The sequence below is a fragment of the Lynx canadensis genome, chromosome A2 (genome assembly GCF_007474595.2).
Source record: "Lynx canadensis isolate LIC74 chromosome A2, mLynCan4.pri.v2, whole genome shotgun sequence".
NCBI lineage: Eukaryota > Metazoa > Chordata > Mammalia > Carnivora > Felidae > Lynx > Lynx canadensis.
In genome coordinates, this window is record NC_044304.2 from 152,009,585 (window position 1) to 152,144,051 (window position 134,467).

A 134,467-nucleotide genomic window follows, 5' to 3' on the forward strand; every position below is an offset into this window, starting at 1 on the left:
GAGTCCTTTCCCTGAGTCTTTTTCTAATTAAGGTCCCGCTCAATGTTGACGGTTGTGTGTCACCTGGAAGACGGGCCAGGGCAGTGCGGGGTGTATTATCTCCACGACCCAAAGAGGCCAACCAGGCCCTGTGCTTTCTTTGTGGTAGCTGATGTAAGGTGCCGCAGTTCCAGTCTTTTACTTTAGAATGGTAGATATCCCAGAAGCCCCCTCCCAGTGGACCCCTAAAAATGCCACCAAAGTGTCACTTCCCTAAATTTTCATACGACTCACCTTTCACTCTCTGGAGCGTGAGTGGCTTACCAAGGTCTCCCACATACAAGCCACCTCTTGTTCGTCCTGCCTAATTGCCATGGTATCACTGACCTAGTAGATGGCTTTGATTTTTGCGGGATGTCCAGGGGGCCCCGGTCAGACTACATCATGACAGAGAATGGGAGTGTTAATTCAGTTCTGAAGCAAAACTGTGACTGAACTGTGTCGAACCCACAAATGCAAACGGTTTCTGATTCTCCTTTTCTAACTGGAATCGTAAAGAATACATTGGCCAAAGCAGCGACTGCCTACAATGTAACCGTGGGCATCATTTGTCTGCTCTGACAGTGATATTAGGTCTGGCACAGCAGCGTTAGCTGGGGCTGTTCCTTAGTGAAACTCGCAGTAGCCTACAGTAATTTTTCAAAATCCTGTCAGGTTTTTATCAGGAGCCATACTTTCAAGTTAAAGAGCGGTTGGTTAAGTACCACTACCCACTATATATATATATATATATATATATGTGTGTGTGTGTGTGTGTGTGTGTGTATATTTTTTTTTTTTTTTTTGAGACAGAGACTGAACATGATCAGGGGAGGAGCAGAGAGAGAGGGAGACACAGAATCCAAGGTAGGCTCCAGCCTCTGAGCAGTCAGTGCAGAGCCCCAGGCGGGGCTTGAACTCACAAACCGTGAATATCTCTAGGTATCACTGTCGAGTCAGGTGCCTTGTCAGGACGTCTCAAAATATTTAGGTACTCTCTTGTCCCCAGGGTAAAGTCAACCTTTTAAGTATCCACAGATCCATTTGGGGAAGGAATGAAGGAATCATTATAGTATTTTCTTGCCACAGTATTGAAGAGTCTCTTCTTCTAGTAACCTGGATGTTTCCAGTCACTGGGTTCTGCATATTAAAATTAGCTCAGATTTAATAACTAAACGAGGAATCACAATTCCTTTGCGAGCGAACACCCCTCAGCCTCCTGCTTTTCTGTTCTTACCTTTTCCTGGTTGTAGATGTTTAGCATCATCCTTGTTGGCTGCCTCACCTTCCATCTTATCTCTAGGAACACCAGACTCCATTATTATCTCTCAGACTCCCTCACAGTGAAGTCCAGTTGGCTGTCCCTCCAGCCTTGCCAGTTATTAAAGGAATTGCAGCCCCCCCCCCCAGGCTACTGGCTTTTAAGCATTGACAGCTGATTACTTGGGGGGCTTCAACCTCCCCTTGGTATTAACCAACCCAGTCTGTGACCACGCTAAATCTGGTACCTTACATGTCACGGAATTCAGTGCTAAAATTCCACGGGTATTGTCCACAAGCTCACACATTAGCTGAGATTTTAAAAAGCCATTCCAAAGTTCTACTGAGCCCGCAGCTTCCAACAATGCTGTGTGTCTCAGGGCATGCCTTTTTTCTTTCTTCCCTTTTTTTTTTTTTTTTTTTTTGCTGTAAAATGGGCCCTTGTATGAGGCGTATTCTCAGGTTGTAGTAATTCTAGCACTTTGTGAGCCCTTGCACAATGAGGGTGGCCGAAAAAATAAGCTCATATCTAAAATGTGAATCTAGGGGCACCTGGGTGGCTCAGTGGGTTAAGCGTCCAAGTGCAGCTCAGGTCATGATCTCATGGTTCATGAGTTCAAACTCCGTGTCAGGCTCTGTACTGACAGCTCAGAGCCTGGAGCCTGCTTCAGATTCTGTCTCTCCCTCTTTCCCTGCCCCTCACCTGCTCATGCTCTGCCCCTCTCTCAAAAATAAATGAACATTAAAAAAATTTTTTTAAATGTGAATCCCAATAAGGATAACTTGGTTACGCCCTCCAGAATGCACCATTCCAATCTTATCTGACTGCAGATAAGAGCTGCTATATATATGTGTACACAGAGAATATTTTGGAAGAATACATATAAAAACGTTACATTATCTCAAGAAAATGTTGGAGGGTTATTTTTTCCTAATATATTTTAATTTTGTTAGATTTATTTTTAAAAATGTGAAGAGAGCTACTATGAAGAATCTAACAAATGTTTATAATGTGTTTATAATTTTTAGGTAGTTTTTCCTTGTCTTATTTCCCTAGTTTACAATTCCTGAGTTAAGCTGGTAAAGAAATCATTGCTTGTATTATAATAGGAATTTCATGATTTTGCCTCATCATTGAAGGGAAGATAATTCCTTTATATTTAGAAAAAGAGAACAAAATATGTTTATAACAAAGTACAGTGAGCGAAAATACAATAGGAAATATAAGGGGCCAAAACTTAGAGGCCTGTAAAAATGTGTAAGTTACTCCTCAGGTACAACTGAATGTTGGTATTTGTATATTTCACCTCTATAGAAGGGCATTGGGAGATTCATCTTCTTATCTTGTGTTTTATGGCTGTTACTCAACTTAATAACTTCCAGAAGTAATTTACATACAAATAGCAGAATGGTATTCCAGTGGTCCTTATTTAAATATGGCTAAATATTATAATACATATTGGTATAACTTTGAGTTTATACAATTTCTGTTTTATATAATGGTGGGTAGAAAGTGGCTACAATGTAACTCTTGATACAATTTGTTATTTAGTACTATTGTTGGACAAGTTATTAGCCTCTCTGAATCTTAGTTTAACAATGAAATGAAAGTATTAATAGCCCCATCTCTCAGGATTGTTATGATAATGAAAGAGATAATCCTCAATAAGCACCTACAGCAGTGTTTTATATGTAGTAGGCACTCAGTAAATCTAAGTGATTAATATTGCTTTCAAAAAGTTCTATGTTTTCAAGTCCATTATAGGATTTGATCTATAGGAAAGGAAAGTTAATACTATCTACCCAGCACAAATTGCCCTATCTGCAAATGTGTATAATACATAGTTGTAACTACTAACTTTACCTCCATTAAAAGAAGTTGAGCCCAAGAAATGTTGAGCCCAGAAGTGCGTATTGAGCAATGAGATGTTAAAGTATAAGAGTGTTAGGTAGTGAATGGATTTTGAATCTAGTCTGGACAGAGATATAACAAACATGAACAAATCAGTGTATAAGCTAAAGAATTGGGAGAGAAGACCATGGTTCCGCTCTTGCAATGAAGTCTGACATTGCAAACAGAGGAACCATAGGGACACGGCACCAGGGAGAGAATAAAGTGGTGTATTTCCATTTGGCAGGAAGGACAGGCAGCCCAGTGTTTGGGAAGAAAGGCAGACCCTAGCTTGATAAAATAGTGAAAAGGGCCCTTTAGGAAAGAATTGACATCAGACTTCTAGCAATACTGCAGGCTTGCCTGGGATTGTGACTTCCAGTGGAATAGGGTTCTTAACTAAAGGGTACCTGAAGTAGATTTGGGGATCCATGACTTTAAACAGGAAAAAAAAATCATGTTTATTTTCACACATCTCAGCAGAAATAGGACATTTTCTTCCGTTGCAAATGTGGGCAACAAACCACAACAGTATTAATAGTGTTTGTGACTTTGTCACCAATAGAGACCACAGATAGTCTCATCATGTCACAACTTTGCAGACATTTACAAACACTATTTATATGTATCACCTTAGTGATTCGACTGAAGTCTAGATCCAGTTATTTAATGTGTTAATAGTGAAGCAAACTATTTCTATATCAAACATTTTTCTTAGTAGAGCTACTCTGTATTTCAGTTTAACTGGAATCATTTATAATCCAAAGTAATTTATTTACTTTGTAAACATTTATTCATTTTGAGAGAGAGAGTGTGTGAGTGAGGGAGGGACAGGGTGAGAGGGAGGCTGTCAGCACAGAGCCCGATGCTGGGCTTGAACCCAGGAACTGTGAGATCATGACCTGAGCCACCCAGGCACCCAATAATGTGATTTATTTTAAGTATAAAAACACAGTTCTGTGAAGGGATCCATAGGCTTCTCTAGCCTGCCAAAGGAGTTCCCCACCTCTTTATCCCATGAGTTCTCCACCAGTCGCCTGGTAAAGGGCTCCATCTGTTAGCTTTCTGCAGGATTCTTATGCGATTGATAGCTAGGACAGTTCCTATTGTTGTCTATGTGGATAAAATAAGCAATTGTCACATCACCTCTCCTACTTTTTCCTTTTCTCTCCCCTGCACCCATTCTCTTCCATTTAAATGAATTCCCCTCTCTTAGCACACTCTTGGAGATGAAAGGGATAACTTCAAGCAGGTAGGGATTCAAGCAGAAGGGCTTAAATCTGGAAGCAGAGATCTCCACACATGAATGGGAGCTGCTGAAAGGGAGGAGAGGAGCGGGAAGAGGAGAGGAGGGGGAAGAGGAGAGGAGGGGGAAGAGGAGAGGAGCGGGAAGAGGAGAGGAGGGGGAAGAGGAGAGGAGAAGAGAAAAAGATAATGGGAGAGGAGATAAAGTTGCAGATGTTAGGAGGGAGAGTCCGGCCCAGCAGACATAACCCATAACTCAGCATCCAAAAGATCTAGGCATATGCCACAGGTTGGCCAGAAGCCAGCATCAGGGAAGTCCAGGAAAAACATGAAAATGTTTGCTGAAGTATTGCCCAAAGAATATGGCATAGCAAGTACTCTAAGATCAGGCAAAATGCAGACATGTACCCTGACGCACATCAGACAAGTCTGTCCAGATGTGGTAAGAGATTGAGAGCAGAGCTCCATCTGGGATGGTGATGGTGTGGTTGGGGGTTGAGGGTTGAGAGAGAAAAAACAGAGCCTAGTCTTGTAAAGGCTAGGGCTGACTTCAAGGAAGTTAGTTAAGGACATGGTGGAAAGGCCTAATAACTTGAGGAGGCTTTATGTCAGGTATAAGGCATGATTCTGTATGTTCCATGTGGAACACAATGTGGCAAAAAAGCGAGACTGGCTTGATGCTGAATATCCTACTGTTGAATCAGAGGACAGTTCACGAGGCTTATATTGGGATTAAGTCTGCTGGTCAAGGTGACCTCATTTATGCTAATAGGAACGGAGGGCTGTGGAGGCAGAGAACCAGAAAGTTTCTGACAACCGGCCAGCCCTCTAAACCTTATTCAGTAAGGAATCGATATGTGACATTAGGCATCCAAAACATGAAGCAAAATGTGTTATTAAATCTGATCTCCTTGGATCACAAAGAAAATAACAAGGCAACAGTGGTAGAAGAGAAAAAAAAAATAATCAAGAGAAAATGACTAGGTGGCCAGAGGCAAAATGTATGACAGATGCAAATGGCCTTCATTATTTCTCAGTTGGAAAATTCCAATAACTTCCTGAATTGTCTCTCCATCTTAAGTGCTTTGCTGTTGAAATGTATCTTATAAACCACTTCCAGGTTACAGACTAAAATCCTTCAGTGTCGGCCCTGATACGCCAGTCTTCTCCTAAAAACACTAGTAACCCTTTGTTGTCTGACAGGCTTCTTTGCTTTGCCTTCACATTTCTGCACAACATGGTTCCAGTCCATGTCAATGCTTATTTCCTAGTATTCCTTATTTTTAATAGTTTAATATTAAACATACTGAAATAATGTTTAAATGCTTCATTTTTTTTTTTTGAGGAATTTTTTTTTTTTTTTTTTTTTTTTTAGAGAGAGGGAGAGCGCAAGGAGGGGAGGGGCAGAGGGAGAGAGAGAATCTTAAGCAGGCTCCATGCTCAACACTGAGGCCGACAAGGGGCTCGATCCCACAACTCTGGGATCGTGACCTGAGCGGTAATCAAGAGTCGGGTGCTCAACCGACTGAGCCACCCAGGCACCACTTAAATGCTTCATTTTTAATATTTTCTTTCTATTTTTGACAAGTATGCCCTTCTTGGAAGAATGGCTCTAGTTCATTTTAGTGTGAATCCGGGAGGCTGCCAATCTAAACACTATGGACTTTTGACAAGACGAGTGCCATGTGGCCCAAGGTAGGCCAACCAGGGTCCTTTTCCCAGGAGGAATGTCCTATGAATGCAAGATCACAGAGGGACCAACAATGATTGGAAATGAGTCACATGAGGCGTTCTTAGGCTGCTCAGAATATTTGTGTCGTTTATGGGTTGTTTTTTTTTTTTTTGATGTCGCTTTGATCCTCTATGCTTCCCTAATCTCTCCTACTCAGTTCTTTGAGCCACTGACTATCCTTTCACAAAATTTCTTTGCACACGCACTTCCATTTAAGAACAGCAGTTTCTATTGCTTGCAACCAAAGAACACCGAATGATGCAGAAATTGAGTACAAGAGCACAGGGGAGGCTACTAGGTATAGAATAGGGCGCAGACCCCCAGAGGTTATGGAAGTGTATGGAATCAGTTATCAAGCTGAAATGTCATAAAAAGCAATGAGATTGACCTTACCATTCTAAGCTGGGAAATGAAGGGCCCATGATACATAGCGAAAAGCTGGCAAATGAGGTTATTGGTGGGACACTGGGACACTTTTAGGAAACTGAAACTTTCAGAGACAGGTGGCTTTTGCAGTAGACCTGGCTAAATTAAACTGAGGAAATGGTGAGCTCAAAGGTTAACATCTTTGTGTTGAGGTATTGTGTTGAAGACATATTGGGTTGAAGACTCTGAAATCTAGAGTCTTCCTGGCACAAAACATCTCTCATTACTGTCATAGGACTAGGATTGATAAAAAACCAAGGGGGCGCCTGGGTGGCTCAGTCTGTTAAGCAGTTAAGTGCCTGACTTCAGATCAGGTCATGGTCTGTGGTTCATGAGTTCGAGCCCCATGTCAGGCTCTGCTCTGACAGCTCAGAGCCTGGAGCCTGCTTCGGATTCTGTGTCTCCCTCTCTCTCTCTGCCCGACCCCCCCCCCCCCCCCCCCCCCGCTTGTGCTCTGTCTCTCTCTTTCTCTCAAAAATAAATACACATAAAAAAAAAATACCCAACTCAGGATGGGTCATTCAGCTTGTTAAATTAGATCGGGTCAAGGGAGGACTTTGCGAAGCAATGATGCTGGGCCCATTCCAGGCTGAAACTTTAAGAAAGCTTGGTGGCTTCCAACTTTGTGCCTTGGAGAATTCTGTGCTGCCAGGTGCAAAGGCTGGTTGCTATGCTGAGTAGACCCTATGGAGGCAGACAGTGCCAGGTAGAAAGAGTGAGGCCTGGAGGCTACATGGAGAAAAGAAGAGGCCTACCCATCCAAGTGTCCCAGTTGAATCCAGTTTGTCAGCTATTTTCGCAAAGAAGCCAGACCTGAAAGGGAGCCACATTGGACATCCTAGCCCCTCAAGCTGATATCACAGGGAGCAAAAGAACCACGCAGATGTGTCCAAGTCAGCCTAATGGAAGGGTCATGAGATGATAAAGTAACTGTTGTTTTAAGCCACAAGGTGGTTTGTTATGGAGCAATATAAAACCAAAACATTACTCATTGTATTCATGGTCTGGGTCCTCAGCAAGAGTATAAATTCCATGAAAATAGCGGTTCAGGGGTCCAGTTTGTTCTTTGCTACATCCTTAGCACCTATAACAGAGCTGGGCACTTAATAAACATGTTTAATGAATGAATGCCTAAACTCATTCATCTAAATTACTCATACCTTGGGGTGTTTGGGTGGCTCAGTCTCACGTTTCATGAGTTCGAGGCCTGCATTAGGCTGTGTCCTCACCACACAGAGCCAGCTTCTGATCTTTAGATCTTCTGTCTCCCTCTTTTTGGCCCTCCCCCACTTGCTTTCTCGCTCTCTCTCTCCCTTTCTCTCTCTCTCTCTGAAAAATAAATGTTAAAAAAAATAAATTAGTCATACCGATGGGGTGAAATGTATAATCAGAATTTAAAAGGGGACATACCCAAAGAGATTTTCAGGAATTAACTAATCTATTTTAATCTATATAAGTTATATAGAATACCATTTCTTCAAACAGATTTAGGAGATGCATTTCATAGGAGAATGGAATCTGATTTTGGATATGGTTAAATTTCTTGATAAGGATGCATTCACCAGAAAGTCTTCATTCAATGTTCCCAACACTGGTCAAGTTTCCAAGTTTGACTAATACACACCTAAACCAAATGCTCCCCCAAAGAAAATGACCTTAGATGGCCTTTTTGCTTAATATAGAGGGGAAGGAATTTAGAGGTTTCAGAAATGCTTGATGAGAGCATTTATACACATCTTGCCCATTCTCCTCTGGGCCACAACCCAGAATAGGTCCCTGTCATTTCTCCCTTTATCCTTGGTACCAGACAGGAGTTGGTAAATCTCTAAAGAAATTGGTAAGAGTTTTCATTATTAGCTATGACTGTCTTAAAAGCATACAGCTTTTGGATTTAGAAGTCAAAGATTCATATGACTAATTGTGAGCATCTCAATTTGTTGGTCATTCATAGTAACTCTAGTAAACGTGTGTAATTCTCAAAGAAGATTACTTTTTCCTCTGTTTGACAGATCTGACAATCAAAAGAAAGAGGAAAAAAATAATTGTCTGTGGTTATTTTATGTGACCTTTGTTACTAAGGGAAAGTAATAAATGGGTACAATCACTATATCTGCTGTGTAGTCTCTAGGAGAATCCCTCCATTTCCAGGAGTTTAGGGATATGATGCCAGGATTTTTCATTTTCATTCTCTAATGTAAAGCGTATGGCCTCCATGCACATTTTCAGAAAACAAAAGAAAATATGTGGTGATAATCTACACACAGAAGCACCTTAGCCAACCCCATGGGTAACTTAATACAGACGTTACAACAGTTATATGCGTAGCAAATACAGCAAACAATTCTCTACTTGTTAAGGTTTTGCCCCTTAAAAAATCGCTGTACTGAAATCAGATATTGAGAGCTACTTGGCTTTTATTTTTCTTTTCAAATTAAAAAAATAAACTGTAGGTCTGCATTTCCTTGTGTACAAACACAATGTCCTTGCAGTACATTATTTTATTTGTGACCCTAACAGGATGAGCATTTTACTTTATTTTGGGTGCCTTGCTTAAAGACTGAAAGACTGAGAAGAACAGAAACTAGGGCGGGGGATGGACTGTGAAGACTGAGATACATTTTTCTCTGATTAAGATGTTCCATATCTTTTATTTCCGGGGAAATTCGAGTCTACATAAGTTTGAGGCAGGCATTAATTGCTGGCTGCTCAGAATAACATTATGCCCCTTTCTCTTGATGTAAATGTATTCTAAGACTCTATATCTTCTTTGAAAAGTAGATTGAAAATGCATTTATTTGACAGACTTGGAGCAGTTACTGACGGCTGCTAACGTTTCCAAATGCAGGAAAAAATGCTAACGTTTCCTTTTGCATCCTGTCTGCCTGATTGTGGCAGCCAAGATTTAATGGGCGCACACAGGAGAAAAACGTGGTGATGTAGGGAAAGACATGGAGAGAATTTTCCACATCCAGAGATGTTGATCTGCTTTTTTTTAAAAATTTTTTTAAATTTTTTTTTTAACGTTTATTTATTTTTGAGACAGAGACAGATGAACGGGGGAGGGTCAGAGAGAGAGGGAGACACAGAATCTGAAACAGGCTCCAGGCTCTGAGCGGTCAGCACAGAGCCTGACGCGGGACTCGAACTCACGGACCGCGAGATCATGACCTGAGACGAAGTCGGACGCTCAACGGACTGAGCCACCCAGGCGCCCCTGCTTTTTTTTTTTTTTTTTAAAGAGGGTTAATGGAAAGAAAGCCCTTTGCTTTATACTCCATTGGAAAATCTCATGACTAAAGGTTGATGATGTTCTAATCTTTATGTTTGAGAACTATTTTTAAAGAATTTAATTCGTGAAAGATAGTATTTTCTATTGCCTCATTCAGTGCTTCCTAAAGCATATTTACTTCCGGTTTTCATTTAAAGAAGTTAGAAAACAATTGAAGACTTTCAGGAATATGGAGTCAAGTTACATATTATGAAAAGAAAGTATGTGTCTCTTATTCCTCCAGAAATAGCTGTCTTCTTGGTGGATGGAAATGTAGCCTTTCTTTCCTCAAATAAGGAACCAAAAATGAAATTAATGTTTTTTATCCCACACGTCCCCACCACTACTATTTAGTAGAACTTTACTTAGCAGCTATTTAAGAGCATGAAATTGTGTTTCGAGTTCCATTGCTACAGAGTTAACAAGTTAGGGTGTCATTCCAGGAATGAATAAAATTGAAATGTCTTTATCCAAGATCCTCTTTGTCGATATGAAATGAATGCGACAGCATCACATATTCAGGATAAATCAGAAAGTCTGCCAAGAGTACAAGCACAGAGGATGCAGTCACTGAGCTGAGTAAGGACGCATTCTGGTCACCAAAGGAATATTTTCACCAGGGTTTTGGATACGCTGCTTTGCGCCCACCTGATCACTGGAAGGAAAGCTTGTCTTCACTATAAGGCCATTTAAGGAATTGCAACTGTTTTTCCTTTTTCAGATTTTCATCTCATTTTATTTTAATACTACTATAGTTAGCATACCTGTTATATTAGTTTCGGGTGTACAATACGGAGATTCAGCACTTTCACGTGTTCACCCAGTGTTCATCGTGGCAAGTGCCCTTCCCAGTCCCCATCACCTATGTCACCCTTCTGGTCACCACCGGTTTGTTCTCCGTAAGAGTCTGTTTCCCGGTTTGCCTCCCTCTCTCTCTCTTTTTTTCTTTCCTTTGCTCATTTGTTTTGTTTCTTAAATTCTACATATGGGTGAAATCATACGGTATTTGTCTTTCCCTGACTTACTTTGTTTAGCATTATACTCTCCAGCTCCATCCATGTTGTATGTTACACATACATGTACACCGAGTACAATATCCTCTGTATGTTGTAGCAAATGGCAGGATTTCATTCTTTTTATGGCTGAGAAATGTTCTATTACACACACACACACACACACACACACACACCACCTCTTCTTTATCCACTCATCTATCAATGGAAACTTGGACTGTTCCCATAACTTGGCTATTGTATATAATGCTGCAATATACATAGGGGTGCATGTATCCCTTTGGGTTACTGTTTTTGTATTCTTTGGGTAAATGCCCAGTAGTGTAATTGCTGGATCTTAGAGTAGTTCTGTTTCTAACTTTTTGAGGAACTCCCATACTCTTATCCACAGTGGCTGCAGCAGTTTGCATTCCCACCAGCAGTGCATGAGGGTTCCTTTTACTTTACATCCTCACCAACATTTGTTGTTTGTTGTGTTCTTGATTTTAGCCATTCTGACAGGTATGAGGTGACATCTCATTGTGATTTTGATTGGCATTTCCCTGATGATAAGTGATGTTGAACATATTTTCGTGTGTCTGTTGGCTACCTGTATGTCTTCTTTGGAGACCTGTCTGTTCCCGTCTTCTGCCCATTTTTTAATTGGATTATTTGTTTTTTGGGTGTTGAGTTATATAAGTTCCTGATGTATTTTGGATACTAACCCTTTATTGGATACGTCATTTGCAATATCTTCTCCCATTCTGTAGGTTGCCTTTTAGTTTTGTTGATTGTTTCCTTTGCTGTGCAGAAGCTTTTTATTTTGATGTAGTTCTAATAGTTTATTTTTCCTTTGATTTCCCTTGCTTCAGGAGATAGATCTAGAAAAATGTTGCTACTGATGTTAGAGACATTACTGCCTGTGTTCTCTTCCAGAGTTTTTATGGTTTCATGTCTCACATTTGGGTCTTTAATCTATTTAGAGTTTATTTTTGTGTATGGTGTAAGAAAACAGTCCAGTTTCCTCCTTTTGCATGTAGCTGACCAGTTTTCCCAGAACCTTTTGTTGGAGCCTTGCCTTCTCCCATTGGATATTCTTTACTGTTTTGCCAAAGATTAATTGACCCTATAATTGTGGGTTTATTTCTGGGTTTTCTTATCTATTCCAATGATCAATTTGTTTTTTGTGCCAGTACCATACTGTTTTGATCAGTACAGCTTTGTAATATAACTTGAAGTCTGGAATTATGATACCACCAGCTTTGCTTTTCTTTTTTAAAAATTACCTTGGCTATTTGGGGTCATTTGGGATTCCATACAAATTTCAGGATTGTTTGTTTGTTTTACTTCTATGAAAAATGCTGTTGGTACTTTCGTAAGGATTACATTCAATCTGTAGATTGCTTTGGGTGGTATAGACATTTTAACCATACTTGTTCTTCCAATCTGTGAGCCTGGAGTGTCCTTCCATTTCTATGTGCCATCTTCAATTTCTTTCATCAGTGTTTTATAGTTTTCAGACTAGAGGTCTTTCACCTCTTTGGTTAGATTTATTACCAGGTATTGTATTATTTTTGCTGCAGTTGTAAATGGTATTATTTTCTTTCCCTTTCTTCTGGCCCATTATTAGTATAGAAATAAAACGTGTTTCTGCACATTTATTTTTTGTATCAGGTGACTTGACTGAATTCATTTAGCAGCTCTAGTAGTTTTTTGGTGGCGTCTTTTGGGTTTCCTACATACGGTATCATGTCATCTGCAAATAGTGAAAGTTTTACTTCTTCCTTTCCAATTTGGATGTCTTCCATTTGTTTTTGTTGTTCAATTGCTGGGGCTAGGACTTCCGGTACTATGCTGAATAAAAGTGATGAGAGTAAATAAACCTCCTTGTTTTGTTCCTGACCTTAGGGAGAAAGCTCTCAGTTTTCCCCTTTAAGGATGATGTTAGTTTTTTGTATATATGGGTTGTTTTCATAATATATGAGTGAGTTTTTCATACATATGTGGATTTTTCACATATGGCCTTTATTATGTTGAGGTATGTTCTCTCTAAACTCACTTTGATGAGGGCTTTTGTCATGAATAGATGCTGTACATTGTCAAATGCTTTTTCTGCATCTATTGAAATTATCATATGGTTTTTATCCTTTCTTTTATTGATGTGATAGATCACATTGATTGATTTGCAGATACTGAACCACGCTGCATCCTGGGAATAAATCCCATTTGATTGTGGTGAGTGATTTTTTAATTAATTTATTTATTAATTTATTTGTTATAATTTATTGTCAAACTGGATGGGCATTGAGGAGAGCACTTGTTGGGATGAGCACTGGGTATTGTGTGAATGATTTTTTTTAATGCATTGCTGGATTCGGTTTGATAGTATTTTGTTGAAGATTTTTCATCTATGTCCATCAGACATAGTGTCTGGTAATTGTTTGTTTCTGGTGTCTTTATCCGGTTTTGGTATCAGGGCGGTATTTACTTTGTAGAATGAATTTGGAAGTTTTACTTCTTCTTTTGTTTGGAATAGTTTGAGTAGGATTGATATTAACTCTTCTTTAAATTTTAGGTAGAATTCACCTGTGAAGCTGTTGGGTCCTGGACTTAATTTTTCTTGGGAGTTTTTTGATTACTGATTTAATCTCCTTGCTATTAATCAGTCTGTTCAAATTTTCTATTTCTTCCTGATTCAGTGTTGGTAGGTTATGTTTTTAGGAATGTATCCATTTCTTCTAGGTTGTCTAATTTATTGGCATACAGTCTTTCATAATATTCTCCTACAATTGTTTGTATTTCTGTGGTGTTAGTTATTTCTCCTCTTTCATTTGTGATTTTGTTTGAGTCCTTTCTCTCTCTCTCTCTCTCTCTCTCTCTCTCTCGGTGAGTCTGTCTAGAGGCTTATCAATTTTGTTGATCATTTCAGAAAAGAGCTTCTGGTTTCATTGATCTGTTCAGTTTTTATTTCGTTTTTTATCATTTATTTATGCTCTATTCTTTATTATTTACTTCCTTCTGCTGGATTTAGGCTTCATTTCTTGTTCTTTTTCTAGTTCCTTTAGGTGTAGGGTGAGGTTGTTTATTTGAGACTTCTCTTGGTTCCTGAGGTATGCCTGTACTGCTGTCAACTTCCCTCTTAGAACCACCTTTTGCTGCATCCCAAATGTTTTGGGCCATTGCGTTTCATTTTGTTTTGTTTTTTTCATGTACTTCTTGATTTCTTTTTAATTTCTTGGTTGACCCATTCAGTGTTTAGTAGCATGTTATTTAACCTCCATGTATTGTTTTCTTTCCAGGTTTGTTCTTGTGGTTGATTTCTAGTTCCATAATGTTGTGGTCAGAAAAGATGGATGGTATATGACTTTGACCTTTTGAATTTGTTGACTTGTTTGTGGCTTCATATGTGATCTATTCTGGAAAATGTTCCATGTGCACTTGAAAGAATGTGTATGCCACTGTTTTAAGATGGAATATTCTGAATATATTTGTTAACTCCATCGAATCCAGTGTGCTTTCAAAGCCATGTTTCCTTGTTGATGTTCTGTTTGGATGACCTGTCCATCAATGTAAGTGGGGTGTAAAAGTCGCCTACTATTATTTTAATACTATTGGTTAGCTCCTTTATGTTTGTTATTAGCTGCTTTATGTATTTGGGTGCATAGATATTTACAATTGTAATATCTTCTTGTTGGATTGTTCCCTTTTATTATTATATAGTGTCCTTTGTCTCTCTTTACAGACTTTGTTTTAAAAGGCTGTTTTTTCTGATAGAAATTTTGCTACTCTAGCTTTTGACATCCATCTGCATGATTCTTCATCCCCTCACTTTCAATCTGTAGATGTCTTTAGCTCTGAAATAAGTCTCTTGTAGGCAGCATATAGATGAATTTTGCTTTTTTAAAATCTATTCTGTCACCCTATATCTTTTGATGGGAGCATTTAGGTCAGTTTTACATTCAAAATAATTACTTTTAAATTTTTATTTATTTTGAGAGAGAGAGAGAGAGAGAGAGAGAGGAAGAGAGCGACAGCAGGAGAGGGCAGAGAGAGAGGGAGACAGAATCCCAAGCAGGCTATGCACTGTCAATGAAGAGCCCGACGCAGGGCTGGAATTCAGAAACCATGAGATCATGACCTGAGCCGAAATCAAGAGTTGGATGCTTAATCAACGGAGCCACCCAGGCACCCCACGTTCAAAATAATTATTGATAGATATGTATTATTGCATTTTGTACTTGTTTTTGCAGTTTTTCTCTGATCCTTTTTCTCTCTTTCATGGTTTGCTGGTTTTATTGATATACTTGGATTCCTTCCTAGTTTTGCGTATCACTTTTTTTTTTTACTTGTAGTTACCTTTTGGTTTATATATAACATCTTCTGCATATAGCAGTCTATATTAAGCTGATGGTCACTTAATTTTGAACTCATTCTGTATTACTCTCCCCTCCACATTTCAGATATTTGGTATCATATTTTACATCCTTTTATTTTGTGCTTCACTTGACTGATTTTCAGAGGTTTTTTTTGGTTTTTTTTTTTTGTTTGTTTTGTTTTTTTTTTTTGCCTTTGTGCTTCCTATTTTTCTTACTCTTACTTAGGGTTTTTGATTGCCACTCACCGAGTCCCCCTAACACTTCTTGTAGGGCTGGTTTGATGGTCATGAATTATTTTAACTTCTCTTTGGGAAACTCTTTATCTCTCCTTCTATTGGGAATGATCACCTTGCTGTATCCTTGGTTGCACATTTTTCCCTTTCACCACTAAATACATCATGCGAGTCCCTTCTGGCCTGCAAAGTTTCTGCTGAAAAATCAACTGATAGCTTTATGGGGTTTCATTTGTATGTATCTGCTTCTTTTCTCTCGGAAACTTTGAATTCATACTTAATCACTATTTTTTGCCATTTTAATTATTATGAGTCTCGGTGTGGACATGTTTGGGTTGAATTTGTTGGGGGAATCTCTCTCACTCCCAAATCTGGATCTGTACTTCCCTCCCCAGATTCAGAAAGTTTTCAGCTATTATTTCTTCAAAAACACTTTACTGTTCCCCCACCCCCACCCCTTCCCTCTCTTCTTCTGTATAATGTGAATATTATTACACTGAGTTCTCTACATCTAATCTCATTATGCAGTAGTTGTAGTTGTTTGTCTCTCTTCTCTTCAGATCGATTCCATCACTCTATCCTCCAGGTCACGGATAGGTTTCTCTGCTTCCTGTAGTCTACTACTTATTCCATCGATTGTATTTTTAATTTCATGTATTGAGTTCTTCATCTCTGATAGGTTATTTTTTTATCTGTCAGGGTCTCGGTGATATCTTCCACCCTTTTCCAAGTCCAGTGAATATCTTTATAAGATCATTACTTTAAATTCTGTATCAGGCATGTTACTTATTTCTGTTTTGCGTACATACATCTTCTGCCCTCGTTTTGTCCTTTTCTTTCTTTTGGGACATAATTCTCTGTCTCCTCATCTTGTCCATGTCTCTGTTTTTCCCGTGTGTTAGGAAGTCAGCTATGTTGTCTGCTCTCACAAGTAGTGGCTTTACGATGACGAGGTCCTGTAGTGCTGTGCCACGCATTGTCTCCCATTCACCAGAACCTGGGACTTGGGAGGAGCCTCCTATCTATAGCGCTTGTGTCCTGCCATTGTGTCCTGAGACCCTTTTCCTTTCAGTCCACACATCTGCACAGACTATCGTGGGCTGTGCTTGCTCTTTGTGATGTTAGGGAGAGTGAAGGAAGCAGGTTCTGAGGAGGCAGGACCACAAAAGGGCCCGGGGGCAGGGCAGTGGTGTTAGCAAAATTTGCACTGAGCTGATGGTCTGGGGCTGTATCCCCCAGGCACCGCTGCTGCGCGGAGCTCAGGGCCCAGGCCAGCACGTTTGGAGTGGGTGAGTCCTCAGGAGAACTCAAGGGCAGGGCATACTTCTAGAGGGCTAGGTAGCAAGTTTCTGTGCACTGCCATCTCCCCCAGGTGGCTGTTTATGCTGGGGGGATAGGGAAGGAAAATGGTGCCTGCCAGCTCCTTTGTTCCCAGAGAAGTCCCCCCCAACATTCTCGAAATTAGTAGAAACACATCTCCCTCCTGCTGTGCAAACGGTGGCTTCTCTGTGGCCTCTCCTTGGCTGCTGTGTCTCTAGGGACGGGGACCTGGCTATCACTCCTGGCTCACCTAATAAATCAGCTCTTAAAGCTCCAGACTCCCAAGTCCCACTGGTTATACAAACTCCTAGAATTCAACCCCTCTGGTTGTCAAGGCCGGATGTTAAGGGGATTCACTTTCCCTTCGTGGGCTTCCTTGTTTTCCTCTCTCTGTGCCCACAGCTCCCTACCTCCTGCAGTCAGCTCCCAACCACTGCTGCTGGCCTTCCTAACCTCTCCAGTGTGGCTTCTTCTCTACATTTAGTTGCAGCGTTTATTCTGCCATTCTTTGATTGCTCTCTGGTTTACTCACTTGGATACGAATGATATCTAGTTGTAAATGTGGGATGAGGTGAACTTGGGGCCCTCTTCCTCTGCCATCTTCCCAAGCCTCTTTTTCTTTTGCAGCCGATTTTATATTTCGCCTTCCTGCCTCAAGGCTAAGTAAACTTTGGGGTAAAGTGGATAAAACTCAGAACATTTGGGAAGAGAGCTTGCTGGGATACCCTATGAAATCACTGACCATGGTCTGTTTGCTTCAGTTTGTGAGCATCAGTGACTTTGGGAGCTTGTCCTTTTGTATTTATGTGTTCTGTACTTCAGCGAGATTCGGCAAGATGTTTTAAGCTGGGGGCTGGGGTAGAGTAATTCTCAAGACTTAGAGGAAGTTGAACTTCACAGCCTGTGCAATGGTAGTTAGCATTCCAACTCTTGGAATATTATTATACAGTTTGTTAGGAATGCATCCTCCACACCCTGCGAATGAAGGGGATGCCACAATCACTTACGGGGCTGCTTTTCCTTGGGGAGATTTTGTTCGAGGTTACCTGAGCTCATTGCTGATTCATGAGCTGCTGTTTCGGCTCAAGGGTGACAGAGGAGCAATATGAGGCGAGAGGCTAACAAAATTTGCTGCAGACTCTTCCATATCTCTATCCTCATGGGACTTGTTATAAAAAAAAAAAAAAAAACCCACTCAAAATAATGCCTTTTCTTCTCCTCCATCCATCCCCAGGAGAATTTTTTCCTATTAAAGCCCTCTTGTAAAAGGACTGCATTCACGTTTCTGTCCTTTGCTCTTTACAAGATACTCTTTTATTAAGCACCGGTCCATAATGTGTTCTTCTTCTCCTCCCCAGTGGCATTGGGCTTTGCCTTAGGAGATAGGAACCCCCTCGACATTTCTAGCTCAAGTGGAGTCTTCGACCAGATGGCAGGCCAGTTTAGCTTTGAAGACTCTTTAGTGGCATCATTAGACCAGTTTGTGATTATTTTACGGCTACCCTAAGGTATGTTGAAACCATTATTTCTGGAAGCGGACCTGGAGTTAGCTTGGTAGGCAGGTGTAAAGCGATAAACTTGCCCCTTGAAAAGTAGAGGTGGCTTTTTCAAGAGTAATATGTTGAAGCTAATCCCCGCGGATTTCTGAGGTGTCATTGCCCTGGATAATAAAAGCATTGACTTGTTCACTTAAAGATTGTACTCGGAACCCAGCAGATAAGGGAGTTGTACAAGTAATCCTTGGTGGATATCTTGGTACATACGGCAGATAATAGAGTAGGAATTCTTCGTGTATAGACTCTACTATTTTGCATATGTTACTCTGTTCCTGATTTGGATTGTGCAGCCCATGCATATTGTACGTAAGAGAAGGGTTTTTCTGTTCCATCAAACTCTACATTATTTTGGGACTTTCATTCAATTCCGCAGTACCAAAAACTGATAGTTAAACGCTACAGATCTACATCTATACTACATATACAAAAATCCTCTATAAAATTGTGCCCAAGAGGAATTTAATTAGTTTGTATGATAAATTCTAACTGCTAACAGGTTGACTGGGGGAGTGTGGGGGACAAAGCAGGAGGGTTACAGTATCAAATGATTGCACACAAAAGCACTTTTTCCAGAATCACCTTGATTTATTTTCCTAGTCTTTTTTTTCCTCAGAAGGAAAAATAATTTCATTAAGAAAACAAATGTTCCTGCCAAAGCGAATTTCTTTTCATGCATTTCTTTAAAAAAAAAAAAAAGTCAACATTGAAGTAGGGCATGCTCTGCCCCCTCCCTCCATTTTGTGGACTAAAGTTTGTTTTAAAAAATCCATTGGCAGAAGATATTTTCCTCAGATAGGATGATTATATTTTATTGCTGCTTTGTTTAGTATATATTTTTCTCAATTGGGAAAAAAAGTCTAGGTGAAAAATTTATCTAACGAGAAAAGTAGTTTACATGGTCATAACACATAAATTGCTGCCGAAAGAAAAAGTAAAAAAAAAAAAAGATTTTAAATGTAAAATATCACATAACTTCAAAAAACTTACCTCAGTTTTCTACCATTTATCATGTACTACAAGTCAACTTTCTAAATAGGATTACAGTCCTTTATTATAAGCCCCTAGTGGTACTATGGTATACATTTTACAAAATGCTACTACAAAATTTTTCTTTTCTTTTTGTTTCTGCCTATTGTGTACTTAGCTATAGATAATTTTTGAATACAAAGCCTACATGGGTATAAATGCAATAGTTAACTGCTCCTTTTTGCTGATGTCCTTTTCGTGGTCCAAGAAGACGGCATTAGTCCAGCATCTTCTCCTGTTTCTTGCCTTCCTTTTTCTTCTTCTTAGATTCTGCTGTGATTAAAAACAGAGAAAAAAGCATCACGTTAGCAAACAAGGGGGGCACTTTTCTTATACAGGTGACCCTTGGACAATGCTAGGGTCAGGGGCACCAAACCCCCATGTAGTTGCAAATGTGCATAAAACTTTGGACTTCCCCCCAAATTTACCTGTTGACTGGAAGCCTTACCAATAACATAGTCAATTTACACATATTGTATATGTTATATATGCTATATTCTATATGCTTACATCAAAGCAAGCTACAGAAAAAAAATGTTATTGATAGAATACACTTACAGTAGTCTTTAAAAAAATCACCTTAAATGGACGCTTATTGGTCATGAGTCAACTGTAATTGTCCAGAAATGAAAGGATTGGATGGATAGAGAAGGTACGGTGTGTGAGAGTGCCTAGGAGAATAGGCAGGAGTAATACAGCCTGCCTTCATGTAAACACCTGCAAATACCTGTCATCTTATTAGTTGCCCCCATTTGATACACCAAATACTATCTTAGGGTCCTACTTAGAAAACAGAAACACAGCAGACCTCCCAGGGAGAATGTACCAGGACACTTGCTCAGTGGAGAGCTACAAAAGCTCTGCTTGGCCCCTCACTCTCCACATGCCCTTTCCATGGGGCTGTTGATAAGCATTTGGCCTGATAGCTTCCTCTCCTGATTTGGCCTTTGCTTAGATATTTGCCAGCTACTCATACATGAAGAACTACACGGAGCTTTGACTCTACAGAGTATCCTAGTTGTGGATGAAGCAAATGGAATGTACGAACCTGGGCTAAACCACGGAAGTAAAACCATGAGGATTGAAATCAAAATACTCCATCCTTTTCCAATCATCTTGCTGTCTCCCTCTTCCTAGGCCTAGGAGGATTCAGTGTAGAATAGGACATGACAGCTTTGGCTCCACAAATGAGAATGGTCAGATCACTAGGCTAGCAAGGGAAAGGCTATTGCTAAATGTTTTTAAGATCCTCTCCCTGTTTGGTCCACAGTAGTGGTAGAAACACAGGGGTTAAGGTACAGGCTCTGGAATCACACTGCTGGAGTCTAAGTCTTTGGTCCATCACTAAGTGACTCTGAGACTCCCTGAAAGTTAATTCACGCGTGTGTGTCTCAGATTCCTCACTTGTGAATGGGCATATGAATTGTACCACTTGACAGGGTCAATATCCAAATTAAATGAGTTGACTAAAATCCCCTGAGAACAGAAGATGGCATAATAACCTGTGCTCAATTAAGGTTGGTCTATTACCACACTAATGAAACCTGCTAAAAACAAGAGGTAATTTCTCCGTATAATTAATCATCCCCAAGACCCATTGGCTAAGGTCATCGAATGTGCTAAACAACAGAGGAATACTGGGACACCCACGATGGCCAACAGGGACTATTCACTGGATCACAAGGCCTGTGTATGAGAGGGGCCTAAGGCTTATAATGAGAGGGGACATAATACCAATCACATATTGTAAAACTTGGAGCTTGAACCTTTTCTATTTTTATCCTCACCACTTCTTCTGATAAGTTCTCAAGTCCATCATATACTAGGTGAGGTAGCGTAAGGTACAAGGTAATTGTCCTAAGCTCCCTTTACTCCCTTTACTCAAGCTGTAAGGGGTGCCATACACAATTATGTCAGGAGTTGCTAAAATCCCGCTAAATTGCTGCTCACAAATATTCATTTGTCCATGCCTATCCTCAGCTTTCCACCTAAACTGAAGGGACTTTGAACTTTCACTCTGTTTTTGCTTGTCATTATAAATGTCTTCTTCTCCTTTGACCCATGAAAGGTAAGATGACCAGAACCTCCACGTTCAAAGATATCTATAAAGTCCAAGAAGGTTTTCTGTTAATGTCCAAACAGATCGCGTCTCAATGTTTAATAATTCCCAGTCTTTGGTCGACATTTTAAACAACAGCTGTCTGTTAGAAGGTATCCTCAGAGAACAATCTAGGTGTCAGCTGGGATCCAGGTTTAGTTTCCATTTTCTCAATTTCTCCAAATTCCTTACTGGTGAAAGCCGGCATTTTATATTCATTAACTAACAACTTGCTAAACACAAATCGACCACTTGCCCATGTAATCTGCACAACGCCAACCAAAGCCACGTTTTTGACGTCATTGGCAAGTCACCATGGCACCGCTTTGACACACTGCACACCTTAAGTTCAAGTCCAAGTAGAAAAGGGAGGAGACCGCAGTAAAAAATAAAGGCAAGAAAGACAAATTTCTATCTGCAGAGGGTCAGCTTGGTTTCTCACCTAAAAACGTACTCAAATTTTTGAGAATAAAGAAGAAAGTTGGGTTGGTAATATTGCTTCCGAACAAATGCAGTTCTGGGGTGACTTTTGTGTACATTTTAATGACAGACTAAATGAATGTTGTTACCACTCATCTCTGTGACCTCAAAAGCTTAGGAACAACCTCTCAGGCTTTACCCGCTGTACATGAGGGTTTTTCTACAGGATCATGGAATCTACAATCTGGAAGGTACCTGGTCCAACTTTGATGAAGAAATAGACACCAAGGAGTATCAGTCATTCGTCCAGGTCCACAGTGATCCAGCTATAGATCAGATGAGGGGTCCTTCTCCAACTCCTGGACCTCCTCACACAACACAGCACTGCCTCCAATGATCATCACATGTGTAGCAAGTGGAATTGGTTTTATTTTTGTCTCTGGACCATTAATTCGGTCACCTCCCTTGAACAGAGTCTCTACACTTGTGCTTATTTCACTTCCTGGAGCACACCATTCTTTTTCTCCCCTAGTCTTTGGCCTTCAGAGAAACGTTTTCTCTTGATTTCCTCTCTCAGAGCACTCATCACTGATCCTGTAATTGCCCCTAAGTACAAGATATGCAAGGGCAGAATCCCAACTCACAGTTACTTCCCTAGCCCCTCGCACAGTGCCTAGCACATGCAACTCTTCAGTGAAGGGCATAAATCTCTAACATGGCAACAACACGTGCCTCACTGGCTCACCATGCCCTCATCTTCCTGGTGGCGGTTCCTTGAGTTTTCCTTGCTTATTTTCACCTCAGCCTTTACACATTGCCTTCTCTCTTCCTGTCACCTCAACTTGGCTTAGCCAACATCCACTCGTTCTCACTTCAAGGAAGCCTTCCCAGAACTCCCAAACTAAGCAGGTTCCATCTACCTGTGGGTTGGATACTTCCATGTGCCTCTCACTGCTATTCCAAAAATGAGAATTGAACTATTAATTTTGTATCTAATTACTCGATATGCCTTTCCCCCCCTTCCCGTGAGGGAGGAGACCAAATCTGTCTCTTCCATCTGTGTCTTCAGTGCTGAGCATATAATAAGTGCTCCTGAAATACGTGCTGCATCAAAGTGAAGAAATGACCACTTGGATGGGAAACAAAGAGTCAATTCATTGGCCTATAGGAAAGGACTGTTTCCCAAGGAAGGAAGGATGTGGATTCAATCAAAATCTTGCCACATTTCAGAACTTCTTAAAGATCTTTTATGAAGATAAAATTACAAACATGTATATGTGAAAGTTACCCCAATTTCTCCACCCTTTTTCTTGTCTTTAAAATACAAGACTGATTTAACTCTGCGAGTAAAAGTCAAGTCCCGTTTTAGTAGCCTATCAAGGTGACGGGGAGAGAAATCTGCTGAGAAATGAGGGTCGTGAATAGGCCTGGGGCAGGGCTACAGCAGGGTAAAGCGCGCGCTTTGTAACAGAGTCACGTAGCAGCTACTCTCAAAGAGTTGAAGAGCCAATGCGATCAGTGCCCTGATGTCAAACAGTAGGGAACCTTAGTTCACAGTGAAAAGAGCCAGGTCAAGGGAAGGAAGTACATACAGGCCACACATCAAATAAGACCCCAGGCTACATGTCACTCCACCCCCACCTGAACCGAGGCTGTGAAGCTGAAGTGGATACAAACAGGAAAGGAGCCATTGTGGGAAACGCGAACACAAAGGGCACCTGCCTGAAAAAGTGACTTGTTTTGTTCCCTTGATGATCCCTACCGGGACACCATTGCATTGAAAAACCCACAACGATGCTCTCTTGGTGTGTTTTAACTTTCATTCTTGCTCTGGCCAGTTTTTGAGGTGATGGAGGATAGTACCCCATCACCTCAAAACTGTATATTGTGTATAATCTTGAGGTTTCTAGTCGAGAAGATTCTCACAACGCATAGCAAGTACTGACAGCAGAGAAAAGAGGCAGTAGGAACACACAGCAATTAATGAGTCATGGTACAATAAATTCTGAACATACACAGTTAAAAAAAATTCTGATAGAAAGCAAAATCCTCAAGTAAGGGACACCTGCGTGGCTCAGTCAGTTGAGCATCTGACTCTTGATTTCAGCTCCGGTCATGATCCCAAGGTTTTGGGACTGAGCCCCACATTGGGCTGTGTGCTGTTATGGAGCCTACTTAAGACTCTCACCTTCCCTCACTCTCCCTTTGTCCCTCTCACTCCCTCATGCTCTCTACACACACACCACAAAACAAAACAAAACCAAAAACAAACCCTCAAGTAGTAAGTGGCATCATGGCCATTTGTTTAGTAGGGCAATGAGGAAACAATTAAGTACCATTAAAATCATACTAAGAACCAAGTCCTCAGAGAATTGAGGATACCCTCTTCAGAGGGCCATCGTGAATATCATGTGAGATTACAATCGCTAAGATCCTACTTGACCATCCCTGTTCAAAAAACATTCATCTGTTAACCTAGCAAATATACACCCTATATACCCTATATCTAGTATATCCCTGACACCATTCTGGATCCTGAGATATAATGGCAAACAAGACAAAATTCTGCTCTTAGAGAGTTTCTCATAGATTTCAAGATTGCTTTATGTGAGTGTCTTTCAAAATTGTAAAGTACTCTACAGGTATACGTTTATTTTAAAAGTCATGAGTATGTGGGAGCTATCTTTATGGCTTCAGTGCCTACTTCTCTTCCTCCTAGTTTATTATGACATTGTAGATGCATATGATGTAAAGAGTATCCAGAGGGAGAATTATTACTAGGGGAAAAATAATGTCTATAGAACACCTAGCCTGAAGATCAAAGAGTTTCTTCTTAAAAACTTTTACTTTTTTTTTTTTTTTTTAATTTTAGAGAGGGAGCATGTGAGTTCCCCATGCTGGGACCCACAACCCTGGAGTCATAACCTGAGGAAAAAATCAAGAATGGCGCACATCAAATGACTGAGCTGCCCAGTCACCCCACTGTTAAATAGAAAGTAAAGAAACATATATATGTTAACAGAAATTACCCATAGTTTCACGATACAGAAATAGCACTTTCACAGTGGGTTCTATTTAGGTTTTCTTTCAATGACATATGTATACTTTTAGTAGGGATATATTGACAGTTGATAAAGTACTTTATAGTAAGCCTCCTACTGTTAATTCCCATGCCATTGCATGTACTTTGAAACATGACGATGTAGTATTCCTTTATGACATTCCATCCCGTATGTTTCGTGACCTTCCCTTTTTTGTTGGTCAGTTAGCTTGTACTCACTTTTGGTTACAATAATGATGCGGCGCATGTTTTTGGTAGACAAATCATCATATTACAAAGTTTTGCCTTAGTAAAGATTTTTAAAGAGGATCTAACGGACCAAAGGGAAAGACACTTGTAAAGCTCCAGATATGTACTGACATATCTCTTTCCTGAAAGGCAGTACTCACTTACATTCTCGTCAGTGACTTATGTTGGACCCCGTCACAGCAAATTTGTTCTCAAAAAGCAAATAATCAAACAGCATGCATCATCTCTTTTCTGCCTATCACAGGCCCTTCTAGGAACAGGATTGCCATGAAGCTAGTATGAGTAAACACTCCCTCCCTTTTTCAATAGTCAGGAAATCTGAGAGGAAAAGCGTTGGGGGAGTAGGTCTTAAAAGAAAGAAATCCATGTAAAGGTTTTCAGCGAACTTGAGGGGAGAAGTTATTCGAAGAGGCAGAAGGATCGAGAATTCTGGAATAAGCTTATCTCATTTTCTTATCAAAATGCTTTGCTCTGATTCCCTTTTTTCAGAGGGCCTGCTGAGCATACAGAACAGATAAAAAGGAATGGAGAGATGAAATGGTTGAGCAGAGCCCAGATTTTAACTACAGTGAGTTAAACTCTGTTTGCTACTGACTTAAATAAAGTAGCTTTGGGCCATTAAGCCAATAGGAGGAATTGTCGGTTGGAATAGAAAAAAAGAGATTTTCACCTTCTAACAGGTAGAATTCGTATAGGAGGAAGCTATGGGCAGTCAGAAATGGACACCGCAGGTGCAGAGAGCAGGAGGCCGGCTGGAGGCATGTGAGGCAGACCGCAGAAGCTAACCTTTGGAGACTCGCTCAATACATCATGGGAACAGAGGGAGGGGAAAGGATCCTATCACTGTCAAACCGTACAGGCACAATGTAAATAGGTCCACAGGGCTGGATATCACCACCATCCTCTCAATGTCTCATAAACCTATTTAAAGGAACTCGCCTGTGCTTCAAGGATTAGCTGCCCAGTTACCTGAAATATGTAATCCCTCACATCAACTAGCTGTTGCTCAGAACCAATAATAAGGCTTGTTGAATCGTGACTGTACAACTCGGTGATCTGCCTAGAATCCAGGTCCTACTTGGCTAGGCCTCCTTCATTAAATTCCCCACATTTCAGTTGAAATTGGGGCAGCACAGATTATGTTGACAATATAGGAAAAAATTTCTATTTAAAAATCAGATCTGTTTAGTCCAAAGTCTGTGCAATAATTTTGTTGTCTCTTCTTTGATTTCTTTCTTTTTTTTTTTTTAATGTTTATTTATTCTTGGGACAGAGAGAGACAGAGCACGAACGGGGGAGGGGCAGAGAGAGAGGGAGACACAGAATCGGAAACAGGCTCCAGGCTCCGAGCCATGCACCCAGAGCCTGACGCGGGGCTCGAACTCACGGACCGCGAGATTGTGACCTGGCTGAAGTCGGACGCTTAACCGACTGCGCCACCCAGGCGCCCCTGTTTTGTTTTTTTTTTTAATACCACTTTATTTCCTCTTTTATCGACTCAGGGCACTTACTTCTAGGACTGTGAATGGAATACGCACATACAACCAACTGCTCATTGAGGCTCCCACATGCTGATCCCTGCTCTTTACCTCACTGTCCACATTCCTTTTCACTCGTCAGTTGTTTCCTAACAGTACCCTCCCACTCCGTCTCAACCATCTGTCCTCCTACACATGTGCTTTCTGCCATCAAGTAGATGTGACACTATGTGATCAATAAAAGACAGTATGGCTTCCGTCTACATACCAACCAAACATGTCTGGCCCCTGCGAGGAATCTCTGTCTTGCCCCCACTTACTGTGAGAGGAGACTCTGCAGTGAACTGCACCTCCTCACAATAGAAAGTTCAACTATGAAAACACCGGTGAGTCATGTAGGTTTAATTGAATGCTTAATGGAGGAGATGAGGAAATGATTTCATCAACCGTACAGAAGAAGCTTAACGAAAGGCACTAAATGGGTCGATTACTTTCCAAAGCAACTCACCCAATATGGGTAGAATAAACCCTCTCCCTCACCCCAAGACTCCTCTCTACAGCCCTTGCAGCCACTTTTCCCTTCTGTCTGTCCATTCTGCTTTCTTTAAGTAAAGAAGCAACTGAGATACCCATTGGCTTCCCCAACCCAAGACTGAGGATGCACTTTCTTTGTTTGGTAGAGTCATGAGCGTGTCAAGGTCGCTCTCTGATCTGACCATACTATATGTACGTGATACCAGGTAGAGAATCCTCAACTGCAACCCCTATTTTTAGTTCAACACGTCTACATCACCCTCACGTATTAGCTACATCTACTCATTTGTGTGCAAGTGTCACAACCGCTAAACACGGGTGGGGATTTTCCCCCTGAGTCACAGGAGAGAAGAGTAGTGAGGAAGGGGATCAGAGCTGCTTCATCTGTAAGGCCTTTAATCCAGGATATTCTCACTCGTGTACAGTTACAGAAAGAAAACAAAAGCTGTGGGTACGTGTGTGAATTCGCTATTGAGCCGCTAAATTTTGTCCTTTTCACCTTTGGCGAAAAATGTTTTTAAGTACGGAATAAAACTGAAGCGAGGCAAATATAACTAATGCAAGGGAAACTGCAAAGAAATATGATTTTGTATAGGTAGCTTTGAGAATGTGTATTTGTACATGCAAGAGCATGTATTTCTTTTTTAATTTTTTTTTAATGTTATTTATTTTGAGACAGAGAGAGATAGAGCATGAATGGGGGAGGGTCAGAGAGAGAGGGAGACACAGAACCTGAAGCAGGCTCCAGGCTTTGAGCTGTCAGCACAGAGCCCGACGCGGGGCTGGAACTCATGGACCGTGAGATCATGACCTGAGTCGAAGTCGGATTGCTTAACCGACTGAGCCACCCAGGCGCCCCAAGAGCATGCATTTCTGAGGCCTACGTCAGAGACCAGAAAGAAGAACATTTATTCTTGAGATGATATGTAAGTGTTCAAAAGCTTGTTCCTGCGGTAATGAGGGCACAGATAGAAAATTTATCATATGACCAAGTCTTATCAATTGTATTGGTAGCCTAGGCCAGAAATGAAGTATATTATTATAACCAATGATAAGTAGTTCACACTTAGCACACCATGATTTGCTGATGTTTAACATTACATTACCAGCGCTACTGGAAGATCAGATTTTGGTTTCTGTCAAAGGGGGAAAGTTTCAAGTCTGAAACATTTAAAATTTCAGTAGGGAAGACTCCATCGATCATTTCTTATTTGCTTCCCCATAGATTTTTCTTCTAGGCTCCAACAGCTTCTACATGTCAGGTGTTATGAATCAGTTGTTAGGGGCCAAATCACATCCCCCTCAAAATTTCATACTGAATGCCTGACCTTCACACCTCAGAATGTGAACATATTTGGAGAGACAGTCCTTACAGAGGTAATCAGGTTAAAATGAGGTCATGAGGGTGGGCCCTAATCGGATATAACTGGTGTCCTCAGAAGAAGAGGGAATTTGAACAGACACACGTAGAGAAAAGACTAGGGGAAGACAGGGACAAGACGACCATCTATGAGTCGGAAAAAGAGGCCCGAACAGATCCTTCCCACATGACCTTTGAAAAGAAATCAACCCCACAGAAACCTTGATCTCAGACTTCTGGCTTACAGAACCGTGCAAAGATAAATTTCTGTCGTTGAAGTCACACAGGCTGAGGTACTTTGTTACACGAGTGCCAGGTAACGCACACATCGGTGAATTGGGTATCTCGTTTTCATTTTTGTATAGCTTTCAGAGCGCCCTCCTTAGTCACAGAGGTCAAAACGCATGTGAGTTTTTTTGTGTCCTAAACGAGTCGTCCAGAATTTGAAATATGTATCATTTATGTGACTTTGGTAGCATGAAATACAGGATTTTATGCCCATTATTAGTTTTGCACATGCTCCCTGCAGTTACCAGTTCGCCCATCTCCATACATGTCTTCCAGACTTCTCTGCTACCTGATTCCTCTCGCCCCCATGTACCCAGTGCTCTGACTCTAGCAGCAGCGAAGGTCAGACCTGCAGAGGTGCCCCCAAACTTCTTTTTAGAAAGAAGCCTGCACAGCAGCTTAACTTAATGCTTTTGTGTGTCTGGGTAAAAATCTGAAAATAGGCGTTTCTATTAATGATAATAATAATCGAAAGCCTTGCACGAGCCAATGAATGCGGGAACCTACAGTCAACCGCTCCGGGTCTCGTCCCCCGTGTGCCTGAGAAGTGGGACACTGGGAACATTTTTACCTGCTTTTTGCTCTTTGCATTTCTGATGAGCTCGTGTACAAATATTGTTTACCCCTCTGGGAAAAGCCTTTCCTTTTGCCTTTTCCCTGCCTCCTGTGCTGAGCAACAGCCAGACCGCTTTGATTTCCCTGAGGGTTCCCAGAGGCCTTGCATCCGAGCAAAGCCGGCTGGAGTCACTGAGTGTGGGAAGTGGCCTCACTGATTACCGGACCGCAGTGCCTCAGATCCTTGTACTGAGACACCAGCATCACTGTGACTCACAGGGACAAGGAGGCAATCCCGAATCCAGCTCGGGGTCCGGCCTGGGAGGCCGCTGGCTAACGGGCCCCACTGGACTGCTAGGTCTAACTCTAGAGGAAGGGAGCCCCTTTGGAGGACCCCCAGCCTGTGAAATGGAGCATGAAGCCCGTTCTTTGCTTAAGTGCACTTACTACACAGAGACAGGCTTGAGCCAAAAACTACCTGACACGACTCAATCACAAATGACCCCAAACATACTTCTGGTAATGTTGTAGGGTTCCCGTAGAAACACAGTCCAAAATTACTAGTTTCGTTCGGAATATCCCAAGAGATGCCAGAGGGAGCACTCGGATGGGAAGCTCTACTATGACAGAACACGGCCAAAGGACTGAGTTCAAGTTCAAACCTGACCCCTCACGGGCTGGGGGACCTGCTGCAAATTGCCACCTTAGCGCCCCGTTTGTAAAATGCGAGAACTCTCTGGGGCTGCTGCGGGGATTAAGTGAGACATGGCACACCAAGAGCTTAGCGCAATGCCCGTCGCCTTATAAATACTTAATAAATAGGAACTGGTTTTAAGTTGCTCAAAAATGCTGATGACGAAAGCCACAACTTAAAACACGAAGCAGAAATTCTCAGTCCAGAAGTTAGAAGGGAGAAATGTAAAAAAAAAAAAAAGCTTCAGGGGCGTAAAAAAAAAAAAAGAAGGTCCCTCAACCCAGTAACTAATTTGTGTGAACACTGTTTTATTATTCACCCTTCCTTAATACTAATTATTATATAGCTGTTTTGTGTGTGCACAACTAATAAGCCTCTGTGCGTGGAGTTTACCAAGGGAGATGAAACCAGACCCACAGTGTGAAATACACCCTGCAAATATTTATAGTTCCTAGTTCTCCCACCTGTCCCAGCAATAAAGACGAAAATTCCTTCCATAAGGAAGGGAGTAAACCATCTACGTGACTCCTCTTCCAGGTGCGTGAACTGTGCCTCGACAGTGATTTCTCTACACTTGAAGGGAGTGAATAAATGATGTGAGCCAGGCCAGGACAATGCAGCCTTGATTCGTTCCTTCAAATCAGCACTATTCACTGAATTCCTCTCATGGACTAGGAACTATGAGACGTGGCACCTTAAAAGGTGAATGAGATGTGGCTCCTGCCCTCAAGAGGCTCAGCGTCGAGAGAGGCAGAGACTCACTCACTACAGAGGAACGGTGTCTTACCCGAGGAGCCAGTCCTGCAGGCAGGCAACAACCTAATGCTTGGGAAGGGAAGTCTAGCAAATGTTCACACTGATCTCTCTTCTAGTCCTTGAATAAAACAAGCTCTTTTTGGCCCCAGGGACTTTGCACTTGCCCTTGTTTTATCTAGAAACTAGCATGGCTAGTTCCTGCTCTATATTCAAGACCAAGTTCAAAAACTTACCTCTCCAAGAAGCTTTCCCTGGTTTCTCTACCTCACTTAGTCCCCCTCCAGGCGCCAGCTGCTCTGACACTTGGTTCTTTAGTTTTTAAGACCGTTTACTCCAATATGTAGTCATTATTTTAGTTCTGAATTGTTTTTGTCACTATTGCCTACCCTCCACCACCACTGGAACCTAATAATAGGAGAGGAGGAAACTTGATTAATATGGCCTGCTCCACTGCAGGCTCTTCATAGCTCTTATAAATAAATGAATAAGAGGAAATAATGCCAGAGGACCGTATGCTTTTCTCTTTCATAACATCTGTCACTCTCGGCAGTACCTTAGGATTTACCCTTCTGCTTTTCCCACCACACTATGGGTCCACATAGGTCACTAGCTTATCCCTGGTGCTAACTCGAGCGCATAGTACCCACTCAATAAATACTTGCCAAATGAGCACGCCAGATTTTACAGAATGAAATGTATGAAGTACAGAAGGAGAGGAGGTTTCAGGTTTCTCAAACTACAGGCGCAGAGAGGTGGATATGAAAGAATGCATGGGCCACTCAGCCGTCCATCTCCAGGGTATGGAGTGACTTGGGTGGATATTATGGGCAATGTCTGGAGCAGGAATCAGGCAAGAGGGAAGTCAGATGATGCCTGTGCAAGATGTCCTGCGAAAGACCCAGGATCTGATTCTGTTGCTGATGGAAAGCTATGATAAAAGAGGGATTTTAGCACTGGGTCTGAAATTCATTCCTTCTTAGATAAGGAACCAAGGTACCTGTATGGAGGAGATACAGGAAAAGGGGTTGTTGTGCATAATGCTGGAGGTCTAGAGGCAGGACTGCCTTGTTTTTAAGCCTGGCCACTCCGCTTATTGGCTGTACAACATCATGCTAAGCATCTAACATCTCTATGCTCAGTTTCCTCATATGTAATATTAGGAATGACGATAGTAACTATTTCACAGAGTTTCTGTGATTATTCAATGACACAAGGTATATGCAATGTACTAACATGTATTCAAAACATATCAGTCTCCCCAAAAATATTAATTATAATTACTACTGCTGTTATCACCATAGTTCTTTTGCCCAGAAAGGCAGTGAGGGAAACACCCACCAAGAATTTCATTTGGAAGGAAGGAAACAGTCTTAAAATCACTGCACATTTATTCAGCACTTTTACATCTTCCTGTCATTAATTGAGGTATTCATTGTAGACTCTCATTTACAGAAGACAAAACTGTTCTTCTAATAAGAAAGGGGCAGAATTAGACTTTCTACCTTCAATGACAGTATCATGAATGGGAAATACAGATGTTGACAGACTCTTCCACAGCAGAATAAAGAAGAAATCAAACCTTAAGACCTAACCACATCAGAGTGTTTCCCTCTGATCCAGAAGAACAAAATCCCTGCAAAGTTCCCCAGGCTTCTCTTTCTGGAAAAATGCAAGGGCAGCAACCACGAGCCCTGTCAGGGTCTCAGGAAGAAGGGAGCGGGTCCCAGACTCCCTTTCACCTCTCTTAACATAGCACAGAGTCTCTCAGCCGAGCTACACTCATCCACAGAGTGTGGGCATGTTCATTGCTAAGGGATGTCGGAGCCCAGAATCCAGAAAGAATTGTTGGGAGTTTCAGTAACAGAAAAATCTATTTAGCATTGGGGGAGCTGAGAACGCTGGGAATATCCCTTTACTGAGCCCCTTTCAATAGTCTGCCAAGTGCTATGCCCTGCACACAGCTGAGTCTTGCACTTAAACAGTTGCCGTTCTTTTGATCTTTAAAGACAAATTGTCAGACCTCAGAGAGAGCCAGGCAACTGTCCAAAAAAAGAGGAGCGAGATGGCAAACTTTTAGAAATAGCTAGGAAGGAAAAAAAAGGAACTGGGGTTCTCATGAGCAGGGAATTTAAGGAGGATCTGGTAACAGCAGAGCATGAACTGGTGGACAGGACAGCAGGAGGACTGACATTGTTCCCTGACCAACCTGTAGCACAGACACCCGCTCATGTGCTCCCACCTCTGCCTGTCCCACAGTACCCTTCTGCCAGGCAAACTTGGAGGCTGACACAAATGTCATCTGGCCTGTCAATATAAAAAAAAGGGTTCACATACCCCCATTTTTTTGGAGAGACAGAGAATCCCAAGCAGGGCTTGGATCCCAACATTGGGCTCAATCCCACGAACCATGAAATCATGACCCAAATCGACAGACGCTTAGCTGAGTCACCCAGGTACCCCACAATATCCTTTATGCACGTGTCTTGTTTAAATAGTAACAGCTAATAATTTCCATTTCAACAGGTCAAGATTCTAGAATGTTCTAAGATAATCACTAGGCCACATCAGCTGCAGCAGTCCCTAGGAAAATCTCAGCTTGTATGAAAGCCTTCTGCACAAGCCCCTACTCAGCCTCAGCTTAGACTCTGCATTCCAGCGATAACCACCAGAAGCCTACTCCACTGGGCGGCACCTGCTCACACAGACAGGTCTGCCCATAGGGCCACAGCTCTCTCACAGGTGGCCGTCTTCTAATTCTATAGTAAGCCCGTTCTCCAAGGGGACTGCTGAGAAACACTGTGGTTTAGAGACAGGTTATTCGCCCTCTGAAGGCTTCTCTGCTCTGATCAGGTAAGCAGCACTGTCAGCACAGACTGGCCATGGTTCCTACTTTTTTATTACTTGTCCACAGCTCAGTCATCCCCGCAGATTTTGTTCAAACTGAAAAGAGTGTAATGACTCGACAAAAAACACCTCCTGGTGGTTCCAACAAGGAGAGACCCAACTCTCTTTACAGTGGGATAACTGTACCAGTAGAGGATACTCTTAGCAACTTCTCCAAGAAATGTCATCAATACGAGTAAGGGTTAGGTTCAGTTTGGTCGCGTACTTCAACACATCCCAACGTTCCCGCAGCCTCCCTGGCCGACTGCTCACTCAATACCAACTCGAGAACCCCTTCAGCTGCTCTTCTCACACTTAAAGGCAGAGTTTTGAAAGTTAAAGACATATTTCCCAGAGTCCCTTGCAGGAGGATTTTATATGTGGCCCAGTTTCCCAGTTTCAAGCAGGCACGTTTTGAGTCTTAGAGGTAGCGGTCAGCAACCAGAAAAAAAGGGGCCAAATTTGGGGAGATTGGGTACTTGGGCAAGAAAGGAGCAGACGTAACTAGTTTTGAGGGCACAGGTATGGTGTTTCCAGTGTTCAGTTCTTAGCACGTGTGCTGAACTGTGGGTAATTTTAGCAGCAGGGCTTCTGCTACATCAGTCACGTTTGGCATGATTAGACATTTCTCTTAGTTCTGTTGCCTTCTGCTGTAATATTATTGGATCCAACTCAAATCTTCTGGCCCTTCTGGAAATTCTAGTGAGCTATATAATACCCTTGAATAACCCCCTTCCTGCTTAACTAGCTACAGTAGAGATCTTGCTGAAGCTAAAAACCCTCACAGATACAGGGTTTCTTGAATTAGTCATTGTAATTAATACTCTCAACCTAGAAATTAAAATCTCAAGTGCCCAACACAATTGCTCGCCAATTTATCCCTGGCCGATTCGGACAGCAATTCAGAAGATTCCAGTTATAATCTTTCACTCAGTGACCTCCCCAGAGCAGTCCTGTCCCCATCCCCAAGAAAGCTATATTCTAGTCATGCACCTTTCAATTCTTACGTCTACATAAGAATATCGATATTCTCTTTCCTTCTGGGTATAAAATACAGAAGTGGAGGACTAAAACCTCTCCTCGGATTACGTGGGGTTCCAACACAAGAGAATCTTTTGATAAGAGTTTCTAACTTCATATCTAGTATCACTGAAATTGTCCCAAGGCCAGAGTGTGGAGTTTGTATGATACCGACATAGCAAAAGGAAGAACCACTTCTATCCAATAGACTGGAGTGTGGTGAATTCTAAGGCAATTTTTAACCAAACCAAGTGGGATATTTAGTAATTTCCTAGAGTTCAAGGTACCACTTCTCGATGTTAAGGGCCCTCTCTCCCCAGCAGGTCTTCTAAATTTTTGGCCTTATTAGGAATCAAGTCACAACAATACCCTCCGGTTTCCTCAGTTTAATGCCTGGTAATCACAGCCTTACCAATACCTTTATGTTCCATTCTGAAATTTAAAGAACATGTTTTCCACACTGAAAGTCACGCAGTTTGCATATCAAGCCACTACCATTTTCCAAAACAGAAGAGGACAGAAATCAAACCAACAAGTTTTATGAAACAAACAGATTTTTTTTAAAAAGCAGACAGGGGCTCCTGGGTGGCTTAGTCAGTTAAGCATCTGACTTTGGCTCAGGTCATGATCTCATGGTTCGTGGGTTCAAGCCCTGGCATCGGGCTCTGTGCCGACAGTTCAGAGCCTGGAGCCCCTCCTCTGCTCGTACTCTGTCTCTGTCCCTCAAAAAATAAATAAATGTTTAAAAAACAATGGGGAAAAAAAAGCAGACAAAAGACCAGAACCCGATGATGTGTTTGATGAGAAAGACAGTGGTGGGAAAAAAGTACTTTCTGGCTATGAGTTCAGTGACCGGGCTACAAAGGAGGAAAATGGAGTCAGAAAAGAAGGAAACATGGAGCTGATTCTATTCCTAAACAGAGTGGATTCAGAAGAATCACTGATGTTTTCTGTCCTCACTTATTCTATCAGGGTTACATCAGATGACAGACAAGGTAATGATCCTAGACAGTGGGATTTATCTAACATGACCAAAGTTTCATGAATGTATAATACCCAGGGGAAGCATGGTGCAGTTGAAAAGGCACTCGGTCTTTGGGGTCAGTCTGACTTTAAATTTGAATCACCACTTAGAAGCTGTGAAACGTGAGGCAAGTGGCTTAACCTCTCTGGGCGTGTGCGTTCTCAGATCTAAAGTAGGATAAATACAATGCACTGCACAGAACTGCTTTGAAGCTGAAATGAGAAGTGCCTATCACAGTGCCTGACTCAAAACGAGTGGGTTCGCTATCTCCCTCTTTCCTGTTCATGTCCTGAGCTAAAATAGCAGGAAGCCCTGATGGGTTATTCTTTCCTCAAGAAAGGAAGGACATAATTTATAATTGTATAACTTAATGAAAATATTACGTAAATAACTTCTTTACTGCAGCTTCCACATTTGTAAGTTTAATGTGTGAAACCTTTTTTTTTGCTTCTAACATTTATCTGTTATACACATATTTAATCAGCACCTACTATGTCCTACTCCTTGTTCTAGGCAAAAGGGATACAGTAGAGAACAAAACCGGTCAGGTCCCTGTCCTCCTGAAAGTTATACTCTGGTAGATGTGTACCAGAACAGTTATAGAAATAATGTTCTAGAGAGCCCAGTCATTTCTCTGACATCAGCCGTAACAACATTTTTCTAGATACGTCTCCGGAGGCAAGGGACACAAAAGCAAAAATACACTACTGGGACGACATCAAAATGAAAAGCTTTTGCACAGTAAAGGAAACAGTCAACAAGACTAAAAGACAACCCACTGAATGGCAGAAGATATTTGTCAATGACATATCCAATAAAGGGTTAGTATCCAAAAAGGAACTTACACACCTCAACACCCAAAAAACAAATAATCCAATTAAAAATGGACAGAACCCATGAACAGACATGTCTCCAAAGAAGACATACAAATGGCCAACAGACACATGAAAAAGGCTCAACACCATTCATCTTCGGGGAAGTGCAAATCAAAACCACAATGAGTCCTCATCACCTCACACCTGTCAGGATGGCTAAAATCAAAAACACAAGAAATAACAAGTGTTAGCGAGGACGTGAAGAAGGAACCCTTTTGCACTCTTGGTGGGAATGCAAACTGGTGCAGCCACTGTGGAAAACAATATGGAGATTCCTCAAAAACTTACAAATACAATTACCCTTTGATCCAGTAATTACACTACTAGGTATTTACCCAGAGTACAAAAACACTGGCTTAAAGGGATATACGCACCCCTACGTGTATATAGTAGCATTATCTACAATAGCCAAGATATGGAAGCAAACCAATGTCCATCGATTGATGAGTAGATAAAAAAAAAAAGAGGTGGTGAATATATACAGCAGATTATTTTTCAGCCATGAAAAAAGAATGGAATCTTGCTATTTGCAAGATGGAGCCAGAGAGCATTATGCTAAGCAAAAGAAGTCAGAGAAAAGACAAATGCCGTATGATTTCACTTATATGTGGACTTTAAGAAAGAAAACAAGCAAAGAAACAAAAGAGACAAACCAAAAACCACTCTGAAATGTAGGCAACAAACTGGTGGTTACCAGAGAGGAAGGTGGGGGTGGGGGTGGGGGTGGGGGGGGGGGTGGGGAAGGTGACACAGGCGATGGGGATTAAGGAGTGTGATTACATTAGCATTGGGTAATGTATGGAAGTGTTGAATCACTATACGGTACACCCGAAACTAACAGGACATGGTATATTAACTGAACTGGAATTAAAATTATAGGAAGAAGAAATCATGCTCTAGAACGTGTATTCTTCCATTTGCGAGTCACCTTTGCACATCAGTGTTGGGCTTTACATAGTACTGTGAAATATATAACTCACTCAGGCTAATCCCATTTTCAATTAATCATATACCTTAATTTTTGATATGTCAACAAATTAAATGTTTACCAACTTGAAATATTTTTACCGCCAGTTTTCAAAGTGAAAGCCTGAGCCAAACTTTTAACCTTCATTACGTATCACTGGATGAGAAAATGTAAAAATGTAAAAGGTCAACTATCCACCAGCCAAAAGAAGTCCTCACCTAGTGAATTACCAAATATCCTGAAGGGTCTTTCTGAATCATGTCCCCACTTTGTCCAATTTATTCCAAACTTTTCAACATTTTCCATATCTACCCAGCACACCCCCCCACCTACCACCTAATCCTTCTCTCATTTTTTCTTCCCCTATTTATTAAACTGAAGTTTCTCTCACCCAGAGGAAAAAACAAGAACAGATTGTGTACATGCCTATGTGTGGTCTCTATGAACTTCATATTAGCGCAGTATTTCTAGATTGCGGCTGATAATGAAATCTTTTTAGGAACATCTTAATTTTCAAAGGTAGTGATGCTGATCTGGCTGGTCTGGGTTATGCCTGGGCACTGGGATTTTTATAAGTTCTCATAGAAAATTCTAATGCTCAGGCCAGATGGAGAACCACTGTGGTATAGCATGGAGGCTTCTTTAATTCCTTTTCCTTCCCACTCTCTATTTATGCTGAGTATTTGGATTCTCTGGCTTTTTTTTTTAATGCTTACTTATTTTTGAGACAGAGAGAGGGAGAGAGCACAAACAGGGGAGGGCAGAAAGAGAGAGAGGGAGACAGAGAATCTGAAGCAGCCTCCAGACTCTGAGCCATCAGCACAGAGCCTGACATGGGGCTCCAACTCATGAACTGTGAGATCATGACCTGAGCGGAAGTTGGACACTTAAGCGCCTGAGCCACCTAGGCGCCCCTCTCTGACTGGCTTACAAATAAATTAATTTGAAAACTGTATCTCTGAGTTCTTCTGGTTTTGGAAATGTCTCACTGGATAGATATGGCCACCAATTTTCATCAGATCTGTGTAGTTGTCTCCAGACAAGTAACACTTACAAAGCTGGCACCCACACTCGGACACTGACTCCAGCCCCACATCATGCCTTTCACCGCGACCAGCAGATTCCCATGACCTGGAAAGGGGGCATCCTGAATCCTAGATTCCAGCCACCCCGCAGTTGTGGGTAACCATGTCCATGGACAACTCCACCAGAGACCAAAGGCCTATAACATGAGTCCTTTCTGCCTATTTGCAGCTAGCTAGTCAGTCCTGACTTCCGGAGGCATTTTTTCTTCTATTTTCATTTATGAGGGTTTCGTGTTCATTTTTCTGAGTGTCTCCTTGCATTTCATCTGACCAGTGTGTATCTGCAGGTCCATTTAGAGCTCAAATGTGGGCAGAGGCCAAGGAGACAGTTGAGAGTTCCCTGAGACATGCTGTGTTTACTTGTGAAGGCTGCCATGCCTCGTACCACCGAGTGGGTGGCTTCGACAAGAGAAATTTATTTTCTCAGAGTTCTACAGGCCAGAGGTCGGAGATCGACTGTCAGCAGTGTTCATTTATTCCGAGACGTGTCTCGTTGGCTCGTAGATGGCCATCTCTTCCCTATGTCTTTGTATGGTTTTCCCTCTGTATGTGTCTGTGTCCTAATCTCCTTTCTCTGTATGCCAGATTGGGCTGGGGCCCACTCATACATCTCCATTTAACTTTACCTCTTTAAAGGCCTGGTCTCCTAACACAGTCACATTCTGGGGTACTGAGGGTTAGAACATGAACATTTGAATTGACGGGGGAGGGGCATAGCTCAGCCCATAGGGAAATGAGAGTTTAACACCTCCTTGTGCCCCCTCAGCTGGGATTCTATTTGTACGAAACCACGCCTAGGATATTTGTTTTGGTTTACTTTCCCCGGCATGGGAGCAGAGTGTAACTTTCTGGGAGCGAACAGGAAGACGGTTCTACATAATTTAAAAATTCCATGATAAATGTAAGGTGGTAAACATCCAACTAAAAAAAATAAATAAAGGCTCTGAACGAAGGATAAGAAATATAGGACCTATCAACTTATGCAGCGGAGAAAGGAAAAATGTGAAATAAAGTCGCTGACTTCATGAAAACTCTGTATGTTGCATAATCTAGGAGAGATCTGATTTTAAATTTTCTGCTTCATGATCTTCATAAATGTGTTCATACTTGTCAGGAGGCAGCCCCAGTTTAGGGCTTGGAATATATAGTCACCATATGACAACTGTCTTAATTGGCCCATTCTGCTAAGTTGTTGATTTGTGCTGGGAGCCTGTTCCCATCCCAGCCCCCACTCCCCTTCTGTGCAAAGGACTCCAACTTGAACTCAGCTGCCTGCCAAAAAGCTCTGGCGTGACACTCCATATACAGCGTGTTTTCAATCTCTCTATGAAGGTAATTCGCCTAAGATCCCCCTTCCGAAAATCGGAGTTTCCACATCTGAGGATCCTGCCGGAGTCTATCAGTGTGTGCCTATGACAAGTAGGGCATGACGACAGGGACCTACCTTGAGGTTTGGGCTTAGTCAGCTTGCCGCAGGGCTTGGAGATAGTGACTGTCTTCTGGCAGTCGGCATTGTGGAGGGCTCGCTTCAGACTTCCGGTCCTGGTCTTCAAGGCGGTATTCAGGTCACATTCTCCCCAGGCCTGGAACTGGTACTTGCACTCCGCTAAAGGCAGGGTAGGACCAAACAGAAATCTTTGAGCTCCTCTAGGAGTGCCAGAGAAGTAGGCACACTTTTGTTTTTCACTTTCTGCAGTGAGAGGCCTGTAGATTCACACACAGTTGCAAGAAGTAATATAGAAAGATCCCTAGATCCTTCAGCCAATTTCCCTCAATTGTGATGATCTTACATAACCAGAGCCCGCTGGCGCAACCAGGAAATGAACAGGGATACATTCCACGAAAGTTATTCAGGCCCTGCCAATTTCACGCGCACTCATTTGTGTATATGCACGTGTGCACACATTTAGTTCCCTGCGACTTGGCCACATGTGCAGATATGAGTGAATATCAATACCATTAACATACAGAAGAGCTCCAACACAGGAGTCCTTCGGGTGAATCCTTTCCTAGCCTTAGCCTAGGCATTTTCCTCCCTTCTCGATCTCCTTAACCCCTGGCAATCACTCATCCATTCTCCATCTCTGTCATTTTGTCACGTTAAGAACGTTACATAGGGGCGCCTGGGTGGCTCAGTTGGTTGAGCGTCCGACTTGATTTCGGCTCAGGTCATGTTCCCAGGGTTGTAGGATCGAGCCTCCTGTCAGACTCTGCACTGAGCATGGAGCCCGCTTAAAATTTCCTCTCTCCCCCTCCTCCCCTCTGCCCTGCCTCTCACTCTAAACAAACAAACAAACAAACAAACACATGTTATGTAAATAGAATCATACAGTAGGTAGCCTCTTGAGATTGGCTTTTTTCACGCAGCATAATTTCCTGGGTGTCCATCCAAGTTGTGTGTTTCAACAGTGAGTTTCTCTTTATTGCCGGGTAGTATCCCATGGTGGGATGGGAATGTATTACGGTTTCAGCACTCACCCGTTGAAGGAAATCTGGGTTGTTTCCAGGTTTTAGCTGTCATAAATAAAGCTGCTCTTTACTATCCGTGTACAGAGTTTTATAGCAATGGAAGTTTTCATTCTTCTAGGGTAAATGGCCAAAAGTGAAGCCTGCATTGTATGGTAAACAGATGTTTGGTCTTATAACAAGACTGCCATCCTCTTTTTTTTTTTTTTTTTTTTTTAATGTGGCTATACCGTTTTACATTTCCATCGGCAAAGTATGAGTGATCTAGTTTCCCTACATCGTCTCTAGCCTTTGGTGTTATTTGTAATTTTAGTTATTCTGATGGATGCGTAGTATACAGTGACATCTCACTGGTTTTCACTTCCTTTTCCCTAACAGGGAAAAGAAGTTCAACACTTTTTTCAGTTGTTTATTTGCCACCTGTATTTTGCCTATGGCAAAATGTTTGCCCCTATCTTTTACCCACCTTCTAATTGGATTCTTAGTTTTGAGAGTTCTTTATAAAGTCTAGGTATACGTTCTTGAAGACATACTTTTAAAAACTTTCCATAGGGTCTTTAGGGGACCCATGTATATGTAAGACCAAATGTATCTGAATTTCACAGTGCCCTTATAGAAGTTACCACCATTCATAAAAAGTACTCCAAAGGTTATAGAGAAAGAAAAAAAAAATACAGTGAGTATACCCATTGTCCTTCTTCACTGACTTACAGGTCAGAATACATTTTCGCAAAGAGTAAGAACATTTGGGGCATTGTGAACTACCATGGCCAAGAGAGACAGAAAGTCTGGAATGTGGAAGAAACAGGTCATCTGGATGTTCAATAGTGGGTTTAAAAGTTGGAAGTGTTGGGGTGCCTGGGTGGCTCAGTCAGCTGAGCGTCCGACTCTTGATTTTGGCTCAGGTCACGATCTCAGGGTCGTGGGATTGAGCCCTGTTTTAGCACCGTGCTGAGCTTGGGGCCTGCTTAAGTGTCTCTGTCTCTCTCTCTCTCTCTCTCTCTCTCTCTCACTCACTCACTCACTCTCTCTCTCTCTCTGTCCTCTCTCCTCTCTCCCTCCTGCCCCTCTCCCCTGCTCATGATCTCTAAAACAAACAAACAAAAAAGTTTGGAAGTATTGAAGGACTCCTTCCCAAATAGGCAGATGAGGCCAGCAGGAGCATGGCAATAGTCAATGAGAGAAAAGTCTGTGAAAAGTGGCTATAAACAGTCTTGCTGGAATTGAGAAGTCAGTCTATTAATCACTGTGGATGGTGGGGAAAGATAGAAATGGAGAGGAGGCCTGAAAGTCACAGAAAGCGGTCTGGAGGAGGAAGAGAATAAACAAGAGAAGCGGGAAGGAAGGAAAAAGGAATGAGAAATCAAAGAAGAAGAGGAAAGAAGAGAGATCGATGCACCCTTAGGAGGGGCCAAGGGTATATAGTTTACGTCCTGACTGGTACAGCAGTGGTTCTTGATCTGGGACTGTTTTGACCCCAAGGGTCATCTGGCAATACCTGAGACATTTTTAGTTGTCACAGGTGATGGAGGTGGGGAGTGCTACTCGAAATAAATAAATAAATAAATAAATAAATAAATTACTTAAATAAATAAATAAATAAATAGCTAGCAGTCAACCTCAAAAAAAAAAAAAAAAAAACCAAAAAATATCTGAGGGAAAAAATGCAAGCATTATCACAGAGCATACGATTTAACCAACAGGACAACAGGAGTGGGACTTACCTCCAAATTGCTTTTTCCAGTTGCAGGGGATCTTACATCTCTGGGTCTTCATGGTTTGCTTACACTCAGCTCCAGTCCGGGTGCCCTCTCGGGTGCCCAGCCCACAGTCCCCGCTGGTGGGCACGCACACACTCCACTGCCATTCTCCACAGTCAGACTTCTTCACTTTTTTTTCTGGAAGGAAGGAAGAACAGTCAACACCTGGAAAACCCTGATTCCTCTAACAAAGCTCATTCCAGGGCGTGAGGTTGTGAGGTCTGTGCTTTCTACCTCCTTCTTCGCTGTCCAGTAAATACTGGCAACTTGATACATCTTAGCCAGATGATTGGCTCAACGAATGATCCAGAGAAGGGACAAGGAAAACTGAAGGAGACAGAACGTTAACAGAACTCTTACCATGTGCTAGGGACTGTACAAGTGATTTAATGACAGCTCCTTTTAGAAGCAAACACTTCTGTAAAGGATGGTCAAAAACAGTGAAACGAAAAAATCAGGAAACATTCTGTTAGAAGTAATGGCTGTCAGATTAGCCATTTGTAAGGCTAGTCAATGGCGTGTAAGGCAAGTCAATGTTCCTTTCTCTGTCGTAGAGATGGAATAATGTAAGATGAATGAGGTGGATCACAGACCTAAACAGATTCCCAGCCCTACAGCCTGCTATTTTTGACACTGGAAGTGACATAGAAAAGGTGCTATACTGCTCTGAGCTTCAGTTTCCCCCTTTATTAAGATAACATACAACAAAAATTCCTTGCAGGACTCTTTTTGAGGGAGAGAGGCAACAGAAACAAAACACCTACTTGCTGGTCAGTGTTCCGTACAGAGTAACTACTAATATGATCATTATGTTAATAATCATCATCTATATTTTAGGACTGGTGGAGGGGAGATCGATGGGGGGTGGGGGTGTCCCTTAGGTTCTTCTAAATACTTGGAAAGAAGGAAGGGAGGGAGGGAGGACAAAAACCAGGAAGTTGGATCAGATGGATGTTAATCCATAAACAGTCTTGCCTTCGTAACCCTACTGCTTACCTGGTTTCTCTTTCTTCCCCGCTTCAGCCGTGTCCACGGCTGCCAGAATGAAAATGAATGCCAGGAAGGCAGCTGCAAATTTTCGACGCTGCTGCAGGTACTGTTGGGACTGCATTCTAGGAATAAACAGAGACACAGAAGAAGGTGGTGTCAACCTAAGGCAGAGAGAAAGGCTTGTGAAACTCCTTACTGCAGGGCTCCATTTTCCATTTCTAGGATGTTAGATTTTAGGGAGATTTGCATCATTGCTCTTGGGCAAAATTCTATCTTTTCCCTCCATCAGTCAACGAAGTGTTCTTCTGCAATTAGTCAGGTATCCACTGCCAAAAATAACAACACTTCTCCATGTAAGAACTTCACACCCAATCATGTGCTAAGTACGACTCGAGAATTACGGAAGCCAAAGAATTTTCATGGCATGTTTTTGACTAGACTCCCGCAGTTAATCTCGCTGATGGTGACACATGGTAATGCCAGTAACTATAGTCTTCTTCATAACTACGCAGGATTCCTAGAAACAACCACGGTGTTGTAGTCCACATGGGTAATTTGAATGGACACAATTAACAGATTATCTGTGCCAGTATATGGTTTGCCTTTATCTTTAGATGGGTATGTGTCATAATGAGCAATATCTTATTTTTTAGTTTCCCATGATTATTTCATCATCGCTGTTCCATTATTCATTGGTCTACCAAAGAGTGCAGCACAAGACAGAGGTAGAGCCAGCGTACTTTGATTCATTGCAAACACACTTACAAGCTCACATAAAATCGAAAAGTCATCTAAATTCTAGGATTTAATGAAGAGATTACACTGGTTGTAATTTGAAATTCTCCACATTTGGTATGAATCAAAAATCTCAGAACAACATTAGAAAGGCTCCCCTGGAACTTGAAGTCACTTGTGACAGCCAATTGTCAACATGGTCACCCATGGTTATTAGCTCTGAGCATTTTGTTTTTCTAGAAGAGTGATTTTTACATTTCTTTGAGTGTGAACAATAAAACCTATACACACACACACACATACACACACACAGGATTGAGATCGTTCTGTTCTGCAATTTCTCATTCAAAATCATCTGTGAGATGATATCCTTGTCAGTGAATCTGTCTCCCTTGGAATGCTACCCTTTATTAGTATTTCTTTTTCAATTGATGACTTGGGACTCTATCATATGAATGAAGCGTATTTCATTTACCAATTAAAATGAACAGTTTGATCATTTGGTCCTTTCACTGACTCTTAACTCCTAATTAGCTACTCGCCATCCTCATCACTTACTAAAATCTAATCCTAGATGCTTTGTTCATCCTCCTAATGCTAAATTTTTATAACTACACCTCACTGCTGGTCACTCAGAAACGTTCCTATTGATTCTGAGACTTTTCCTGTGCCCTCCGTTGGGCACGAATGATTTGAAGGGACAGTCTAGATTTACTGGCTGGCAAGGCTTCCTGGAGTTGACCGCCCTGTGCATCCATGCTGCTATACATTATCATATATTTGAATATCACGTAAAGTTGTTAGGTGCAAAGTGAATCAAAGTGGAGGTCTTCTGTTGTTTTCTCCAAAGGCTGTGCGAGAACCTGCTCACAGTGACTTCACCACTTTGGACGCAGAGAGATTTCACTGGAGTTTTCTTAGAGGGTAAATTAACTTTTACCTTCAGAACTTTTGATGTATTTCTTTCCAAGTTAGAATTTGCCTTTATGTTCAACGATGATCTACAGATACCTGAAGCATTTAGACTGTGAATTAGAGTCATGCGAAAATTCAGAAATTCCCACTGAGAAAGCACAGTTCGCGAGTGAGCTTTCTGGCCACACAATGGGCTGATCGTTGTATAGCCTTGTCATACATACAGCGGGAGGAGAGGACAGGAGCCTTAGGAACCCCCTGAAGAACCATGGCCAGCTGGCAGAAATAGAAAGGATGCTTCCTTCCATGACTAACACAGGCAGACAGTTATTAATAGAAAGGTGCTGATACTGGCTAATTGTAACCTTGGCATTCCTAGTTTTACATTGCTAAGTTCTTACTTTTATATTTATTTTCAAAAAGCTTTCTCTTCAGCAGGTTAAATCACTTAATTTCAGGGGCAAAAGTCCCACACAGACCAGAATTTCCTAACTGTAAGATTGTTTTGAGTCACCAGGGGTCTTAGTTGGCTCACCCGTTGTATGGGCTGACAGGAAGGAAGGAGAGTTAGGAACCGGATGAGAGCTGGAGACTTAAAATGGAAATGTACCCTCTCTGCTTCTGATATTAATTCAGGACAATTCAGAATCTTAAGAAACGGGTAAATGGCGAATCTCAGCTTTCTTAGGTGCACGAAGGAAAAATGCACACAAGCCCATGTGTACAGGAAATGACCTGTGTACAGGAAATGTGATCAGCACTAGGTTTGAGTTGGAAAATATCTTTCTTCTCACTTCCCCTCCTCCTCCTGTTTTGCTTACTATGCTGCCTGAGCCTATATTTTGATAGCTTAGATTTTTTTCTGGCCAGAGAAAATGAGTAAAGATTAAGAGAGTAAGGGGGTTTAGAAAAGGATTAAAGCGATCCCCAAATTCAAGTGTTCCCAAACAATACCCAATTAGCATGCTGCCGCCTGCTGCTGTAGTCAGTACTTGAGTTATTAGTACATGTATGGCTAACAGTTCCCCTGCTTGTGGTATTTGCACGGCTGATGGTTTATTTGTCCTTAGCATCAAGTAAAGGCAAAAGTTCTCCCTGTATATGTTTAACCCCGTCCGCTCTCCAGCAGGGTGCTAGCTGGGTAGAGGCAAGGGCATTGATCATAGCTTTTTTTTTTTTTTTTTTTTTTTTTTTTTTTTTTTTTTTTGCTCTGGGGGAAATAAAACAATGGAAGGCAGCAGCCTGCTAAATCAGCCGTTCTTTTGAATCTTTTCCTTGTTTTCACCTCCTCTTACTGCCATCTTTCGTTGAACTTACCCGGACAGATTTAATTTCATAGGGTTTAACGGTAAAGTGAAAGACTGCCATAGAGGGATGGTGATGTCTGGAAATTATTGTTGAGTTACTCTCAATCACTAATACATCTAAAGCTCAGAGATGAAAGGAAATGAAAGTTAAAGAAACCAACTCAAAGGAAAGGTGTTAGTTTATTAAATCCTCAGCTCTTCCCTAGAGAATGAGCTGATGAGAATGAAAAAGAGGGCTCCTCCTCCGTTAGCATTTTAATAGGATCTAGAATTTTAAAAGGCTATCAACGTCTGGTGTAAACACAAGACAAGGATGCTGGAATCTGCCCCTTAGTGACCTGGTTGGAAGGACCAACGTGGGGCCTGGACACAGAAGCTCTGGCTCACACTTCAGCTCCACCACCTAATTTTGGGAATGTTCTTGGGCAAATCCCAACCATTGGAACAACATAGCAACTACTTGAGAGGCTTGCCATGAAAATGCAAGATGTAGACATAGAGCTAACCCTACAACATTAAGAAATGGCTTATTAGTTGCTCAGTAAAGTTAATTCACCCCTACACTCTTATTACTTACTACAAGGAAATACTTCTAACTTTTTCAACTGAGGGATATGGACATATAGCATTATATTAGTTTTAGATGTACAACATACTGATTCCCTATTTGTATACATTGCAAAACCGTATTTCTTTTTATTGAGAAATAACAGGTATCACACTTTAAACTATCTAATATTATTCAAAAGCAAAAGACCAAAAAAAAAAAAAAAAGAAAGAAACAAAAAAAAGAGACCGATACGATTTGATTAATGTCAACTAAAGACTTGTTCAGCATTATCAGGGCACAAATTCATTCTGCCTTTTGACTTCTTAGGTTAAAATACATTCAAAGACATTTATGCCCCGTAAAATTTTTTTTTTTGAAGTTTGTGGAAGTCCAGAGGTTCCATGTTGAGAATTAAGGAACATGTCAATGAAATTTAACGTGTATGAAATGGGGGGGGGGGGGAATCTCACTTTGTAACTGTACTTTATATGCCCTTTGTGCAGAGGAATCATTCCAACCCCCTCTTTTTGTTTCAAACACCTAGGCCAGGGCCCACCCACAGGAGCCACACTGTAAACAGTTTGCTGGTGAAAAATATCACCAAAACATGTCATCCAACAGAGGAATTAATATTCATGCTAAACAGATTTCTCAGTCCTCTGTCTAAGCCAGGGGATCTGAGATTTACTGAAGAAATCGGGCTAGAGACAACAGCCAGAATCTAGAGCAGCGTCATACGTACGAGAGTAATCTGTGGATGATTTGTAATGCTTCTGCAGCATATATTATGTATCACTAGACCTTTCTAGACATTTTGTGATCTATTTGCCTAAGCTCCTGTGACATGGTAATTTTTTGACCTTTTTATTGTAAAATAAAACAGAAGATACAGACAACTACACAAAGTATACAACTTAGTGAATTATAAGATAAATTAATTTTCCACTCATACGCAAAGGCTTTCTACCATGTTCCCCATACCAACGGCTCCGTACCAACGCTAACATATAGTAATTCCGTCTTTGCATTTCTTGAGGGTTTTATTCAAGCGAGCTTCCTTAGACACGTCTACTTTTAAAAACTGATGTCTTTTAAATTGCTCTCATTATATAGGATTCTCCTCCAGCCCCTTTTTCCTTTTCTCGCTTTTCACTTTTTACAAGAACCAGGCATTTCAACTTTGTCCATAGGTTGTAGTTTTGGTATCTATCAAGCTGGCCGATCTGTCTTGATGTGAGGATTCAGATGGATTCTAAAAGTATACCTCCTTCCTCTCCCCATTAGCACAGTATTTCATTAAACATTTTGGGACACCTACCTTATGCCAGCCATTGTGCTATATTCTCAGTATATAACAATGACCAGTGAGAAGCTTTTGCTCGTTCTCACGAAGCCTGCACTCCAAGAAAGTTTACACTGTCAAACAGCCAATTATAGTTCAATATGTTCTGACAAAAACTACAGAATGTTGAGCGAGGTGCCTGGGTGGCTCACTTAAGCACCTGGCTCTTGATTTTGGCTCAGGTCATCATCTCATCGTCTGTGAGATCAAGCCCCGCGTCGGGCTTTGCAGCACCAAGCCTCCTGGGATTCTCTCTCCCTCTCTCTCTGCCATGTGTACGCTCCTTCTCTTTCTCAAAATAAATAAATAAACATTAAAAAAAAAAAAAGAACTACAATACGTCACGAAGTATAAGGGAAAGACAACTATTTTGCATTTCTCTTTCTTGGGTATAAACAAAGACAGGGATTCAGTTAAGGCCAAAGACTTAATTTCCCATAAGTTCCCTAAAATCAAACAAAACCACTTACAGTCAGGAATTCTGCTAAGGAGCATTAACTATTAATCGTGGTCCCGATGATCTGAATATAAAATTCATTGTCTATCTTATTTATCAGAAGGGATTTTAATTTAGTTTCAGGGAGATTGGTTAGTTCATATTAGTCAGGAAGATATTCACTTAGATAACAAACACTCATTGTACTATGTGCAAGGACCTGTTTTAAGTACTTTATAAATATTGACTAATGTTAATATTAATATTTGAAATGTCACAAATGGTGTATTAATGTACTCAATTATTCACAAACTGTGTATATAAGAGTTGCATCCTTTGTAGCATAAAGTGTTCCCTGTGGGGCGGGGGGGGGGGGGGGGACAAGGAAACAACATGAACTAGAGTGCTGATCGTGTGGTGCTTACATTTAGTGGGCAAAGTCATAGAATAACAAATAAACAGCTAAGTAAATAAATTCATAAATGAGATAATTTCTGACACAGTCAATTTTATGAACAAAGTGAAAAGGTGATGGGACAAAGAGTAAGTTGAAGAGGCAGGGTGGTTACAGATGGCTTCTTCCGTATGACTGAAAAAGAACCAGAGGAATATTGTATCTCTTATTGATAAATATTTTGCCTCATGGCCCCCTCCATAGCACTTTGACTATCCCTTCTTGTCTTCTGACGTGGAATTGTCTTCTTTTCGCCTCCAAGCTTTTATAATTCTTCTGGAATTCAATAATTAGCCATCCACTCCTCCCAGTCGACCTCGTTCTCTCCACTCTGCTACAATCTCTGGATCTGCTTAAGGTCTGACCAACAACCAACAATTTCTCCCTCCTATTGACTTGCTAGTCATCAGCCCAGTCAAACCTGAAATCTTACCATCTTATAATCTGTATTAATATCTAGACTCAATTAAAAAATAAAACCAAATCATAGGGTTTTTTTTTAATTTTTAAAAATGTATTTATTTATTCTTGAGAGAGGGCATCAGCAGGGGAGAGGGAGAGAAAGAGAGACAGAATGTGAAGCCGGCTCCAGGCTCTGAGCTGTCATCACAGAGCCCCACACGGGGCTTGAACTCACGAACCACGAGACCCTGACCTGAGGTGACGTCGGATGCTTAACCGACTGAGCCAACCAGGTGCCCCCCAAATCATAGCTTTAAGGAATATTTACCTTTCCCAAGAAAAATAATGACCACTGATTATTTAATTTAAATATGATATCCCATAGTGTTCTTTGCTCACGTGTTCTGACTTGGTAATATAGTAGGAAACCCATTTTGACTAAAACCATGTAGCCCTTTCACCTCTGACTCCTATTAACGTTTACAAGGATGTGTAGGCTTCTTGAAAATGGCTTTCTAGGGACGCCTGGGTGGCTCAATTGGTTAAACGTCTGACTTCGGCTCAGGTCATGATCTCGCGGTCCGTGAGTTCAAGCCCCGCGTCGGGGTCTGTGCTGACAGCTCAGAGCCTGGAGCCTGCTTCGGATTCTGTGTCTTCCTCTCTCTCTGACCCTCCCCTGTTCATGCTCTGTCTCTCTCTGTCTCAAAAATAAATAAACATTGAAAAAAAAAAAAGAAAATGGCTTTCTACTTCAAATTCAAATCTACATACACAGAAACATTCAGGAATGAGAACGGAAAAAAGAAATCAACTGAAGCAAGTATTCAATGGAAACCAGTTTGGAAACCCTTTATAATATGATAGTGATGTGAAGGTGTGTTTATTCAATTATTTTGTGGAGCCACATGAGTTCAAAAGGGACTCGGGTTGGTTGTGTTATTCCTTTACTGCTTTCGTTACAATCAAAAGTAGCTGGGAAATCGACTTTTAGAATTTTAAAATGCTCTAGTTTCCTCTTAATTTTTTTTTGTATCTGTTGCAACTTGACACAAAGGAACAAGTAAGAGTTTTACAGTAGGTCAGACCTGAGGCTGAATCCCAACTTGGGCTAGGTAATGAAGCAATACATTTAATTTCTCTGGAACTTATTTTCTTTAGCTGCAGACATGGATATAAAGTCTGTCCCACCATGTTTGAGATTAGTGATTATGTGTGAAAACTGCCACGTGTCTTTAGCCAGGAACAAGTACTTATAACTCTCTGAACTCAGGAACATTGTGTTCCAATCAACTGATCTTTTGCTCATGCTATCCCATTGTAAATGGAAGTTCTTCCCCAAATCTCTCTACGGGGCAAACTCTTATCACCTCCCAAGGTTTAGCATAAGGGATTTCACCTTCAATGAAGACTTCATTGAGGCAACATTATCTTCTTTATCGTTGGAGTTTCCTGTGCTACGTCCATTCCGTAGACTCTACTCATTTGCACCCCCTGAATATAGCGGCATATTACCGACTCTATAAACTGTAGCATATAAAACTGAAAGAATTACATGTGCCCACTACACCATTATATTTAGTAACCAATTTTTTTTTCCAACGTTTATTTATTTTTGGGACAGAGAGAGACAGAGCATGAACGGGGGAGGGGCAGAGAGGGAGACACAGAATCGGAAACAGGCTCCAGGCTCTGAGCCGTCAGCCTCACGGACCTCGAGATCGTGACCTGGCTGAAGTCGGACGCTTAACCGACTGCGCCACCCAGGCGCCCCAGTAACCAATCATTTTTAAGGCCTTTGATTTCTCTTCTTTTGTTACAATTACTAGCCACTGACTCTCTGTTATAGTTATTTCTTTCTTAAAAAACCAAAACAAAGTAAAAACATACATTATAATTGTAACACACAGAGCCAAGTAGAGAATAAAAAACTGTCCTGAAAGGCAGACACTAAGAAGTCAACAGGGGTTCCTAAGGTTCCTCACTAGCTAGTTGACTGGCTCCCAAACACCAGCCAGGAAGTAAATTCTCATCTTCAAAAAGCTGCCAACAATACAAGCCATGAGCCTTGTGAGGTCCTATTAGAAACCACAATGAGATACCACCTCACACCTGCCAGGATGGCTAAAATTAACAACTTGGGAAATAACAGATATTGGCAAGGACGAGGAGAAAAGGGAACCCTTTTGCACTGTTGGTGGGAATGCAAACCGGTGCAGCCACGGTGGAAAACAGTATGGAGGTTCCTCAAAAAAATTACAAATAGAACCACCCTATGACCCAGCAACTAAACTACTGGGTATTTACCCAAAGGATATAAAATGCTGACTTGAAGGGTCACATGCACCCCAGTGTTTATAGCAGTGCCTATCAACAATAGCCAAATTATGGAAGGAACCCAAATGTCCGCCGAATGATGAACGGATAAAGAAGATGTGTTGTATATATGTGTGTGTGTGTGTGTGTGTGTGTGTATACATATACAATGGAGTACTACTGGGTGATGAAAAAGAATGAAATCTTGCCTTTTGCAACATCATGAATGGAACTAGAGGGTATTATGCTAACTGAAATAAGTTAGTCAGAGAAAGATACGTGATTTCACTCATATGTGGAATTGGAGAAACACAACAGATGAACTTAGGGGAAGGGAAGGAAAAATAAGGTAAAAACAGAGAGGGAGACAAACCATAAGAAACTCTTAAATACAGAAAACTGAGGGTTGATGGGGGTGGAGAAAGTGGGTGATGGGCATTAAGGAGGGCCCTTGTTGGGATTGAGCCCTGGGTGTTACATGTAAGTGATGAATCACTAAATTCTACGCCTGAAACCAATACTACACTGTATGCTAACTTGAATTTAATTTTTGAAAAAAATCATATTGAAGACTGGAAGTGGGAAAGCAGACAGAAACGGAAAATCATCCCCGGGGGGACATGCTGAGCGCTGGGTGTTATCTAGATGCAAGGGTAACTAAAATACATTTTAATTCAGGCATTTTTTTTAAAGAGCTAAAGACCCTTGATTTTGGAGTTCATTATTTTTAATTTAAGTCAGCTTGCTCCGCCTTGCTTACGAAATGCTGAGTATTTAGAGAGGTAGTTTTCTTCTAAGGTTACAAACGGTCAGTTCGACAAATATGCCACAGTAATTTTATCTTTCCACATTATGCATGTACTTAATCATGGTCATTTTTTCTATCTTCTACATTTGCGAGCTATTTGTTTCTATGGGGAATTTAGTAGTTTTAATTTTATTTTCCCTTACTTATAGGTTCCTTTTCCTTATTTTCACTAACTCTTCCAAAATCATCCTATTGATTTATTCTCAAATGGTTTGATCACGGCCTCAGATTCCTAAAGTCTCACATAAATAGGCATTATGCTTATAATGAAATCTGTTACCAAATCAGCCCTTCATTTTGGCCTTGTTAAGCTGCCTTATTTAAACACTAAGCCTTGAAAAGATTGTGTCCCAAGCACATACAGGCATAACCTCAGGTATACTCTGTTCACAGCACAGAAACAAATTCAACAGCATCCCACCTTTGATTTTACCTAAGTGCCTATCAATTAGGTTGGTAAAGTAGGGCATTCATTTAATTTTGTATAACTCAATGCCTCAAATATAGGGAAACGTCAGGCCCACATATTTTTATGGCGTGGTGGCACCTACTGGAGAAGTGTGATATTTAAGGACATTTTCCTTAGACATCCATTCACCAATTTGTAGAGCACCTGCTAAGGGCCAGGTCTCTGCTGGGCATGGGAAAATGGAAAACAAACGTGATACAGGCCTCCCTCTCAAAGAGCTCTAATGGGAGAAAAGAGAGATAAATGAGTGCAAAGATTCTCTGTGGTAAATATTATGGAAAAATTACACACACCGTGTTATCTGAGTGCACATGCCCAAGTGGTAATTTTGCTCAGCAAGTCAGAATGAGTTAGAAGAGTTGGGGCATTTTTGTCTGTTTCTTGAAAAAAAAAGAAAGTTGAAGCCTCTTAAGAAAGGAGGGAAAGAAGGGAACTTCAGGCAGAAGAAACCACACAAGCAAAATGTGTGAAGATGTGTGTAATACATTCAGTGGCAAAAAGTAATTAGAATGTAGAGTATAGGGTAGAAAGCAACAAAGATGGGCCTCAAAAGGAGGGTGAGAAAATGAGTACATCTTGGGAGCTGGGAGAGAGGAAGACAGAGAGTCATTCATTCTGGAGAAGAGAAGCAAGGGAAGATCAGGGAGAAAAGGAAAGGTTGCTTGTTGTACAAACGTGGCTAAAACTGTAGGTTACCACCAGGGGTCAGACACTACTCTCAACCGTTCATCCAGATACTCTTGACGTGATTCCTCTTGGCTGTGTTTGTTGTTGTTGTATCAGTTAATAGAAATTTTTAGGGACTTTAGTTCACTGTGGGGTGTTTATTACAAAGGTACTAAGAGTTAAGAACTAAGACTCAAAGACTTCATACACACACACACACACACACACACACAGCCCTCTGGTTTTCATTAGAAAAACAAAGTTGGGCTACAGCAGTGATTTTTAGAGCACTGGTGTTTCCACAGGGAGCCATCAAGGGCTGCTGCAGGGCACTAAGGGGGTCCTGGGCAGGTCTGTCGAAAGCCTCCCGTGTCCCTCACCTTTATCTCTGCTTTGGCTAGAGCAGCTCTGCTTTACCTACTTTCCTTACTGGTTTCTGTGTAAGTTTCATTAGTCAAAAATGAAAAATAATTTAATAGGCACTGGTCTGGCCAATCTCAAGTCTGTACTGGATGGGATATGACAATAATACAAAACTATTTGTTTAAAAAGTGGAACCAGGGGCGCCTGGGTGGCTCAGTTGGTTAAGCGTCCGACTTCAGCTCAGGTCACGATGTCACGGTCCGTGAGTTCGAGCCCCGCGTCGGGCTCTGGGCTGATGGCTCAGAGCCTGGAGCCTGCTTCCAATTCTGTGTCTCCCTCTCTCTCTGCCCCTCCCCCATTCATGCTCTGTCTCTGTCTCAAAAATAAAATAAACGTTAAAAATTTTTTTTTAAAAATAAACAAATAAAATAAATAAATAAAAAGTGGAACTGGACAGATGTCTCAAGGTTGATGGTGTAAAGATGAAATATTTGACACGTGGATTTGATTTACTAGTATCTAAAAATATTTTTATGTTTATATTCGTTAGGAACATTCAGTCAGTCAAGCATCTGACTCTTGATTTCCTCTCAGGTCGTGATCTCACGATTCATGGGATCGAGCTCTGTGTCGGGCTCTGTACTGACAGTGCTGGGCCTACTTGGGATTCTCTCCCTCCTCTCTCTCTGCCCCTCCCCCTGCTTGCATTCTCTCTCTCTCTCTCTCTCTCTCTCTCTCTCTCTCTCCCTCTCTCACAACATAAACATTAAAAAAAATTTTTTACAGTTTATTTATTTTTGAGAGAGAGACAGAGCACAGGTGGGTGAAGTGCAGAGAGAGAGGGAGACCCAGAATCTGAAGCAGGCTCCAGGCTCTGAGCTGTCAGCACAGAGCCTGACACGGGGCTCAAACTCACAAACCGTGAGATCGTGACCCGAGCCAAAGTCATACGCTTAACCAACTGAGCCACCCAGCGCCCCATAAACATTTTTAAAAACATGAAATATATTTTTATTATCCAAAATACCTTGCTTGTGGTATTAATGGGAATTTCCATAATTCCTATATGTAAAAAATAGGAATTTTACAACCGTATATTTCAACTATTCCAAACTTTATAAGAAGGTGACATGATTTTACCCTCTTATCAAAAGTCGAACACATATAGTCTAATAAGTACGATCATAATTACGATGCTAATACAACAGAAAATCACGAGGCATTAAAAATTTTGTTTTACTACTATGGAAAGAGAAGAGGCTTTGGGCAGCAAGATTTCCTCCACATTGACTCCATCACTTAATATATCTGTGATCTGGACAAAGTAATCCGTCTTTTATTCCCAATGGAAACTTTTATCCTCCCTTTATGGAAACTTATTCCGCAGGCTTACAATCTGTTTGGAGATTACAATGAGATAACAGATAAAATATGCCTGGCATCTCAGGTGCTCCATCCCCAGCAGTTCCTGCGGTTCTTGGAGGAAGATAAGGGGGTGGGACAGAGTGTATCTTTGTGAAAGGATATCAAGGACAGGGTGGCAATACGCCCTTTTAAGATGGTTTGGATTTCGATAAGCAAATCTGGAATGCAAAGCATGCCAATGGGAGAAATGGAATTAACCCAAGTCTTAGGTGAGCCATCAAGAGACTTAACTGCAGGTAAACTGTAGTTTGGTAGTAAGAAGAAAGTGTAGACTAGACGAGCTGCAGTCATAGCGGGCGGAGCTTTGAAACATGATTAGTAGATATTTAGTGACCACTTACTATATGCAAGATGATAGGCTAGGTCACCAGGGAGACGCACATGTGAATTATACTGATCCCAGGAACCCTGTAAGATCACTAACTCATTACCGACACCAAGGCAACAAAATACACACCATGTTTTGTGTGAGCTATAAAAATGCTGTCGCTGAAAGCAAATGTGTTTATGATAAAAGAGGAGTGCCTAATGTTCTCTCCAAAATCTCTTCTGAATAGCTGTAGGGACATTTCTCAATTTGGGGCAGTAAAAATCAAGAGAAAGTCATCTGTATTGACACACTGAGTTCGTTTCTCAAAGCAAGACTCAACAGTATTAACAAGTCATCAATAAATGACCCATGGCGACTATGAACACAAACCCATACTCATTCAGCCTAGCTCAGCAAGCGCCACAGGTCCTGTACCTTAGTCCGAGCAGTGGCTTCATGGGCCCACACAGATGCAGGAAATTTATTTCAACTTTCATGTTACTTTATAAAGGAGTATAAAGCCTCTTTAGGTGAAACAAAAAAGCAATATCCACAAAGCCAAGACCAGTTAATTCCAACCTTACACAACTCTCCCAGCGAGTAAGAAAAATAAAGAATATTCATTAACTCATGTGGCAGTGTAACCATCGTGTCAAAACCAGACCAGAAAAATGAGGAAGTAAAAGAGAAGGCCCTTCTGATGAACAGAGATGACAAATCCCCTAAACAAAATGCCACCAAAAATCAATCAGGAATTACCATGCTGGGTTTGTTCCCCAAAATGCAAGGCGGGCTTAACAGTCAAAAATCAAGCATCAACCACATGACAAATTAAGAAGAAGAAAACAAACAAACAAGTATAAACCTCAGCTTCAAATAAAAAAGTATTTCCCTCAAGATCCCTACCACCTTTTCACACTCTTCTAAACAGATCAGTACAGCTTTATTAACTACTGAGTTCAGATGGGATCTCTAATAACTGGTGGCTTTATCTGTTCAAATGAAGAGACTCGATTAAAAATGTAATTAACACAACAGCAGGCAGATTTTCACGTTCACTAATATACTGCTAAGCAAATGAAGGTTATCGCATATCACTATGTATTTCTGGGAGGTAAAGAATAAATATTGTATGGCTGTGTGATGAAGAGAATTCTCAGGGCAGCATTTAGCACCAACTCAAAGAAGCTCATCTACATTTGCTACATAAGTCAAACACCTAATGAAAGCGCCCACCTGGGAAGTGAGACTTTTGAAGAGCGACCTCAATTTGTTGATCAGTCTGTCACAGACTATCAGAAAAGGAACCAATTATTGGTTTTGATTGCAAAGAAATGACAGAAAATCTTTACCCAGTAAATCATCATTGTATCTCAGAGGCTATTCCAGGTTTCTCAACTCAAGAGCCTAGGATTACCAAAGAACCTGCAAGGAATAAGATTCTATTCACAGTTCAATGGAATTACTGCAAAAAGCTACCGAACTAATACGTTGAGTTCATTAATGTTGCAGGATACCAGATCAATATACAAATATTAATGATATAACTTTGCAAAATATGTGTCTATCAAAGGATTTTTATCTAGAATACATAAAGAATATTTACAACTCAGTAAGAAAATGCAATAAAAATGTGGGCAAAAGAACCGAACATTTTTCAAAGAAGATCTATAAATGGCAAATAAACACATGAAAGATGTTTAACATTATCAGGAAACCCCCAATCCTACATACTCACTCAAGTCACTTAAAGACTGACCATAGCAAGTGTTGGCAAAATGCTGAGTAATTTAACTCTCATAGTCTTCTGATGATAACCACTTTGGAAATCATTTTGGCAGTTTCTTAAGAATTTATTTTTTTTTATTTTTTTAAATTTTTTTTTAACGTTTTATTTATTTTTGAGACAAGGAGAGACAGAGCATGAACAGGGGAGGGTCAGAGAGAGGGAGACACAGAATCTGAAACAGGCTCCAGGCTCTGAGCTGTCAGCACAGACCCCGACGCGGGGCTCGAACTCACGGACCGCGAGATCATGACCTGAGCCGAAGTCGGCCGCTTAACCGACTGAGCCACCCAGGCGCCCCAAAGAATTTAAACATACACCTGTCATACAGACCAACTACTCTACTAATTAGGCATTTTCCCAAGAGAAATTAAAACTTAGGGCTACACAAAGACTTGTCCACAAATATTCATAAAAGCTTACGTTATTTATAATAGCCCAAACAGGAAGCAACCCAAATGTCCACCAATGATTGGTATACCCATAGGTTATCCTAGTAAGCATAAACACACAAACAAATAAACAAATAATTGACATATGTAACATGTATGAATTTCAAAATAATTGTGCTGAGTAAAGTAAGTTACTCAAAAAAGTAATTATGTACTGTACAATTCTCCTTTATAGAATTCTAGAAAGTGCAATTCAAAAAACAGATCATTACTTAGATATAGAATTTGGGGACATTGGGAGGATCATGATAGGAAGATTATAAAGAGGCACCAGGAATTTTGGGGAAGTGGTGGACATATTATCTTGATTGTGGTGACAGTTTCATAAGTATACACATATGAAAAATCATCAAATGAAAGGATTAAATTTGTGCAGTTTGTGATATGTCAGTTAAATTCAATAAAGCTTTAAAATAGTACATATCAAAGAATTATGAAGCAGGGCATAATCAAGAGAAACTGCAGTCAACAGAAATAGATTCCAAGATGACATAAATGTTGGGATTAACTGAAAAGAACACTGCAGATTTGATAAATATTGTCGATTCCATGAGAAGATTGAAACACCATAATAATAAATGAAGAATCTTAGGAGAAAGATGAAAACTGTAAAAAAAAAAAAAAAAAAAAAAAAAAAGGATCGAATAGACATTATAGAACTAAAAAAAAAATACTTATGGAATGTTTACTGGATGGGTTAATAAAAGATCAGATATAGCACAAGAGAGATTCACTTAACTTGAAAATAGACCAAAATAAATCATCTGAACTAAAAAATAGAGGAGTAAATTAAAAAACAATGAATAGTGCTTCAGTGTCCTGCAAGGCAGTATTAAACAGTCTACACATGGCAGTTAAGGAGTCCCAGAAGTAGAGAAGAAAAATAATGTGGCACCAAAAGTATTTGAAGAAATGATAATTGAAAACTTCTATAGTTTGATTAAAACATCAACCCACAGAACCAAGAAGTTTAGCAAACCCCAAGCCTCATAAAAATACGATATGCTTGGGGTGCCTGGCTGGCTCAATCGGTTAAGCGTCGGACTTTGGCTCAGGTCATGATCTCGCAGGGGATTTGAGCCATGCATCGGGCTCTGTGCTGACAGCTCAGAGCCTGGAACCTGCTTCAGATTCTGTGTCTCCCTCCCTCTCTGCCCTTCCCCTGCTCATGCTCTGTCTCTGTCTCTCAGCAATAAATAAATGTTAAAAAAAATTTTAAAAATAAATAAAATATGCCTCACGTTGGTGCTTCATAGTCAAACCATTGAAAAGAAAATGTAAAGAAACAAAACAAAAAAACCTTACAAGCAACTGGGGAGAGAATTACATTACTTAGACTAGAACAAGGATGGCTTCCCTTGATTTAAAGAAAGGAAGCAAAAGACAGTGGAACAACATCTGACAGAGAAAAAAAATCGCAAACTATAATTCATACATTTGAAAACAGAGGGCAAATAAATACATTCTCAGGAAAAAAAGCTGAAAGAATTAGATGCGGGCAATTTTTCTTTATAATGAACTCTAAACGTAGTTGTTCAAATTGAAGGGAATGGTCTACTGGCTGTGTATGTATTATTGATGTTCAAATATATGTTACAGATAATTATATCCATATATATTATATACATATAACATTATAAATATTATGTATTGTAAATACATTGTTGTAGGCTTTATAGCACACGTAGAAGTAAAATGTATAACTACAATTAAATAAAAATGAAGGAAAATGCAATTATACAGTTTTAAGGACTTTCGCATTTTACATAAAGTGATATAATGTTCATTTATTTATTTAATTTTTAACATTTATTTATTGTTGAGAGACAGAGACAGAGCACGAGTGGGGGAGGGGCAGAGAGAGAGAGAGAGAGACAGACAGACAGACAGACAGACAGAATCCGAAGCAGGCTCCAGGCTCTGAGCTGTCAGCCCAGAGTCTGACCCGGGGCTCAAACTCACGCACTGTCAGATCAGCTAAAGTCAGACACCTAACTGACTGAGCCACCCAGGTGCCCCAATGTTCACTTTAAATACAAAGTTATATGTGAAAGATTACATATTGTGATCAACCCAAACCCATCAGGAAGGGAGAAACAAAGGAGCAAAGAACAGATGGAATAAAAAGGAATAGCAAGACAGTATATTTAAACCCACACAATGAATACTTGCATTAAATACAAAGACACTAAATATATGAACCAAAACCCACAGATAGTCAGACTAGATAAACAAGCAATACTGAACAGTATGCTGTCCACAGGGGACACATTTTAAATATATATATTTTTAAAAAGGTTGAAAGTAAAAAGATGGGGAAAGATATTCCAACAAATCAGTGATCATAAAAAGGCTGGTGTGTCTATAGTCGTATTAGTCAATACAGACTTTGAGACAGGGACAAGTAACAAAATAAGAGAGATATTTTATAATTATATACTTATAATTATATATATATATATATACACACACACACATATATATATATATATATATATATATATATATATATGAAATTTTGTTAGGCATAAACCCATTTGGTATTATGTCGCAATAATACCAAATGGGCTTATACCTAAAAAAAATTTCAAAAAACATGAATTGCTCACTGACAAAACTAAAGAAAGAAATAGACCAAGCCAGAATCAGAATCTGAGGTTTTAAAAATCTCTGATTAATTGAAATAAATAGGAAAAACCCCAGTATAAATGAACTTTACCGGATACCAAAACCTGACAAGGACGTTCGAGTATACACCGATGTTCCTAATGAATATAAACATAAAAAATATTTTTTAAATACTAGTAAATCAGATCTATACATCAGATATTTACAAGCTAGCAAATCCTCATTTACTTATATATAAATCCTTATTTATTTTTTTAAATTTTCTTTTTATCTTTGAAAATTTACATCCAAATTAGTTAGCATATACTGCAACAATGATTTCAGGAGTAGATTCCTTAAAGCCCCTTACCCATTTAGCCCATCCCCCTTCCCACAACCCCTCCAGCAACCCTCAAAAGGCAGTTTTAACAATTGGATGCTAATGTATTTCACTGCATTAACAGGGTACCAGAATGATAAAGAAAAATGACAGGATCATTTCGACAGATGCCATGAAAGAACTGAATCAAATCCAACACTGTTTATGTGTAGAAAATTATGATGCACTAAAATCCAAAAACTTCTGTAATCATTTTTTTTTTAATTTTTTTTTCAACGTTTATTTATTTTTGGGACAGAGAGAGACAGAGCATGAACGGGGGAGGGGCAGAGAGAGAGGGAGACACAGAATCGGAAACAGGCTCCAGGCTCTAAGCCATCAGCCCAGAGCCCGACGCGGGGCTCGAACTCACGGACCACGAGATCGTGACCTGGCTGAAGTCGGACGCTTAACCAACTGCGCCACCCAGGCGCCCCTGTAATCATTTTTTTTTATGGGCATAAAACAATTACCTAAGTATGTCCAGAGATTTTAAGAAATGCTTCCAGGGGCAACTCATTTTGAGTTTAGTCCCAAATATCAGAGGAGGGGAGAGAAGGAAGAATATTCAGGCACAGGCCTGTCGATTCGAGTAAGTGTGATGTATTTCAGGAATCAACTATTAGTGAAAGACTGCTGGAGTCTTGGTCAGAAAAGATGCAGAAGAGGAGCTGAGGGAAGCAAAGTTTCTTGCTTGTAGGTGAGGGTCCCATGAGGACTGCAGTGACGTTTTACTTTAGGAGGAGACACCAAGCTGTCAAGAATGTGGAGCACAAGGGACCACGATCAGCTGTGAATTTCTGAGGACACCCTGAAAGCAGGCGGTCAGCAGAGTGAATGGAGGACAGGGAGCTAGAGTCAGGGAGGCCGAGAGCGGGCCACCTGACCTATTCCAGGTGACAAGGACCAAAAACTGCAACATGGAAAAAGGTGTGGAAGTGGAGATAAGAAAAAAAGCAAAGTTATTTACGAGAAAAAATTCATTGGATTTATCAAATTAATTCAATCTACTTTGAACAGAGAAATCTTGGATATATCTCCCGAATTCTGATCTTCAATCCGGAGACAGGTGCCGACATAGAGAACAGGGGCTCAGAAACCACTTCGTAAGCAATACATACTGTGATCTGTTCTGAGGACAGTCTTCTACATGAATCCGGCATGTATTCAGTGCAATGTAATTCTCAGCAGATATGATTGCTTTCAGATTACTTTTCAGATCAGTAACTGAGCCTTAGAGACGTTAAGTGACTAAGGCTGAGAAAAGGTAGTAAAGATACGTTTGGACATGTTGAGTTTGAGGTGTCAGCGGGACAGCTGAGTTGACATCAGTTGTAGTTATGGATCTGGAAGAGAGCTCTGGTCTGGTGATCAAACGTCAAGCAGCATCAACATAGGCTATTTGAATGAGTGGGAAGCCCTGAGACTGTCCAAAGGGACCAGACAATAAGAAGACCCAGAGAAAGAACTGAAGAGGTAGGCGAAAAGGGAGAATTCTAGGTTTTATTTAAGTGAATTAGGGGTAATGGCAGAGGGGTAAGGGCGAAATGAGTACCCAAAGGGAGTCGAATAATGGCAACTGAGCAAAGGGGAAGTTCTAAGAAGTAAAAAATGATGAATGGGGACAAAGTCTACAGATAGGTGCCCACAGGAATTAGCGATAAGAAGTCACTAGTCATCTTACAGAGATACGTTTCAGTGTAACTGTGACGTTATAAAAGTTAAGATAACATTAACATTAGTTTAGAGACTGTTTCTGGCCAGTTGAATGTCCTGTGTGACTTTGCCAAGTTATTATGTTAGAAGAGCCTAATAAATATTCAATGGGACCTAATGAAAGGCTTTGAGAACTGGTACAAATGGAAAAGACTGTCCACAAGTCAAGGGACCAAAATGCCCCATTAGCAAAAGGGGTCGGTGTGACCCAAAAGGATGGCAAAAACAATGATTCTTGTTAGAAACAGAATCCAGTGGGACGCTTTCAGGTAATTTTGCTTAGAGACAGGATGCTTTGACTCATGAAAGAAGGAAAGAAACAAGAGACCATCTCATTGCTTTTGCTTGTGATTGAAGGAGACTTCGGTCTGGAGACTTTGTGTTTTGATAAAGCTCTAAAGATGACATCCGTACCTCTCTCCTGAAACCCTTATCGCACAAAGTGCTACCCTAGGGCCAGGCAGCCTCTGTCTCACCTGGGAGCATGTTAGAAATTCAGATTCTCAAGCCCCATCCCACAACTTCTAAACTAGAATCCACATTTTTTGAATCTTTTTTTTTTTAATGTTCATTTTCGAGAGAGAGAGAGAAAGAGAGAGCGCACGCGCAAGTGGGGGAAGAGCAAAGAGAAAGGGGGACACAGAATCCGAAGCAGACTCCGGACTCTGTGCTGAGAGCCCAACACAGGGCTCAAACCCATGAACCGTGAGATGACGACCTGAACCGAAGTCGGACCTGGCTTCACTGAACCCCCAGGTGCCCCTAGAATCCACATTTTAACAAGTTGAGATCCTCAGGTGAAATCCTATCTACATGGAAGTTTAAGACACACTTCTTCCTAAACCCTAATTTATACATAACAAAATTGAATGTTTACTAATTACTTGATTATTTATAGTCCAGATTCTTCCAATAAGCTTAAGGTAAGTTTTAAAGAGGTATACATTCCAGAAAGACTAAAAAGTAAGGAAAAAGGCAAAGAGAAAAATCAATGTAGGGAAAGATAACAACCACCATGGAGTAAAGGCTTTGCCCGGTACTAAGAGCTTTATCTAACTTTTATCCTCACAACTTTAGAAGGCAGTCAGTATTATTCCAGTTATACAGGTGAGACAAAAAGTGAGAAAGTTCAGATAACTTGCCCTAAGTCCCTAGATCCCAAAGTCTGAAAAGCAGGGTTGGACCTAGACCAGCTGAAACCAAATAAGACGTGCTCTTAACCACCAAGTTGAGAGTAAAGTTAAAATACAAAACACCTGTTACATATTCTTTATTCCATGTGCTAATGATTTACTCTTTCAGCCCTACACTTTCTAGAAGCTGATGTGAAGAGACTATAAGAACAACATGCATAGAGTCTGTATTTAATTCTCCATCAAAATGTAATTTGTGTGGCAGGAGAGTACACTATTTTTTTTAGAGAGGCTACACATCTTTATAAAAATGTGAATTATGCAAAACCTCAACAAGCCAAAATGTATACTTATTTAAGGTCCTATTTCTTAGCTAATATGTATATAAAATATATCCAGAGGAATTTTCAAGATTATAGGAAAATCGTGTACAACGTTTTAATGAATGACTGATAATTCATTATTCTGAACTAGAAAATGAGTGCGTGACAAGTGGTAGAAGAGAAGCAGAAGACAGGGTCAGGAACTAATCCCTCTCATTCAAGGCCATCTTATCCATTGGCCAGAGTCTAGCCCCCTAGGCTTTTCGGAGGTCCTCAAATACGTTTGAGATTTGAAAACAATGTCTCTAAAACAAGAAAAAAGCAAAAACTGATGTTAGTGTTTAATAATGGCTACAATAAAGCATTATGTCAACTTCATAAAGTATAATGTTTAGCAATGAAAAAATCCACTACACTTGGCAACCATCTTCAGATTAGATTTTCTCACTGTAGGAATTCTTGGGTATATGTAGTCTGGAAATGAATTACTTGCAGGAAAATAATTTTCTAAATCAAAATTACAGAACATGTTGCCCCTCTCCCCAAAATGTGTGTGTATATGGAAATAAATATACACATTTATTACATATTATATCTCCTGTGAATATACATATATCCTGTGAAGGTATTAGAAGTCCCTCTCCTTCATAAAGGTACCAAAATAAATGAGGCTGCCTGATTTCCAGATCTCCTTCTCTCTCCTCTGTCTGTAGTTTAGGGCCTGTACTAAGCTGGGACGGAATGAGAAATATCAAAGAATGTGAAAGCTACCCGTCCTTCCCTCCCACCCCATGAGTGAAGTCCAATCACTTCCTACACAGTTCCCACACTACTAGGAAGTGTCCAAATGGGTACTAAGACACTGCAAGGTAAAGATGGGATGTGTATTTTCTCGGTTTAGCTTGCAAAAGCTGGGTTCTTAATGTCTGCTTCCATACCATGAACAAAGCCCTAGGATAATCGAACAATTGCCCAGGAAGCCATTTGGATTGAAGTTAGCCTCTCCTTCAAGAACGGAAGAGCTAAAACTTGCCAGCTTTGATTTGCACGCCTTTCAGCTACTAGTTCCAGCCAATTCAGTTCATACAACTCCAGCTTTCATTTGGGGCTGAGCTCATTGACTAAAAAAATAAAGAAGAACGGAAAAAAAAAAAACTACACACAAGAAAAGAAATCAAGGAAAAGCTTAATTGATTATGCAGAGAGTTGCTTTGGGAAAGGGGAAAATCTTGTTAGAAGGCTGGCAAACTCACTTCATTAGGGACCTACTGACATCTTCTAAAACCAGAACATTACATCAGGTTAGTTTAAAACATCAAATGACCTTGTAGTTTTTGTAGGGATACCCCAGCCCCATTCATTCTCTCTGGTTCATTGTGTTCATCATACTTTTATCAACGGTAAAAAGTTTGCTACTAAATAATAAGCTGAAAGGAATGTGACTTACTAGAAATTAGCACTAGGGGTGCCTGGGTGGCTCAGTTGGTTAAGGGTCCAACTCTTGATTTCAGCTCAGGTCATGATCTCATGGTTCGTGAATTCAGGGCTCCACAATGGGCTCTATGCTGACAGTGCAGAGCCTGCTTGGGATTCTGTCTCCCTCTCTCTCTCTGCCTTTCCCCTGCTCATGTTCTCTCATTCTCTCAAAAATAAACACTCAAAACCCCCCAGAAATTAGAAACACAAAAATCAGAGATTGTGATTCTGCTCGCTCACTTTGTCCTCTAAAAGCCCACTTTCTTTTTTCCACTTGCGTGGTCACTCGACAGACTTTCCACCACCCTTCTCTCTCACACACACAGTCCCACTCATTTTCCTTGCACCTGATGATTCTCTGTGCACAATGTTGAAATGAATGAGGACAGCAGCATCATATCTCATAGGGGTGTGTGAGAATCCATCGCTTCCTTCCCCTTCGGAGATCCTCTGAAGCGTGCCCGCATGGCTTCCAAACCAAAAAAGGAGGTTGCTTAATTTTATCCTTCCTTTCTTTGGGAGCATCAAATGCCCCACTCATTGAAAGCCCCCTGCTTCCTAGAAATAATTAGCCTAAGGGATAAGACTACCATTGCAATTTAAAAAAAAAAAAAAAAAAAAAAAAAAAAAAAAGAGTCACTAAGAGATCAGAATGGTTCAGTCATGCCAAATAACTCTTATTTAGTTGTGTGAGAAAGTGGCTAATGATAGTGATCTCATAGCCACAGAGTATCTTGGTTTCAGGCAATATTTGACACATATTCTGAGAACACACCTTTAAGTAAGATAATGAAGTTCGAATTGGACGGTACTGTTATAAGGTGGTACTGTTATAAGGTGGATACACTGTTAGGTAACTACCACTCTGGAGAAGTCAACTTGGAGACGTGCCTCCAGTAAGAAATTCACCGAAGCTTATTCTGTAAAACATTGTATGAATAAGTGAAATAAAAACATCGAAGGGATTCTAATTAAATGTACAGCCTGCTTTAAATTTGAACAAATACGAAATTATGTTGATGACAGAAATCAAGATTATATTCTCAATGGGCCACACTATTGACTCGAAATAAATTAATTAACTGTAACAGTGAAAACTGTGAAGTCCTGCGTTGGAATGTATTTAAATCAATAACTTAAGCAATCACAGATAACTTGCTTCACAGTGGTTCACAGGATACCATGAAGGTTTTTACTGAACCACATTTAATTAAATTGAAAGTAACATATTTAAGTGGTAAATATGGGTGTAAAAATGAAGCTAGCCAGCAAATCAGTACATTCCATTTTTGACAAGCTCCAATTGTTAAAAAGTTTTCCTTATACAGAGCTGGGATCTATTCACTGTCAATTTCATTACATTTTTCTCGGAGAGGAAGGAGGCTGAATTCCTGGTAACTCACACATAGACAACAGTATACAACATTAACTCTGATTATAATATGTCTAAATGTGACCATGCCAGCAGGGGATGGTGCTCCCATGGATTAGAGATTATTACCTTGCCATTGCAAATTTTAACTAGATCTTAAGTAGTTGCTAACTTGGATCACATTGATTTCCTTAAAAACCCTACAATAATATTTTATTGGCATATAAATCCAGCCGCTTCATTTTTCTAAAATATTATATCCTGTATGTCTTTCTACTCCCGTGTTTATTAAAGTACCTAAGTACTTGGTAAATATGTACTTAATGAATGATTGAATAAAATTTAAAAGACTGACCAGCCAAACCTAATGAAACAATAGAAGGTAGTAGATTCCTGTAGGGTATTAATCACTATCTTTTGAATTCTACATGAAATTCTGCAGCCTGGGCTAATGGTTTTCAGGCCTACAGTAAATTAGAAGGAAGAAAAAGAAAGGCTATCATCAAGTATATTGGTATCAGCAAAAAAATAAAGGAAAATATGCAACATGTTTAAAAATTCTTACGCACAAGTCATTTAGGGTAGAGTCAAATAACCCCCAACAACTCCGTTTTCCCTGATTAGAGCCCCCACAGACATCACAGTACTGCATCTATAAGACAGTTGAGATCATCAAGGTACACTTATGTTTATAAGGCATGAGGCGATCAGCAATATAGGAAAGTATGCACAAAACAGCTTTATAAGACTACACACACAAGGTCGATTGAAGAAATCAGTACGTAAAGGCATAAACCCTCGGCTCGCTAAAAATTCTCCCCAGACTCCACTGTTTTGTGGTCGCTTGCTTTGTCTGAGGTCTCGACAGCTTCGGTTTCATTACACTTCTCAAAAACCTCCCTAGCAACTTCTGGTATTATCTTCCAGCAATTCTTATTTGCACCTCAATTATCATAACAGCTCAGGGTGGTAGAATGAGGACATTACATACAATTTCTATACATGCAAGCCAAAGTAACACAAAAGAAAGTAAATCAGGAGAAAATGAGGGCGGTCTACTCCTCAAAGGTAAAGGTTTTAGACTGAATGGATTAATGATGTGGATGTGTACTAAATACCAGGCACCAGGCTGGGTGATGCAACTGTAGAGATAAGACAACTCTGTTGGGAAAACAAACACGTGAATACTTGGAGGGGTAGCTCAGAATGAGTCAAAAATCAGATGGTCTGAGAGGTTTAAAATACCATATATGGTAATTTTTTTTTCTTTAGAGCACTTTTCCTTTTAAAGCTCTCATCAGACTAACCATTAACTACTTTTCAACCCCAAAATGATGTGATTCTATCTTGTTCCATTCCACAAAATCACTGTGAAATAAACGATGGCAGGCATTGTTAATCTGCAGTTAATAGACTATGAAATTGAAGATTTTATAGATTGCCTAACGTACCTCAAACCACACAGCTAGTTAGTGGTGAAACCAGATAAGAAGTTAACTTGATTTGAGTCTTAATTATTTTATTTGTTATGTAATAAGTGTCATTCATGTTTTATGATAGGAAATCATTAGCTGTCCCATTTCATAGATTGAAATCTCACTCTGGCGTTAGGTTTACAATAAAGCATATTGAATAAACAAGCCTTGTTCCCCAAATGGTGGATTATTTGCTGTTTCACTAGTAAAGTTTCTCTTCCTCCTCTCTTGGCATTACACATGCACAAGTTGTGAACGAATTCACTGTAATCACTGCTTATGGTGCTTCTTTTAAATCACTAAGGCTTCCAGAGTGCTTATAAAAAGTAGCTTATGAATTACCAGGTCCCTTCACTATGTGTACGTAAAGCTTGTCAGCTATTTTGGGAATGCCATAGAGTTCTTTTCTACTTGGGGTCCCTTAGGATGTGATCTAAGTACAAATAAAATGTGTAATTTTTTTTTTCAGAGAATTTTAGAAAGAGCAGTGACCTTCAATTGATCCTTCAGCTACTAATCCATCAAGGACAATTTATTTAGTGCTGAAATATACAAGACCCTGTAGACATAAAAATAAATACGTGACCGTTAACCATAAAAAACTTAAACTAAGACTTGAAGGTTTTCATGAAAATTTAAGCATAGCTCCTTTGCTCAATATGACAAGACGTCCCATAGAATTAAAAGCTTATACTGCATGTGTTTCTTGAAACACGGGGCAGCCAGGGAGATCTATTAGAGGACTTCTTTTCTTTAACACAATTTTCCAAATTATAAAAACGGGATATTATCATTATTATCAACTGTGGACTCCCCCATCCCCGGAAGACCAAACAGAGCTATTGACTAAGCAAAGCTAACTTCACTAAACCTACAAGGGTAAGGAAGAACGTATCCTTAACTGTGCCTCAGTGTCTCAGGAAGAGCGGGTCCAGGAGGATATTCGTGGGGCTTTAGGGTCTGGTCTCAAGTGGCTGAAGCTGAATTTTTCAAGGCAGGGAATTGCCCACGATTGGGGGAGTCTCGATAAGTGAACAGCTGTTTAATAAGCAAACTGCTTACCCAGGAAAGCAATCTTTTGGTCTAATAGGAGAGCAGTTTGCTCAGGTGAGTAAACTGTGTATTTGGATATAGTAGCTTTCAGGAATTTGACAAGGCAACAAGGGTATCACTTGGCTTTACAGCCCTGTCTTCCCAGCGAGTATTTCCTAGGATGACAGGACCTCTACATGGCTTCATTCTATTTTTTTTCCCCACTTCGCATCTTTACTGATATGTAAAATATGGCCTGTTATCATTGTTTGTACTTTAAAGGCTATTCAACCACATTCCAGGGGCCTCTGATGAAAAGAGCACATGCGTTTATTGTCAAATACATTTTATGTTATTGAAAGCCAATTTTTTTTCCAGTTTTTAATTTAGTGTTGTGTTTACACATTTCTTTGCATAGAGGTGGAAAGAAACATTTATTTGGGAAAAATAAGATCTTCACGTGCACTTTGCAAAGTTTGGACCTAGTGTTCCTCAAGAAAGCTAAAAATATAAATAATGTATTCATTAAAAATGGCATTATTATGGGATATCATTATTATGATTATCACAGCAGAATCAGCCCTTCTGCTGATGGTGGATTTAATTTAAAAAGTCCAAGAGAAAAAAATAACCTAAATCTGCATTTTCTTTGTTTTCCTCCCCACTAAAGCAACACTGAGATTATTATTCATTTTGCACTTAAATGCAGGTGCTGTGCTAAAGCCTTTTACACGTGCATTCTTATTTCAGATGCAATGCCCTTGCAAAACAGGTAGCATTCACCATCTTATAGGTAGAAAAACAACAGAATCAAAAAGGTTACGCATGTTACCCAACACGTACAGTTTGTGGGAGAAATAGGATTTGAACTTTGTACATGTTTTTTTTTTTTATGTTTATTTATTTTTGAGAGTGAGCGAGCTAGAGAATGAGCAGGGGAGGGGCAGAGAGAGAGGGAGACAGAACCCCAAGCAGGCTCTGCACTGACAGTGGCTCAAACTCACGAACTGTGAGATCATGACCTGAGCCGAAACCAAGAGGCAGACAGTTAACCGACTGAGCCACCCAGGCACCCTTGTACATCTGATATCTAAGCGTGTTCTCTTGGGCCTGTTAAGAGGAGGTTAGCATGCCTGTCACCATGACGTTAGAACCTCAGTAATGAACCGTCATCTCCCAGCTTTCTAGAACTTAGACCTACTAATGCCTTTTGCACTGGAGGGTCTCTTTGTTCAGAGAACAAGAGCAGTCCTTTGAATCACTGGAAGAGAAGAACCTTGGATTTTGGGAATGTGCTAGGTAAATACGAAGATGTCCCCCAGTCCCTGCGATACACAAACCTTCCTCTGATTATTCAAGCAAGTAATGTAAGTGGTACTGTAAGGGGATCTCACAGATGCAATTAGGTCCCAAATCAATTGACCTTAATGTAAGGAGACTACTTGGGTGGGTCTTACCTAATCACACGAGGCCACTAAATTAGGGCCATGCAGTCAGAGACACAAGAAGTTTGACAAGGATTTGAAACAAGGGACATTCTCCTGCTGGCTTTGAGGGTCATGTGGCCAGAAAGTAGATGGCTTCTAGGAGCTGACAGCGGCCCCCTGTGGAGGGCCACCAAGAGAAAGGGGGGGGAGTGGGGCTCAGTCCTGCAACTGCAAGGAACTGAAGGTAGCTAACGATCTGATTACTTTGGAAGCAGGTTCTTTGCCAAGATCTCCCCAAATAGACCCAGCCCAGCCAACACCTTGATTTCAGCCTCAAGACCCTGAACAGAGAACTCGATCACATCATGCTCACAGACTGTGAGCTAATAAATGGGTGTTGTTTAAAACCACCAAGTTTATAGTAATTTGTCACATGGCAATGGAAAACAGAAACAGAGGACTAAACACTTGTATAAAAAGCTAGAGTGTTGACCTGTGATTAGAACTTGAATGAGCACTTTGGATTAGTTTGAAAATAAGCCTTGCCTGACCTATAAGTGGTGTAATCAATTTTGTACAAACACAATTACAAGAAAACAGCACTGGTGTATAAATAAATTGTAGGTCCATCAAATTCCTCGCATCTAACCGTGTGAACTTATAAATGATAATAAGAGTAGTGATATATTAATAATATGGAAATAATGCTTTGGACTATTCAGTTTGCTTCCACATTCATATATCGTTTGAGCCTTATTATAACTCACTAGAGCAGACAAATAATAATAATTATTATTCCTCCTTATAGCACAAGAAATGAGTATGTAGAAAAGGCAAGTGACTGACTTAAGATCAACCACAGGAATTTGGGGGTGCAATGCTGTGGCCAATAGGTGACAATCGAGGTCTTCTGGTTTCTCTCAAAACCACGTTTTATTCTCAGGACTGACTGAAATATTCTGGCAAAACAAATATTTGGGAGTTACGTTCCTCTATTTCAAGAACTAGGAGAAAACCTGGATAATTTTATATTCGGAATAAGTGCTTTTCTTCCCACATCAAATTTCCTACCCTTCATACGATGCAGGCTATTAAAGAACATTTTTTAAACATTTATTTTTATGTTAGAAAACACTTTGGCTTAAAAAATTTTTTGGACTGTTTAAAAAAAAAAAAAAACACATTCAAACTGATTTTGTAAAAGTTTGAACTAACTTTCAAAATGACTAAAAGCCGTACGACAATGGAGCTTTCAGTAGCCAATATGGGATTCATTAGATGTGTCTATAAAATGAACTCAGTGTTTCCATTAAAATGAGATCTATAATTATCCACACAAAAAGTGGCATATATTCACAGGAGAAGTTGCTGATTCCTTTTCTACACTATAATCCTATTTTGTAAAAAAAAACAAAACAAAACAGAAAAAACCAAACGTAGGCACATACCCACACACTGATACATACACATACCAAATTTTTGACAGAGGTCACCTGTGGAATGGGGGCATTTTAACTCGTTTCTAAATTTTCTACATTTCTTTATCAGTACTGCATTTTATGGTGTGTTTTTATCATCTAAAAAAAACCTGACTTCCTTTTCATTTTACATCATTTGATTGAAACTCTCTTGTCTAGTTGTATCAAAGTAACAGGATTATCGTAAACTATCCGAAAATCTGTATGAAGGCCAAGAATTAAATAGAGTTCGGCTTACATCTCCAACAGCTCACTTGGTTCCCATGAGGGTAACTGGGCGTGTCCCCTGTGCCCCAAGCTCAGCATCTACAGCTGTGTGTGTGGCCACCAGCGTTGACTGAGTAGCAAGAACCGGTCAACACGGCCAAGGGCACCAGGGATCTGGCCAGGAGCCCTGAGCGAGATGATGAGCCCGCGGGAACTCGTCCTCCAGACTCCATTTCTTCAAGTCCCCAACTGAGCTACGTTGAGGGGACTTTTCTTCCTTCGCTCTCTCCTTCATAGGCTGTGACAAGCCAGGCTCCTTAAATGGGGCTTCAATGAGAGTTGCCGAAACCTATAAATTTGTAGCCAAAGGCAGTGGGATAAAAATGACACCAAGTTCTTTCGACACACTTAAAAAAGGAGGTGTAACTTGGCCAGGGTTTCAACCGCCCACTCGCACTGGGACCGTGTCCTCTGGCACCCTCCTCTAACGACCTGACATCATTCACCTCCTGTGTCCCTTGGTGTCAGAAGAACAAAACTACAATTTGACCAAAGCATGAAGATCTGGAGTCTTCAGCCGGCTCCAAAGCGATGAAAATTTACGTGAACCTAATAGGTTTCCATCTACCGCTGCCCCTGGAAAATATGCCACTTAGGGCCGAGGGGGTGAGTTTTGGCATCTAGGTACAGGGTCGTCTTCAAAATGGGAAAAAGAAGTCATCAAAATGTGCACTAATACTTTTAAATGTGGAAAAGGATGAAACCTGAATCCTTTGTCCTCACACGCTACCCAAATTATTTTAATTTTTAATTCTCGCTAATACCTCATTCACCTCTGCGTTTACTTTCACACACCTGCCAATCTCGGGATACTCCCAGTTGTGCTCCGTTCTCAATAGCTAACAAGCTGTATGACTCTCTCCACGCTTCTCTGTAGTATCTGAACTTCTCTTGGTAACGGCTGCATAATTCCCACCAAGTAGATGTGCCACAGTTTGCGATGCCGATCGTTTTTCCCTGGGTCGCCAAATACGAAGATTCTCACCTGGACACCAGGGAGCGAAGCCCCTTCATGCAGCCCTCTCGTCTCAGGCCAGCTCTTGCTCACGTCACTCTCAGGGTCACTTCGCTTTCCTGAGCTATTCCCAGTGAACCTAAGCTGGGGCTGCGTGATGGAGCTGGTGACCGTTTAGGCCTAAAACTGCTTAACAGCAAAGTCAGGAGATAAGAGAGAGCAAAACCAGAAGCCATAAAGAGATGGCGTGGAACCCTCCTTCGTGACGCACGGGACCAGAAGTAAGTCACTGATACTGGTCTGTGCTGATAGGGGGCTGGCATTCTCCCACCTCCCAAGCAGTACAACTATTTACTGGGGTGAAAGCACAACGCCAGCCCTCCTAAATACATTTACAAGCCATTCATCATGCAATTGATAAAGGTTTGGGGCTAGCGTGTCTGACATGCTCGTAATTAAGGGCGCAATTCATCATGCAGGGTGCCAACCGAAGATGGAAGTAATTTCTCTCGGGAAGTGAAGCTCTGAATGATTCTACTTCACCCAGCACTGTGAACATGGCCAACTGATGTTCTGACCTTACTTTCTGAACTGAACGGTTTGATATGGAAATAGACATCACGTTAAGAAAGGGTAGAACAAGGAGTCTTGAGTGTTTTTTCTTTTTTATTAGGTGTGATACCGGTGTTGCGCTTAGGATTTTTAAAAAAGCGTTTATTTTGGCAATTTCAGATGAAATCATAACACGTTTAGGATTTGCTTTACTTTTTTCAAGCTGATTTATTTTGAGGGAGAGAGAGAGAGCACCAGTAGGGGAGGGGCAGAGAGAGAAAAGAGAGGATCCCAAGCCGACTCTGCACTGTCAACACGGAGCCCGACGTGGGGCTCGATCTCACCGACTGCGAGATCGTGACCTGAGCCGAAATCAAGAGTCTGTCACCTAAACGACTGAGGTACACAGACGCCCCTCGGATTTGCTTTAAAATACTTAAGGAAAAGAAAATGTTGGGCACACCACCCAAGCAAAAATGTTGACAGAGCATTTCATGTATATCTTGCATATACATCTTGCCTATCTTGCCTTTCTTATACTGGGTAGGCATTTTGCTACCCAGTCTGGGTTGGGCACCCTTGTGCAGAGCACAATTTTGCATCGTGTCAGCTGATGTGGAATAGTCCTGGTCCTGAACACTTGGGGGTTTTTGCCCTTCTTCTTTGTTTTAACTTAGTCTCTGGCTGCTTTGCTTGGCAGCCGAGTGTCTAGTCACAAGCCAAATTAGGATCACTTGCTCCCCACCGGGACATCTCACGCCCCACCGAGAGAGGCTGGCCTGTTCACAAGTTTCTCTGCCATCCACCCTGGCCAGCAGAAAACAGACCAAGTTGGGGTTACTGAAAAGCCTGTTACCTATCGGGTCTTAGCGTAGCCTCTCAATGCTTCTAGTTACGTGCCCCGGTGGTATTGTACATGCGTACATTTTAGAGGAGAGGGGGGCAAATTAAAACGTGTGTCATCTTCATGAGCCAAATTATTTGGATTGTTAGTGAAGGTAATAGTAGTTGCTTTGGTTAAGTGAGTGTGGGAGTCTGGTGTGTCTGCTGTTTCCTCTTTTATGAAGGGACTCAGTTTTAAGTTGAAATTCATGCTTCCAGAGAGCCGGCAAGGACAGAGCAGAACTTGCCCCAGGTCCTACACCTGGTGACAGAGTCAGTCTTACATGCCAACAACATATACCTACGCGATCGAGCCCCAGAGCCACTAGCCACATGCGGCTGCTGAGCACACAAAGTGTGGGTAGTGTGAATTCAGACTTGGTGCTGTCAGTGTGAAATGACCACGAGAATTTGAAGACTTGGTCTGAAGGAAAAACACAGTGTTCTCATTCATTTCCGCAATGGTTCTTTCACATAAGGGTCAGGCACTGTAAAAGTCCATTGAATACAGAGCAAGAAATAAGACCAGCCCAGTCGTGGCCTTTATGATGCTCCAAGGCTGATAGAGGACATTGAAGAATTTCTTCCCTTACGGGTTGGCCACTCTCATGAATACTATTGTCTACACTTCTGATGTTCTCAAAGCGAACACCACCGTAGTCCTGCTGCTATGTCACAAGCAGACATGTGTCCCAGGAGTGCATTACCACCAGGCACCCAGGAAAGGTGCCATTTCTCACTGTTCAAAGAAAGAGCCACTCAACCCACGTGAACACTTCAAATGTAACTAGTCTGCGGTTCGATATGCACACACTGGATTTCAAAGACAGTGTGAAAAAATGAACATGAAGTATTTCCTTCCTATTTCATATTGATGACGGGATTAAATGAATATTTTGTATATAGTGGAATAAATAAAAGGGATTATGAAAATGAACCTTACCTGTTTTTCACTTTTTAAAATGTGGTTACAAGAAAGATTGAGATAACGTACGTGGCTCACGTAATATTTGGTTTTGTTTGTAGAGAGAGAGCGCTTGAGTATGGGGAGGAGCAGAGGGGGAGAGAGAATCCTAAGCAGGCTCCACACTCAGTGTGGAGCCATATGCAGGGCACGATCTCACAACGCTGGGATCATGACCCGAGCTGAAATCAAGAGCCAGACACTCAACCCGATGAGCCATCCAGGCGACCCTTATGTAATCTTTGTATTGGCAAGCACTTCTCTATATTGATTTTTTTTTCCACTCCACCAGTGGAAATAACCATCGCAACTGGAGCTTTTGCCCCCCAGAGTAGCTGGGAAACCACTGATAGAGAAACTTATCCCTAACTAGGGTGCTCTAAGCTACCTCAGTTCTCCCTTTTCTGTTTGAGAATCCCTTGTACCTGGAGTGATTAATGAAGGCAGCATGAGGCAACCAAGATATGATAAATAATCAGTTTATTAGAAAACTGATTCCTCTGGTCTCAGAGCTCTTCCTTACTGTAAAACCAAGAGCAAATCAAGAGATCTTCAAGAATTTCCAGCTCTTTAGGTATAAATATGTTAAAAATCTGTCCTACTTCAGATAGAATCGTAGTCAGGGAGATAAATGCATGGAAGCCACCCGATAAACTATAAACCATAATGCCATTATCGTCATTTATAATAATCATAACAAATACTTCCGTAAGCAATCAAGAAAAATTCTTGAGATATAGAAGATTAAAATACTTTACTTTGGGGGAAATTTTCAAAAACAACAAAAATTCAAATACAAGTATTAAAATACTAACACTTCGGTAGTAAGGTTAAATGAGAGAACAGGTGAGTTAAAGAGGTGCGGAACGGGGCGCCTGGGTGGCGCAGTCGGTTAAGCGTCCGACTTCAGCCAGGTCACGATCTCGCGGTCCGTGAGTTCGAGCCCCGCGTCGGGCTCTGGGCTGATGGCTCAGAGCCTGGAGCCTGTTTCCGATTCTGTGTCTCCCTCTCTCTCTGCCCCTCCCCCGTTCATGCTCTGTCTCTCTCTGTCCCAAAAATAAATAAACGTTGAAAAAAAAAAAAAAAAAAAAAGAGGTGCGGACCTTGAGTGGAAACACGTCCAAGAGGTGGGGATGATTTGGTTTCAGAGCTCACATCTGTATCTACTGCCCAATTCTAAGAGATTGCTTTGATATTACTTGCATTTCAAATGACAATTCTAATATACTACTGATTAAAACAAAATGAAGTCACCATAGTTATACTGTGGTCAACTGCACGAGTATTTGTGCAGTAACAAAGGTGGCAGTTGGCCTCTGGTTTCACACTGTGTAAGATGAAGCCTGTTGAAACAGAGGCCACTCTGTACAACCTCTGGCTTAGCAATGCCAGGCACCACAACACTTAGTCCGTAATTGCACATGAGTGAAACACAGATGTGATGATTTTTCCCGGCATCTGAGCTGTTCCCAACATTCCTGGTCTCCATCAAACCCTCAAAATCAAGGCAGATCCAACCCCTTCAGAAATCCTACTTTGGCTGGGCTTGTTGCAGTCTGGGAAGCTTTAAAAAACAAACAAACAAAAAAAACCCTGAGCTGTTTTATGCCTACCTGCCTGCACAATAGATTCAAAAAGTATTCCAGACCAGATCCAATTTAATTCAGTAACACATTTTCCAGTGTGTATGACAAAGAGGCTGATATCATGGGGAAATGTATGGAACTGAAAGAAACTGAAAGAAGCTTCCTAAAGAAGCTTCCAAAAGGCATGAACAGATAATGTCGAATACTATTTTTGTAAATATGCCATGTTATAAAACAGCACGTAGCCATTTTCTCCAAAGAATCTGGACCACCACCTTCCTCTGGGATGGCCAGCAGGGGGGCATGGATAAGCTTGGGTTTAGTGTGCTTTTGTGGCATGAGAGGGCTTGGGACACCACACACGTGGAGGTGGAAAGGCCACAGAGAGTTTAAGACTTGGTGAGCAAACCCGTCAGAAGGAATGAAGGTTTCAGGTCATCGCATAGAGAGGTGCGTTTAATGAATTCATTATTCAAAATGATGCGAGGAGAGTTAAGCAAAACCAAGGGAGATGCTGAAACAGACCGGGATGACCAACAACAAGAAAGATTTACCACCATCGGGTCTAGACGGAAAGCAGAAGGGATAATTGTCAGAGCCTCAAACGAGCTGCAGGAGGGGACATGCCAAAGTCGATCTGCCTCTGGAAACTCACAAATGAGCAGAGAAGGAGGCAAAGAAAGAAACAGCCTAGACTCATTCTTTCCCCTTTTTATGAGCCCTTGACAGGGCCTCTGTTGGCCAAAGCCAACCAAAGCCAGATGGCAAAGGAATCTGGTTTTCCATGAAGGTCAGCCTCCTATATTTAGAGGAGAATGGAAAAGATTGGAGAGAGGACCTGGAGGGGCAGAGGGAACATATCCCAGAGAGCTAAATGATGAGTTAGATCAAGAGGACATCATGGGGCTAGAAGCTTCCCTGTGGCGGGCAGGAATGAGGGAAATGTCTGTTTCCTGTCTACCCAATCCCATCACAAGCTGGCTCCGAATCGGCCTCCTATTGTCCCCAAGAGGTAGCTCATGCTGCAGACAGCAAAGAAACGGTACAGGTAGCTATTCTATGGGCGTTCAAAATGAAATACCCCCATCAAGGATTAAGGAGCCAGGATGAACAAGAAATAAGTCCATGTGCAACTTTAGAAATACAATAAGAATTCATAGATATGAAAACATTATTGCTTCCAATCTTGGGCTTTCTATAATCCTGAGATTTGGGTTAATCCTCATTTTGATTAAATTTTGATTGAACTAATCCTAAACTCTGTATTCATTAGCTGAGTAAATATGCTTTGGATTGTCTTTTTCCTCACGTGGCCAGATATTGATCTGAACTGTCAAAAAGCTTATTGAGTATGAGTAGATATTAAACAGAGAAAAGTATGCTAGTCATTTAACCTAGGAGATTCTTTGAGGAGAATTTTTTTTTTCAAATTTTCTGATCCTTCCACGGGTTTTAACCGAACAATGTTGGTAATTAAAGAGTTACAGACCTCTTATTATCATTCATGCTAATAAATAATACATGGCCACTGGGTGGCTGGTCAGTGAGACCCTATGAGACCCAGTAAAAATTGTGTGCATACTCTTGGTGGCTCAGCACACACAGTGTATTAAGAACAGATTGTTTTAATAGAAACCCTGCTTTATTCCCAGCCCTGGTGCCCATAATTATTGTCAAGCAGGACTATTTCCTGCCTTCCTGCCCAAAAGAGCAGGAAGCATCCAACTCTTTCAACCCACTTTGCTCATGGCATCACCTCTCCACAGGGGTTAGGGTTCACTGCCAAGAATTTCAAAAAAAAAGCTAACTCAGTTTTGGTTGCTTATCCAGAACTTAGCCTGTGAGCAAAGAAATGAAGCAAGATCTGTAATATATCCAGGGGTTTAGAGAAATGACACGGCTCCAGGCCTGGTTAATCACACCGAGTGAGTGCCAAGACAGCAGCCCTGCTTTTTTCCAGATTCACCGTGGGAATCAGTTCCAGGTGACGCTTAGCGATCCTCTGACTAATCAGAAACAACTGGGGAACTCGAGAGAGTTCTTACTGAGAAAGAAGGGCAGCCCGTCCGTTGCCCCTTGGGATTTAACAAAAGCGTTGCACTGAGCCTTCCTACCTGCTTCCTCTATGGGTCCATGCTACTCACCAGGGGGCATGCACAGCCAGAATACTACGAGTATTCAGTGCGTCTAGCCCAACGTCCAACCTCTGGTAGCTTCTGAGGTCACGTTACTCGGGCATCCCGGTGCGTGGATGGGACTGCTTCCAGCTCTAGTAGTTAACTTTAACTGTTATTTGTTGTTGTTGTTGTTGTTGTTTCTTTTTGCTTCTGGGCTCAGTACTAAATGCTCTGCGTGCTTTTATCTCATTAGTCCTTACCACAACCCATTGGCCATCACCGTTAACCCTATTTTACCAGCGAGAAAGCGGAGTTTATTTGGCAAGTCATCTGGCAGACTTCTTAAGGAACAGAGCTAGGGCTCCAATGAGGAAGTGCGGTACCATCCAGTGCCAACTGCACCCTCCCAGTCACCTGAGGGCCCTCAGAGGGACACATAACAGCAGGGTGCAGCACAAAGTAAGCATTCTTGAGGAGACCACCAAATATGGAGGTTAACCTTTAACCTTAGACAACCAGCCCTGATTCCTCATCCCTGTTCCTACCCTTGGGAAGGGTCAGATGTCAAGAAACATTACTCTTCTGTTTTTAATTTCTCTGCCTCAGAATCAGCCCTAAATAACCAAACCTCTGACTCTTTTGCCAGAGACCTTGTCCTGGCCCCGGAACCATAGCAGCCTCCAAATGAAAGGTACTCATTATTTAAAAGGCCAGGGAAGCCTCACATTCTACCAAAATCCTCAAAGTCCCACAAGATCCTAAGTCTTGGATCTTAGGTGGAGGCAGTGTGGGGACCAAAGATCTCCAGTGAGGTGACTGCCCCCCTCCAAGGTAACAGTGTCACTTCTTCTCTAAAACTTGAATCCTCTTGCTGGATGGATGGATGGATGGACGGACGGACAGAACAAACGAACATTGATATTACATAAAAGCTCACTGTTTAAATGCTTTTGTATCTTCTACCCCATTTGACTCAGAATTTTGTGATCATGAGAACGGCCTTAGGGCCAAAGACACAGGTAATTGATCCCGGCAGTCTAATTTGAGAAGCACAAAAATGCATGAGCTATTTCAAATGAACTCAACAATGCGTCTCTTCATGCATTCATTCGTTGCTAAGTGCTTCACAGATGTCAGCCACTGTGCTGGAGGACAGAGGCACAGAGCAGATCCTAGCATGGTACCTGTGCTCATGGAGATTACAATCTGATTGAGGAAACAGACAAAGAAGCCAACAGAAAGAGAGAGGATATCGGGGCATTATGGCAACCGAAAAGAACAAGGACCGAACTCTTCCTTGGGGGTCAAGGGTGAGTTAGGGCAGGTGTCTCCGAGAGAGTAAAGCCTGGTTTGCCCTGGAAGGAATGAGCAGGCATCAGCACTAGCTAATCCAATGGCAGAGGCAATGAGACCTGACCGACCTACTCGGCACAGTGGGTCTCCTAATAAGGAAGGACCAGGGGAGGTTGGAGAAGAGTATCTCAGTGATAGCCTGATGGCAGGCATTCTCTGTGTCTCAGGTTACCTCCACAGGGCTTTGATTTCCCCCTGAATTCGTCCCCCTTCAACTGCAAGAGGTAACTAAATTGCTAAGCACTACTTGGCCCCGCTGATGGTTCCATTTTCAAAATCCTGCTCCGAATACAGTACAAAGTTTGTGTAGTGTTCCTTCCACACTATTACGGATCAGCCTTTTTATAATTTAATCCTTCCACCTGCACATTTAACTGACTTCTTACTTGTTCCCCGTTTTTAACGCTGCGCAAACAAGCTCTTCAAGGAGGTTCGGACAATGACAAAGGAGCCAGGCCCACGTTCTACGCAAATTATTACGGGTATGGTACCGTATTTGCCAGAAACGTGGCTCCTGCAATCAACAGCCTTACACAACTCAAATTTCCTAGACAATAGCCTGAAGATGTACAAGGTGAGCCTTAGAGAGAAATGAACCAAGACAATGTGGGGAGTGGAGCTGAGGTGTGACACTGAAGCATGCCTGTCACTGAAGACTGACATGGGCAACAGAGCAGGAAGGGGAGAGCCCTCAGTTAGGGTGAGGAGCCACGGGTGGTCTAAAGGCACTGAAGATGGGGTGATGGGGCAGGGTGTCCACAGGACCTGCACTGTGAACGCCGGCAGGACAGACCCTGCAAGAGAGAGAGAGCAGTGAGTTGCCATAGTGCTGGGGGTAAACCGGCCTGAATAAAAGCTGGATTGGATGTTTAAAAAGAGAGAGGAATAGTGAGCATATTGATAAGTAATAAGTGGAAGGGCCCACAGTTTCTCTGTAGGATGCCAAGAGCAGCTGAGAATTACATACAGAGTCACCAGAATTGTACAGCAAGCCCACCTGGGGCAGAGTGCCACGTGTCACAGAAGTTTAAATTTTTGGATTCCCGTGGAAAAGTGATGACGAGCTCCCTGGCGGATGCAAAATGGGGAGACCTCCAGGAACTCAGAGTAAGACAAATATGCAAACCATCTGTTCTCTGAACTCATCGGAAGTATGTTTGCCCTTGTTTTGTTTCTGTTTTTATTTTTGTTTTTTTGAGACACAGAGACAGAGTATGAGCCCGGGAGAAGCAGAGAGAGAGAGAGGGAGACACAAAATCCAGGCTCTGAGCTGTCAGCACAGAGCCCAATGTGGGGCTTGAACTCACCAACAGCAAGATCATGGCCTGAGCTGAAGTCAGACGCTCAACTGACCAAGCCACTCAGGTGCCCCGTCCTTGTTTTGTTCTTTAAATTAATGTCCTAATTTAAAAAATTTACGTGGCATTTGAAGACCAAGACCCAACAAAGTAGAAGCAACCCCTAAATACTTTACTCTGGATTGTCAAAAATCCAGAGTAAACATCACAATGTTATTATTAAATAATAATTAATAATGTCCCTTAAGAGTTCTAGTATTTTTTTTTATTTTTGCTATTGCTTATCTTTTTTTTAAGTGGAAAATCCTAAAGGCATTCTCTTTAGAAATAAGTATTATAAATTTTTTCCGTGTAAAATACAAATTATTCAGAGATTTAAGTCAATATAAAACAGAAATAAAGCCCAATAAGTTCCTGCATTTATCAATTTATGGTTTGCAAAAAATGCTGTGCATTTTTTATTTGATCTCAACCATTTTGTGAAGCCAGCAGGGCGATTTACAGTATTCCCCATCTTCCAGAGGTGAGACCTAATCCTCAAAGAAGCTAAGTATCATGAGGAAGTTGGCAGAGCTAGCTAGAAACACGGCAGAGGCAGCAAACTCCTTCTGCTGGTTCTTAGTTACCCACACGGGTTGAAGGCCGGCCATGTTGCAATGCAGTTTGGGGTAACAGGAAAATCTGGGTTGCTTGTAAAATGAAAACAAACAGTTCTGGCAAACAGGTGAAATTCAGTGAAAAAAAAAAACTCAGAAGACTAGACTAGATAAAGCAAATTAGAATGAAAAGCAGAAATGGATACAGAGGAGTTCAATCTACCACCGGCCAATGGCGGACACAGCCTGGGGCTACTGGACCACGGCACCCGCTCCCTCTAAGCACTTCCGGGTTCGTTCTGCAGATTGAAATATGATAAGGAATTTCAAGAGGGCTCCAACACTGCTGTTGCTCTTACTGAAATGGAATTGTGCCAAGAGGAATGCAACAGCGGAATTCAGCTTATACTTATTTGGGGCTTATAACATTTTAAGGTGTTGCCATTTGAATGATCTCCTTTTAATGTCTTGGTAGGGAGCTCGAATATATAGCATCGTAATTTCTCAGAAAGTGTATCAGTTCAGCTCTGCTCTCCCCTCTGTCAATGTAAACTGTATACAATTAAGTTCCTTCATGAAACAATAGCTATTACTTATATGGCCTCAAAGAACAAGCACCTGGTGTTCATGTTTATTCATTGTATAGTATTTATTGTAATCATATCAATAAGGCACTGTTTCTATGGGCCAGCTGCATGAGACATGGAAATGGCTTTGTTTTATAAGATTCTCTTTGTATTTGTTGTTGTTGTTGTTGTTGTAATGGAATTTGTCATATATGGCTCCGGATTCTACCAAGGGCTTCAGACTTGGGGAGTTTATTTGCAAGACTCATTCGCTCTTCACTTTCCCTGTGCTCCGAGAGCAGTTTACAAAACAAGTCACATGTTGGAATCACAAGTTACAGAGCCCAGGAAGAAGTTTTCCATTTCCCCCAAGGGATTCTGATGACTGGTCACATTTTAAAATGACTGCTCTACGGAGCAGCCTTTTATCTGGGTGTAGATTTCAGTTGAATCACGGTATTTTGAAGATTCCATCTGATTATCATTGTATCATCACAATGAAGACCTTTCCCCAGACAAAACTAAAGCCTCATCGCATGGAAATTTCCCTCAGTAGGACTCTCAACTCGTGCTAGGACCATCTGCTACAGACCAAGTCATGTCCTACCTTATAAAAAGTGTTTACGACGTCTGAAAAATTCTTAAACCCTCTTTATCATTTATTCTTTCCACACACAATTATCGAATGCTGCGGAGGTCTGTGCTATGAGCTTTAAGACAAGCAGAAGGGAGACCAAGCCCTTAAAAAGTCAGTGGGAAAATCACGGCTTGATTTTGAGGTTAATCCAATTCTCATCAAAATTAAATGCAGAGTGTTACACAGCACCCGTGAGTGAAAAACCAAGCAAATCTCATTCACTCCACGACTTCTATAAAACGTCTTGGAGTTTAGCCACGAGACATCACTAAGGCACTAAAATGGGTCCACCTAAGCGTGCGCATATACCCAACAGGGCGGACACAAACGGCCTCTTGAGTTCTGGTCTTGTAATGTGTCTAAAAAGTGACAATTTAATATGTAGCATAAAGCCCCGCCTCCCCAAAAGCTTTGACATAGCACGTGAGGTTGCTACCTAATCAAATAGCATTGAATAAAGTTGCCTATAAGGTAGGAAGGCTGTCATCTTCTGTATAGAGACTGCACGAAATACGCCAGGTCCGACCCTCGAGAAGATATGCAGAGTGGCACAAAGCATAAGGCCCCTTGTGGGGAATCACCAAACACTGTCTTCAAAAACACTACAAATAATGTTAACTGACCCCAGGGTCTGCATTCCTCCCCTTCTCTCTGATCTTTCCTTTTTTTTCTCCTCCCTCCCTTTGCTTTGAGCCTTCTGACAGCCAAGGGCTTGCCGTTAGTTTGGGTTACAATATGTTATCCCCAGCGGCAATCAGAAGCTTTAATCCAAAAGGTGACCACTCTTGACCTCTGACCCTGGTGCCTCCCACCCTGCTGCTCCCCTCCGTTTTCTGTCTCCATGGAACTGAACGGCCAAGTGGAAAAATGGGAGCAGGCAAAGTCTATAGCTATTCACAGACTACTCCATTCCCCCACGCCCCCCCCAAAAAAATAAGAAAGAGAGAGAGAGAGAGAGAGAGAGAGAGATGAATGAAACTCATTCATCAATAAGCAGGAGATGAAGAAGAAAGCCTTATTGGCTGAAAAGCAAGCTAAGAAAACAGAGGGCAAAAAAGGAGGAGTGCCAGGAAAGAGAGACGAGTAAGGAACCAGCGTGCATTGCAAGCTATGAGCTCTCAAAATTAAAAACCCTGCGGATGAATAGCAGCATTGCGCCCTTCCCCAAACTGGGTTAGCTGTGAGGGGCCCACTGTTCCCCAATGAGTGTCTGTCCCTTGCAACGCACCTTCTTACAACCAAAGAGGCACCCCAGGGAGCACCAAAAGGAGAAAGTACTGAGTCTCTGGGATGGTCCCACGGTGGCACCATCTGGGAGCTGGGCGATGCAGAAGTAGAACACCTACCCAGAAAGTGGGGAACCAAGGACCCCCCCCCCCCCGCCACACACACACACAATCCCACGCTTATTCAGAAGAAAAGTTTTTACGTGGAAGAAAGCAAGTTACAGCCGATGTATTCTTTGGCTTACACACGTGGTCAACCTTTATTTCAGCTATCCTCCCTGAGCAGTTCGAAGCGCCAAGGTCAAACCACAACATAAGAGACAGACCAAAGCCAGACTGGCCAATGGCCTCACCACCATCAACCAACTTGATAACTGCACAGACGTTGGCAAACAAAGAGCATTTCCTCTCAACATAAGAATGGCAGGGGGGCAGGAGGATAGGTATTAAATTCGGGTCATTCTCAAGATAATCTCGGGAGAGTGTGATAATTCCAGAGCACTCACCATATCTCTCCTCCACCCATAAGATGTGTAAACATTTCCTAATGTATTAATCATCTAGGTGACAAGCTGTTTTGTTTTTCTCATGTGAGTGCTACTTCTGAGATTAATAACCCCCCAAACTTCCATTTTATGTGCATCACATGCAGTATTGGGGCAAGAAGATGTTTCCATTATCCCTCAGTTCATTCCGCCTCCACCCAAGGGACATTAGTCATACCATCATCGCTCGATAGGAACGGTGTTTGCAGGAACCAGTCTCCCAACTTCCTCACTGACATATTCCAGCTACTTTCAAATAGAATTCTAAAACTATTTTGCCAGAAAATTTGGCCGTGGTCCTAAATAACTGTTTGCACTCCCCCCGCTGCCTTTATTTTTATCGCTAGTGACACTTTTCTGTCTACGTTTTCCAGCACCGTCAGATTTTTAAGCATGAGAATATGCATGAAGGAGGTGATGTATGGCAATGGGGAAACAAGAAGGATGAGGCTGGAAGTAAAAGTGGCACATTCACATGAGCTCGAATCAAGTGAAAGCTCCCGTCTTTCAAGTCCACAAACTCAGCACTGTCAAGGGCAAGGACCCTGAGCATCTCCAGAAGTCACAAAACGGGACTGGGAAGAATCCCTCGTTGAAGAAACGACCAGAGGCTCTTTGCACTGTCACCGGATGAAGGAGGAGAGAGATTAACCTGCCGCAAATACCGTGGCGGCTACCCCTCCCTGGGCTGTTCCCTTACCTCCTCCCCTTACGATTCTGCAGATTCTCATGAAAAGCACTGAAATGGGAACTAGAATGCAGAGACAAAGTGGATTCAATTCCTTCTGGGCCTCTGCCAGATTCTCATTAGGTCCTGGACATGTGAGCCAATGCTGATTTCCATGGCTGATCTACCCTAAATCTGCCCTTCCTGAAACACTAGCCTTTGTCCTTCCAGTCGCCGTCTCTAAATGGGGATTTGGGTGAGAGCAATACCAAAGGGACCGTCATTATACACCCATTATTATGAAATTGATGGGCTCTAAGTCTTTCTGGCTGAAAGCTCTGACAGGGTGAGATCACATCAGATTGTAGAGTCATGGCTTTCCCTGGTACATCGGGTTACAAATGAGAGCTAGAATTGGGAGGGAGGGTGAGTAGGAGGATAAAGGAAGAGTGTTTTTCCTCAAATTCACCTCGCTTCATGCTGGAGTGAGAGGCCATCCATACTCACGAAAGGCTAATTATATAAATCAGATGCCCTGGCTGAGTTTCCAACCCCCGGGGAGAAGGGAGAACCAGGAATAAATGAGGTCTTCTGCAAAATGAAAGCAACCCTTTGAAAAAATGCCAAAACCAATGGTTATACAGCTTAACTCACAAATTTTTTTAATAGAAAAAGAAAAATCTGGACCAAGAAAAACAAAAATAGCTGAGTTTTCATCTTCCAGCAGATTTGGAAAAGTACCCTGCGTTTATTTACCTCCTCGCTAGTATTTACCGGTCTTTACTTTGGCATCACTAACTATGACGACTCCTGAGATGTTCGGATATCTAAATACATCCTCAAAACGAAATCTGGCTTGTTTTAGGAAGGTCACGCTTACGTTAGGATGCCATCATAATAAGCCATTGGTCAGGGAGGGGGGCGCCTGGGTGGCGCAGTCGGTTAAGCGTCCGACTTCAGCCAGGTCACGATCTCGCAGTCCGTGAGTTCGAGCCCCGCGTCAGGCTCTGGGCTGATGGCTCAGAGCCTGGAGCCTGCTTCCGATTCTGTGTCTCCCTCTCTCTCTGCCCCTCCCCCGTTCATGCTCTGTCTCTCTCTGTCCCAAAAATAAAATAAACGTTGAAAAAAAAATTAAAAAAAAAATATTCAAAATAATAAGCCATTGGTCAGGGAGGAAGGCTAACTATGGCGGGGAAGACACAAGTCCCGGGAAAGAGGGATGTCAACCTTTCATTCTGGCTCTGCCGCTCACTGGCACGCAATCTTGGGCTATCACCTCACTTGCCAAGGCCTCAGATCCCACATGCAAAAATAATGGGATTGACGTACATTAGCAATGAGCACCACTTGATCTGTTATGCTCGATTTCCATACAGGCCACGAGGTTGTCAGCGCTCAGATGAACAAATGAAATTCAGTCCAGATAGCAAGGGTGTCCATGTCACTTACTTTGAAGATCAGATTTTAAACCGGGGCTTTGGTGGGCTTTGATGTTGACATTTTACCTTCTCTATGGATAGTCTCGGCCCCCATGCAAGTGCGTTCCTATTCCGTTCCCAACTCACCGACAAAGCGTCCCACTGCATCCACTGAGGTACAGTATCTGAAAGCTACTTAATTACTGACAATTTTAAGTTCCTTTTTAGGGCAGGCCAGGAAAGCTGCCTGGATTCCCAAACCTGGCACCTGGAAGTCACTCAGTCACCTAAGTTTATGTACGGAAAAGCCACTTAAATGTTTTTAAGAAAACCTCATTGGATGGAGGGGTGACTTATTCAAACTGGCTTTTCTTTCCAACAATCCATTCTTCCTCATCTTTATTTCTGACCAACTAATTAAAATTAGTTGCCTGATTAAGAATTCAGATTAAACATATAAGCACAAGCTGTCAAAATCACAGTGATGACGAGATGGAACAGATTATTGAGACCATCTGGTCTACCCCATTTGTTTTTCAGAGATACAAGACTAAGAGAGAGGAGATAAATTTCTTGCTCAAAATCGTACAATCATATATATGGCTTGTGGGGGGGGCTGGAATCACAACCCTTATTTCAAGGTAGCGAAGACAACTGTTTTTCTATCGTGTCATATCCTGATTCTATTGTAGGTTTCTCTTATTTGAATATATGTTTTATATATGGTGTATATATACTTAATGTACGTGTGTGTGTGTATATGTATTTAATATGTATTTAAAATATATATTTCATGTGGGTCATCCAGTTTGGTGTTTTCTGTGTGTAATATGGTTTCGAATTCTGTGATTACCATTCGCAGTGTGCTTTAACATACACCATCCCACCTGATAACATCAACATCACTGCCCAACAGAAAGGGCTGCTGAGTGGCCCATGAAGGACAGAGGCAGGGCTGGAATAGATCTGCAACACTGCTCACCCTTCGAAAACACCCCGCACAGCCTTGTACCCCTGCTTATTCCATGGGAACAAGCGGATGCTGCAAGGTTTGCTGTGTTCTTTGGAAGTGAGAAATAGCTTCCTTTGTTCATGGAATCTCTAAACTATGTTTTCTGCCCTCTTTCCCTCAAGTTTGAAGATCCCTACTGAGAGACACGCCTACGTCTTAGCAACCCTGCCCCCACACGCTGGCTTTTCTTCGAGCCCGTAAAATCTTCATCTAATCCAAGGGGAAGGACATCTTAATGAACCAGGTTACTGCTATGACGTTTCTGCCCTGAGCCCCCCATGGCTTCGAAAGCCTCAAGTTGATTGCTACTCAAAAGTCATAAATTTTGCTCTTATGATCGGCTATAACCGCTTCCTCTTGAGGGTTGCATTGTGGTTTTGTGTAGCTGCTCAAGAGAGGGGATAAAAGAAAATTGGATTTACAAGTAGAAAAAAAAAAATCAGTACAGAACTAATTCTTCTATTTCACATTACTTCATAGAAATACAGACATAAAAAAACAAAAAAAAAAAGAAAATAAAAAAAGAAAAAATAAATAAAAAAAATAAAAAATAAAAAATAAAAAATAAAAATACAGACATACTTATGTACACTCATATATCCCACCAGTGGTGATTAGATTCTGAAATGAGCTGACCAAAGCCTACTAAAATCTCTAGAGAGATTAGCCATCTGCCTCATTGCTTTTAGTGTAGGTGATGCAAAGCCGCGCCTGAGTTCTTGTGCTCAGAGCCTGGTAAGGCAGCATTTGTTAACGATATCACTTGACAAGGACTCCATTGGGGTAACTGGGTCACGACCACAGTTGATGTCCTAAGATAGGTGAGGACTCAAATCTTTGCAGCCAACAGAAGGGCAAGGATAAGATACTCCTGACCTAAATTTCATCTCTCCATCTCTCTCTGGCACATTGGCTTCCCACAAGTTTCCTGGGACTCAGACACTATTCTGGGGGGTCATAAAGATTAGGGAAAAGCAAGAAGGGATTGAATCAGTTGGAAATCCCTGCGTTTACTGGATTACCCTTCATTGTCTGACATTGGTATTTTGCCACCTAACAGGATCTGCTGGAAATTAAGTTACTTCTAGACTTGAGAGGTTGATTCACTCTATCCATGCAAATGGTCATAGGAATCTGGGAATGAAAGAGAAAGTAGATGATGGGATACAAAATAAACACTGAAATGCATCCTAAAGTGAAGAATGAGAGTTGGATACAATTTCTCTTGGGGGAAATGGACAGTTGGGAGGCCTGAGAAAACCAGTTTGTATCACGGATTGGCCAGGTCATACAAAAGCAGATAGACCTGGTTTTAAGACAAGGGTAGCAATTCTGAAGCTCTGAGAAATCTGTAAAACTTACCAGACATTGCCAACAAGGGAGAAGGGTTAGGTCTTCCAATTTGAGGGTGGTTTATTGATTAATGCCTCTTTTTGGTGCCAGCAGTTTTCAAAGCCAATTTTTCTTTTTCTTTTTTTTTTTTTTTTAACGTTTATTTCTTTTTGAGACAGAGAGAGACAGAGCATGAACAGGGGAGGGTCGGAGAGAGAGGGAGACACAGAATCTGAAGCAGGCTCCAGGCTCTGAGCGGTCAGCACAGAGCCCGACGTGGGGCTCAAACTCGCAGACCGTGAGATCATGACCTGAGCCGAAGTCGGACGCTTAACCGACTGAGCCACCCAGGCGCCCCGCCAATTTTTCAATTACACTGTTGTGATCGTTCTCCAGTGAAAATGAATATAGATGAAGGAGTACAGCAATGAAGCAGCCAAATGAACCCGCCCCTTTCTCGCTGGGGAGTCTCTGCCGTGGGCACTTCTTAGGAGAGTCTTACCTGAAGATACTTTACTTGCTTTGCTACCAATGACAGGGAGCAGGGTAAATGAGATAAGGAAGGAGGCAGCAGGATGCCTACTAACATGAGAAATGGAAGATGCTGGAAGACGAATGTTGCCTGGTTTGACATTACGTTTGGTTTGTGCTGTGCATTGGTTTCCTCTACCTGATGCTCAGCTGTCATCTCGGCCCCTTCTGGGCCACACTCTATATCAGCTTTCAAATGCAGTTCCAATACCTACCTTTTGAAGGAATTTTTCAATTTAATTTGCTTTAAAAAACAAAACAAAACAAAAAAACACTCCACCTAATGCAAAATAGAAGCTATTAAAATGAGAGAGATTTTCAACATCTGGTCCCTCTGGGGGTGGTGGGGTGGGGGGAGGTGTACCCCCAAAAAAAAGTAAGGTTAGGAAAGGGCTAGAAAACTCTACTTATTTTTTTATAAAATATTTAAATATTGAACTTTAAACAGACTCATAGTACAAAACAAAGGCACTGAAGGCCCGAAACAATAAAACTCTCAAAGAAGACAGGCCACAAGCAATTTGACATTGGTCTTAGCAATATTTTTTTGAACTAGTCTTCTGAGACAATGGCAAAAAAAAGTTAAAATGAACAAATGGGATTACATCAAACTAAAAAGCTTTTGCACAGTGAAGGAAAACATCAATAAAATGAAAAGACAACCTACTGTATATGAGAAGATATTTACAAATAATAGATACAATAAGGGGTTAATAGCCAAAAAAATATATCAAGTAGTTACATAACTTATAATAAAAAAGAAAAAAAAACACAACCTGATTAATAAATGGGCAGAGAGCTTGAAAAGACATTTTTCCAAAGAAGACATCCAGAACAAGCACATGAAAAGATGCTCAACATCGCTCATCATCAAGGAGTTGCAAATCAAAACCACAATGAGATTTCACCTCACCTCTGTCGGCATGTCTATTATCAGAAAGGTAAGAAATAACAAGTGTTGGCGAAGATACGGCGATAAGGGAACTCTCGTGCACTGTTGGCGGGAATGTGAATCAGTGCAGCCACTGCGGAAAACAGTATGGAGGTTTCTCAAACAACCTATATCCTCTTGGAGTATAACTTTCCTCAGCACTGGAAGTTCATCTTGCCCAGTGTTACTGGCCTGGGCTATGGGTAGGTTTGGTATTCAGTCTCTTTAATCAGCTGCTGGGGAATGAGCAGGAGCTGGGAAATCACACTATGAAGGTAGAAGAATGTATCTAGTTTGGAGTCATCGAAGGTTACCTTCCCGCTATACAACATAGCCAAAATTTTCAGAAGGCTATATAATACCCTGAAAGATAGAAACCCAAGGCGTGCTTCCCAGAAGAGTGTCCGTTAACTAAAGCAAAGTTCAGCAGTATCATGGCCCACAATTCTTTTCTACATTTATTGACTTTCTCGGTTCCACATCCACAGACAAGAGTTACCACTGAGGTACCCGCTGTTAATGAAAGATAGACATGTATAAAGTTATTTATAGCACAAAGCCAAGTGAGCATAGACTCCACTTCAGGAGACTTAATAGGCTTAGACATCAAGGGCAATTATATATACAAATGGACAATATACCTTATGCCTATTTTCATCTCCTACGCCCATCCTTCTTTTTACTGCTTTGTGATGCTCTGATTCCTTACTTTTTTGTTTTCAATTACCTAGTTACTCACTTTAGACATAGTCAGCTAATATCTCTATTCATTCTGTTAAAAAAAATGGTATGGTTTATCTCTTGGCTGATCCTAATTGATACAGAAATTGATAGCAGGCACGAGATCAGGAATCAGACCCTCATAGACGGCACGTAGAACTGGTTTGGTTGTGCCCTGGGGTTTGAAGACAGTGACGGGCTCCCTGCCAATGGAAAAATAGCACGCTAATAATTACGCAATACAGTGGCCTCACAGTTAATCAAATGAACACCTGTAGCTGACTGTGACCAAGTGCCTACTGGAGACAGTGTCTTGAGACCCCCGATGGCTGCAGTCCTTGACCATTATGTCGCTGATGACAACCTATGAGGACTCCGGTGTGGGCTGGATTCTTCTGACTTTTCTGGAGAGACTACAGAAAGAAGGGATGAGCGCAAGTCTAAATTCTTATCACGAAGCACAGTGACAGTGCTACAAGAGGCTGTGATCTCTTGGAAACTCTGGGCTGCTGTCCCTGAAAATCAAGCACAACATCTAAGCGTGTGTGTGGGTGTGTGTGCGCGCACGCGAGCGCAGAATGGCAATTTATGTTTAAGTTACAACTTTACCAATTCTCTCGTGTTCAAGTCAGGACCTTGTCTGGGGAGTAGCATTTCCCGAAATTTGGAAACGCGACATTTACCTGGGCTCTGCTAAAACTCAGGCTCCCGAACCTCCAAGCTCCTCTTGAGTTTCCCTTGAGCACCCCTCACTGACAGCCAAGTGGCACGACGGAAATGTGGTCTGCAGTGTCCTAGGACACAGGGTAGAAGGGTAGGTGCGGAGCTGGGAGACAAGAGTGTTGTATCCAGAACCCGTGTGCAGCTCCACTGTCCAGAGGATGGGAGGTAGCCTCATGCACCACAAAGACCCACAATCTTAAGTGAGCCCATTGTGCACTTCTGTGATCTGAACTAAGCCTCGGTCTCCATTCCTGCATTTGCATACTGGAAAGAAAATACCAGACTAGACGGTAGTTTCACTTTGGTTGCAAGCCACAAAATCATATAGAAAACTCCAGCCTATAAAACACATCAAAACCAGCTGCTCTGGTACCTTGTACCAAAACATGGCAACCTCCCCTTGCTGACTGCGGCTACGCTGAGGCACGTCTCCAGAACCCTGAGGTTCTACTGAATCCGATCAACTTCTGAATAAAATCATCTCTTCCCACCCTTCTTGCCCTACAGGTAACTGATTTTGGAGATTTTTCTCTTCATGTCTAAAGTACCTGTTCTTAAAGTGAGGCCCCCGGACCAGCAACATCACAGCACCGGGAGGCTGAGTCAACATGAAAATTCTCACGGCTCCGAACTCAAACCCCCTCGGCGCGATGCTCAGCCTCCCCGCTCCCTTGTTCCGTCCCCTTGGAACAAGGTACTGCCCTCTGCTTTCTGTGCCTGGAATCCCCATCTTGAAAGGCCTGCTCCATAGCAAGGGAACACAAATCGCCCAAGAAAATCCCTCGGGAGCACAAACAGGGAGCGTTGCTGAGAAACTCAGAGTGAGGCATTTTCCACAACTCCGTGCATCTAGTAACACGGTGCGTGCAAGAAAACGTCATACAGGCAGGCCACGGCCACCTCACGTTAATGACAGGGCCTCGTGTCTTTCCAACAGGAGGGGGCTCATTTCAAACATGACCCTTGGCAGGTGCCGGAGGAACGAGGGAGCCCCAGGAGAGCGGAAAGCACTCTCTTTGCTGTAGCAACTGGCCGGCAATTCAGCAGGAACAGTAAGCAGGAGCCTGAAGGCCTCCCGGGGAGCACTGGGTGGACAGCGGGTTCCCAAAGCATCACCTTTCCTAGTTTGTAGGAACTAGGAACCGGCTGCCAGATTTGGTAAACATCATAAATCTCTAAGAACAGGGCTGCACTCACGAGGTGACCCAGGTGTTTGATCGTCCAGGCCGCCGAAATATGCAAGGCCGGCGCGGCCTGTGCCAAATGGGTCACAGCCGCCCCCGTGTGCTGGAGTTTCCCAGGCCCCTGTGTGCAACTGCTCACAATTAACTGCTTTGTCTGTCACCAAGCCCGCCTCCCTGTTGGACATGGGGTTCCTCTCAGGTTGGTGATCGGTGTCTCTCTTTCTTTCTCTCTCTCTCTCCCCTTTTCTTCTTTCTTATGTCCCCACATGCATAGCAACCTTAATCAGCAATCACATCAGCCACCTAGAGCTTTGTTGACGCCGTGTAAGGGAATCCATCACTTGGGATGTCAGGCTGGATGAAAGAGCCCCCGGCAGAGTGTGAGGCGAGCAGAGAGCCGGGAAGGCAGACTCGGGCTCCGGCCCCCTCCTCCTGGCCCTCCTCTCTGGACCTGAACAACTTTTGTCCTTCCATTCTCTGGTATCCTTGGTGCAGGGGTCGGAATGGGATGTTTAGGTTTCTCCCCAGGTGGTTATCGAGGGTTAAATTTAAAAACCCAGGATTATAAACAACCAGGCACCCCTGAAATCACAATTTCTTCTTCATTCTCCCTAAATGAGCGGTGGGTGCGAGGGTGTGGGTAAAGGGTATAAGAGGAATCCCAGAGGTGCCCAACATGGCAACCCCCCTACCCCAAAACTCCTGGCCACAGACACACCGAAGTCCCAACTTTGGGAAATCCTCTAGACTCCAGAACTCACCGACTTCCTTTTCATGCGACCCGGAAACTTCACGAGGTTCTAGTCCCACACCAGCGAATGCCATGATAGGTGATCACGTTTCCTTTCTTTCTGTCTCTGGCTCCACAGAGCCTTCCTGGTGGATTACCTTAACTAAATACGGTGAAATGATTGCACGTAGAGCACTCAGTGTGTGCGTAGTGATGCCCTGTAGGGTAAGTGCTCTAGTGGGATTTTTTCAATCGGCATATAGTTGGCAGTCTTTGCAGGAAGATGTGTCAAATGAGAAAGTGAGCGACAAAGCACATGCAAAGAAGGGTTGACATGGTTAAGTACAGCTGGAGCTTGAGGAATGGATGGTCGGGTTGGCTGGAGGGCTTAAAGAGGATGTTCTAGATAATGCAGACTTGACCCTTTGTTCACAAGAAGTAATCTAGTGGCAGAGAGCCCACTGGAGATGAAGGTCTGCCATGGGCCAAGAATTGCACCATCTCATTGGTCCCATGCTGGCCATGATCGTAGTAACTTCAGGAACTTCAGACACTTCAAAGAATAGGGAAGCCGGGTAGCCTTCTACAGATTCTTCTCTGTAGCCTTTTATCATATGTGACTCCACATTAAATATTAATTTTTATATACTTTGGGCTCGTCATATATAATTTTAAGACAACAAATGATAGGCTCTATGCTCCACTTAACTTTGCGTTCCTTTCCAGAGACCCAACACGTAGATGTGTGTGCTCTGAACGAATAAGTCAAGGGACAAATGGCCACAGGCTTTTCTGGATGGTATGCTGCTCCCCGTCTACCTTTCAGGGGGTTTGCTTCACTCAACGGGGAGGCTGGAAACAGAGCGCCGGTTTTGGAATCAGACAACCCGAGTTCAAATCTCGCCTTTGCTGAACACGGGCTGATGACTGAGAAATCGACTTGCCCTGAGACCTCATTTTCCTTAGTGATGAAATGGGATAACAACCCCGCATAAGGTACATGAAAAAAGCATGGCACTCGATGCATAGCATCAACCTTCCTCCACCAGCACCCAAGTCTCCTTGCTTGTTCTCTGGCACATTTGTGACCAGTGCCATTTGTCTCTTTCTTTTCACATTACTCAACGGAGATCTTTCCGATTCCTCTATTTCTCTACCTCAGCCCTCCCCCCGACCCCCGGCCACTAGTATCTAAGCCACGTACTGTAGGGATATTGGGAGACTGCTGACAACTTGAGTTCTGGAGAAAGGCACACACACACTTTCCATCACCTCGCCTACTAACCCAAGGACCGTGTGCATTTCACTTAGGAGCTCTCAGCCTCAACCTTCTCATCTTTGAAGTGGGATTAATTAGTTCCCACCCTAGAGAACTATTGTGAGGATTAAGGGAAGTCATATACATAAAGGATTTATCAGAGTGCCCGGCTCGAAAAATGCGAGCTATTACGATAGGGCTCCTGGGGAGCTCAGTCAGTTGAGCACCTACTCTGGATTTTGGCTCAGGTCATGATCTCACAGTTCATGGGATCCAGTGCTGCTTTGGGCTCCGTGCTGACAGCAGGGAGCCTGCATGGGATTCTCTCTCCCTCCCTCTCTCTGCCCCTCCCCCCGCACACTTACTCTCTCTCAAAATAAATATTTTTTAAAGAGAAAAGAAAAATGTTAGATGTTACAAAGGTTAGTTTCCCCCCCCCCCCCCCCCCCCCCGTCCATTTCCCTGGAAGCTTAAGCCTCAAAAGAGGGCGTGACTTGAATACCCACAACCTGAGAGCTCTTTCTTGAATCACTTCTTAAACTTGACACTACGGCAAGGCACTCCAAGGGACTGAAAGCAAACATCTCTTTGTCATTTCACCGAGACAGCAACGGCCCTCCTCACACAGCTCACAGTTTTTTTTTTTTTTTTTTTTTTTTTTTTTTTTGGCTGTTCAGCTTCCTCCGTAGTCACTGAAATGGAAAACTCAGGATTTCTCCCCTGTAGGGCTTTGTTGCCATTTTATCAGAATCTGACTGAGATCTCAGACTGTCTCTTGGCATCCACAAAGGGCCTTAACCTGCACAGATGAGGAGAAGGACAAGCCTCCCAGACTCCAGGGCCCAGAGGCTGGGCGCAAGGCCCGTGCTATCTCGCTGAAGAGGGCAGGGCACGGTGCCACTCTCCAGCCTCGCCACATTCGCCGGGACTCATCGACATTGTGTTTTTCTACAGGTAGGGGAGGACTTCCGCGACCTCAAGAGGTCAAAGGGACTGCCGAGATGGTCTGGGCCATTTTTTTCAGTCTCTACTCAATACTACTGGCTTCCTTGACAGGCCCCCTGGATACACAACATTCCACCAGTTAAAAATCCACATGTTGGGGCGCCTGCGTGGCTTAGTCGGTTAAACATCCAACTCTTGGTCAGCTCAGGTCATGATCCCACAGTTTGTGGGTTTGAGCCCCGCCTCAGGCTCTGCGCTGTCAGTGTAGAGCCTGCTTGGGACCCCATCTCCCTCTCTCTCCCTGCCCCTCCCCTACTCGCTCTGTCTCTCTCAAAATAAATAAGTAAACTTAAAAAAAGTCCACAGGTCCGTGTGCCCACAATACTATAAGAGGCAGAAAACAAATCCCTTCTTCTTTCCAGCTCTGAAATTCCCTTGCATGCTACATACGTATATGTGTTCAATATGCACTTGCCTACTTGGAAGACGCCAACCTATAGATTCATATTTAAATGACAATGTTTGAGCGCCCTCAACTTTATTATTGTTGTTGCTGTTGTTATTCCATGCCATGGAGAAATAAGAGTCTTATTTTTTCTTTTTCTACTCGTCATTCGCTGCCACTGACCCATGCCCCACGGCCCCCTTCCTCACGCTCACTCACTTGCCCAAAAGAAAATTATGAGCCACACATTGGTGTGTACAATCTTTCCTGAACGCTCTTCTGTCCCATGAAAACCGTGGACTGTATTTCCTAACTAACCCACCCACTGTAGTCGATTATCAACCGGATCACTTCGGACAGTCTAGGGAATTTCATATTGCCGTTTTCTTCGCCGAGTTTAATACCTGTCTCTGCCTTAATAAATACGTATTTATTGACGATTATGAACACACTTATTCCATCCCAAACTTAAAGCTCTAGTAGAGACAGAAAGGGGGGTGGGGAAACACCCCTGGAAAATGTTTAAATGGCATAAAGAGCTAATGCACAAATGAGGAGTCCAATAGGACGCTGGACACCGAATAGAGAAGAGTAAACAAACATTTCTAACACTGTGGATCGTTTTCAAGTTTGCATTACACACTTTGTCTTGATCTTCTGACGTGAGCTTGTCAAGTGAATTTTATTCCTAACAGCAAGAGCCTTCCACAAAACAGCACCCTGGCTTCTCCGTTCCCGCAGCCTGTTGCCAACCTGGCCCCTGGGAGACCTCGTTATTCCTCTTTAGAGGTCCTGATGTGGCCATCGGTCCTTCAGAGCAAGCTGGGATTGGGAGACCCCTCTGTGCTTTCACTTCTGGCTTGATGTTTCACAGGCTCAAAGCAAGCTTCGCAGTGCACGGTAGGTGCTGTGGCTCCATAATGAGTCTTTGGCAATGCACTTTGTGTCCACAGGTGTCCCGTTCAGAGCATCCAAGCGACGGACAGTTCAAGTGACAATCCCACAGCTGGCCGGCGCCCCTTGCCGTCGCCGACCTTGTGTCCGTGCCGTGGCTGGCGCTGAATTATAGGACACGTGCACAGCTCACCCTGCCGAGAAGTGCCCTGCCCACGCTGTCTCCCCATCCAGCTCCAGGGTTCATACCACTTACCCAATCGGCTTCAGGGCAGGCTTTATACCTGCTCACAGCTTGGCTAAGGATCAAAGGCATGTTTGTTTTGTAAAAAGAAAATCCTGTAATCCAAATATGCTTTGAATTTCGGTTTGGTTTCAGAAGTTTTTAACCAAATATTTTTGTATAGCTTTTTTATATCGATTTCTCTTGCTTTCTCTCTATAATATGTAAAATACATATATATTCTCAATATATTTTCTCTATATATATATATATTCTCTCTCTCTATATATATATATATATTCTCTCTCTCTCTCTATATATATATATATATATACACATTTATATGGCAATAGTAGCAATATTTCTCCCATCATCAATGTTTTCTCACTGATGCCAAGCTCCTAGATGATAGGTGATAAAAGATATTAAAGATGTGAATTGATAATTTCTCTATCATAATATTATCTTTGCCAGATATTGACTAAAGCTTCAGTGGCTCTTTTTTTTTTTTTATGGACATCAGAATATGATTTCCTCTTCTCGTCCAGACACGATTTATTATTCACTTCTTAGCTGAAGTACAGCCATAACCTTTGGAATCCAAACATACGATCCTAGATTTAAACATAGGTAATCAGAAAACTAAAATATTGCTTAACACTTAAGTTATGGAAGAAAAATTATACTTTGGAGTTAAGGTTCTATTTACAGATTATTTGTTTTTTTTTAATGTTTGTTTATTTTTGAAAGACAGAAAGAGCGAGAGAGCATGAGCAGGGAAGGGGAGGACAGAGAGAGAGGGAGACACAGGATCTGAAGCAGGCACCAGGCTCTGAGCTGTGAGCACAGAGACCACTGAGGGGCTCAACCCCACGAACTATGAGATCATGACCTGAAGTGGAATGCTTAACCGCCACCCAGGTGCCTCCTAATTATCCATTTTTGAAAAATGGCATGTAGGTTGATGCTGGGAGACAAGGACGCTAGAAGGCTACCCTCTTCACTGTCCTTGCATAACACGAGTGACAGATGCAAGGTGACAAATCTGGATGAACGATCAAAGAAGTGATGTGACTGGTCACCAATTATAAAGCAAATATGTTCCTTATGCAGTCATTTGTGGACTGAGTAGCTAGAATGAAATGTGTACCACATACAGTTACTGATGGTTAATATACTAAAATGTAAACCATGTTATTGGGGGATTAGTGTTAACTCACTAACCTGCGGCCCCCAAAATTCATGCATATTGGAACCATGCAAAGTAAACAGTGCCTATCATGGAAAATCCCATTCCTCTGCCAAGTATTCCTATGACCTCTACATACCTATATGTATGGGAGAAGCTACTTTAGAAACATGGAAAATGGGGTTTTTACTCTCAGAAGTCATGGATTATAAAAGAGAGATTATACTTTTTCTCAATGTCTTTTCCTGAGAAACAGACAGGAGCTCATTTTCCGTCACAGCCTAGGTCTAGGAAAACCTAATGTTGTGATTATAAAGTTACAGATTTGCATTTTCTGGCCAGGATCAGAAATGCTTCAGCTGGTGGTTCTCAAACTTGAATCATCGATTATAAGCACCTGGAGGGCTCATGAAAACACAGCACGCTGCCCCCGCCCTCAGAGTTTCTGAGTTAGTAGGATTGAGTTGGTACCTGAGAATGTGCCTTTTTAGCAAGCTCCCAGGTGAACCTTTTGCTGCTGAAGAACCCCAATTTTTTAAATAAATCTTTCATTTTTTAAGTTTATTTACTTTTGAGAGAGAGAGAGAGAGAGAGCACGCATACATGTGAGTGTGGGGGAGGAGCACAGAGAGAGAGAGAGAGAGAGAGAGAGAGAGAGAGAGAGAGAGAGAGAGAGAGAATCCCAAGCAGGCTCTGTGCTGTTAGAGCGGAGCCCTATGTGCGGGGCTCGAGCTCATGAACCATGAGAGCATCACCTGAGCTGTAATCAAGAGTCAGACACTTCACTGACTGAGCCCCCCCAGGCACCCCTAAGGAACCCCAATTTAAAGAACCGCTGACTTAAACACAATCAGAAGGCTCTTCCATGGGGAGAGAGAAAAGGTTCAGGAACCAAAATCTGGCAAGAGCACAGACACTGAGCCCACGTGCTTCCAGGTATCTTTGAGTTGAGCCCCCTTATTCTACAATTAAGGGTATGGAAGCCTGCAAAATTCAAGTAGTTTAATTCAAACACAAAGTTAGCCAGTCTTAGAGTCTGGTCCAGAACCTAGAATCTATTTTCAATAATTTCTGGAAGAGAGCCAGCATCCTAATAGACTCTGTTCTCAAAAGACATATGGTGAAAAGTATCGCGCACACACGTGCATGCACACACACACACTTTCTCCAACTTTGCTGATTACGAATTGGCCTGGTTAAAAATTCCCATTCCGAAGCCCTCACCTAAAGGTTCTGACCTCAGAGGTGGAGGATGAGGCTCTATTAGATTGCAACCCCACTCTATTAGATTCGAGTGCAGGTGAACCATCTTTAAAAAGCATTGGATGAGGGGCGCCTGGGTGGCTCAGTCGGTTAAGCGTCCGACTTCAGCTCAGGTCACGATCTCATGGACCGTGACTTTGAGCCCCGCGTCGGGCTCTGTACTGACAGCTCAGAGCCTGGAGCCTGCTTCCGGTTCTGTGTCTCCCTCTCTCTCTGCCCCTCCCCCATTCATGCTCTGTCTCTCTCTGTCTCAAAAATAAATAAACGTTAAAAAAAAAATTAAAAAAAAAAAAGCATTGGATGAGCCAGTGTTTTAAGCCACAGAATCTACATACCACAAAGAAAAGAATACCAAACTTCCTTGAATTACTTTACAAACTACTTCCACGCATATGAAAACTCCCCCAACTCTCCTATGCGGTGGGTGCGGTAACTAACTCCAATTCTTCCTTCGTGGACAAACTTTGGACAAGTCTCCCTTTGCCTCATCTGTGTAAGGGGTAAACATATTCAGCCTGATCTCATACACCTGTTTTGAGGACAAAATGCGACCGGACCTATGAAAGCAATTTGCAAAGGGTAAAATATAACCTAGATGTTAGTTGTTGGCTCCATGATAGAGAAGCCTAAGAATGTGATTTTTTTAAGATCAAGTGGGAAAGCTGCAGATCAAAGATTCCTAATTGTATTATAACCGACGCAACCTGACAGAGCTTACCGGTCAGAGGAACCAGAGGAGGCAAAACCTCCATGAAATCACAAGATTTCCCCCTCATAAGCCCCAGATTACTTGGACCAGAATCTGCAGACTAACCTCTAATCTGGAACACTTTTAAATATAATATATGCCGGGCTAAAAGGCCTTCTTAGAAAATATCTTCTCTAATCTCTATCCCCGGGACATTTCCTGCCTCTTCTGACTCAAATTGGATTGGAACCCAGACAATTGTGACTTCCTGAGCTTTATTTTCCTTTAGCAAAGCTGAAAAAATAGTATTTAAAGCAGGGGGAAAAAAAAAAAAAAAAAAAAAAAAATGATCCATTTACCTCCACTCTGCTGAAGAAGATCCCTGGGGTTGGATAAAGAAAATACCAGAAAGGAACGGAGAGTCTCCATATCCCAGCAGGGTGTGTGGAGGAAGAGGTGCCGACTGTGGACAGCAGAGAAGCCATCGTCGTCGTGCAAAACATCCTCCCAAGACAGGAGCCCTTTCAACACAGAACCCTTCTCCCTCTGAGGGCCCAGCTCCTGTTCTTCTCCACATATTCTCATCCAAATTTGTGGAGCCCTAACAATCTGGCTTTCATTGTCACTCTGGTGTTGCGTTTCATGAGTAACTACCTTTTTCCACTGGCTGCACGGTAATGACTCTACCCAAGACGGGCACACGATCATTCATATGAGCAAAGGAAAACGAGCAGTTTCAGGGAAGGAGCAGGCATCTCGGTGTGAGTGATTGGTGTGCACCTCAAAGGCAGTCACTCGAATTACAGAAGGCTCTCGGAGGCCAACTGATCTCTTTTAGAAGAGCAGCTTCAAACCTTTCCGTGTGAAGTGCCTAGAGCTGAGTGCAGAGCTTTCTAGAAAAATGACACACCCACAGAAAATTAAAAACAAAAAGCCAAGTAATGAAAAATACTCTCCAGAAAATAAAATTGCTGATGTGGTCTTACCTCATTGTAGGGTATGTTGCAAGATCTCCTGGGATAGAAGGTACAAGAAGGAGCCTGGTTACCACTGACCCCATGTGACACACCTGGGGCTCATGCTCATCAAACAGCCTCCCTAGACACTGGGCGTGCCCGCAAAAGTTCAGAGAGACCTGGGACACGTGGGTCCAGCTCAAGCTTGGTTCTGAGGGTAATCCCGTCTCGCCACAATTTCTGCAGGCTCAGGACATCCGCCTCTTCCCCTAAATCAGCTCTTTCCCTAGCTCTCTTTGTTCTGTCCGTGGCACCAGAATTCTCCCAAACTGGTCAGCTCAACATCCCATTTTCCAATCACCCTTCAAGTGCCCACCTTCTTCCTAACATCTAGACTTCATATGGCCTTTCTTTTCCTTCATAGTGTCTCCAGAAAGGATCCCTCTTAGGTACCTAGTTATACCAAGGCATCAAAAATGAATTCATTCATTCATTCATTCATTCATTCATTCATTCATTCATTCGGTACTGTGCCCAAGCATTGAGGAATGAGATCCACAGTTCAGTAGGGAAGAGACAGGTCACTTAAAGTAACTGTTAAAGATAAGGAAGCCAGGATTCACACCATTGCCTCTACCTAAAACGCCCTCTTTCTCCCTCATCTTCTTTAGGCTTTAAACACAAGTCAGGAGAAACCAGAAACCAGAGGCTCCCGGAAGCCTGCTTTGAATCCACCCCCAGCTGAATTAGGCGTCTCTCCTCTGGACTTTCAGAAGCGCATACCCAGATCACTGCGCCGACCCTGCCCTGACTTACAAGCCTATCCCCCAACCAGACTGTTGGATGTGAAGCCAGAGAATGGGTCGTATTCATCTCTGTATTCCTAGTACTTACCATAGAGTTCGGCACATTGTGTTCTTTGCATAATTATGAATGAATGAATGAATGAATGAATGAATGAAAACTCTAAGAGAAATCACAAAAGGTGTGGAACAGAAAAATAAGTATTCATTTCAACGGGGGGAAATAAAGACAATTTTCACAGAGGAGATGGTATTTAAACAAAATGCTCAAGCGTGAACGGGATTGCCAGAATTTGAAAAGATCAAGGGCTTGAGGGGTAGAACACAGAGGACTGCTCTTTAAAACCTAACTGATTTTCTCCACCCCTCGTCTAGGACTTCTGCAAAAATCATCTTTCTTATACTCTACCACTTTTTTCCCCTTCCTTGCCTGGGGAGAACCTTCAGTGATTCCCTACTAACTAACCCAGTAGATTTCAAGCAGGTGGGCCTTCATTCAGCCATCTTGGTATGGTCACCAAACACTTCTTTCTGTTCTTACTTTCTGTCCTTACTGCACAAATCAGACCCACGTGCAGTCTGTTCCCCCATATCCTGATTTTGGCATCCCCTTGGCTGTCCCCTTTCTCCACCCCTCACCTAGAGTGCTTCCCCCTGCCCTTTGCCACCTACAAAAGCACCCTGGCTTTGCAAACCCTACTGCCTCAAGCAGCCTCCCTTTGCCTCTCCACCTCAGAACGCCTTCTTCCTCTGGATGACTTGATTGAACCGCTCTTTTCCCAATTCATCGTACGCTATACTGTACGGCTTTCTAATTACAAGTCTGCTTTGTCCCTCTTACGAGGACCCAAAAGAGGTACCTACGGGCTAACATAACGGATGGTGTCCTTCTGAAACACGCACAGGGTCTCAGACGAATATCCTAATGGCTAAAAATTCTCACTGAATTAATCCCCCTCTAAGGATAGAGAGGGGTCTATAATTCGGGCAGATATCTTCTGATTCAGCTACCAGTGAATAGGGAGCTTAGGCTAAAAGGTTTAATTTAATGAGAAGAAATAAAATTCTGTTATCAGTTTGGCTCTGGTACACAAATCCCTACCTCTGCCTATGCTATGAAATAAAACACTCCCCACTTCTTCCAGTGAGAAAATTAGGGTCACAGTTACTGTTTACCTCTTCTGTGCGGCCAAGGTACCAACTTTCTTTTTTCCCTTACTGTGGGACTAGCCCTTTAAGAAGGTGTATCCTTTCCACCCCCCTTTTGCTTTTACCCCAGGACTGGTGACTATGGGGATCCCTCATGCTCTTCAGTCTTCCGGGCTTTGCCGCTCGTCAAACCACATCAACACGTCTCCAACCTTAATGGTTAGCGACATCCAGAGGAAGAGGGCTCAACGCCCCGCGTAGACGAGGGACTTCATCGCACACAACGGGCTGCGGGGCAGGGAGAATCCACCCCCCAGCCTTTCCCAGCCTCTGTCCACCTGTGCCCCACTGCCGGACGTCCAAGTTTGATAGTGAACGCTTTCCAATGGGAAACTGTCGCGGGATTTTTTTTTTTTCCCATCCTCTGGTCCCTATTGTATGTTCAGCTGCACTGGAGCTAGCTGCTAATCCAAGCCAGAGGCTCTCGTACACAAACAAACCCGGCATTGTGGCCTCCCCCGGGGCCGGAACGCGGCAGTCGAACAAACAATTTAGTCAGGTGACAGCACGCCGCAGGGACAGACGGAGCATCCCCCAGACACCCTCCTGCCCGCGATCACCCTGTCCCCTTCCGCAGCACGGGCCAGGGAAGCCACCAAACCAGGCAAAGTGATGCTGGAGAAAACAATGGAGAATGAACCAAAACGCTCTCGTACGCAAAGAGGTCTAGCCTAATGACAGAATTCTTTGTCCAAGAGAGGGTATGCTCCCGGTTGTAGTGAGGTTGAAATAAATTACACAGGACAGGGGCCCATTTCTGGGCCCCGGCTAGGGGAAAGAGGGAGTATCGCACCAAAACCTCTTCAGATACTCACTGGCCCCTGGTCACAGAACAGACGGAAAGAGGTAGAACGTCATGGTGTTGAAGAGCTTTGTAGTTAGAAACGTTTGGACTCCCATACCAGTCCTCCCTTTTGCCAGCTTGTGACCTTTAGCAAGTTACTTAACCACTGTGAGACTCTGGTTCCTCGTTTTGAAACTAAGAAGGAAAATGGTCTTTCTCCCGCAGGGTTGTTGGGAGCCTTGTATCTGGAACTGAATGTAGAGTTCTAGCAACGTGTCCATCACGTAGAAAGCACCCAACAAACGTTAGATATCATTATTCCAGTCGGTGGATCGTGCTCAGAAAGGAAGCACGGGAGGAAATAAGGCACAAAGAGCAAACAAGGTCTGCAGCTTCTAGAAGTAGCTGGTGACAAGGGACAAAGTCTGGCCCTGGAAGTTCCTAGAAATAGCACCTCAGAGGTGCTGGCAGGTCCTGAACTTGACTGATTGCCATGCGCCCCCAGAGCACATCAAGGGAAGCTGGGAATGCCAATGGCCAGCATGAAGCCCGGATACAAGATGTCTTCATATAATAGCAGAAGGCAGGCCGCTGGGTGCCTGAACGTTGATAACGGAAATAACCCTGAATATGAAGGATAGAGCAGAAAAGAAAAGCTGGAGATGCTGAACCAAACAATCGCTCATGTCACAATTTTTGGGCAGGGCAGCCAAGTAATATTAAATCTTGCCAGGGTTGGTGGAGGGAGGGTAGCAGGGATGGGGAGAGCAGAAACTAGGTAAACTGTTATCTTAATTCTAGGCAACAAGTGTGAATTGAGTACCTGCTCTGTGCCAGTTGCTATTTTGGCACTGATAAAGAGAAAGAACTAGATACTGCTAGGTAGCAGTAGAGTCCAGAACAAGGAGATTCAGTGACCTAACACACGACCACAGACGCTCAGACTATAACGAGCTCCTTTCAATACAAGGGACCAATGATCCAAAAGGATTGAACAACCGAAGCATCTTCACACGCGGACCTACAAAGAGAAATGGCATCAGGTGGTTGCTCTCTTGCGGAACAAATCGGAAGATCTGCAGACGTGCCTCAGCAAACGCCAGTTAACATCTGTAGGTCTTATTCTTTCTAGTATGTTCCTCAGATATCCCTCAATTCACATGGCGCTCCTCACTGGGCATTTGGCCATCCTTATGTTAGAAAGAGTCAAACTCACCAGATAAGCCAGTGTCTCACAGTTTCTCCACTTCCACTTGCTGGTAGCGTGTTGTCAGAGGTTGCTTAAAGCCTTCCTGGTTAGTCTGCAACTCACTGCCACATTGGTCACCTCTTCCCGTTCAGGGCTTCCCGGCCTCTCTGCAAGCCTAAAGGACACCCCAAGCTCACTGCAGCACTAGGAGTCATAATAGACAGAAATATCGAACACTCTCAAGGAACAGAGTGTGACTTTGCTTACACCACACCGAGAACAGAGGCAGCGATCCCCTATCACGCTAGATGACGAGCAATGAAATTCATTCCCTTTTGAGAAAAACAGCCTCTAATACTTAGGCCGACCTTCCTCGCCAAAGATACACTGAAATTGCGCTAAGAAGAGCAGTCCCACCTTTGCCCTACTCTGTACTTGTTTTCAAATGCTGCTCACATCCTAATGGACGATAGTACACCTGGCTACACCTTGATATGGCCTTGGTAATCAGGTAAGGACGATGTCAATGTAGATGGGAAGAAGCCAGGGGGATGATAATCTGTCCTTCGCAATAAAATTGGACTTTTTAATAGGAAGGGCCAAGCCTGAATTTTTTTCTGATTCAAACAAGATACTTAACATCACACATTCTAGCTGGTGAATGGAAGGCAAGGGAGAAAACTAACCCAGGCAGCTCACTGGCATGTGTACAGCTAAGCCCTGGGCCCGGATCCTGCTGTGCTCCAGCCCAGCTTCTCTGGCTCCTCCTTGATCCCCTTTCGTGGTCCCCCCTGAGCGGGGAGGAGAAATGGATGGAAACGGTGGGTTAGAGATGTGCAACTTTAGGCAGGCGTTTGGTTCCAGCGACCAAATGGTCTACCTCGCGGTCCTGCACCCAGGATTGTTCAGGTTCTATGTGCGGTAAGAACTCTTCACTGGAAGAGCTGCTACTGTTTTTTTCTTCGAAAGCTTCTCGGAGGAGAACGAGGAGGGGGCAGGGTTGCTCCACAGTCAGAGCTGGACTGACTTCATGGCATTATTATACCAAGAGGCACCTAGAACCCAGGGGACTGGAAAAGCAAACAAATCCAGCCCAGAGAAACCCAACAAACTCCATCAGAGCCAGATGGGACCCTCCCATCTGTGGTTCCTCCACAGTGGAGGAAACCTCAAACGTGTCTACGAGAATTTTCTGGGAAGCCTGAAGTTCCTCTCCGCAAGTGCAGGACTTCCGACCATCAGGTTTTGGACATTTTCCCTAAAGTTTCTGATCCAGTCCACTTCCATTTCTTTTGTCTGTTGGTTCTGCTGCCTTTGAAGTTAACCGCTCTCATGTTAACCTCTTGCAAGAGAACATCCCCGGGGTGAGACGTTAGAAACCCAGAGTTAGACTGCTTTTAGGAAATGTGGATCTATTTTGAGAGAAATTGGTCAGAAATCCACCTCTCCCCACTTACTCCTGCCGAATTGCTTTTGATCTCTTTCTCCAAACCAAATTCATTTACGACAGCCTTGAAGTACATCTTCAAATCCCCAGATATCACATATCAGAGGGCAAGCTCTGTGATCCGGAGCTGTCAGAACTAAAGCCGCTATTTAAAAAAGGCTAAAAAAATCATTTCAGACTCAAGTTGCTGGGGAGCCCAATAGCAGCAAAGACAATCGAAGCACTTAACTACCGCGCGTCCTCTACAATCAGGAATGAGGTTGTCACACCCAAATTTGATCGGACTCATTTGAAACTAGAGTCAATTTGTACATCAGTCGTTCCCAATGACAACAGGGCAAATAAACAACTCTCCATTGGGTGCCAGCGCATCAAAGAGCCATAGGCATCAAAAGGTTTACGCCTGCCATGTTGCCCACCTGCGGTGCCTTAGGCCCAGCCTCAGCCCCAGAACAGCCCAGAAGGTCCCCCAGCTTCCTGGGAGCTGCTCAAGGGGTTAGAGTGGACCCGGGTGGGATCAGGCAGCTGTGGTGTCCCTGCGGAGACTTTTGCCCCGCCCCCTTCCCCAGGATATGGATCTGGAAGGGTCCTCAAGGGTAAGACTGGAAGATACTGTTTACTCAGCTTGACCTTTCATTGGCACGCAGTAAGTTCCACAGGATTACTTGTTCCAGGCTAAACGGCACATCCTTTGCTGGAACAAAGATTTTTTGTTTGCTTCAAGGGATTATGTTTGTTTGTTTTCAATTTTCTACTTCCAACTTTTTTATGAGAGTCTGTAATAGTAATTTACTCAGCTTTTATTATTTTGTTTACATTTCTTTAAATTTAAATTCTAGTTGGTACTAAGCTTTTTTTTTTTCAGGATTCAAATTTATCCAGGTCAAGACAAATAAATTGAATTTCCATCTTAATGGGCCCATTTAGTAAAAACAAATGCACAGTAATGCGCGTAAAGCTATCAAAGATGTAGCTCAAGGGGCACCTGGGTGGCTCAGTTGGTTGAGCAGATCTGACTTCCGCTCAGGGCATGATCTCATAGTTCGTGGGTTTGAGCCCCACTGTGGGCTCTGTGCTGACAGCTTGGGAGCCTGAAGCCTGCCTCAGATTCTGTGTTTCCCTCTCTCTCTCTCTGCCCCTCCATGCTTGTGTTCTCTCTCTCTCTCTCTCTCTCAAAAATAAATAAATATTGGGGCGCCTGGGTGGCGCAGTCGGTTAGGCGTCCGACTTCAGCCAGGTCACGATCTTGCGGTCCGTGAGTTCGAGCCCCGCGTCAGGCTCTGGGCTGGGCTGATGGCTCAGAGCCTGGAGCCTGTTTCCGATTCTGTGTCTCCCTCTCTCTCTGCCCCTCCCCCGTTCATGCTCTGTCTCTCTCTGTCCCAAAAATAAATAAACGTTGAAAAAAAAAAAAATTAAAAAAAAAAAATTAAAATAAATAAATATTAAAAAAAATTTTAACAAAAAATATGTAAAGTGCATGTTGATTTAAAAGCAGGATATACAATTATTCATACAACTAATTTTAAAGTTACTTCAGTAAAACTGTACATGTATATCAGACTGTTAATAGCATCTATTTTGAGCAAGACTGAGTTTTTTAATAATTTTTAAAAATGTGATTGTCTTACACCATGAACACACATTTTTCTAGAATGAGAAAAAATGATGTTTTTTCAGGTAAATATTTCTGTTTTTCTAATAACAAATATAATATTGAAAAACGCTTTTCACTTTTTTTCCACAGAATTAATCAACCTTTTCACACATTTGACATGTATTGAGCTGTATTTGAGATTCTGAATATTGCCAAAGGCACTGAATTTAATAGTTGAATGTACATTGTAAATAAGAGGATGGCAAGAAGGCCTTTTGCTTTCAAGTTAAAGGACCTAACCCTGTTAACATTGTCTAATAAACTGCCTGCTTTCCCTCCTAGAGCAGCTTCGGGCTTCCTCGGTTACACCCCTTGGACCATACCTAAAGAAATGTATCGCACACCCAAGGCAACTTTTTTTTTTTTTTTGTAGAACATTTTTTTTGAAGGACAGAATGGATCCTCGCATACTATTCTCCAAAGCGGCTGGGTATTTCTTTTAAGCCAAAGATCCTACTCTGGCTTACCAGGGACACCCCCTAGGACCAGCTGGCAGATGCCCACTGGAGCCCCTCCGATGTTCTGACAATCAGAAACGAAGACCCCTATGTATCAAAACCTGGGGGATGATTTTCTGCTACTGGGAGCGATCGTCTCAGGGCGAGGTTTACAAAATGTTGTATTATCAGCAAATAAGGGAGGCCAGTACAAAAACACCGTTTCAAAATTCTGTATGGCCTCCGTATGTTTTTAGCTTGAGTGAAGAGTTTCTGTTGCCTAAGAATGTTAACCGACATATGAACATCCTCAGTGATTAAACCTGGGCTCTGAGGCAAAAGTCTCTGGCTCCTTCTCTGGGCAGCCCAGGTTCTTCTTGGAAGTCACACACACGACTGGCACCTGCTCAACTTCCATTCCAGCAGGGAAGGGATGGTCAAAGACAATGATACATGTTCGAAACCTAAGGCAGAGAATATTCTAGCACAAAGAAAACAAATTACATTATATCCTTTTCATATTAAGAATGAAGTTTCCTAAACACTTCTCACTAGCTTTTTCAGGCAAATTAAGAAGGCGGCAGTTGGATCAATTCTCCCTTCTCCAGGGAAAGCACTGGGAATGAGGCCCTAGTATGCACCTGGCAGGGGGCCTCTGAATCCAACAGGCCTTTCCCTCGAGTAATTCAGATGGCGATTGCAAGTTTCTTTCATAAACGACCACACGGTACATATTTGGACATGAAGCATGGGCACGAGCGAAAGGTGTGCACGTAGCAAGAAGGGTTATGGCCAATGACCCTCAACGTTTGTATTAAGCTCTGGATGTCACGATTGGGGAGTTCTGATCCCTCCCAAGTTTGTTGAACTTGACTCTGATGGCTGGCCACTCCAAGTGAGGTCCCCAGCCCAGCGGCACCTCTATGGCTGGGGAGCTCCTGAGAAGGGCGGGCTCTAAGAGTCTCCGAGAAGCCTACCACACCCGAATCTGCATTTCTGCAAGATCTCCAGGTGACTGAAATGCACGTTCAAGCATGAGAAGCACCTGGTACCATGTAAACACGGTGTTGCTAGTCAACTGCAAAGACCGAAGTTTAGGGAAAATAACTGAAAAAGCCAGTATGTCTCCTTTACAACGTTTAGGAACAACTAGAACATTCAGCATAAGAATGCAAAACCATTTTAGGTTAGACTTTCTTAGGATTGTCTTGTCTTTTTTTTTTTCTTTTAATAGGACTCCGATTCTCTTTTCTCACACCCTTCGCACATCTCTCCTCCCACTCACTTCATCGGGTCACACTTACCTTCGGGTACCTTAAGCAGTGTCTAGGTGTCCTCAGCAAACGACAATGACAAGCAGCAGAATTGGCGAAAGAGAAGTACAGAACTGGCTCCACTGATCTTATCACTAGTAGCTCACATTTAGCGTCACAGTTCACAGTGTATAAACGTTGGAACGTCACAATTTACCTGTGTCCCCAACCTGTGAGGTTGGCAAAGCAGGTAATGTCGTCACCGTCATCACTGCGATCTGACAGCTAAAAGAAATCCTGAGATTCTAGGAGATTCGGTGACATATGCACCATCCTATACCCAACAACAAGCAAAACTGCAGTGAAATGATGTGGGCTTCTGCATCTTAACCTTGACTCCTTCCTCTGAGCTGATGTGTCCTTGGTGGCAGGAGGATTCAAAAAGGACGTGCTGATGGGCATCACCACCAGCGTCAGCAATGGGGTGGCCACACTTGGACTGGGGGCTGTATGCACAGTGTTCTCCTAGACACTACAAGAAAGGTCAAGGTCAACAGTCTGATCTGAAGACCCCAGGCCTTAAGCATGGCCACATGGTCTGCGTGTTGCTTCTCAGAGGAAAGAGGTTTGGTAGCTGCATTTACAGAGAATGATCAGGGAGCGTGGACAGGAGAAACATTTCAAGAAGGAGAGGGTCTCACCCAGGTCCCTGTCTGTATGTTTGAGAACCCTGCTGGGCACGAGAAATAAAAGCAGTGGGGGAGGGCAGGGTCATTGGTACTCCACCACCATAATGAACCCCTTCACCATCCTCATCAAACTCTCCCTAGCCGTCAGAATCTGGGTTGGGTCCGTCACACTCATTTTCTAGATTAATACTCGTATCAGTCTTACAAGGTAAGCATTAGCACTCACATTAAAAGGAGAGATAAGGCAATTAAAGAAAATCCATCGTATTTGCTGATGATCACACAGCTAGTAATAAGTGTCACTGTGGTTTCTACCTTCATTTTCTAGACCCTAGAGCTCAAATACCGGAGTGTTAGGGCTCACGTTTCTAATGCATCACCTGCATCCAGACAGCCTGTCACATGCTCAGGTTCCTGGATTCTACCTCTCAGGCCAGAATCCATGGGGACGGGCCCCAGGCATCTGGGTGCTAAGACATGACTCTAGTTATTCTGATCAACGGTAAAGACAGGGAACCACTACCCTAGGTTACTGGACCCCTTACTGTACCTACATGGGAGTTTGGGTTTGATATCAGAGGGACCTGGGACATAAAACTGATCAGCCAAAGGAAGAAATGTCATTATATTCCAGAGAAGAAAAAAAAAATGCCCAAACTGGGAATTTTAAGACTTTGGTTTTTAATACTTGTATGGCATTTAATGGGGGTCACCTGGACCTCTCAAAGCTTAACTATATCAATTTAAAAAAAAACTGCTCAGCCTAAGTAGAATTGTTACAAACATATGCAAAAATAAAAGTATAAAGTTCTGAAGAGCAAATGTTTTAAGGCCACGTCGAAGTTCTGATGAAAATAATACTTCAAGTGATCAGTCTTGTAGCTTTGAATTCTATGGTTAAAGAAGAGGTAAGCCGGACATCTCTGTTACGGAGGTAGCTCTGAGTCAGATACCATGCGAGGTTTGGGCATAAAGTGGACGAGGAGAAGTAGGATTAGGAAGACACTCCAGAGAACTAGAAGGCTTATTTGACTTTTAGAATGAAGGAGGTAAAGAAATGAGAGATGGAGAGGCTTCTTGTAGCAGTTTGGGGCTGAGAATGCAGGCGCTCGGCTTTAAATAGGAAATTGCTACCAGGTGAGGTTTAGAGGGATCGCACATAGAGGACGGACCGTCGAGGTGACCGGAGCAGGAGAGGCACAGAGAATGGTATTCAGAGTCATTGTTCATTGCCTCACTCCTTTGCCAGACAGTATTGGTCATTTTCAATGGTCCTGTGCTAGATACTGTAGGGTTCTGGAGATGAACGAGAGTCCCAGCCTTCAAGGGTGCATGGTGTGGGTGGGGTGGCGCTGGTGGTAACGGTGAGTAATTATGATAGAGAAAGGAAGAGCTCTTTCAGGGCCAACCCTGCTGCGAAAGGCAAGTCACTGGAAGGGGTGATGAAGAGGTGGAAGATAGAGCAGGGGAAAAGCAGAGCTCCACCTAGAGGGCAGATTTGCCTTCAAAACCTTCCCTGGGCGCCTCTGACGTCCAAACTCAAAATTCCACAGCCCGAGTTAGAGGATTTGCTCTCTTTTCCTCCATGTGTATATTTCCACTGAAGGACCGTCATCTCATGTCTGGTATAAGTTTCCCTAAGGAGAATATCTAGGGTGATGTGTCAAATCTTTAATAGTATTTTTATTCTAAATAACTCAGACTGATTTCTAAGATGTCACTTTCAGTCACTTCCTTTCTTCTCTACTTATTATGTGGCAAATGTGAAATGAAAACACAAAGGAATCGGGAGTTCAATTTCTCTTCCAGGATAAATGACATTAAAGTAACCAAAACACAGCGATGCTTTCGAAATAAATATTATCACCTTCTCCATTTAGCCTTTTGTGAGTTACACTTCCCTCTTTCTCAAGAAAATGGGTTTGGTTTTTGTTTTTTAAATCACTTTGCTGCTGGAACTGTGTAGGACAAAAATTTTGTATGTCCATATGTTACTCTAACTTGCGTTGTAGTAATTTGTGGTACATATCTTACTCTAACTTGTGTTGTGTACTAATTCTAAGGATATTAACACATACACTGAGTAGCCCATAAGCTGTTCGAAGCTTACATAACTATATAACCCTGACATATAATAGGACCGTCAATATCTATGGAAGTCTGTTAGTGTTAAGAATAAAATAACAGTAAGTCCTTTACTTCAATCTCTTTCCCCAAGTAGGGTTGTGTTCAAAGCATCCCCTTCAGTGTTCATTTAAAAAAAATTTTTTTTAAACGTGACACCAAAACTCAATAGAGAATGGAGAGATTTGAGAGTTTTCTCATGAAAACTGGAAGAGAAACTCAAAGGGTCATGATCAATACTGAAGCATTTGGAGGGGGGGGGGGGTGGGTTGGGAGGAACCTGAATATTCCCAAAAGAATGTCCACATTTGGAAGCTGAGGGGCAAAGAAGTAAACAACACAAAACCAAACCTGAGAGGAGTGGCCAAGGAAGTTGGGGAAAAAATTAAGGTAATATGCCAAGGAGGTTCTGTAAAAGAGAATCATAAGGAGGCAGTGCGGGTAAGCAATGTTGCTGCAACGCTAAGGAAAAGCAAGAAATGTAAAAAGCCATTTGTTGGATGAAATGACCTGTGACTTGTAAAGTGTTTTTCTCAGAGATGTGGAGTTGGGGGGTGGCGGGCGGGGGGGGGGGGGGCATAATGGATTTTCACTGTTTGACATCTCTTTTAAGCGAATTTGTAATACAGGATTTCATCAATTACCATGATTTCCATACACAAAGTGTTTGGAATTGTAAAACTGTAAGCCCTAAAGAAAAGCAACTCTGGAGGGACGCCTGGGTGACTCAGCCAGTAGAGCCTCCGGCTTCAGCTCAGGTCACGATCTCAGGTTCGGTTTGTGCGTTCCTGCCCCACATCGGGGTTACCGCGGTCAGTCTGCTAATGCAAAACCTGCTTCAGATCCTCTGTCTCCCTCTCTTTCTGCCCCTCCCTGCTCATGCTCTCCCTCTCAAAAAATAAACACAAAAAAATAAAGAAAAAAAAAAGAACCTCTGCGTGGTGTTTATTTTACGTTGTCTAGCACGGTATTAGGCATCCAGCCTGTATATAAAAACGTTGTTTATTACGGTTAAATTGACTCGCCAGAGGAGCGAGTCAACACTGCGTGGTTGAGGCAGGACCCGGGCGGAGGGAGGCGAGGAATCGAGGAATCCTCGCTCCGCAGAAGTGGAGAAGCCGAGAGGAGAATGAAGCCAACACCTCTGCTAGTGAGCAGTGACGAAAGCACACGCGGATCCCAGCCAGGGTCTTAGTCAAAACGGAAAGCGCCCAGAAGTGCCCAGAGAGCACACTGGCCCCGAGAACAATGTTGAGGGAACCAGATCAGAAAACTGTAAACATTTCCTCCAGCGACGCCCAGCCTTTCCATGCATCCCTAGATACGGGCCACCCTTCCGGATCCACAGGTACATGAATGGGTATATGCCACCGCAGACACGGCCGAGGAACTGAGCAAGACATCGTGGGGCTTGTTGCATGGGAAGGAGGACAACAGGATCAATGAAAAGGAGAAGTGAGAGCCAGAGGGGGGCGGGAAGGGGAAGGGCTAAAGTTGGAAGCCGTGGAAGCAACAGGTTAGGAATACAGCATTCTGTTTGTCTCCTAAGTAACATTTCGGTTTGTGGTAAACACAGTTCTTAGAATTGAGAGCACAGTGTCAGTTACTAGGACTCACTTTTTTTAAGATTAATATACAAATTTTTTTTTTTTTTTTTTTTTTTTTTTACTAAGTATGAAGTTTAGGAATCTAAGAATTCTGCTTTCAGGAAACACATTAGGAGGCTTTTTTTAAGATGTCACTTTACCTAAACCCACCGTGAAGAAATGGCTAATAAATCCCAGTAGAAGAAATTACATTTTATTTCTCAAAATATCTCAGGCATGAACTCTTCCCTGTATTCCTTGCCTACCCTTAAGAATGGGACTCGTGGGGGTGCGTGCGTGGCTCAGTAGGTTAAGCGTCTGACCACTTCAGCTCAGGTCTCATGTTGGTGAGTTCAAGCCCCACATTGGACTCTGCTGTTAGCGTGGAGCCCACTTCAGATCCTCTGTCTCCCTCTCTCTGCCCTCCCTCACTCATGCTCTCTCTCTCAAAAAAAAAAAAAAAAGAATGGGATCTGTGGTAAATGTGAGCTACATAATCAAATCCACATGTTACCGTAAATATATATAATGCCCTCTGATAATGTTACATTATAGCTGCTCTTTTAAACCGCAGGAATTTTAACTTTTTTTTTTAACCAAATACTAAAACTGAAACAAAAGGCTTGTTATATTTGACATTCTAGAAAGATCGTATGACACTGCAAAAACTATGCCACATACAAGAATGGCATGAGGTGCATGGAAAAATGGCTCGAAGGATGGAAACTTGAATTGGCCATAAACATCAAGAATGAAAAACAACTTTCCAAAGTAAGGCTGTGGTCCAAATTCTGCTCAGGCTAGTTGACTCTGGAGAGAAAAAAGCCGGCAAAGCTCCCAAAGAGACGATCCATATCTGCATATTATTTTACCTCAGGGCAATGGCATGGCCTTGTGCCAAGAGAAGACAAAAATTCTTCTGATGATTCATTAGAAGTGTAGTCAAAGGAGAAAATATTCCTTAACTTTTTAGAGAAGCCTCATTCAGCCTTCCAGCAATGGAACAGCATCATTGGAGAGCCTGGACTCTGCCGAGGCTCCAGAAAAAGCTATGAGCTGTGCTTAGGTGTAGACCAAGCTTGCTCTCCGGGCCCCTTGGGTGCTCTCAATTTGGACATTACCTTCAGGAGAGAAGTCAAGGACATCTCCCCTTATCCCTAGGCCACCGTATTAAACGCATGAGCGTTTGGAGAACCTGAATTCTGACTTCTGGACCTCAATCAGCCGTTGGCTTACCACACATGCCATGGTGATCAGGTCAACTAAACTCAGTCTCCTGAGAAAATTTTCAAGAGTAACAGAAAAAAACAAAACAAAAAAACACGTCAAACAGAACTGGGATCAGAATCCATGTGAGAAGTCACTTAAATGAGAAAAGCAAGAGCATCTTCAAAGGAAAAGAAAAACATTTAAACTATTTCATTTCTAAGACTGATCTTCACGATGAGAGCGATTACACTATTTGGGGACCTTATTTCTCTCAGGTTATTTCCAATGATCAAGGTTCATGAGAATTCAAACAAAGCCATTGGCTTTACTAGAGTGAGAAAAAAAATGCATTTAAAAAAAAGAAAAGTATGGGGGCACCTGGGGGGTTCATTTGGTTGCCCTTGTGCCTCAGACTTCAGCTCAGGTCATGATCTCAGGGTTCCTGAGTTCGAGCCCCACAGGGGGCTCACTGCTGTCAGCCTGTCTGCACAGAGCCCGCCTCCGATCCTCTGTGCCCTCTCTGCCTCTCCCCTACTTGTGCGCTCCCCCCAAAAAAAAAAAAAAAAAAGTATCCTGCTACATATTGCTGTATGTAAAGAGCAAATAAGGTATGTGGAAGCTGTCAATAAATTTGTAAATTTATTACTCCAAATATCATGGAAAGAGGTCTAGGGACCCACAGAACCATGTATTATTATGTGATATAGATGTTATACTCTACATACCGTTAAATCATGCTCATTCGCTATACTACCTCATTTAAATGTCAGGTAATACGAGTTATACGGTAACGGGATGTTGACTGGTCATTAACACAGCTCTGGCTTCGTAAATGCAAGGCGCTTGTCTCCACAAGTGACCAGCTGAAACAGAGCACCTTATGGCCCCCTACGGCTTCGGGGGAGGGTGTTCCTCATAGATTTCACTGATGACACGAAAACTGTCCTAAAGGCGGTGTGGAAACAGTAGGGGAGGAAAGCTGGCCTTCCGAAGATGTAAGGTACAGTTAGAGAACTCACAGCGCGGAAGTTGCTTATAGCACAGAATCACGGTGGCTATTAAAATATTTAGTAAGATGCTAAAATAAAAGGGTGGTTTTTAAGATAAAATAAGAAAAAAAAATCTCATCCTCTAGTTTCAACCAGAGAGTACGAGCATTGCCGTTCTAAGGTAGCTTATATCACAAAAAGGGGGGAAAAGCGGACATCCCCTCTTATTTCCTTTGAACTTCACGGGACTGCAAGTGTTTTTTAAGGCTTTGGGCTTTAAAGTGTATAATTTACTTACAAACATACACAAGGGCGATGGAAAATACGTGCTTTATTTTCTGTGTTGGGAGACCCTTCTTTTGTTTCCCTACCCATACCTCGCAATATCTCCACCTATCAATTAGGCTAAGCGGGCTCTGCTGTTGAATCAACTTCACGCTGGCCTGGGATCAAGACGGTGCTTCATGATGTTATTAGTTGGAAAGCTTTTCTCCACAGTTGCCGAATCTCCTCCCAGGCCAGTCACGCCAGCACACGCACACCACCTTTCTCAAGCTGCTAAAGCAAAGTGCCTACCAGGATGAAGGATGCTAAAAGGGAAACTTTGATAACGAGCCCACTGTCCATTCGCCTGTCTCCCGCCACCTCTCCCCACCCCCTGCCCCGCTATGCTTCCAGCCTGTCCCCAAACTTACAAAGCAGCTGTTAGCAGAGAAAGGAGTTAACAGCAAAATGTGTATAGAGGTGTGTGTTCTGTGTGTGTGTGTGTTTCGTTGAGGAGAAAGGTGTGTGTGTGTGTGTGTGTGTTCAAGAGAGCAAGTTTTACGTTTTGTATGGTAAGTGGGAGTGGAATCCATTTCTTGCTTTCAAAACGTTAATTAGAAAACATCAACTCGAAAAGTAAGGATCCGGGAAATTTCGTAAAATAAAATACACCCTAGCTTTACAGGAGTGAACCACCAAGTTCAAGTGCCTGTGAACAAGGCAGTTATGATTAAAGTCAGCATTCAACGGAGAGCCGGGTCTAAGGTGTGCCTTTTAAACTTTGGACTTGACCATTTCTAGGGCCGGTCCTGGGCGGGCGGGCAGGACAAGGAGCGTCGCTGCTCGGGGAGAGATTCTAAAGGTCCCCCGGGCTGGGAGCAGCAGCCCCGCCCGTACCCACAAGAGCCAGCGGAGAACCCGCCGCTGGCAAGCCCAGGTGCCAACGGAGAAAGGCCGGGAAAGCGAGCCCGGCTTGCTCGGGCGCCTCCCTTCCTCTCACTTCTCTCGCAGCCACGGACACACCTCCCAAGGCAGGTTTCTGGAACGCGAAGCCCCGGCACGGTCCCCAGCTGGAAGCGGGCACACTGTCCGGACGCACGCACCCCACGGCCAAAGCCGCTCTCCTCCCACTCACCCACGGCCCCCGGACTCCCAGACCCGGCTCCCCCCGGATGCGCCCCAGCTGGCGTCCTCCGGAGCAAATCCGTTTTGGAGGCAGCCCCCCCCCCCTCCCCCAGCCAAGACGCCGGGCAGCCTCTCCCCGCTCCCCGCGCCCGCGGCGGCCGGCGCCCGCGCAAGCGGGCGACGGTCAAGGCGCGCGGCCCGGGGCTGCCGCGGAGAACCGCGCGGCTCCCCACTTACTTGGAGTTGCGAACGCCGCACGCGCCCGGGCTGCCTTTGTTGAACGGGGCGAGGCTGTGCGCTCGGTCCGGTGCCGGTGGCCGCTGCCCGCGCGCGGCTGCTGCGTGCGCCCTCCCTCCCGGACGGTGACGCCCCCGGGGGTCCCGCTTCCCTGTCCCCGCTTCGGCGGGTCCTCCGCTCTGCGGCTCCCTCGGCGGGGTTTGGGACCGGCGGGCGGGGAAGCCGGTCCTGCCTCTGCCTGCGCTGCGCCCTGCCGGGGAGGGAACGGAAGGCAAATGGAGAAGGGGAGGGATGAGCGGAGCGGGCAGGGCGAGGACGCAGGCTGGGCGAGGGAGGGAGCGCGCCTTTCCCTCGCGAGCTGATTGGGAAGCTCATTAAAGGCAGGAGTCTCCGGGGCCGCGCTCTCCCCGGCACGGGTTGGAGCCGGGAGATGAAACGGTGTTTTGTTTTTAGCAGGTGTTTTGTTTTTGTTTTAGCACGACCTCTCTTTTCCAAACTTTATGCCTGACCTGTGTTTTCGGTGGGCGCACACCCCATAGCAAGGGCCGCTTCGATGGACAGCTGATAGCATATGAGGATACCATTTTGGCCCCAGGCTTTTTGTTTGTTTTGTTTTTTAATGATATTCGGGATGAAAAAAGCCCAATCTTCAAAAGGACACTCTCATTCCTCCCCACGCTTAAAACCCCTCCCCTGCACCCAGCTCCGGTTTCTTCAGCTGTCAGTCCTGTCCCACCTGCGCGTCACAAATGTGAGCAGTCCTTTCTTGCGCTTGTCACAAAGAGTGACAGATGTCTGAAGGTTCCCAATTAAATTTCACTTTCCTTTAGGGGGCTTTTCCTTTTTGGGCTTCCTTGGTGCCTTTAGTGACCTATTTAGTGACATGTCTTTGACACCCAAGAGTTTTGGGGGCTTAATGTAGCTCAAACTCTGGGCTTTGTAAAACTCAGAGGCTGCGCTGGGTGGCTTTCTAGATTTCCATAAAGTTTCATTGAGAAACAGTGCTAAGGTAATACAGCTGGGGTTGTTTGAATAACAGACGGATATTTTTGATACAGATGTGACAAAAGTATTGCATTACTAATTCCGAAGTGTAAAACAAATTTCCCCCAATATTTCAAGAAGGAACTTTTGTGATTTTCTGGTACTCATCGGTTCTTGTCTCCCGTTACTTCCTTGAAGCTCGTCGTTTGATGGCATCCTCCCCGAATGGTGGCAAAATATACTTCCATCTTCCCCAGTTCCCAGGTTGCATCCCTTCAATCTGATAAATATCTACTAAGCGACTCGTATAACTCTTAACGTGGACATTTGCTGAGAACCATACCAAACCCCTAAATTAGAAGCATTGTTTTGTGGCAAGTAGTTCTTAGAAACTTTGGGCTCTAACGTTGACTGCTACCTGGACAGACGTCCCATGAAGGCGCCGGCTAGGGACAAAGAGGTATCTCTACAAGTAGACCTTTTAATCAGTTATTTATTTTTTTTCAAAAGGGGAGGCATCAGAGATTCACATGTAAGCCTCCTGTTTATCCCCGTAACCAAACTCTTCATGCACAGGCCACGCACCATCCTAAAGCAAAATAAATAAGGAGCTGTCTTCCTTCCACACGCGGATTTCATGTTGCCCCTCTGCCTTTTAGGATTCCCTTTTCCCAATGATGTAGCAGTGTTGGTTTTCGTGTGGTTTCACCTGCGTGAACCGCGAAGGAATGCCCATTGTTATTTATTAGGTTTATTTTTGCCAAGGCTCTTTTCTGAAAGAGACTTCTCCACATTCGCTGTCACTCCGGCAGGTAGAGTTTCTGGGCCTTTAAACAAGGGGTCATCCCTCTTCCATTTCTTCCTAAACTTCATCTAAACATTTGCAAATGTAACATGTTGCTGCCAGTTACGACCGACCGTGCTTCTCTGCAGGGTTGATACAGTGAACATGACATGCCCATGATTTGGATACAATTACATGAATTGAATCCAAAATGCAACCCTTTATTCAGCTAGGAATATATGAAGATTATTTACATCAGTGGTTCTCAACCAGGAACAGTGTTGCCCTCCAGGTGACATCTGACAATGTCTGGAGACATTTTTGGTTGTCACAGCTTGGGAGAGGGGGTTGCAACAGGTGTCTAGGAGGCAGAGGCCATTACCTTGTGGTGCACAGAACAGCCCCCACGGCAGAGAATTATTTGTCCCACGATGTTAATAACGCCGAGATTAAGAAACCCTAACTAAATTACTAACCATCATATTTTGTTTCATATAATGGAATATTATATGAAGTTCAAGTTCAAGGAGAAGATATCTTCCAAACTTGGTGCCTGACCTGTGTTTTAGGTGGGTGCACACCCCATAGCAAGGACCGCTTCAATGGACAGCTGATAGCATATGAGGATACCATTTTGGTATCCAAAGTTCAAGGAGAAGATATTTTCAAGTGCTCTCTCAAGTGGTCACTCCACATCCAACCTACAGCATCAATTGGGTCTGCTGATTCAAGATTTCAAGTCATTCCATTCATTTTGTCAACATTCTTTGAAGACTCAAGGGTTGTTTTGGGGTTTTTTTCAGTTTTTTTTAAATGTTTATTTATTTTTGAGAGAGAGACAGAGTACGAGCAGGGGAGGGGCAGAGAGAGAGGGAGACACAGAATCTGAAGTAGGCTCCAGGCTCTGAGCTGTCAGCACAGAGCCTGGTGCCGGGCTCACACCCACAAACTGTGAGACCATGACCCGAGCTGAAGTTGGATGCTCAACCAACTGAGCCACCCGGGTGCCCCTTGAAGACTCAAGTTTTTGAGTGAACAGAGCTATGAACAAGAACAGATAAACATTCCTACTATGCTTTAGTTTACATTTTTGTTTACATAAACACACTTGGTTAATTAATTACATTTTTAAAAGATGTGAGAAGTGCCGTGGAAAAAAAAATAAGACAATGAAGGAAGATAAAATTGCCAATTTGGGAGAGGAAAGGCTCCCTGGGGTGAAATCTGAGCAAAGACTTAAAAGAACTCAGGGAGTTGGCCAAATAAATATTTGGGATGAGAATCACCAGGCAAAGGGACCGGTCAGTGCAAAGGCCCTGGGGTCTGCCCTTGCCCTGTGAGTTAGAGGACCAAGAAGGAGGCCACTGTGGAAGGAACCTGGTGGGTGGAGATAGGCATCCGGGCCAGGCAAGTAATGGGTCAGATCATGCGTGACCTTGGTGTGATGTAAGAAATTCTACTTTTGCTCTCAGTGAGGTGGGAAGCCATTGAGAGTGACAAAATCTGATTGATTTACGATGGTCCATGGTGAAAAGACCACAGGTGGGTAAGGATGAAAGCAGAGACCCCCCGAGAGGAGGCTACTGCGGTAATCCACTGTCCGAAATTCTCCATGTCTCTTGTGGGGAATGGCTAATCGCTGACACCCTTTCACACTTCCTCTGCCCCCAGAAGCTCCCCAGTGCGTCTTGGTAAGGCCCGCCCCTCCCTGCTCCCTGCCGGTGCCCAGCCCTTCCAAGGTGTAGTTACTGAGCCCCTGCACGAATGCTACACGATTAGCCAATGCAAGACAATCGAAAGCCATAGAAATTATAACATATCCTAAGGGTGTTTTGGAAAACGAGGCCACTGATTTTGCGGTGACGAATACAAGAAGTGTGATCAGCACGGAGTGAAAAAATGTGAAGGGACCTGATGAAAACTTTGTCAGAGTGTCTCTTGGATTTTGCCAGCCTGGCAGGACGTTTAGGCTCTTGATCACCATTCCGGGTGCTGCAAGATCCCTACAAGGCAAAAGCAGAATCCAGCGGGCTCACGCAGCGCGACAGAAGGCCCATTAACACACTTCTCTTCCCGTCTCTGAACTATTCCAAAGGTGATTTGTAAAACAACTTTATTTTTTCTTAATCGCCGTGCCTAGATTCCAGCTTCTCTATTTGATAATTTTTGTAAGGATTATGCTATTTTGTTTTTCAGAAAACTCAGCTAAAAATGGCTTAAATATTTTGGGACTTTGCCTCAAACGAGACAGGTTGGTAAAATCAGGGTTTCAAAGCCTTCAAGGACCAGGTGTTTCCATGTTTTGACTCCGCAGTGGGTTCAATTCGGTTCAGTTCGTGAACCAAGGCTTTTCAATAGGGTTTCAAGGAGCTTCAGGCGTATCTGGCTTAAAGTAAAGAAGGCCCAGACCCCAGGGGACCCCAGTCACGTGGCCACACAGCTCACGCCAGCAAAAGGAAGGGGTAGAACGGATTTGGGAAGCAACCCACCATGCCTGTAAATTTTATGAATTCACCCTTGATCAATCAGGCTGTTCTGAATCTAAGTGTTGTGAATGTAAGCCCCTCAATCTCGCCCTTCTCATCAAGAGCTGCTAAAATATCAAGGTTCTAAAGTGACAAAGCTCAGGAGCTGGCCTTGGGCCTCATTCACACTCCCCCAGAAAATCAAGCCTGAAACACCCAAAAGAGTTTGAGCACCCATTACAAGAAAATAAAATCTACCCACCTATATCCCTCAGGGACATAAATGCAGAAGCCCTTAACCCATATCATCAAATCAATGCCTGTAATGTGTAAAAAAAAATAGAAGACTGTAGGTCAGATTGGATGTTTGTACCTGGAACACAAGTTTGGTTTTTCACGTGAAAATCAAACGACATAATTCACTATATTAACAGAACAATTACAGGAGCAAAAGGAACACATTTACCTAGATAGGGAAAAGCACTAGAAAGAACTCAACACCCATTCGTGATAAAAATTCTCAGCAACTTAAGAATATAACTGAACATCTTTGTTCTGGTAAGGCACGTCTGCAGAAAACCCCTAGCTAATGTGACACTTTCTCGCGAAAGTGAATGCTTTCCATCAAAGACTCAGAACAAGGCAAAAATTACCATTCCTACCACTTTTATGTGATGTTGTGCTGGAGATATTAGCCAGTAAAATGAGGCCAGAAAAAAAGAAGTAAAAATAATGGAAGGAGGTATATATATATATATATATATATATATATCATATATGTATGATATATATAGAGAGAGACAATTGTCAGTAATTCATAGAAAAGCATCTAGAACTATTAAGTGCCCTTACCTAGATACAAGTTCAAATTATAAAGGTCAATTTTATTTCTATATTCTAGCAATTAATCAGTGGAAAAAATAAATATCAACACATGTATCTCAAAAGCATAAACTACTAGTGAGATAAATTTCACAAAACATGTCCAAGGCTTAGACACTGAAAAACACCAAACATTTCTGATGGAAATTATAGGACACAGAAATAAATGGGAGAGATTCATTGTGTTCATCAATCTGAAACTTAAAAACTGTTAGGATGTAAATTCTCTCCATCTTTATCTACAGATTCGGTGTAAGCCAAACCGAATCCCAGCAGATTTTCCAATTGATGTTGACAGACTAGTAACAACATCTCGATGGCCGTGCAAAGGATCTCAAGTAGGCAAACCATTTAAAAAAATTTTTTTTTCTTAAGTTTATTTATTTTTGAGACAGAGAGAGACAGAGCATGAACGGGGGAAGGTCAGAGAGAGAGGGAGACACAGAATCGGAAACAGGCTCCAGGCTCTGAGCTGTCAGCACAGAGCCCGACGCGGGGCTCGAACTCACGGACCGTGAGATCGTGACCTGAGCTGAAGTCAGACGCTTAACCGACTGAGCCACCCAGGCGCCCGGCAAACCATTTTTTAAATAAAGAACAAAGATGGAGGACTCACACTGCTTGATATCGAGTCCCAGAAAAAGGCTAAAATAATCAAGATTATTGTGCAATCCTGGCGTAAAGACAGACTTCTAGATCAATGGAGAACAAAACCGTCAACTTACAAATAGACTCGAACATATTTCACGGGGAAAGGATCGTCCTTCCAACAAACGGTCCCAAAAGAACTGAATATTCATGTGGAAAAAATAAATGTCTACACTCTAGAGAAAAAAAAAAAAAACTCAAGATGGATTGTGGACCCAAAGGAAAAGCAAATGCTGTACAATTTTTGGAGAAAATAATAGGAGAACATCTTTGTTAACTTGGGTAGGAAAAGGTTTCTTAGAAAAAATATAAAAAGCACAAAGTGTTATTAAAATGCCGACGACTTTCATAAAAATTAAAAGTCTATTCTTTGAAAGTTACCACTGCAAATAATACTAAGGCAATACTGAGAATGCAGATATTCTCAAACACATATCTGACAAAGATTGTGATCCAGGATATTAAAGATTTCATGTAACTAAATAATCAGAAGTCAGTGCAATTTTTAAAAATGGTCAAGGGGCACCTGGGTGACTCAGCCAGTTAAGCCTTTGACTTCAGCTCAGATTATGATCTTATGGCTCATGAGTTCAAGCCCTGCATGGGGCTCTGTGCTGACAGCTCAGAGCCTGGAGCCTGCTTGGGGTTCTGTGTCTCCCTCTCTCTCTGCCCCTCCCCTGCTCGTACTCTGTCTCTCTCTCCCTCAAAGATAAACATTTAAAAAGTAAAAATAAATAAATAAAAAATGGTCAAATGATCTCCACAGACACTTCACAAAAAAACAAAAAAATACATAAGTCCCAATCAGCATCTGAAAAAATTCTTCACATCATTTTCCTTGTCAAGGAAATGCAAACTAAAACCCAGTGAGATACCACCGCATACCTACTGAAAGAGCTAAAATTAAAAAGACTGACAATCCTGGCGAGCCTGGGTGGCTCAGTCGGTTAAGTGTCTGACTCTTGATTTCGGCTCAGGTCATGATCTCACCATTCACGAGTTTGAGCCCTGTGTCAGACTCCACACTGGGCATGGAACCTGCTTGAGACCCTCTCTCTCTCTCTCTCTCTCTCTCTGCCCTTCCCTCACTCATGCTCTTTCTCTCTCTCTCTCCTTAATAATAATAATAATAGACTGACAATCCCAAGTATCGGTGGGAGTATAATATAAAACGGTACAACCACTTTGAAAAATAGTTTAGCAGCTGCTCATAACTCAACCTACATCTACCATCTATCCAGGCTTCTCCCTGTTGGGGTATGTACTCAAGTTGAATGCAGATATGTGTCCCACACACTTTTGTGCACCTAAATGTCCACATAGCGTCCTTATCTAGAATAGCCCCGTCAACTGATGAATGTGTTGAGAAACTCTGAGAGATCCCATTCACTGAGATATTATTCAGAAATAAAAGAATAAATGTTGAAACCTGCAACAACATAGACTAACTGCAAAGACATTACACTGAGCCAAACAAACAGACACTTGTGAGCACATGCTGGGTGATTCCATTATATGACATTATAGAAAAAGAATCTACATTGACAAAAAAGTTGAGGTTGGAGAGCTGGGTAGAACCACGAGATATTCTACTGACATGGTGATTACACAGAAATATACATTTGTCAAGAATCATCGAACTGTATGCCTTACATGGGTATTTTTTATTGTATATGACTAAAATCATTGGATGTACCTCAATAGAGTTTATTTGTAAAAGAAAATAAAGAGATAGCGTGGCATAGTGTTTAACCGCATTGGCTCCAGTCCGATTGCCTGTTTTCAAAGCTTAGCTCTTTCACTTACTGGCTGTGTGACCTTTGGTCACACTTGACCGCTCTGGGCCTCGGTTTACCATTTGTGAAGTGAGGATAATAACAGTGCCCGCCTTACAAGTTTGCTAAGAAACTTTAAGATTTTAACATGTTCAGAACATTACTCGCTAATTAATAAACACCATACAATCATTTGTTACATTAACAAAGCATCTTTAAAATCACCACACTAAATCCTGGGCCAGACACTGCATTAAATTAGGAATCGACGCATATAAAAACAAGCTGTATCTTAAGACTTTCAAAAGTAAACTCCTTTATTTTTTTTTAAATTTTTATTATTTTTAAAAGTTTTATTTGCTTAACTTTGAGAGAAAGAGAGAGGGAGGGAGGGAGGGGCAGACAGAGAAGGAGAGAATCCCAAGCAGGCTCCACATAGTCAGTGCAGAGCCTGATGCGGGGCTTGATCCCAGGAACTGCGAGATCATGACCAGAGCCAAAATCAAGAGTCGGACGCTTAACCACCTGAGCCACCCAGACGCCCCATAAGCTCCTTTATTTTAAGAAAACCATCTTTCTTTGCCTATTTCCTAAGGTAGATGGCTAACTGCTGTTGTTAACAGACATTCAGTGGATAGTTAACCGGAAGGGTGTCTGCGGTGTGTAGATGGCCAACCAGCCCACCCCCGGAGATCCCGCTTCAGGGAGGCATTGGCGGCATTGGTGGTGTGGGATATAAAAAGGCAGTGCCGCACTGAAGGCGTGCCTCCTGTCGCCAAAGAGATGAAGCGTACAGCATGACTGATAAAAACATCAGAGTTTACAGTAAAAGTTGGTTTTCTCGGCTCAGAGGGAAAAGGATGCACATCAAAGGTTACGAAAGAACACTTAATAGAAATGGAAGGATTTATACTGGGTTTTGAAGACTGGTTTTGAAAGAGAGTGATGGGTAGAGTCAGAGATTGCAGTGATTCCAGCGGGTGGAGCCCACAAAGTCCAGCAAGAACGCGGGGGATAGTTCATGGACACCTTTGGCTGAAGCGAAGGTAGGGAGCCACCCGAAGCTGGAGTGAGGCTCACGTGTGGCAGATCTGGAATGAGCGTTTGTTGTAGACACAACAGAGACACAGGGGCCTGGAAAACAGACGGACACGGTGACACGGTAATCCTTAGGAAGACTGATGTATAGAGCACGGAGGCCGCCTAAATGAAGGAAAAATCTATTAAGAACACATCATCTCATCAATCTCTCATCCAAGAACCGAGACTTACGGAATCGTGTAGAATTTATTTGAAGGGCATCATCTAAAATTTGGCCTTTGAGGGGCGCCTGGGTGGCTCAGTCGGTTGAGCGCCGACTTTGGCTCAGAGCCCCGCATCGGGCCCCTGTGCCGACAGCTCAGAGCCTGGAGCCTGTTTCGGATTCTGTGTCTCCCTCTCTCTGACCCTCCCCTGTTCATGCTCTGTCTCTCACTGTCTCAAAAATAAATAAAATGTTAAAAAAAATTAAAAAAAAAATAAAATAAAAAAAAATAAAATTTGGCCTTTGATAATGCACTTCCTTTCTTCTGGTCTCCAATGAATTCTTTCTAGTGTAGCCAGGGAGCTGTCCTCAGTGACCCCTGCGTACAACGTTCCACTTCGTGCCTCATTGTTTCTTGCTATTTTCTGCACCGATAAGGTCTTCCCGGCTCTGCATTTACCTATACCCTACCCTTCTGTCAAGTTCCTCCTACGCCATGAAGCCTTTCCAGAATTACACAGCCACACTGAGCTGCCCCATCACCACCTCTCTCAGGGGTCATAGTCCCTTTATCAAAACAACAATAACAACAACAACAGCAGCAAAACCAGCTAGTTGTCATTTGTAAGGAATGCGGACGCAAGAGTATGGGGTTGAAAAGTACAGAGTGAGACTCCCTTCATCTGCTGCTGGTTAGTTTCTGACTTTGGATAAATCACTAATGGCTTTTGACCTTGATTTTCTTTAAAATACAATAGGACCAGGAATCTTTAAGATTCCTGCTACTGTGAGTATGGGGTTAGACATTTTATTGTAATTTTAGGAATTTGAAAGCCCTAACTCACTGGAACAAGATCCATCTTTCTTTCATTTAAAAAAAAAAGTTTATTTATTTTTGAGAGAGAGAAAGGGGAAGGGGGGAGAGGCAGAGACAGAGAGGGAGGCAGAGACTCTGAAGCAGGTTTCAGGCTCTGAGCTGTCTGCACAGACCTGGGGCTCGAACTCACGAACCCGTGGGATGCTTAACTGACTGAGCCATGCATCCTTTCTCCCCTCCAACTTTCTTTTCATTTCAGCCCTTAAGTATTGCCATCTTCAAGTGCCATGCAACCCTACCCCGCTTCGAATAATGTAAGTTTTATGAAACCTTCCACATATATTTTCTCATTTGATACACATCAGGAACCCTGTAAGAATGAATGTCATTATTACTACTTTATAGCTGGGAGGGGGGCAGAAGTTTAACAGGCTAATAAGGAGAGAGGAGGGTGACAGCTTTTCACAGAGGCATTTATATGCCCTCTCTCCCCACCCTTCACTCACTCCCTCTGCCACTCAGCCGGTTCCAGAAAATATACATATTTTATATCTGAGATTAATTTCTCACTAATGACAGTTCTGTAATATAATGAAAAGGAGCTTAGCCTATGCACATGTACTCAGTTTAGATCTTCCTGAAGACTTTGATACTTCCTTTCTTATATCAAAAGGTTTTTTTAGGGGGATCAGGCAAAGAGATGTGAGCCTGAGTCATTTTGTTATGATATGTTGGGACTCTGTGGGTTTATTTTAAGATCAGTTGCTGTTTAGCAATTCATAGTCCTAGTTTTATTTTGGAAATGACTTTCAGTTTCCATTGCATATGAATATTTAAGACAAGATTATTATTATTTGAGACCAAAGTTTATTCTTTGGAATTCAGCAGAACATTTTCTGAGAGATTCAAGTATAACGTGGCTCCAGGACCTATTGGTACGGATGGATTCTGCAAAGCATACACTACTGCCTGCACACAAATACATGATCACGCACACACATGCAAAGAAGGAATCGAAGGAAATCTATACACGCATGTGGGCGTGAATGCAAATATCTAGAAATTGAACGAAATGTGCCCGCAAATTATGTTTACCAAAATTGCTCCTTGAGATGAAATTTCAGAAGTCATTGATTCATCGGAGAGGGAGAAAGCCCAAGAAGCCTTAAGATACTCAATACCTTGTTTGTCCAAGGTTAACCCGCAGTGTCTTATATCTATAAAGCAATTTTCCTTTCAAGGACATACCAGACATCCATTTCCTGCTAAATGTGCATAACGAAACAGATGCAGATGTTGCATTGCCGGGTTGGAAATGGAAATTTTCTTCTTACTCCTGGGGTACCAGAGCTCAGAGTCCACAGCGATTTCTGCTTCTGCCCTCTCCCCCCGCACCCCCACACGGGCTTGGGTTGTGCATGAAAAGGGAGATTCTGTGACTAATATCAATGAGACAAAGAAATGAAAGCTCTCTAATCCCTGGGCTGGGCGCCAGCCGTCCCACTGTACGGGGCCATTGGCCAGAAATCCCACTGTATGCTGGGCCCCAAGCCAACCAGGATTGGATACAATGAATTTCACAGCCACCTTTTCAGAGCTGACAGCAAATGCCGGGGCACCAACAGCCTTTGATAAGAGCTCCAACTTTCTCTCTAACATTTCTACCCAATAATAATAAAGCTTTTTATTTAGAAAGCGGTGCTCTCTTGAAGATTGCTTAGTGCTTTTGGAGACACCAATGCATTCATCTCAATGCTTATAGTGAGAAGGCGTGGTGTTGGTGGCCAAGACTGGGAAATCAACATTCTCTTCCTGTTTTGAGAGAGAGAGAGAGAGAGAGAGAGGAGAAAGGGAGAGAGAGAGAGAGAGAGAGAGAGAGGGAGAGAGAGAGGGAGACATTACTGTATGCAACAGTTCATTCTACTATTGAAATTTCTAGACAAAGCCTCACATGAATATTCTTCCCTAAATTAAACGTGTTGCTGTGTGATTCTTAATGAGTTGTTTACTTAGAATACCTCGTCTCCTCTTAAGACGGGGGGCTTTTGAAAGGCCGAACACATACACAAACCAGTTAATACTGGCACCCCTCATTGAACTTTCTCGCTGTTTCAGATTTAAATATTGATTTCTTTCTCTTTCTCTCCCTGTCTCTTCACCATGGCAGCCGCTGTCAGGAAGTTGGGAACTTCAGGCCAAGAAGGCACCCAGGAGAATATGAACGCCATTAAAATATTTTTTACCTCTTACTTTATTGTTGTTTCGAAAGCTCTTGAGGAGCTAGCTGGATACCGGGTAACCGAGAAGGCTGTGTCTCCACTGGGGAAACACTGGATTTGATTTCCATTAGGGATTCTGAATTATTTAGTGGGACTCGAGTGCCCCAATCAGCTCCTTTCTGAGTAGTTGGCTCTCAGCATCCATTCACATCCAGCGTGTTCTGAGGCCTTCTCTTGAAACCACAGTGTTCATGGTGTGTAACTTCTTAAGTTTCAGTTTCAGAGGTTTGGAAACAACTTACTTTCTAAGAATTAGGCTCAGTATACGTGAAGAGAGGCCTAGAACGTTGCAAATGAAAATAATTAGGAACGACCTCATTTAATCCCAACTTGTTCTCATTTCCGAATCGCACCATAACGTACTCCAGCATGAAGTCTGCACTCTTTCACACTGTAGATGAATAGTAATTGCTGTAAGAAGTTAATTTCCTAGCACTCCTGTGACCTTGCTGACTAATTGGGTTGTATTTGGATCGGGTCAGTTGGGACTGACACTGGTAGAAATTTCAGTGGAAATCCAGACGAGAAAATAAAAGGTAAAGGGAGAAGCCAATGCATAGAAACGTATAGACGTGGATCTCCCTTTCAGTTTCTGTACGTATGCTGAAGAGTAATCAAAACTGAGCCAATACATCTGACCACTTGTTATAAATTTGCCATTTTTCCCATCACATCGCATGCTTCGAAAGAGGGTGTAGCAAACACGTCTGAGAAGATGAGTGTGGGTCAGGTCCATGGATAACCTTGCCAACATCCCTATGGAAGTTAGGCTTCATTTTACTGTCACAGGCATTCCTGGATAGGCGGTCAGCCAGGAGGCACCGCATATCGGATTTCCGTTTTGAAGGCCTCGCGCTGGCTGCGTTGAGCAGATGGAAGAGAAGGAGTCAACGTAACAGCAGGAATGCTGGTGGGGACAATCCCGCCGGGAAATCATGGCGGTTGCAAAAGAAAAAAGGAAAGATCAAAAATAACCCCTAGGTTCCGAGCTTTGCGGGTGGTGATGCCAAAACTTGAGGCAGGGAACGGGACTGGACAGCTAGAAATGAGTCCAGCCTTAGAAATGCTGAGTCTGGAGGCTTATGTGAGGTTTAAGCACAGAATGTGTTATTTAAGCAAGATTTAAAAGAAGTATATACCACGGCACAAGTTGGCAATTTTCAATTCACTTTGCGTGTATTTTCAAAGCATGATCTAAGACTCTGAGCCACTCGCTTTCATTAGTCCCTCTAGAATGCCTAAGTCAATTTGTGCAAGAAGCTCTCAACCTCATAATAAAAATCTTCCCAAACTAAAGTCTGCCCTTTATTTATTTATTTTTTTTTTAAATTTTTTTTTCAATGTTTATTTATTTTTGGGACAGAGAGAGACAGAGCATGAACGGGGGAGGGGCAGAGAGAGAGGGAGACACAGAATCGGAAACAGGCTCCAGGCTCGGAGCTGTCCGCATAGAGCCTGACGCGGGGCTCGAACTCACGGACCGCGAGATCGTGACCTGGCTGAAGTCCGACGCTTAACCGACTGCGCCACCCAGGCGCCCCTAAAGTCTGCCCTTTAAACGGGGTGTTCAGCTGATCTTCTCGGGGCTTCCATGTCCAAAGTGAAAAGAAGAAATTTTGCTAATGACTAATTCTTTCATTTCTCCCCCAGTTGGAAGTAACCATATTTTGGAGCTTCCCTATATCAAAGTGATTGGGAAAAGAGAAGTTGTGTCCTTGTTTAGATAAAAGTCCGGTTATCTGCTACTCAAGGGACAGAGTTGGTAGCTCAACTAAGCCTTGTTTTCCACCTCAGTCCCCCTCCCCCAGTACCCTCCTCTTATCCATTTAAACAATTATCCTAATGAATATTTAGTACATTTGTCAGCAGGTTTTGGCTCTT

The 134,467-nt window shown here is 42.6% G+C and overlaps 1 protein-coding gene across 2 annotated transcripts; it reads right to left on the reverse strand.

Annotated features, from left to right (window-relative positions):
* Positions 1–19,118: 19,118 nt before the first annotated feature.
* PTN (pleiotrophin) lies at positions 19,119–120,775 on the reverse strand. 2 transcript variants are annotated; one of them, XM_030295644.1, is made up of 5 exons: positions 120,710–120,775; positions 43,913–44,028; positions 42,881–43,054; positions 40,135–40,296; positions 19,119–19,613 (listed from the first exon to the last, which is right to left on the reverse strand). In XM_030295644.1, exons 2-5 carry the CDS (start codon positions 44,025–44,027, stop codon positions 19,561–19,563), a joined length of 504 nt encoding a protein of 167 aa, XP_030151504.1. In that variant the 5' UTR covers position 44,028; positions 120,710–120,775; the 3' UTR covers positions 19,119–19,560. The 2 variants fall into 2 exon arrangements, with proteins under 2 accessions (XP_030151504.1, XP_030151494.1); XM_030295634.1 differs by having other exon boundaries at positions 19,119–19,616.
* Positions 120,776–134,467: the final 13,692 nt, after the last annotated feature.

Excerpts from the sequence above, each read along its gene's own strand:
- PTN (XM_030295634.1), bottom strand. The coding sequence starts at position 44,027 with ATGCAGTCCCAACAGTACCTGCAGCAGCGTCGAAAATTTGCAGCTGCC. Across the intron at positions 40,297-42,880 it reads CTGGAAAAAGCAATTTGGAG|CGGAGTGCAAGTACCAGTTC; the intron begins GTAAGTCCCACT and ends CCCTGCCTTTAG. Across the intron at positions 19,617-40,134 it reads GACTAAGCCCAAACCTCAAG|CAGAATCTAAGAAGAAGAAA; the intron begins GTAGGTCCCTGT and ends TTTTAATCACAG.